Source organism: Micromys minutus (assembly GCF_963924665.1).
Source record: "Micromys minutus genome assembly, chromosome: 13".
Lineage (NCBI taxonomy): Eukaryota > Metazoa > Chordata > Mammalia > Rodentia > Muridae > Micromys > Micromys minutus.
This window is the reverse complement of record NC_137982.1, coordinates 10,500,017-10,643,122: the sequence shown is the minus strand read 5'-3', so window position 1 is coordinate 10,643,122 and position 143,106 is coordinate 10,500,017. Positions and strand designations below refer to the sequence as shown.

The window sequence follows — 143,106 nt, the reverse complement described above, 5'->3', positions numbered from 1 at the left end:
TACTAACAAAAATGTATTCGCATACTTTTATGCATAAATGCTTAAAACCTGTAATTTATCTTTGCTTTTTTAAAATAAAGTTGTAAAAAAAAAAACAGACATAATATGCAGTCACTGATAATTGGATACTAACCTCAGAAAGCTCTGAACACCCAGAAACAACTTACAGACTATATAAAGTTCAAGAAAAACAAAGGCCAAAAAAAAATCATTATGCTTAATCTTTACACATCAAGAAAACTTTGACTATTTCCAGGTTACATCTTGTTTTACATGTACTTTATACTCATTGTAACTAGTAAGATTTTAAGGCATACTATCAAACCTTTAAAAATTCAAGTACTGACAAAAAATGTATTCATATATTTTCATGCAAAAATGCTTTTTAAATCTATACATTTATCTTTGTTTTTTTAAAAATAAAGTTAAATTAAAAAAAAAAAAAAGAAACCTTGGCCCTTTATCCCTTGTGAAATATTACCCTAACTTGGTGGGGAAAAAAGGGGGGTAGATGAGGAAAATAAACATTGTGCAAATCTGGAGAGCCGCCTTGAAAAGAAGCGTTAGCTCAGGCTCACAAGGTGTAAGAGCTGACACGGGACAAACGCAGCCCTGCTACACAGCCGCAGACATTCAGTCCCACGTACCCGGCGGGCAAGAGCCGGAAGTAGAGCCGCTTCCGCCCGATGCTGGGCGCCGGAGGGACGCGCGGAGATGACGCACAGCACCGGAAGCCGCTCCCCTGTGAGGCTGCGGACCCAGAGCAGCGGCCGTAGGTCCAGGTCTGTATTCGCGATTGGCCGGGCCGGGCTGGGCAGGGATTTCCCCAGCGCCCCCGGCGTTGCTGACTCGCCGCTCCGGCCTGTCTTCTCCCTTTCCCCGCAGGCGCCATGGCTGCAGAGCGGACCCGGCCGCTGCGACGCTCTGGCGGCCCGAGCGCGCCTAGTCGGTGTGAGCCCGGCGCGAGGTCCCGGGCCCCGGGGCGCTCGCTCAGGTCAGTGCCGCGCGGGACACGGCTCCGGGAGCCGGGGACCAAGGGAGTCATGAATGGGCTGAGAGACCCGGAGTTAATTTTAGAGACAGGAAAATTAGAACTAAGAATTCCTGCCTTCAAGGTGCCTCGGTTTTCCTAGCAGCGAAGCGAGTTAAACATTGATGCCCTAAGGCTACCACTTTAATTAAAGATGATGAAATGTGGACAGGTGGTTTATAAAATGCAGAACGTTGTAGTTTGTGTAGGATGGCACCATGCTTGTGGGTATGCCTTGAAAACAGGTGTGTATTTGGGATGATGCTTTTTTTTTTAAAGGGAAGAAATGACAGTATTAGTACTACATTAGTACAGTAACTGGCATTTATTGTAGGCTTACAGTGTGTCAGATACTGTGCAGAACTCTTTGTCCTGTCTAATCCTCACAAACTCTTGTAGGTAAAACAGTAGCAGGCTACAGTTTACAAGTGAACGTGAAATGATTTGTCCATGGTTACCCAACAAGTAGAATTTCAGAGTCCGTGTTTTAAAAACATTATTTGTGTTCTTTCTAAAAACTTAGCCTCCAACTACTGGCCTTTAGGCCAGTGGTGGTTGTGGGCTCCAGTAGTCCCAGCATTCAGTCAGTTTTGTGAATTGTGAGACCAGCCTGGGCTTCATTGCAAAAGCCTGTCTCAAAAAAGCAAAAAGAAAAATAAAAACAATTTTCTAAATGCTATAAGCAAAAATGAAAAGATTTTAAAAATAGCTACATGGTTTTAAACACAGGAAGGTGTTTTGTTAAAAGGAACTTCATCCCTTTTCTCTCTAGTTCTCTCTTGAAGCATTGTTTAATTAGTGTTCTGAGTATTCACAAAATGTTTTTTATGTGCACATAATTCTCTGTGTAAACCAGACAGGCCTCGAACTCACAGAGCCTGCTTCTGCCTCTGTGGGGATTAAAGGCATGTGTCACCATTCCTGGCCTGCCTCTGTACCTTTTAACTGGTTGTACTTGGGAGGAAAGGGGAGGCAAGGAGACAACCTTCCCTACAACAATGAATGTTTATTTTTTTGTCTATATGTAGGATGTTCTGTGTGTGTGTGTGTGTGTGTGTGTGTGTGTGTGTGTGTGTGTGTGTGTACAACTTTATGGAGTCAGTTTTCTCCTTCCAATTTTACATGGGTTTTGGGTATCCAACCTGGTGGGTCATCGGGCTTTTCAGTGAGCATCCTTGCCCACTGAGCTGGCTCACAGGCCTGCAGTTTTAGTTCCTTACTTGAACAGGTTATGCAGGCCAGAAGGAGGGGAAACATTCAAAGTTTGCACCCACAAGGCCTTGCCTGTAAAAGATGCAGGAGTGAAGTTTTTGCTTTAGGGGGGGTGGAGACTGGGTGATACTGAACTGCTGCTTCCTGTGTAACTCTGGTAGAGCCGCTCTACCACTTGGGCTGTAGATTCTTAGTAGGAGCAGTAGTACGTACATTTTCTATGAACCATGTTAAGATCAAGTGTGATATTTGTGGCTGTTGCTTCAGTTGCTTAGAAGCAGAAACCAAATCTATGCTCTCATTCCCAGCTTGGGAATGTTTATCATACTACACATTTCCTCAGAGCTTTGTGATTGTTTGTTAAGGGATGGAGAACAAGTTAAATGTTTACATTGAGAAGGGTGAGAGGAGCAAGAAGCAAAGGATGTGTACAGAGAGAAGAGAGCCCAGAAAGCAGTTAGAGCCTCAAGTCATATACATGTCTCTGCATCCTTTCTGATTCTCACACAGCTAAGTTAGAATAGCTTCTGAAGCTTAGACATCAGTTGAGCATTCCCATGATCACATAAGAGGTGGCTGAATCAGCTTTTTTAAAATGACTGTCTAGTTCTTTTATTTATCCCAGCTTGCCTCTGTATCCAGCAGTCCTGTCTCTTTACACGAATGGGAAACACTGTTCTGGAGTTGGCTATTCCATTGTTGAAAGGAATGCTCAGATTGAAAGTGTCCTCCTCCTATTGAACTGAAATCCCATTTCCTGAGGCTTCTTGTGAAAGGCTTCCCATGTGCTGCCAGTACATGATATTATTGCTAGACTCTCTGTGAACAAGTTCAATTTAGACCTGTGGCTTTAAGGAAGTTCCCTCCAAAACTAGTTGATTCTTTTAGAAAAGGAAATATTGGTGGATTTTTACTAGGATGCTCTGCATAGTTAAATGATTTTAGACAGGCTCTGTGGCACTCACCAGGATCCCAAGTTAGGACAGTTGGAGCTAAATAATGATGACCTGCTTCAGTAAAAGAGAAAGTGAAAAACAAAAAAAAAAACAAAAACAAAAAAAAAACCTGTCAAATGGCTCAGGTGCCCGCCTCATTGTCTGAGAAACACTATTGAAAGTAGGATTTCTGGATGAGGTACAGAGGGACTGTACTAAGGTTAAGACAAAAGAGGTTTATTTTTGAGATGAGTTGGTAAACTTACGTGAATTGCCTATACTTTTAGCAGGTAGAGAACTAGACCTTTCATATAAATCAGTATGTCCTTTAGCCCCAAACCTGACTTTGAATACTGTCTTCAGAAGCCTAGGCTATTAAGTGGAGAAAATGTGTTTAGATGAATAAAGTTGGAAAGTAAGATCTGGCTTTTTTTTTCTATAGATCTAATTTAGGTAACATGTCAGGAAAGAAATTTATTTTCTCCCAGATTGAACATTTTTTTAATTAGATGACAACCTTGTAAGTAAAGAGAAGAAAAAAAAATCCCCCTCTCCAAAAGCCATGAAACTTTCTGAATATAATAAAAATCCAACTATGTCACCATAAAACTGTTACCCAATATCAGCATTTATCAACACAGAACAGTTTTTTTAAATTGGTGTCTTTTTCCTCTTTCCATTAGTTTAATCCTATTTATTTTTATTCTTTTTTATTCCCTCTTTCAAAACAGTTTTCATGGTATGGCCCTGAACTCTGTAGATCAAGCTGGTCTCAAACTCAGAGACCAGACTGATCTACAAACTCCGCCTAGTCTCAAACTCCACCTGCCTCTGCCACCCAAATTCTGGGATTGAAGATGTATGGCACCCCCCCAACTTTTAATCTTCATTGTAAAGAATAAGTTGACACCTGTCGATACATAAGATACTTTAAAATTCCTTTGTCTCATTTTGCCCTGAATTCTGTTCTGTGGTTTCACTAGCTTTATAACCACAGGCATTTACTTAGTGAGCTTCTTGGGTCTGAAGTTTCTTCATTTGCAAAGTAAAAATGACAAGTGTTTTTGGTGAGCATCCAGATGACTTTTTTTAAAAGATTTACTTATTTTATATAAGTACACTGTCACTGTCTTCAGACACATCAGGACATCAGATCCCATTAATGGTTATGAGCCACCATGTGGTTGGTAGGAATTGAACTCAGGACCTCTGGAAGAGCAATCAGTGCTTTTAACCACTGAGCCATCTCTCCATCCCCAGATGACTATTTTTTGCTTTGTATATTTGAATGTGGTATTATAGTATTTCCCAGTTTGGTCTCCAACTTAGTTTTCTTGTAAGGGCAGCCTCTAAAAAGCTAGGATTGTATGTTTTCACTGTGTTAGCATCATGGGGCTTAGTAATTTGCTTTAACTCACAGGCTACAAGTACCCTCATAGCTCTGTAGGGAACACAGTTAAGAGTTGTCACTATTTTATGTGAGGCTTATAAAAGCAAACTGTAACCTTTAGTAATCCATGTTCTGACAGACAATAGTGTAAGGGAATGGAATACCAGAATACCTGCAGCACATAGTTTATTACACACTTGGTTTTTCTTTCTTCACATCTTTTGGCTTCAACATCTATTGTAGAATCAAGTTATTGGTTTTCTGATTTGGGGTGGTAGGTCAGGTTGTACCTAGCATAACTGATACAGAGGTCACAGCTCCAGTGTGTTACATCCTGGTTCTATTCTTCTGATTTAATTTCCCAAATAGAGTGCATTTTGTAAGGAAGTTACTAAGGAGGCAGTTTTGTAATGGTTTGAGTGGAAGGTTTTATGTAGACTAGAACACTCTTTATGAATGAATGTTCTATAAATCTTTTTTTGGTGACAGTGCATGTGGCATGTGTTAGACTTCAAAGGGAGCAAGTCACACACTGACATACGTTCTTTTGACATGTTTACTCTTATGATTTTTAAAAATGTTTTCTTTGATGCATTTTCTTTTGTGTGCATGGGAGCTTTCAGATATAGCATATTAACTGTATAGTAAGCATAAAGTTGTAATGCCAGTTTTTACACTAATTTTTAATACTTCATTTATTAGCAGTCTTACTTGAACAACCTTTTTGAACAGAACTAATACAATATTTTGATGTGCCACAGGTAAATATTTCCATAACCTTATGGAGAGAAAGGACTTTGAAACATGGCTTGATAACATTTCTGTTACATTTCTTTCTCTGACGGACTTGCAGAAAAATGAAACTCTGGATCACCTGATTAGTCTGAGTGGGGCAGTCCAGCTCAGGCATCTCTCCAATAACCTGGAGACTCTCCTCAAGCGGGACTTCCTCAAACTCCTTCCCCTGGAGCTCAGTTTTTATTTGTTAAAATGGCTCGATCCTCAGACTTTACTCACATGCTGCCTGGTCTCTAAGCAGTGGAATAAGGTGATCTGTGCCTGTACAGAGGTGTGGCAGACTGCATGTAAAAATTTGGGCTGGCAGATAGATGATTCTGTTCAGGACGCGTTGCACTGGAAGAAGGTTTACTTGAAGGCTATTTTGAGGATGAAGCAACTGGAGGACCATGAAGCCTTTGAGACCTCATCATTAATTGGACATAGTGCCAGAGTCTATGCACTTTACTACAAAGATGGACTTCTCTGTACAGGTAAAGGACTGGGAGAGTTGTGGGGGAGGGGAAGCAGTGTCCCTTTTCTTTAGTAATTTACAAGGGTTAATCCTTTTAAGCTCCCTCTTGAGAAGAGCAAGTGTTGATTATACAGGATATTGGTAATGGCATTTCCTGTGATTTAGATGTCCCCATTCCCCTCACACTCATCCTCCGGGGAAGAGTCATTTCTATAAAGATTTATGAGAAAAGCTTTAGACATTCTCTTAAGTATAATGTGAGTCAGAAAATTGTAAGCTACTTCTTATTTTGTTTCTTAAAAATATTTTACACTGGGTGTGGTGGCACATACCTTTATCCCAGCACTCAGAAAGCAGGGCAGGCAGATCTCTAAGGTCAAGGCCAGCTACAGAGTGAATTCTAGAACAGCCAGGACTATACAGAGAAGGAAGGGGGGGAGGGAAGGAGGGAGAGGGAGAGAAATAAATCAAAAGCATTTTAGGTCTAGCAAGAATATTTTGGATGAATTATTTAACCTGTCTATGTTTCCTTGCCTTAAACATAATGGAATGGGAAGGAACAAATTCTTTTCTTGCTCTAAAATCCTGTGACCCTAAGAATTCAATGTTCAAAGTTTGGAAATGGCAACAAAGACAGCTGGATGGTTTTGGTTTGGTTTTTATAGTTTTTTTAACTTTTACTGATGGCTTCAAATCATTCACCCTGTGAATGATTCATCTCCATCCCTTTGAATCCAATTTCTGCCTGTGCAACCTCTCCACAAAAGACAGTCTCTCACACACAGAGTATCTTGTCATGGAAGCTCTAGCATATTAGTGTGTCCCACCATATACCCCTCTGTCCACCCATCATCACTTGCAAATGTTCCCTGCAATGAGTCTTTGGTTTGGTTCGAGGTCTCTGGCTTCTGTCCTGAAGGGATTCTTCCTGTTATCCTGCTGTTGTTCTGTATCATGGGGATCCTGTAGCTTTAGATAGCAAGACCAGCCTTTCGGTGCTCCAGCAGTTCACAGATGATGTAGATTTTGGGGTGGGCCAAACCGGAGCCTTAGATCTGGGCCTGGGTGGTGGCTGGGCTTGCTAGCTCTCCCACCTGTACCACTAGGATGAGGTCTTCAGCACTGCTCTAGATAGGCCACCTATGGTGGCAGGAGGCAGAGTCAGCTCTCCTGCTCTTATGCTCTCAGAGCTGGCTCACCTGCACCCAAGTCTCCAGAGCCAGCACCACTGTGAAGTTGAAGCTCAGGGCCCACTCTCCCCAGTGCTACCAGCTGGATGTGTTTTACACTAGGCATTTAAGTGACTATGACATGCTGTTCTGTACAATACAGAGTGGTATACCATAGATAGCAGTGCTTTCAGTTTTGAATGAGTTTATTAAGTCTACGGTAAGCAAAAAGTTAGGGAATAAATAGCAAGCAGTAGAACAAAGCAACAGATAGCACAATACCACTGGATTTAGCACGTTAGATATCTGGTATTAATGGAGCAGCCTGACCAAGAGAGCAAACGTAAGAGATCACTAACAGGTGGGGGCTTAGATACTTCCAGCAGAAATCAACTGGAGAAGCCCCTTGAGACAGCCATTTGGCTTTCCCAATTAAAAGAGCCCTATGGAGTGAGACTTCTGAGTAAATCGTAGCAGATGACATCAAATTGGATGCTAACGGCATCCCTAAGAAACTGAGTAGGGAAATTGAGACAATCATTTGTATTTTCATTGAGTTTTCTTTCCTTGGCTAAGCTTCTCTGACTGACCTACTGCCTTCCATTCTAACCGCAGGCATTTTTATATTATAAACAGTGGTAAGTTTGGTTGGAAATAACTTACCTTCTAGGTATTCTGAAGCATACAGTCTTTTAAACACCCTTAGCTGCTTGCTTTTTTGTTTTTGATTTTTTTTTTCATCTCTGAATTATAGAGTTGGAGGGTCAACCTGTTCTTGAACAAGGTGCCTTGGAGGGCACTTAAAGTAAATGTGCTGGGTATCTTAGTCTATTTCTATTGCTGTGATAAGACACTTCGGCAGAGCAACATAAGAGAAGGCCATTGCCAGGAGTACAGCGGCAGGCAGATGGGCAGGTACTGGAATAGTAGCTGAGAACATGAGGCAGATAAAGCTAACTGGAAATGGCTTGGGCTTTTGGAGCCTTAAAGCCCACCCCCAGTGACATACCTCCTCCAACAAGGCTACACATAATTCTTTGCAAACAATTCCACCAACTGGAGACCAAGTATTCATTTATGAGCCTATGGGGACCATTCTCATTCAAACCAACACATTGCAGTGTGGACAGGAGAACCCTTACTCTCAGTACACTTTCAACAAGCTTAAACAAGCACATGGCATATAACCATATACAACTGTTAAACTAAAATTTTTATGTTACTGTAGAATTATAATGGATGTATTTATACAAATTGTTCAGATACTTGTCTGCATTTAGACACCATATTTGTTGTTTTGTTTTGCTTTCCTTTAAAAAACAGGATTTCTTTGTGTCGCTTTTTTTTCTTTCTTTTTTGAGATAAGGTTTCTCTGTGTGCAGCCCTGGCTGGAACTCACCTTACTCACCTTGTACATCAGGCTGGCCTTGGCCTTGAACTCACAGAAATCCACCGTAGGTAGCACATTTTGATGGGTAATGTAACCCATTTCTAGGTTGTATGTGGAATGGTTCTAGGAATTCTTTTGATTTACTTATTTATACGGGTGTTTTGTCTGCACACCTAAAGAAGGTATTAGATCTAATAGGACTACAGTTATAGATGGTTGTGAGCTACTGAGTGGCTGCTGGGAATTAAACTCAGGACCTCTGGAAGAAAGGTCAGTGTTTTTAACCACTGAGCCATCTCTCCAGCCTCCGTTGTTTTTTTAAGTTGTTTATGCACATGTCTAAGTTTAAGTTTAAACCCATTACTACATATTTTAGCAGAGGCCAAAATTGGGCATCTGATCCTTGTGAGCTGCCAACATGGGTTCTAGGACTCAAACTATGGCCGTCTGCACGAGAAGCATGCCTTTTACTGAGCCCTGGCTCCAGGTCTTTTAAATAAGTATTTTTGGAGTGCCAAAACTATATAATTTTTGTTTTTAATAAGCATTAGCTATTCCCTTGTGTAAATAGGCCATGTGGCTATTTTCATGTTAAAATATGTTCAGGTTTCTGTTTTGTGAACATTTCATTTTCATCCCCCTTTCCCATTTGGATTATTTACTTTGACAGAGGCTAAAAAGTTGAACTGTCAGTTCTACAAGAGGGAAAGATTGTCCGTTTAGTACCTCTATGTACACATATACTGAATCTCTGCTGTGCCCTCAGAAGTCATAAAAAATATACTTTACTTTCAATCTTGCCAGAGTCAATAAACATTTTTAATAGTTAAGAAATAATTATCAAGATTATTTTAAATTATATTTCTGTATAAAGTACATATTTTCCCATGTGGTGACTTATTCTAGTAGGCACTTTTCCAGTTTATCATTTGATTAAGACATTTCATGATTTAAACTTGCTTCATGCTTTATGTTTCCCCTCTAAGTGTGGTTTTTGGGAAATTATTATCCCATTTTCTGTACTTTGATGTACTTTTTTTTTTTAGATTAAAATATGGTATTGATTTGGCACTCCTTACTTAAATATTGGCAGTGGAGGCATTGTCTTCATGATCACCTCCAGCTTTATCTGGGCCTCTTAATCCCAAGTGCTAGATTAAAGGCCTGCACTGGCCACCACCAACCCTGGCCTGCTTTATTTTTTTCTAACTATTTTATTGGCATGGGTATTTTTCTTGCTTATTATGTCTGGGTAACACGTGCGTGCTTGGTAGAGGCCAGAAGAGAGCATCAGAACCCCTGCAACTGGTGTTAAAGATGATTGTGAGTCATCATGTCGGTATTGGGAATAACCCATATCCCCTGCAAGAGCAGCCTATGTTCTGGTTTAACCTTGTTTCTAGCTTTAAAAAAAGTTAATGTGTGTGTGAGGGTGTGGGTTGAGATTTAAGATAGGTCTTATTTTTGGAGCCTTTGCTAGCCTGAAGCTTACTATATAATCCAGGCTGGCCTCAAATGTGCAGCAATCCTTTTTTCAGCCTTCCTTGTTTGGGGATTATTGGCATTCACAATTATACTCTGGTTCATCATTTCTTTTCATGTAGTAAAAGTTGCACCGGGGGCTAGAGTGGTTAAAGTGTAAGGACTGGAGTTGGGACTACCCAAAGCCACAAATACTAGAGCTGTGTAGCAGCCCATTTTTAATTCCAGCTTCCTAAACAGACATGGAATCCCTGAGGCAAGCTGGTTCTATCATCTAGTCAGATGAGTGAGCCCTAGGTTTGACCAATAAGGAATAAAGGTGAGGAGTGGTAGAGGAAGATTTTTACTATAATTCACCAGGTTTCCATCTGAAAATTATTTTGTGGCTTTTGAAATTGATTTTAAGTTAGTTTGAAATTTGTTTTGTTGTTGTTGTTTTTATTGAATATTCTCTGTATTTACATTTCAAATGTTACCCCTTTCGTTTTGTTTTTTGAGTGTTACTCTATATAACTGTGGCTGTCCTGGAACTCACTCTGTATACCAGACTGGCCTTGAAATCAGAAATCCACCTGCCTCTGCCTCAAGAATGTTTGGATTAAAGGTGTTACCACCTATACCAAGCTTGGTTTGAAATTTCTAATGGCAGCATACTTAAACTTCACGGGTGAGATACGTGATAAAAAAAATTATACTTTGTCTTTTTAAAGAATTTTTATGTATAGGTCTGTGTGACCTGGAAAGGCCAGAAAAGAAGATCAGATTCCCTAGAGCTGGAGGAAAGGCAGTTGTGAGCTCTCTGTCCCAACTCTTACTCTCTTTTGTAAGATCTTCAGTTTTCACTGAGGGTGAATTGTGGAATCCTGAATTTGGCAGTAAGCTTATGGAGACTCTCAGATTAGCACTTTGAGAAAGCAGTGAGATGGTATTATCAAAGGTGCTGACTGAAGTCAGCCTGCTGTTCAGAGAGGTAATTCTCCCTCTGTTCTGCAGTTTGTTTTCTGAGATGATGAGAGGAACCCAGTGGACTTTGTGACTGTCAATAACTACTTATTTATGAAACATCTGCCGTTAGAAGGCAATGTGGGAGAAGCAGGGCAGTTCTTTGCTCAGATGGTAAACATGCTCCATCAGAAGATGACTTAATGCAGGTGAAAGTCTCCCCAAGGACTGTGCCAAGTCACAGTCCTTGCCTTTCCGGTGTGTAGCTTCTCCTCATCATTACCTTGTAGGATTCAGGAATGGGATGGCTAAATATGACTTTGCAAAAAGTTAAGTCTAGAATTTTGTGAATGCACTGATTATTTTTTCAGTATTAATCTTTATCTAGATTTTAAAATACTGTGTTGGGTAATGTTTAGCTTATGAGCAGTAGGTATGCTGTAACCTCTGGATTGAGTAAGAAAAGTGAGAGCTGCAACAGCTCAGGTAGAGGGCGTGTAACTAAGAGTGCAGCTCAGGGACATAGTAGCCTTTGGATGAGCACAGTGCTAATTTGATGCCCCAACTCCACCCCCACCAAAGAAAGAAAAGGATAGTTCCTATTTTTCAGATGAACAGGTGATTTCTGCAGGAGAAAAGTTAGTGTTTGGTTTTAAAGAACTGACTAAAACTGGTTTGTTTTTATACAAAATATTTACTGATGGCCCCCACTCACTGTAGTTCAGGTGCTTTCAGTACTGCTTTCTCCAGAAAGAACACCATCTTGTTTGGCCTTGCCTGTCAGCAGGCTGACAGGACAGTGCAGAAACAACGCCCAGGAGTGCTATTTGTACATGACTAGAGACCGTATGATTCTCTAGCACCTAACATGGGGATTTCATATTTGTGAATTAGGAACTGGGGTTGGCTCCTCAAGGCCTCCCAGCAGGACAATCAGGCCCTTCCACACAACGCTTGATTTCAGCATTGTTTTCTGGAACCTTTTGGTGAGTTTCAGTGATCCCATAATCCCTGCAAAGCCAACAACCATGTAGACAGCACTGCAAGTTCTACCCCTGGTCCCCATCTGCCATAGCTGTGGTGGTTCTCTATGTGTTGGTGAGTAAACCTCAGAAGAAACTTACTTCCCTGATATTTATTTTTCTGGATTAGAATTCTTCAATGGTGTTTTCAGCTAAGGTTCTCTTTTTTCCAAAAGTAAGGTTTTCACTTTCAAATATTTGGCAGGACCATCATGAGTACCATGCAAAGTGGAAGACAACATTTTTAATGCATTGCCCTAATACTGCAGCGTGTGTAGCATTCTTAGCTTCTGCCTAGTCGGTGCCAGTAATGTCCCTTGGCTGCACCATTATAACAGCTGACACTATCCCACAATTTCTGAAACACACCATCAGGAGATGACCCATCCAGATCTCTTTCAGAGCCCTTAGGCTCTGAGCTGCCATGTTAATGCCTTAACCCATTACAGCTTATTAGGTTAAGCTAAATCAGTCTAGAAATAAGGTGCTAAAGGGAAGTGTGATTTTTAAAGAATTAAAAGGGAACATCTGGGGGGCCGGAGAGATGGCTCAGCAGTTAAGAGCACTGACTGCTCTTCCAGAGGTCCTGAGATCAATTCCCAGCAACCACATGGTGGCTCACAACCATCTGTAATAGGATGTGATGCCCTCTTCTGGTGTGTCTGAAGACAGCTACAGTGTACTCATGAACATTAAATAAATAAATGAATGAATAAATAGATAAATAAATAAATATTTTTAAAAAACCAAAAAAAACCAAACAAACAAACAAAAAAACAAAACACTGACTGCTCTTCAAGAGGTCCAGAGTTCAATTCCCAGCCACCACATGGCTGCTCACAACCATCTGTAATGAGATCTGATGCCCTCTTCTGGTGTGACTAAAGAGAGCAACAGTGTACTCACATATATAAAATAAGTGGGTTATTTAAAAAAAAAAAAAAAATCACATGCTGGCCTGGCACTCTTTGCAAGAGCAGCTGTTACACTGGCCAGAACTTGGTGAATTGACTTAGTCAGAAGTGGCTGGGGTTCGAGCCCTGTCCTGGGGATAGCAGTACTAGAAGCAAGGTCAGAAAATGACAGTGGAGTTGAGATAATAAGAGAAGTTTAGCTTGAAATCAATTAAATTTATTTACTTGTTGGATCTCTAAGTGGATATTTCCGATGTATTTTAAAATACAGGATGAGAGCTTTTAAGAGTACTCTGGACGGACAGGGAAATACAGGAGTTACATCCTAGCAATGGCTGGAGTAGTAAAACTTTTAAAATTATTTTTTGTTTGTATTTTATGTGTGGGTGCTTTGCTTGCATGTATGTCTGTGCACCATGTGTATCCTGGTGCCTGTAGGAGCCAGAAGAGGGTGTCAGATCCCCTAGGATATAGTTACAGTTGTGAGCTGAACCCCAGGTCTCTGAAGGAGCAGCAGCAAGACCCCTGAGCTATCTCTTCAGCCCTCAAAATTTAAGTTTTGGGTACATTAACTTACTCATACTTTAGGTCCCCTCCCCCCTTTATTATTGGGGAATGGAGATGTGGCTCAATGGTTAAGAGCACTTGCTTTTGCACAAGACCTGGGTTCAGTTCCCAGCACCCACATGGTAGCTCACAATATTTGTAATTCCCAGTTCCAAGTAGATCCAACACCCCTTTCTGGTTTCCACAGGCATTGGTGCACAGACATCCATGCAGGGAAAACAACCATACACTGAAACCTTAAAAAATTGAAAAGTGTGTGTGTGTGTGTGTGTAAAGGTTAAAGGACAACCTTGTGAAGCTGGTTTCCTTTCCTGCCTTTCCATGGTTACAGGGACTGAACTGGAACACCAAGCTTGAGCAGCACACGTCTTGTGCTGCCTAGTCATCTTGCCAGCTTCCATCCTTATCATTACAGGGAGTTAAAACTTGGAAGTTTTTTTAAACCATGAAATCTTTTCATCAAATATACCCAGGCTTGGCATAAAAGTAGAAGTGGAAGGCAGTTGAGGAGCTGGTTGTGCCTGAGCCTGAGACATGAATGAGCACTGAGAGCAGGAGGTCCCTGCCTGACACAAACTACCGTACATACAGATCTTAACTGGATGAATGGCCATAGGTCAGAAGGACCTCATTCTTTCTGTGCTACACAGGAGTAAGGAGCTGTTGGGTTCTTGATTAAGTTATGAAATGGGAAATGCCAGAATTAAAAAACTTGGAATATAAAAGAACAAAGAGTGCTATGTTCATATTCCATACTTTATTTGTTACACATTGAAGTATTAGTGCTTTGACAAACTGAATTAAATAAAATACCTTTTATTTTTCTAAGAAACTACTAGAAGACAAATCTTATGTGGTTCTTATTGGGTATCTGTGGTTCTCAGAGTGTTTATCAATGATAGAAATTTGCCTGATAACCTTCCTAAGATCATAGGGTTTTAGTTCCTTAACTTTAAACGAGAATGCTTCAGTTTCCTGCTTGTGTGAGATTTGTCTTGTATCTTCATTTTCTGTGGTATTGTATAGAACAACTTATAACCTTGTACTTGCTAGGCAGGAATTCCACCACTGAGCTGTGTCATCAGTGCATTGTGTATTTCTATAAAGATCTCTTGGTGATGCTAAAAGTTTCCCATCTATCACAAGTCACCAGCAAACTCTACCCCTCATTTTATAGGGAGGGGAAACAGAGGCCTAAATAGCTCCATGTGAAAGTCTTGCCTACAGTCTTTTGCAAGGAATGGTTATTTGGTCATCCTCTGAAACAAAGCCTCTTAACTAAAGGTGGGGATTTTTTCCACCCCTTGGTTTTCAAGACAGGTTTTCTCTGTGTAACCCTGGTTGTTCTGGAACTTACTATGTAGACCAGGATGGCCTTGAACTTGGAGATCCATCTGCTTCTGCCTTCTGAGCACTGAGACTAATAGTGTGTGCCACCACTGTGCTGCTGTTTTTTTGTTTTGTTTTTTTATTTTTTTAAGATCTTTTATGTGTATGAGTGTTTTTGCCTGCATTGTATATATTCCACATGTGTGCTTGGTACCCTCAGAAGCCAGATAAGGGTATCAAATCCCCTGGAACTGGAGTTAAAGATGGTTGTGGGCTGCCGGGTGGGCACTGGGAGTTAAATCCAGAGCATCTGCAAGAATAGTATTTGCTCTGAACCTTGGCGCCATCTCTTCAGCCCCTAGTTGAGTTTTTGTGGCTGGTTTTATGTAATCATTTCTGCCTTTGAAAACTGGCTTGTTGGTGGTTTCCTAGAATACAGTGTCCAGAACAGAATAATTATTTAGTGTTCCTCAAAATGCCCTTTGTTGAGCCTCTAAAATTTTGAGACAAAATATAATATTTGGGATTGCTGACTTAAAAAAAGCTCAGTCCTGAATTACCATCATGATTAGTGTAACCTTTTCATCAGAAGCCATGCTGAGTACATCCATGGGGCTGGGAACCCTGAAGAAAGAACAGACACACATAAGAATGAAGCTGGGATCAGGTGGGGTTCTCTAACCACAGTAACCCAGAACCTCAGTGTGTTTACTAGGTACAAAACACCAGGAAGGATTAGTCTCAGTAGGTGTTTTAGGCAGCCAGTCACAGGCTATAAACAGCTGAAAGATGCTGCAGTTCTTAGTCTCTGCAAATATTGATCAGTTGTTTGTAAATACTCACATTCAATCCCAAGGAAAGCATTGCTGTCCCTTTTAGCCTGGCCTGTATGTGTTTTTGCCAATTTACCATGGGCCAATTGGCCTTATGAGTCATCAACAGGCCTTGTTCATGTCAAAATACGCATTCAGGATTTTACACAAGAAGGAGCTCCTCTACTACAGAAATAAAACCAACTTTTTCCTGTGGAATTTAAGATCTTTATGATTTGATATGAATGTCTGAGTAATTTAGTATCCTTTGAGGTTTCTTGACACATCTTTTAAGGTGGCTCAAGAAATTACCAGTTAGCTTATATACAAAGTTATCTGACAACCTGAGGCTTATCTTTAACCCATCTTAGAATGTACTATGCTTTCCTAGTCAGCATCCCCATTCCTTATAATTCAGGACTGTTGAGTATTGAGTAAACAGCATGCAAGTGTACACGTACAGCCATAGGTAAGACGAACCCAGTCCAATCTGAAAGTTCTTAACAGCCAGAACTCTCACAGGTTGAAGCATGAAGGGGTGCTTTAGTATCATTTTATAGCCAGGAAAACTAAAGAAAAAAGATGAAAAGCTTGGATTCTGTCTTAGTACATTTAATGCCATTTTGAGGCCTAAGTCACATCCTGTGTGTGCTCCGGTCTTAGCCCTAAAGCAGAGCTACTACAGTGGGGACTATGGAGCTCCTATTTAGGGGACTGACTTTTCTTCTTTAGGTATTAGGTCACTAACCTTCCTGGTTTTTCTTTTCAAGGGTCAGATGACTTGTCTGCAAAGCTGTGGGATGTAAGCACAGGGCAGTGTGTTTACGGCATCCAGACCCACACTTGTGCAGCTGTGAAGTTTGATGAACAGAAGCTTGTGACAGGCTCCTTTGACAACACTGTGGCCTGCTGGGAATGGAGTTCGGGAGCCAGGACCCAGCACTTCCGGGGGCACACGGGGGCGGGTGTGTTGTCCTTTTTCAAGGGTCTTTACAATTATTTTAGCCATACCTTTTAAGACTAAGAGTCAAATATTTTAAGGGTTGTTTGTTTGTCTTGCTTACTCGCTTTAATCTACCATTTTCTCTTAACCACTGAAGCTATTTTCCTGCATATCAATTACTTGCATTTGCAATATTTTCCACAATTTTGCTTTTCTTTAGCATTTGAAACACTCTTTTATGTTATACCAGAAGAGGCTGCTGTCCTTTTCTCTTGCTGCACAGTCACATTTGTTGTTAGTGGATAGTGGATTCCATACTACCACACTAAGACATTCAGACCACTCCACTTACAAATTTAGAGCTGAAAGCCCCTGGGCAGAAGGTAGTTCACAGATCGTAAAAGCTTGAGAGTACATGCATTTACTGGTTGGCTGCTAAGTCTTGAGTAAAACAAGCAAACGTCCTGGACTATCATGAAGGGAATCTCTGTTCTACGATGTCATATTTATGAGCAGACTGATAGAACACTGCCTATCTTGTTTATTCTTAAACCCCGAGTTCCTTATGTTGTACCTGGTGCTTACTATTTCTTTAAACCTAACTCTTACAAAACATTCCTACAATTAAACTCATATTGAAAAACTTTTTTTTTTTTTTTTTTGATCCCAGCACTTGGTAGGCAAAGGCAGGCAGATCCCTGTGGGTTTGAGGGCCAGCCTGGTCTACATAGTGAGTTTCACGACAGCAGAGCTATATGGAGAAACCATGTCTCAAAAAGCAAAATCTCTCAAAAAGAGAAGTCTTTTTGAGACCCCATCCATCAGAGTAATCTGACAACTTAGACACCACAACTTCTAGGTGATTTCATTCCTTACCTCTAAAAAGGTTCTGCCGTTTCTTGACACTGCTGGAGCTTTAATCCATGCCTTTGCTGTCCCCTCTACAAGTATGCTTGTACTTTTCTTAATAAACTATATACATCCTTTATGTCCCAGCTCCAATATCACTAGGTCCTATTTTGATAGCTCTGGGTAGTGTAGTCACTCTCAGTGTTCCTCTAGCAGTAGTAACCTCTTTTTAAAACAAAAACAAAACTTTTCCCTATGAGTTTAGAAGGCCAGCATCTTCATCTCTAGGTCCCCAATATCCTTTTTAGACACTGCTGAATGAATGACCTCCGAGATCCAGTTCTGACCTGCAGTTTACTTTCCTCACATTTTTTGCCTCATTGTGATTGCAGATCTTAAAAGGGCTGTCTGGGCTGCTGTTTTCCCATAAACTATCTAAAGTGTGTGTGGTATCAGGAAGCCCTAAAAATGCCATCGTTTTCCATCTCACTGAAGCTAACACAAATAGCAGAGAGTGTCCTCTGAATTATTCTCACAGCTTTCCCAGCCTTGCATAAACTATGGTAATACTAGTTTTGAAATAGTTTGCTTGTACCATAAAATTGCTGGTTTAGTAGCTCAGTTCTTAAGGTTAGGAAGTTAATGTATTTGGACAGCTAGGAGAATAAATGTAACTGTTTTTAAAACGATCCAATGACAGTGAAGCGTGTTTTTAACTTTGTGTTGTCTGCACTAGTGTTCAGTGTGGACTACAGTGATGAACTGGATATTTTGGTGAGTGGCTCTGCGGACTTCGCTGTGAAAGTATGGGCTTTATCTGCTGGCACATGCCTGAACACACTCACTGGGCACACTGAATGGGTCACCAAGGTAGGAAGACCAAGGGATATATCTTTGGTGCCAGGCTCCTCACTGGTGGGGAATGAAAGATGGTAAACCTGTGTATAGTGTAGATAAATTATTACAGAATAGATTTACTCACTGAGCATGGTGGTATTCAATAGTGATCAGCATGTACAAGCCACTTTTACCTGGGTATAGTGGTACATATCTGTGATTCAGACATTTAAAAGGCAAAGGCAGAAATGCCAGGAGTTCAAGGCCAGCTCTGGGCTACATAGAGATGCCCTTAGATTCAGAACTGTGATTTGTTTCAGAAAAAGAAGTGCTTACAAGATGGGTTGCAATCTCAGTGGTAGATTGCTTACCATGCATGAGGCTCTAGTTTCATTCTTAAGATTACAACAGACACACACAAAACACTGCCCAAAACAATAATGACTAAATAAAACCCCCATCACCAACAACAAAAAATCCTGTGTGCAAAATGTAAGATAGGGAGGGGCCAGGTGTAGTTCAGAGGTAGAGCCAAGTACAAGGCCCTATTATCAAGCCCAGGACCACCTGGACAAAAATATAAGGGAAGCAAAGAAGAAAAAGGACACTGATATTTTCTTGTTTTCAAAATAAAATTGTTTTAAATGCAATATTAGTGATGGATATGTTATGTAGACACTTTTCTTAAGTTCATTATGCTGTTTTCTAAGAGGCTGGGTATGTAAGAGTAAACAAAATAGATCTTGGTCTGGTCTAATGAATTTTAATCTCATAGAAATGGTTACTAAGTAGAACTGCCAAAGAGAAGTCTGTATAATTAAGTTCTATTAAGGAGACACAGAGAAGTATAAGAAAGTCTAGAAACTAATTAGGACAAGCACTGTGAGAAGGGCAGAACAAGGTGACAAGGAGGTAGCAGTGGAGGGAGCCCATAGAGTGTGGCTCATATACCTGTGTTCAGGCAAAAAAGCACCGAAGGCCAGTGCAGTCATGCTATAGAGCTGAGAGCTGGCCTATAGTTAGTGACTGTAGTTATAAGGTCGGTAGATACTAGAGTGTATTGGTAAAAGCACTGGAGGTTGACTGGGCAATCTAGAATTCTCTCTGAATAGGTAAAAGTAAGGACAGGGCAATATGTGAGATGGGAACTGCTTGTTCACTGTTACAGAAATTGTGTATCACAAGGAACTTTAGTAGGTGTGGTCTCAAGATTCTGCCTGTGATACAGACAGGTTCCTCCTTTCAGGACCTGAACTCAGATGACCCCAAGTGCTATGGAATTTTGCCTTTTTCTGTTACTATTGTTTGCATATATTTAAGTAAGGTAATAGACATATAGCTCAATATAGCTCAATGGGAGGCTCTGGGTTCAGTTTCCAGCACTAAATGAACAACATACCAGCAGCATGGTGTTTTCCCAGACTGCATAGTTCACCAGATCTGTGACCAGATTATAGATTCTTAATATCTATATTAAGAATCTGGTGCTGTATGGTGTACTTACTCATGAAAATAGATCATTTTATTGTCTTTATCTATGTGGACATTTTTCTGTTCCTATTTAAAGACTGGGTTTTCTTTAGGTGGCCGAGGTTGACCTGGACTCACTATCTACACCATACTAGCCTTATTCTCACAGAGATCTGTATGTCTCTGCCTTCCACATGCTGAGATTAAAGGCATGTACTTCCACACTTGGTTCAAGTTGACTGTGTGTGTGTGTCTGTGCCTAATAACAGCAGAAATAAATACCAAAACTGAGTGCATTACCGGAGGTCAGACTGGGGCCTGTGCACAATAGACAAGTATGTAACCATGCTACATCCAAGTCCACGCCTTACAATTTTAAATTAGTCCTGATGTTAGCACTTCCAACTAAAGTTAAGATGGCATGCTCTCACCAGTGATGGTGGCACATGCCAGCACTTGGGAGGCAAAGGAGGGCAGATCTCTGAGTTCGAGGCCAGCCTGGTCTACAGGTTGAGTTCCAGGACAGCCAGGGCTACACAGAGAAGCCCTGTCTCAAAAATAAAAAAAAAAAGTTAAATGTTCCCACAGATAATAACAAAATCTGGGTGTTGTAAGAATGTTAAGAGTTAACCTAATAGAGTTTCATGTTACATATTCTAGCATAGCATATTTTAATTTAAAATATTTAAAAGCCATGTTCATATTTTAATTTAAAAACAGTACAAAGGGTAGTACAGGAGCAGAGTAAAGGAAGGTTCTTTGTATAATGTAGATGCTTATGCTTGTAGGTGGTTTTGCAGAAGTGCAAAGTCAAGTCTCTCTTGCACAGCCCTGGAGACTACATCCTCTTAAGTGCAGACAAATATGAGATAAAGGTAAGTCTTCTCCCTCTGTAATTTATCTCATCAAAGAAAAAAAAAAACAGCATAAGAAAAGAAACAGCATAAAGGGACTATTGCCAGGGAGAAGTCTTTTTCCTTTTCTGAAACTAGGTTTGTGTATTCTTGGTGGTGGTCCTGGATTTCACTCTGTAAAATACTCTGTAAACTCAGACATCCACCTGCCTCTGCTTCCCTTAAAGGCACGTGCTTGCACCGCCTGGCAGTTCAAGTCATCTTACACCCATAGAAAATGGTATAATTTGGGACTGGAGAGATGGCTCAGTTGTTAAGAGCACTGCTTGCTCTTCCAGAGGTCCTGAGTTCAAATCCCAGCAACCACATGGTGGCTCACAACCATCCTTAATGAGATCTTAACCAGATCTCTTTTGGTGTGTCTGCAGATAGCTACAGTGTACTTAATATATAAATAAGTAAATAAAAAGAAAGAAAGAAAATGGTATGATTCATCTCTGTAAGTTGAGCAGCTTCTGTGATTTGTAAAGGAAATAAATCATGAGGCTAGTGAGAGTCAGTACCTTGAGTTTAGATTTCCAGCACCATTGAAAATGCTAGGAGAAAGTACTGAGGAGGCAGAGCTAGATAAGATCCTGAGACTTGCTGGTCAGATAATATAGCCAAATTGATGGGCTACAATTCCATGAGAGACCCTGTTTTAGAAAAGAGAATAGAGTGATTGGGGAAGCCACCCAACATCCATCTAGGCTTCCATATGAACGTGAACACTGGCAATGTACACACACAAGTACAATCACAGAAAATTGCTTTCCACACATCCTTACTGTTGTTTCTCTTTGCATTTTCAGAGTACTCGGCCATAAGGCCCAGACTGACCTTGTACTTGTAATCCTCCTGCCTCACACCCTAAGCATTAAGACTCTTAAGGCTCATACCTCATACCCTCCTTGGTTCTTAGATATAAGCTTTATTACATTTTAAAACTTTCTTTGCAGTGGGCATTTTATTTAGAAAGGTTAAATACTTTACCTAAGATCATATAGACTCAGGACTTAGCCTGTGACTCATGACTAAAACTGTGTCTATTAACAGGTGCCACATTTTTTTTCATCAAGCCACATCGTATAAACACCAGCTTTTCTTTAGTAATCACCACCCCCCTTTGTTTTTTAGATTTGGCCAATTGGGAGAGAAATCAACTGTAAGTGCTTAAAGACACTGTCTGTCTCCGAGGATAGAAGTATCTGCCTGCAGCCAAGACTTCATTTTGATGGAAAATACATTGTCTGTAGTTCAGCCCTGGGTCTGTACCAGTGGGACTTTGCCAGTTATGATATTCTCAGGTAATGTTTCCTTGGGTCAGCACGTGCTCTTCCTTCGAGTCTATATTGTAAAGAGAAAACTGAATATGAGTGTGAGGACAGTGATTTCCTTCAGAAAGTACTAACCAGTTAACAACAGGGTTGTCTACATAACACTGCACTCAGGCACATGTGTTAGAAGCAATGGAGAAAATGTCAGAAGCTGAAACCTGATGATCAAAGTTCCCATCCGTCTCTTACTGGAATCACGAACTCTTCCTTTCAGGACTCAAGACCTATTTTCTGGAAAATGAGGGCATAAATGGAATGACCTTTCTAGCTTCCCTCTAGTCTAATATTTTAAGTTCAAATTCATTGTCAGTTGAACTTACGCAGTTATTTGATTCCAACCAAGTAAAGTCTAGTCAGTAAGTGGCCTTCTGTTGACTAGCGACCAGGTAAACTATGATTCATTTCCCTCCGCAGTAGTTTGATATACATTTCAACGACAATTGTGTCCCAGTGAGTACTATTGACCCCTTTGTACGAATGTTGGCATGTTTGAGTGCTGTGTGATGAACGAGAGAATTTACTTTGAGAAAAGACTTTAATTCAGGCATCAGAGTCAGAGATGTACACCATGTCCTGTGGTCTTTTTCTAAACTTTTGCCTCAATTTTCTTATTTATAAATGATATGCTTGTGGTGAGGACCTAGAACAGGACATTTGTGTCTCAAGCATAGAATAATTAATTGGGATTTAGAGCAGTTAGAATCATTTCTCAAGTGACTGTGCTTTGAGAAAAAGGATAAAAATAGCCTAAAAATTAGTCCTGGTAAGAGCCCTATATTCCACATCTCCTCCTAGTCCAGTGTTCACACAGCCATGACTGTTTCCAGTAGGCATAAGCTAAGGGCACCAAAAGTGAGAAACTTTGAAAAGAACCCAAGCCAATGTTGTGGGTGCTGTAATCTCAGCACTTAGCAGGTATGGGCAGGAGGGTTGGGGTCAGAGTCCTCCTTAAATTATCTCAGAGTGAGGAAAGGACTGGATTCCTGGAGCTCCTACAAGTTGTCATGGGACACAAGAAGGGGGATGGGAAGAGGAGGTATCAGTGAGCCCCTTTTCAGTTGAATGGAGTGTTGTATCAGTGCTTTTTCCCCTGAACCGTATCTCTAAGGAAGGTTCTACTCACGTTTTAGAGTTTGGACACATTAGCTTTAAATAAAGAGCCTGCATGATTGTTAGCTGCTAGGTTTAAATTAGAAAAGAAACAATCTTATCTCTGCCTTTTCTATCTCCAAACACAAATAAAGGAAACCTTTTTTGAAATCCTAGCACAAATCCTCTGACTTCATTTCCTAGGAACTTTCAAGTTTCGAAGCTAACTAAAACCACACACACACACTGTAGCTGGAGAGTACCTGTGATCTTGAACAGGGAAGCTCCTCACTCAGTCCAGGACCCAGACAGCCAGCAGGGCTTTTTGATGTGCAGCTCTCACTGTACTGGAATGCACTCTGTAGACTAGGCTGGCCTTGGACGACAGAAATCTGCAATCTGTGGGTCAGCTCTTCACCTTTCCAAGCAACCTAGTTCTTGCTCTTCTGCATGCCCAGTGCTGGGCTTATCACACTTTGTAGCTGTCTTTTCCTGGTTTCCTTTTGGCTCTGTCCTTTGTTATGAAGTTTTATTAAACTCCTACCTGTGATTCAGGTATTCTGATATATACTGGGAAACATAGCTTATTACAGTGCTGGGTATGTGATAATATATATCTGCCTAGTTTGTATGAAGCTCTTACATAACTCCCAATACTATATAGAGCAAACTAAAAAGATATTTTTTTCTTTACACATACACCAGATGGAGTGTTAATGCTTAACTATGTAAATGTTGTTCTTAATATTCCAGAAGGGCTTTTCCATTTTCAATTCAGGAAGATGAGCTTATGCTCTGGTTTAGTTTTCACACTGAGGACCAGCAGTTCTTGACTGTTTATTAGTCTCACACTGTAGTTCTGGTAGGTCTCCTCCACCCCCTCAAGGTTTCTGTGTAGCCCTGGCTATCCTGGAATTTAGAGCTCTGCTTCCCTCTGCCTGCCTCCGGAGTGCTGGAGGTAAAGTCATGTCCCAGCACTGCCCAGCTGGTAGGGTATCCTAATACCACAAAATGTTATCTTTTTGTATTTGATTTTTTTTTTTTTTTTTGAAGATGGCCTTCAACTCATAAATCTCCTGACTTAGCCTCCCAGATGCTTAGGTTATAGGTATGAGCGAACACATCTAGCTTTACAATTTTTTTATAGTCAGAGATAAGATGAAAAGTAGTCTTTCCTCTGCTTGTCTTAAGAAGGCAGGTTTATTTCTTCTTCCCTGTTTTTATAAGTAGGCTGATTTTTAACCTCAGTTTCCTTTTTATCAAAATTTCTTATTAGCTCTAAATTTCCTTGGAAGTCTTAAGTGTCTCCAGCAATGCTTCCTTTGCCTCATGACCCTGAACTCTCCTCTTTATAGGGTCATCAAGACACCTGAGGTAGCAAACTTGGCCTTGCTTGGCTTTGGAGATGTCTTCGCCCTGCTGTTTGACAACCACTACCTATATATTATGGACTTGAGGACAGAGAGCCTAATTAGCCGCTGGCCTCTGCCAGAATACAGGAAATCAAAGAGAGGTTCCAGCTTCCTGGCAGGCGAGGCGTCCTGGCTGAATGGACTGGATGGGCACAACGACACAGGCTTAGTGTTTGCCACCAGCATGCCTGACCACAGTATTCACCTGGTCTTATGGAAGGAGCATGGCTGACACCAAGAGCTACCACCGCTGACTGACTTTGGGTGCCAGGGCTGCGGGTTTTGGGTGCAACGTCTGTGGCAGCCAACTGCATGAACCAAAGTTCTCACCTAAAGGTATCATCACGCAGTGCACAATCATTTATCTGTTTGCCAGGGGCCAGGGCTGGGGCGGGGAGGGCTTGTTTTACTGACATACACCGCAGCATGCTAATGGGATACACCAATGACTTCATTTGTACTTAGTTATGTTGGTCAGTATAAGAGGTTGCGTTTTTTGGCTTTATCTTTTTGAGTGGAATATTGAGTAAAGAAAGTTAAATGATTCACTAATCTGCTAATTGGTTGCCCATAAAAATCACATGGAGTCTGCTATTAAAGTTTTTTTTTCCAATAGCCTTTGTTTGAAATTGAACCAAAGGTATTACAAATGGTATATAGCAACTTTTCTCATATGGGGCTTGGATTTTACAAGAACCATTGTTAAGCATCTTTGGATTCTGCGACATTCATTAACTTCCTACTAGATCACTTAATTCTACAAAAAGTCTTCCAACACAAATCTGAGCCAGCTGGTTGACTGGGCTATAAACCACAGTTCTTAGCACAGGCAGGGTTGGCCATGTTAAGATACAAAGGTTTGATTAAGCTTTAGTTAACATGTGAAAAGCTGGTCCCTGACTGGCTGGTGACACAGGTGACCTGGGGTGATAAGGAGCTCTGAACTGGAAGATTAGCGCCTGGCATTACTTTAGTCATATGCTTTTTCTGGCCCATTTCCTCAGTGTGATCAGGTAAGATTCCTCCCAGGCTAAAATGTACCCTTGTACACACATAAATATCTATTTTGAGATTGAAAATATACTAGACAATGTCAATAAAGCAAATTAATTAAAACTATTTCTAGGACAGGGAAAAAAATCCTTACTAGACTTTTTCCTCCCCTAATTTTATGATTAACTACTAAGACCAAGTTTTTTGTTTCTTTTTTTGGGGGGGGGGTGTGGGCAGGAGAAATGACTGGGGTTAGCACATACTGCTCTTGCAAAGGACTTGAATTCTATTAACAGCACCCATGTCAGATGTTTACAACTGCTTATACCTGCAGATTCAGACCTCTGACATTGCCTCTGGGGATGTGTGCATACATCCCCATACAGACAACAGTAGATGAGTTAAAGGCCAGCCTAGTCTGTTAAGTGCATTCCAGGACAGCTGGGGCTACACAGAAACTGAAAATAAAATAAATGTAAAAGCACACAACAGAACTGGAGTGGCTGCAGTTAAAAAAAACTTACTACTCCCCCCCCCCCTTTTTATTGTATAGTTTCTGTGTTTACATTTCAAATGTTATCCCACCCTCCTCCCCTTACCTCCATGAAGGTGCTTCCTCTCCCAGCCACCTTCTCCCACTTCAGCGCCTTGGCATTTCCATACACTAGGAAAAATGAGCCTTCACTGAACCAAAGGTCTCTCCTCCCACTGATGCCAGACAATGCTATCCTCTGCTACATATGCAACTGGAGCCATGGGTTTCTCCATGGGAACTCATTAGTTGGTGTTTTAGTTCTGGGAGCTGTGGAAAGTTTGGTTGGTGAATAATGCTGTTCTTCCCATAGGGAGCTTACTACTCTTAAGATCAGGATCGAGTCCCAGCACCCACATTATATCATTCCACCTACAAATCCAATTCCAGGGGATAGGATGCTCTCTGTCTCTGCCAACACCAGCATACACATGGTATACATAAATTCACACAGGTACACATATACATAAATAAATCTTTACAAAAATTCAGCCAAGGGCAGCTTGGGCTACATGATGTTCTGTACCCACAGACACACAAAAGGGATGAGGCTGGAGGATGCTCTGCAATTAAGTCACTGCTGGAGCTCATGTGTACATACCTACATACACAAATACTAATTTAAAAAATGTTATTTGTTTTTAAAGAGGAAAGAAAAGCACAGTACAGCTAAGCATGTTGGTTAGCTAAGCTCTTGGAAAGCAGCAGCAAGAAGATCAGGTCCGTAAGTACATAGTGGGTTGAATTTTTTTTAAGGTTTATTTTTATTTTATGTATAGGACTTGTTTTGCCTGCATGTATGTCTGTGAAACATGTTTGCCTGGTGCTTACAAAGGCCAGAAGAAGGCATCAGATCCCTTGGAACTGGATTTACAGGATGTTACAAACTATCTTCCAGGTCTGCTGGAAGAGCAGCCAGTGCTCTTAACCACTGAGACACCTCTCCAACCCCAGCAAGAACTATCTTAAGATCCTATCTCAGAAGGAAAACAAACAAACAAAAACAAAAACAAAAAAACTGAGAGCAGAAAGAAGAAACTAAATGACTGAAAGATTCAGGTGGCTAAAAATGAATATCAACTATGTAACACACACAACCAGTATGTAAGTACACATTAGGTACTTTCACTGTGGTAACATAAGGTCTTAAACATTTTTTGCATGCTTGTTGGCTCATTTAAATATCAACTTCATGTTCCAAAAGAGAAAAACACACACACACACACACACACACACACACACACACACACACACACACGGCAAAATCTTCCCAAGAAAAAGTATAATTCACAAAAAAAAAACTGTAATCTTGAAAAATAATTGTCTTAAGTCCATAGCTTAAAATTATAAAAATCAACATAAAAGGAATTCAGATGATCGAACATTTGTGCACTTACTACATAATAAAGTTAATAGAATAAAATAGTCATTAAGTACCATCAATCAGTGGGGACCTAATTTAAGTACTACTAGCAAAAGCAAAAGATGTTTGAAAACATGTGTTTTACAAACAGCTTACTTGCTTTACAGTTATTCCTTTAACACTAGTTTTACTTTGTCTTTTTCTTTTGGGAAAGTGGGATTTTGAGACAGGATTTCTCTGTGTGTAGCCTTGGCTATCCTGGAACTCTGTAGTCTAGGCTGGCCTCAAACTCAAGAGATACATACACCTGCCTGTGCCTCCAGAGCCCTCAAATCAAAGGCGTGCGCCACCACCTCCAGGCTACTTTAATAATCTTGAACTGAGACCTACTTTGGAAAACAAAGAAAATAATACCTTGAGTTGCGGGGGGGGGGGGGGGGGGGAGATTGCTGAGATCATAAAAACATCTGAACTTCTTGATGAGCAACTGCTTATTTAAATAGCTCAACGACGTGTTAAGATCCACATCCAAATCATCAGAAAAAAACTATCACTCCTACGAAGTGATTTAGGGGAATCGTGAAGTAGAGTCGACTATTCTCTCCCATTACGGGTCATACCGATCCCGCCCACCGGCTTCCCACCTCTCAGGGACTTAAACACACTGTGGCCGCGTCCCAGGAGCAGACAGCAGCTCCTGTTACCTCGGCTGGAAGGACCCCATCCCGGGAGCGCTACCCGCTCCGCCGGGCTCCGTCTCCGGGAGACCGAGCGAGTCAGAGTGAGTCTTAAGCGTGGGGGCCAGGGGATGGTGACATCCCCCGAAATCTTCCCTCATAGAACCGGACAGCATTCGGGGAATTCGGGCTTCCCTGGTTCTCCGCGTCACGCCGCGTCGGACCCGGTCGTCTCTCACCGCGGAGCGCCCTCCGCCGCGCCAGGATCCGGCGCCCGGTAGGGATCCCGCCGTGGGAGAAGGGCGGGCCGGCGGGAGCCCCACAGCCGGAAGGGGCTCGCCTCGCAAGCTGGACGGCCTCCGGCCCGGCTCACCTTCAGGTCGTTCTCGGGAAGGTACTTGCACTGCCGCGCTATCTCCACATACTTGCACAGGTCCAGCGGCGCCATTTTAGGAAGACCAAGCTGTGGCGGAGGCCGAAGCCGGAACCATCCTTACGCCACGTCCGACCCGTGAGTGGCGTCTGCGCAGTGACGTCAAAGCCTGACCTTCTCTTCAGAGCTGCGACACGCCTCGCGTCCTCTCAGGCGGAATTCCGGGCAGCGGATCTCCAAGAGAACCGGGTGGTCCCGCTGATGAAACTTGCTAGGACCCTTAGCTGTATGCCGCGGGGCGTGCTGGGATTTGTAGTTTTAGTGAAATGTTCTTGCTCTCCTACTCTTGGAACAGACTTCACCTCCGGAAAACAGATGAGGCTTTTTCTAGGGAAGACCACGAAGTGGGTAGCTGAGAATTCCCGAGCTCTCACTCCTACCCTGTAAAGCACCCTGTCAGTATCTTCAGTTAAAGTTAGGGTTACTGTTACCGTCTTTCCAGGGCTAGTGAAGACCTGGCCTAGACGGTTTAAACAGATTAAACGCCCCCTCCCCAATTCTCCAGCTTGGAACAAAATATACAAATACTAGAGTTTTTTTTCCTGTTCAATTCTCGTAAGACTGACAGAAATGCAACTTATACATGTTATTTACCCCCAAAATATTAAAGGAAACAGAAAAACTGGAGCCTAGACTATAAAACAGGCTATTTCCAGTGACTACAATAGACAAGGATTTCTATCCTTGGAGCTAGAACGATTGTTCAGTATTTAGGAGTACATCCAGAGGAATCCAAGTTCTGTTACCAGCACCCCACATAGCTGCTCATAAGTCCTGAAAATCCAGTTCCAAGAGACCCAACGCCCTCTTCTGGACACTGTGTGTAGCTCAGAAGTATATTTGAGGGCAAAGCAAATAAAATAATTTTTAAAAATTATAAATTAATGTATAGGAGCTGGAAAGATGGTTCAGCAGTTAAAAGCACTAAGAGCACTGGCTGCTCTTCCAGAGGTCCTGGGTTCAATTCCCGGAAACCACATGGTGGCTCACAACCATCTGAAATGAGATCTGATGCCCTCTTCTGTCATGCAGACATACATACACATAAAGCACTCATACATAAATCTTTAAAATCCCTAATGTATAAAAACTGTTCACAACCTGTAATTTATTCCTGCTAGAGATAAACAAATATAATAAATTACTCATGGCATGTTAGAAAGTTAAAGAAAACATCCCAGCATACTAAGGAAGATGGGTTGACACAATATTAAGAATTAGCCAATCAGGGCTGGAGAGATGGCTCAGATGTTAAGAGCACTGACTGCTCTTTAAGAGGTCCTGAGTTCAATTCCCAGCACCCACACTCATAACCATCTCTAAGGGGATCTGATGCTCTCCTCTGGTGTATCTTAAAAATTTTTTAAGTAGAATTAACCAATCAGCTAACAATAGAAGACCATATATTTGACCCCAGCACTGGTGAGGCAGGTGGATAACTGAGTTTTAGGATAGCCTGGGCTAAAACAATGTTGGAAAGGTAAGAAGTTGTAAGAAAGATATCTAATAAAGCATATCTATATCTTTTGAGGAAAGGCTATACTAAAGTGAAGGGAGATCATAAAAATACATCAATTTATTTTTCTTTTGATATAATCGGTAACTATTGTTAAGATTTTAAACAGAGATGCAAAGTGATCAGACTTACTTGGCTTTTTAAAATTTTTGTTTTGTTGGTTGGTTTTTTGAGTTATCTTTTTAGTGCCTAGACTCCCATTTTTAGAAATAGAATTCAAACATCCCTCCAAGAACTCAGAAATGTGATTTCTAGTCTAAAAAGATTGGTTTCTACATTGTAACCATCTGATATTCCACTTTTTCTGGTTAATATACCTGTCCAGCATGGCTTCTTGAGGCAACCCAAACCAAAAGACCCAGGGCACATCAAAGCATTCTGGAGCTCTGAGAAGCATAAAGACATGTTGGGCACATGGCAGAGCCAACCTGGCCCTGGTTTTCCTTCCAGAAGGAAAGCAGAACGCATGCATACTCTAAATTCTTTGGCAGTCAGTGGGAGCTTTCTGCTAATTACAGGCGGTCACAAAGACTCGGGTGTTGGAAACAAAATGGCAGAGTAGTGAAGAGAGCTGCAGCCCCCAAGTCCACTTTGTCCATGATTTTTCAAGTAGCTAAATAAATAAATGGGGCATTGTGAGTCTTATCTGTAAATCACAGCACTTGGATGGTGGAGGCAGCAGAATCAGCAATTCAAGGACATCCTCAGCTACACAGTGAGTTGGGGACAAGCCTGGGCTACATGAGACTTTGTCTCAAAGTTAAAGTCCAAGTTCTCCTTTTACTCGCACCAGTAAATTCTCTCCACAGCTGTGTTCTGGTATTGCTATTCCCATTCTATACCAGAGTAAACTAGGGTTCAGAGAGGGAAACAGATTTGTCTGACATCCCAGTTTAGTGTGGAGCTTGAAACCAAGTTTGAAACCAAGCTTGCTCTCTCCTAGTAAGGTACAGTAGCTCTGCCTTGAGTTCTGAGGGAAGTTAGTGAGCTCAGAGTATGGTACTCTGATCACATAGGCACATAAGTGAGCCATCTCTGTTTTAGGAAAGTCACAGAGCGCCTAATGCTAGGGCATAGATTGCCAGCGGAGGTAGTGCGTTTATAGATCAAAAAATAATCAGGGTTTTCACAGAGGACCAACTCTAGGCCTCCATAAATACCCGACCATAAACCCTGAAGTCTTAAGATTTCTGTGTCCCTGAGAGAAGACATCCAACGTATTAATAAATTTTCCCAAGAACATATAGTGTCTGAACTATTTATTCTTCAGCCTTTAAAATAGGACCTCCTAGTTGTCCTTCGTGTTTAATCTCTCTGCTCGACCTGTGAGTTCCCGGAAGGCCAAGAGCCTGTGGTCTGGAACGTGCTGTAACCACAAACAGCAATTACAGAAATGACCCACTTTGGGCTCCACAGCTTGAATCAACCTCAAACCAGCACAGGCAAAGCCTAGCATCTTGGGGCATGCAGGTAATCTCACTGCGGAGGCTGGAGCAGAATTCAAGGTCAGCCCGACTAACATGAGTTCCAGCCCATCCTTCCCCTTCAGAAGTCACTACTAAGGACTGCTGTTACAAACTCCGTCTGAACAAGGAATTGGAGTTGTCGATCGGATGCCAATTTGTACGCAGAGTTCCAGGCCGCCCCGCTCCGTGCGTAGTCTGGGAGACCCGGGAGCGCAGAGCGGTTGGAGAGGACAAGCTTCCGGGACCTGGAAGGGGCGGGGCGTGCTCCTAAGCTCCGCCCCATGGGTGGAGACACGTCCTGGACAAGCCCGGGCTGCGGCAGGTAATTGGTGCTGGGCTGGAGGTCTCTGGTCCCGGCCATCCAGAGGAGAGCGGGTTCCCTTAAGGCAGCGGGCTTGAGCTGGGTGGGAAGGGTAGTATCTATAGCTTCCGGCAAGCCAGTTTAGGGGAAGGCAGGCAGCCATTTCTCCCTGACCCTGACTTCTTTCGCGCGGAGATGTGGCTGGCCGAGGGGACGCAAAGGAGGTGACTAGGAGAGTCCCTGCCATGCCGGCCCCTCTAAGCTCTTTCTGACCCTATGGTCAGTAGCCTAGGCCGCAGGTGGACCTCATCGCCCCAACTCTCCTTTAAATCCTTTTCTTCATTCCTTTGTCCTTCACTTCTGCTCTCGGCGGGTAAGTTATCAGAATGAATCAGAAGGCCGGACATGCTAAGAATTTGGAATCTAGTCTAGATACTTTTCTGTTACTTTTCTTTTGAGACAAGTCTAAATGTGTAGCTCAGGCTGGCCTCCGCTGCCTCAAGCCTCCCAAGTCCCAGGTAGTGCACCTGGCCGACAACAGACTTTTAAATAATTACATTCAGCTATCTAATGGTGTAGCTCAGTTGGCACACTGCCTGCCTATCGAGAACTTAGCTCTGGGTTTGATCTTCAGTAAGGCATAAAAAGGTTATAGTGATATTTGCTTGTAATTCCAGTTTTTGGGAGGCGGAGGCAGGAGGAGAAGTTCAAGGTCATCCTTGACTAAATAATGAGTGGAGGCTAGCCTAGGGTACATGAGACCTTGTCTCTAAATAAGTAGTAAGTTTAAAAGTAAGGACGACTTCTGTAATATGGTGGCTAAATTGATACTGTTGTTTGTGTGTGTGTGTGGAGGGGGGGTTGGTATATTACTAATCCCTTAGGCAAGAGCTGTAACTTGAGAGACTGGAAAGGAATAGTCTCTTTAAATAACCTTTAAAATTGACTTTATTTTTTATTTCTTTTCCTGGGAATTGAACCCAGAGCCTTGCCCATGCTAAACAGGCTCTCTACCACACAGCCATGCCAACTCCTTGAAACTAACTGGCTTTAAATATCCACTAAAAGTGCAAGTTTACAGGAAGGAAAGATAGGGGAGGTGGCAATTATCACAGAACACTTGCTAATTTGATTAAATTCCCACTGGGTGAGGTAGTGCAAGTTATGAAACTTAGAGGAGCAGCAGAAAGCCCAGTATTGCAGGCAAGGCCCAAAAAAGACACAGAGTGAGACCCTGTCTGAAAATAACAGCAAAAAGATATAGACCAGCAAGCTTGGTTTCTATGGAATGCTTGGACCAAGATGAGGCAGGGTTAGCCCTCGATGTCCTGGAACTCACTGTGTAGACTAGGCAGGCATTGAAATCACAGAGATCCACCTGCATCTGCCTCACCAGTGCTGGGATTAAAGGTGTACACAACTATGTCTAGCTCTCAAAAAAATAGTTTAAATCCAATTTTTAACTTAGCCTGTAAAACGAAGTGTCTCATCTTCATATGTTCTGATCTGTACCTTCTGCATGGTTGCATTTCTAGATACCCTATGGGATTTTTGTTTTGGAGGGGATTCTTGTGGGTTTTGTTTGTTTTCGCTTTTTTAAAAAAAGATGTATTTATTAATTTTGTACATGTGAGTACACTGTAGCTGTCTTCAGACACACCAGAAGAGGGCATCAGATCCCATCACAGATGGTTGTGAGCCACCATGTGGTTTCTGGGAATTGAACTCGGGACCTCTGAAAGAACAGCCAGTGCTCTTTAGCACTGAGCCATCTCTCCAGCCCCCCTTGTTTTTGCTTTTCAAGACATGGTTTTTCTGAATAGCCCTGGCTGTCCTGGAACTCAATCTGTGAACCAGTCTGGCCTCAAACTCAGAGATTCCCCTGCCTCTGCCTCCTGGGTGCTGGAATCAAAGCTGTGAACCATTGCCACCAGGCTAACCTGTTTTCCCTTTAATTAAGACCTCTGACATTCTGATATATGTTCATCCCTTATGAGACTCACAGACAGAAGGAAAACATTAGCGGAGAAACTTCAGTAACTATGTTGTGTCACAATGGCTGGAATGTAACTCAAGATAGACACCTAGCATGCATAAAGCCCTGGATATAACTTACCCTATCACTGGAGGGGGAAAAAATGGCTGGATATAGTGGCTGCAATCCTAGTACTGAGAAGAATTAAACAGGAGAATTGCCCAGACTTGGAAATCAGCCTGGGCTACTAGAGGTCTTGTTTCTGAACAAGAAAAGATTATCTCAGAAGTGTGTTAATACTGATTCAGATTTACCAGGCCTTTGAACTTAGTACATTCAATCTCATAGATTGTTTTGTTTTGTTTTGTTTTTCTTCTGGTTGTGGGGGGTCCAACCTGGGGCCTTTCTCATCTTAGGCAAATGCTCTACCGCTGAGCTCCACAATCCAATAAGGAAAGTTTGAGAAGGGCGTAGCTGGGTTTGTTGTGTGGTGGGAAGATACCTGAACACTCCCTTTCTTCTGCATAGGGTATCATGAAGCAGCTGCCCATCTTGGAGCCTGGAGACAAGCCCAGGAAAGCTACATGGTCTGTAAAGAAGGCCCTAGACACAGATAAGAACTCGAGTTTTTGTTTCATGTATAGGTAGTTTACTAACACATCAGAATCCTCACTACAAAGGAGTAGTAATAAAACTGTGGTAATTAGACCCAAACTGTCTGGGAAGTTCTTCAGAGGAAAGAAGAGGGGGGATAATTATCAAAGAACAGCTGTTAATTTTATTAAAATCTGTTTATCAGAGAGAATAAAGCACTGGCCATCTGGCATCCTCAACTCCAACCCTTAGGTCCTCCCCTGAGCCTTAGGGAATTTGGATTGTACTGGTTCCAGTGCTGGCTGTCTGTTTGTTAAATCGTTCACAATGGCTCACAATGGCTAACAGTGACGGTGCTGGAAAAGCTCTGAAGCCCTAAGGCAGATGGTCTCTGTGTAATGAAGCTAGAGACAGCAAGTGATAAAGTGTGACTTGCACTGAGGATCCCACAGGACTGCAGCTGAGCCTCCATGCCCACTTCCCACCACCTACCTTGCTCCTGAGCCATCACACATGTGCTGGAGTCATGCTCTAGGGTAAAGCCCTCTAGAGAACTGGCAAGGTAGCTTGCTTTTAGAGCTCTGCTTAACATGTGTACTATTCCTAGTTCAGTCCCTCACGCTGAACAACGTGATAAAGCAGGCACCTTAAATGGGGCCCTGCATACTCTATGTGTGTACCTGTCCATCCAACCTCCAATGTCCTTATTTATTTATTTTGCTGTTTGTTTTGTGGTTGAGACAGATTCTCATGTACCCCAGGTTAGCTCATAACTTTGAGCAATCCTCGTTTCCTAGCCCCCTCTTCCCTCAAGTGCTGGATTACCAGGTGCATGGCCACCAAGATTAGCTGAGACAGGCTGTCTAGTATTCAGGTAGTAGGATTGCTTGGAATCTGAGTGTAGCCTGGGCAATGGAGTGAGATGCTCTCTGGGAAACAAAACAAAGATAAAAAGAACTTTTACATTAAAACTTCTACTTGACTTTGAAAACAATGAAGAGCTATTCATGAGCGCTTCACACAGTACACAAATCCACATGCAGAACAGATCTGGACAAAACAAGAGATCCTAGAATCACTGATAATGATGGAGATGGGTTTCCATAGAAACCACCAGGACAGATGAATCAGAAAAGCAAACAGACTGAGGGAAAGGGATTCCTAGAATATTGACAGTTCCAAGGGGGCTTTTGGGAGACGGAACAGAGAGGTAAGAAAGCAGCTGTCAGAAGGTAAATATTCATCCAGAGGAAGAGGTTCAGAGAATCCAGGCTCTGGAAAAGGTGCAGGAGAGTGGGAGGGGTCAAGAGTGCCAACATCAGAGAGGTCAAATAAGACAGGACCTGGAGTGAGGAAATGTCATATTCACTGTGTGCCCTAGCACACCTATAATCCTACCCTTGGGAGGTAGGGGCAGGAATATCAGGGATTTAAGGTCATCCTGGGCTACCTGGAAATTCAAGGCCAGCCTAGACTGCATGAGACCCTGTTAGAAACTAAATTTTTGTTTGCTTCCAACCAGAAACCTTGAAACACATCCCCCCACCCTCGTTTACCAGCAAAATAAATGTAGCGGTGAATGTCCTTATCCTGTATTTCAACTTGTGAATCCTAGATGTAGGTTCCATTAGGCTGAGGTTTCCAAGCTTGGAAAGTCTTTTAGTGAACTTTTTACAATTATGAGGTTTAATCCATGTATTCTGGAGAATCTTCTCCACAGGGAGACATTAGCTGTTGACAGGGCCTTGGCACCTTAGGTGTCCCTGTGAATTTGATACTGCCCTAGCTACAATTTACTAAGCCACTCCCTGCGCCCTCCCTGGCTCTGTTTGAGTCATCACACCCCCCTTTGAAGGTGAGAACCATGACAACCCTCAGTTTATAGCAGAGAAAACTGAGGTTCGGGAAGGTGAGGTGGCTCCCCAAATGCCTCACATCTAGAAAGATCTAGAAAGCACTGAAGCTCACACTTGAACCAGGGCTGTCTGAAGCCACAGACCATGATAACACCACCCTGATGGTGCCAAGGCATACATACCAGTGGACATTTCTGCATGTCATCTCCCCTGTCTGCCGCAGAGACCCATGTGAGTCCAGACAAAATTGAAAAGCCAGAGACAGCAAAGGGAAGGCCAGAGTCAGTGAGACAGGGCAGCTGGTGAAGGCACTTGCCCGGCAAGCCTGGTGATTCAGCTTCAATCTCTGGAACCCAGAGGAAGGTTGAGGGAGAGAATCAATTCTAGAGTTTTCTCTGAGCTTGCACATGCTCACATACAATGGTAATACTTCCCGCCGTCCTGGCAACTGTTTTGTGAGGGATGGAAGAATATTCTCGCTCAGGCCTCCTGAACATGTCTTCCCTTTGGCAGGTACACTCTGACTTGCCCTGGAGACAGGCCCTGCCCTCGAGTTGGCCACAGCTGCTCATATTTTCCCCCAGTTGGCGAGGCCAAGAGAGGGAAGGTCTTCATTGTCGGGGGAGCAAATCCAAACCAAAGCTTCTCAGATGTACACACCATGGATTTGGGTAAGGTCAATGCTGCAGAACATTCCTAAAACCACCAGCTCTGCCGGGTATAGTGGCACACGTCTTGTAAATACTACACAGGGGAGGTAGAGGCATGACAGCTCCTGGGAGCTCCAAGCCAGCCCCATCTATATAATAAGTTTCAGGCCAGGAAAACATAGATCCTGAACAACAATAATAATAACAACAACAAAAATATAGACCCTGAACTGTAATAATAATAAGAACAATAATAAAATAATGTCTTAGTTTGGGTTTTGTAGCTGTGACCAAGGTCACTCTTATAAGGACATTTAGTTGGGCCTGGCTTACAGGTTCAGAGGTTCAGTTCATTATCAAGGGGGGAGCATTAGGTGGACATGGCACTGGAGGAGCTGAGAGTTCTACAATTTCACCCAAAGAAAGTCAGGAGCAGACTATCCTCAAGCAGCTAGGAGGAAGGTCTCAAGCATAGCCCCACACTGACACACTTTCTCCAACAAGGCCACACCTCCTAATAGTGCCACTTCCCATGGGCCAAGCATATTCAAACTACCACAGTCTGTATTGGGCCCTAGTGATCCTGGAATTGGTTATATATTAACTGTTATGAGTCCTTTCTCCTGTCCACATTCAATTCTAATGAATCAAGTCCTGACTTTATCTGTCTTCCACTGTTTATCCCTTTCCGTTAGCCCTGGTCTCATCACACTCTGGTCTCCTTGTTTCCGTGTTGGCTCACTACACAGTACCTGCGCCATACCCACACAGAAAGTGTTGCTCTTTGGTTTGGACAGGGGTGTTTTTTGTTTTGAAGCAGTCTCATGTGGCTTAGGCTAGACTGGAACTCGCTGTGAGGCTGAGGGCATGACCTGAACTTCTGATTCTCTGGCCTTTACGGTCCAAGTGAGTGTCTGGGCCCCTTCACCTGGTCTGAAGGATGCTGCTGATCAAACCCTGGCCTTCCTGTATTTGAGGCCAGAGTTCTACTGGCTGAGCTACATCCGAATCCCCTCCTTCCCTCCAAACCATTGCTCATTCTGTTCCCTCTGCAGGAGAGGCTCCTCCTTCCTTGTCATTTCTCTGTGGTCCCTGATTCACTGTCCCTTCTGTCTGGAAGCTTGCTCTTCAGCCCTAGACTGGTTTGGACACTATATTCCTCCATATTCATAGCCTCATATATGCTCCCGTTTCCTCCTTCGAAGATCTTGGTGCATGTGACTATTTCCTGTATGTCCCACAAGAGTTTAAGAGCCTTGGATACAGAGTGAGGCTGTTTTACTCATAATTGTATCCCCAGCTGAAGCACAGAGCAGGCACTTTGTATTTAGATGAATGAATGAGTGATTGAATAAATGAATGAGCAAGCTATTAAGATGTGCTATACTGCTATACAAAAAGTAGAAGTTGAAAATTGGTGACCATATGTAAGTTTGGCCATGTAACATTTCTGTTACATGATATGTATGTGAATATATATTCATAAATACATAGAAATGTTTATATATATTAATAAATTATATTATTATATAAATATCATTATTATATAAATAAAAATATATATATATATATATTGAGACAGGGTTTCTCTCTATAGCCCTGGCTGTCCTAGAACTTGATGTGTAGACCAGAGTGATCTTGAACTCACAGAGATGCACCTGCCTCTGCCTCTCCAGTGTTAGGAACTGGGATTAAAGATGTGTGCCAGCACCCCCAGTCCAAGTATTAATTTCTTTATTACATTTATTATTTTGAACACATAGAGGTGAGAGGACAAAGTTGTCAATTTTTGAAAGATTTGGTTTTGGGGTTTTTTGTTTGGTTGGTTTTGTCTTTATTTTTGTTTTTTTGAGACAGGGTTTGTCTCTATAGTCTTGGCTGTCCTGGAACATGCTCTGAGAGCCAGGCTGGCCTTGAACTCAGAGACTCACCTGCCTCTACTTCCTGAGTGTTGAGATTAGAGGTGTGCATCACCTTTAAGTGTGTTAAGATTTGTATTATTGTTTTTATTTATTTTTAAATATAGAGATGATTGACCTAAAGGATTGTTTTAGGAAATGCATTCTATGTGTGTCAGTGTTTGCCTCTGTGCCTGCACAGAGAGCTGCGTGCCACCGTGGTGCTAGGGCCTGAGCCTGGGCATTGTACCTGCTGAGCCATTGCTCCAGCCCATTCCTCTACTGTTCAGTGTCTGTGGGGTATATCCATGTGGGTGCCAGGCCTGTGGAGGGGCAGAAGCATTCCGTCCCCTAGCAGTGGCGTTTCATATGTGCTGGGAATTAATGCAAGATTGGCAAGTACCCTTAACAGAGCCCCTCTCCTGCCCCAGCTATGCCCATTTTTATATGCACACTTGGTCTGTAATAAAAGTTTGAAACAACAGAAACAAGGCTGGAGAGATGGTTCAGTGCGAAAAGGTTAATGCTTCCAACACTAATCTCAGTTTGTTTCCTGAGAGGCACTTGGTGAAAGGAAGAAACTAACTCTCAAAGTTGTTCTCTGACCTCTACACAAGAGCTCTGGCACAAATGTGTATGCACATGCACACACACACACACACACACACACACACACACACATAAATTAAATAGAATGTAATTAGAAAAAATTTTAATTGCCATAGCTGGACTTCTCATGATAATTTTTGGAGGTCCAACATCAGTACTCCTATATGGCTACGTGACAGTCAATTAGACATGGAGTGTCACTTCCTGATGAGGTTCCCACCACAGAGTCCCCAGTCTCTTGTTTATACTGTCTAAACATTTGAGTCTCTGCTCCCAGCATGAGGCAAAGATACCTTGACTCTCAGATGTCAAGAAGTTTACCTTCTAGCTCAGTTACATCACGTCTGTCTGTCTGTCTGTCTGTGACAGCATCTTCCTATGCAGTTCTTTCTAGCCTAGAGTTTTCTGTGTGGCCCAGACTGGCTTTATACTCACAGTCCTTCTGCCTCCACTTTCCGAGCCCTGGGATCCTGGATTTGTGCCACCATGCCAGCTTCCATCACATTGTTACTGCAAGTTATCAGTGCCACAGTGACATTAACAAGGCCATCTGGACCACAGATTCCCACTGAATAGGGGAACTAACCGGCTTTATCTACAGCTGTGACTAACTAGCAGCATGCCTGTAGGGTCCTACATTCATGACTTGCTAACTAAGAGAATTAGTTGGTTTTGTTATCATTGCTCTATTCGCCCAGAGATGAGTTAAGAGAGGGGAAGGGAGGAAGAGAGGGAGACCGATTTTATAGATTCCAGGAGTGTCCTGCAGAATCTAAGGCTGATGAGAGTGGAAACTGGATCCAAGTGGCCCGTGTCAGCCAAGCTCCATTAGTTACAAGTAGAAAATTAGTGTCATACGTATGTCACCTGGACTCTGTATGAGGAAGAGTAGAGACAGTTTCCATAAAAGAGGTCCAGGGACCAGGTAGACAGTGTGCACTAGAGAACACATCTCTCATGGGAGTTTGATCCTACTCCCTTTATGATTGGTCGCTTGTGATTTTGCCCTACTGCCCAGAATTACCAAATGACAGCCCCAATCTAAGGACCAGGTAAATGTTTTCTAGGAACACACCAGTGGGACACGGCCACCAGAGAGGGCCTCTTGCCTCGGTATGAGCATGCCAGCTTCCTTCCCTCCTGCTCTCCTCACAGCATTTGGGTGTTTGGAGGTGCAGACCAGTCAGGAAATCGAAATTGCCTACAAGTCATGAATCCTGGTGAGTAGACACAGGTTACTTTTTTACTTATCATCGTGATGGTTTGTATATGCTTGGCCCAGGGAGTGGCATTATTAGGAGGTGTGACCTTGGTGAAGTAGGTGTGCTATTGTGGGTGTGGCTTTAAGACCCTTGTTTTAGCTGACTGGACATCAGTATTCTGCTAGCAGCCTTCAGATAAAGATGTAGAACTCTCAGTTCTTTCTGCGCCATGCCTGTCTGGACGCTGCCATGTTCCCACCTTGATGATTATGGACTGAACCTCTGAACCTGTAAGACAGCTCCAATTAAATGTTGTCCTTACAAGAGTTGCCTTAATTATGGTGTCTGTTGACAGCAGTAAAACCCAAACTAAGACAGTCATACACTGTGAATGCGGTTATATGATAGTACATTGATTCACTGTTTCCTAATTAACCTATTTTACTTTGCTGACCTCATAGAAATAGAAATTCATGGAATTTCTTTATTTGTGCGGCTTTGTGTGCATGAGGGAGATCATATACATTCTGTGGTGTCCTCACAAAAGCCAGAGGACGACTTGTGGAAATCAATTTATCTCCTGGGGCCCAGTGATCAAATTCCCCTGGGTAGCACAGGATTCCTGATGCAGGAGCAGGAGAGATAACCTGTTCATCAGTGATGGAATTAGAGGAGAGTTTTGTGTCTGACAGAGCTGAGCTGTCTTTTGTATCAAGTATTAAATTTCTTTGTAGTGTTTGACAAGTGTCTTCTTAGACAGTCATTTGATTGGTTTGAGTGTTTGGAATCCACTGTGGCCTCCCTCTGGAATGTAAATTCTTTTTTTAAAAAACATACGTTATTGTTTTTATTTTATGTATTTATTCATATACATAAATTTTTTTGCCTGCATGTATGTCTGTGTCCCAGGTGCATGCAGTGCCCAAGGATGTCAGAAGAGAGAACTAGATACCCACCCCCATCCCCCACCCCACTCACCCCACCTCCCAAACCCCCAACCCCCACCCCCGCCAGAACTCTGGAGTTACATACAATTGTGAGCCTCCGTGTAGTGCTGAGAACCAAAGCCTTTGGAAGAGCAGCCAGTATTCTTAACTATCGTACCGCCCCCCCCCCCCCCAGCCTTTAGCTTTTCTCTCTCTCTCTAGGTTTGGTTAGGTTTGGTTTTTTATACATGGTTTCACTGTGTAGCCCTAGAGCTCACTGTAGACCAGGCTGGCCTCGAACTCACAGAGATCCACCTGCCTCTGCCTCCCAAGTGCTGGCATTAAAAGCATATCCCACCACTGCTCTCTTTTGTTTGTTGTATGTTTGTCTGTCTGTCTGTTTTTGAGACTGAGGCTCACTATGTAGCCCTGGCTAGCCAGACCGTAACTCTTTCTGTAGATCAGGGTGGCTTCAGACTCTCAGAGATCTACCTGCCTCTGCTCCTGAGTGCTGGGATGAAAAGCGAGCATCACCACCATGGCTACCACCATGGCTAGAATCAAATGCTTTGAGGATAAGGTTTTGTTCATTGTTTGTAGAATCCAGAGCAGCATCAGATATGGAGTCGACACTGCCCTGACCTCCTGGCCCATGCTGAAGCCATTTTGTCTAGAACTGTCATAGGGTGTGATCACTATTCTGGATCTGGTAGTACAGGCCTGACAGCCCCGTTACTTAGGAGGCTGAGGCGGAAGGACCACAAGTTCAAGGCCATTCTGGCTGACAGTTCAGATCAGGCTAGTGGAGTGTTTGTCTGGGAGGTAGGAATCTCCTAGTTTGATTTCCAGAACTTGGGGGAGAAATATAGTTCATGAGTCCGTGTTTTGCTATACATTATCCATGAGCTTGAACCAAGCCTCTCAATGCCTTGTTTTTCTTTCCTGCCACATTGGGATATCAGTCCCTCCTTTGTGACCTTGTTAAGGATTTCAATTAATAGCTAACACTCAATTCTGTGTATTGATTGGTCCAGATAGAATTTGAAAAGTGGAAATCAGTTCAGGAAGTCCACCTTTAAAATTGTAGTGTGGAGGGCGTTGGGAATGTTGGGAGACATGGGAAAAGGTTCATCACTCAGGGCTAACCTGGAACCAAGATGGGGGAGATCCTCCTGTCTCAGCTTCTTAAATGCTGAGTTCACCAGTGTGTGCTGGGACCCTGTCGTTTGGCTCTGGGGGATGACATTTGTTTAAAAACAGAACCAAACAAAAATCTACAATGGTACACGCCTATAATCCCAACGTTCTGAAGGCAGAGGTGGGTAGATCTCTATGAGTTTGAGGCCAGCCTGGCCAGGCAGGTCTACGTAGCAAAACCCATTCTCACTACCAAACAACAGAAACAGACCAGTGAAGCCCAGGAAAGCTTCTCTCAGAGAAGCTGATTTTCTTCACTTTTCATCTGTTTTGTTTCACTGACAGAGTCCCACTAGAGCAAGGCTCTGCCTCTCTGCCTCATTCCACACTTACAAGTTTGGTTTCTGGGCTCCAAGCCCTGCCCAAGATCTGCAGCACTAGAGAGATTTCCTTTGGCTTTGATGTAGACCGAGGCTCATCAAACATGCACGTTCCCGTTTGGCTCCCACATGCATTGCATATGTCTTGTGTAGCATGTTGTATGTTGAATAAAGAGCCTTTATAAAAGGCACAGAGTTTTTCTAGACAGGAAACAATACTTTGTTTGAAGGGACTCTGACAGATCTGATTTCAAACCTCTCCCCTAATCTTTAGAAGGCCTGTTAAAATGCCTGACCTTCCACACATCTCTCAGGAATGAGTAAGAACCATGGAGGGACAGAACTTGGGGCAACCGTCCTGTATGAAGAAGGTGCGGTGTACTGCATCTGATCCTAAAATCTTTAAGTTTTATTCTGAAAGGAAAGAAACATCTGTATGCCCCTATGTGGTGAGCTTTTGTATTCAAGACTGGTAGAAAATACACACGGATCATGGTGCCATTGCAACCGTTCAAACCTGGGCTGGAGAAATGCTCTGACAGAGAACCCAGGCTTGATTTCCAGTGCACACATCAAGGCTCACAGCCGTCATAACTCCATTCCTGGAGTCTGCCAACCTCTTCTGGCCTCTGTGAGCAACAGACATGCACACAGTGCACATACATAGATCCAGGCAAAACACTCACATGCTTAAGATAAATATTTTTTAATGTGTTTAACGACTGGAGAAACAGCTCAGCAGTTAAGAATACTAGTTGATCTCCCACAGGACCTGGGTTCAAATCCCAGCACTTACATGCATAGCAATTCATACCTGTCTGTAACTCCAGTTCCAAGGGATCTAGCACTCTCACACAGATATACATGCAGGGAGAACACCATGTACATACAGAATAAAAGCAAATTTTTAAAAATGTGTTTAAAACCCAACAGCCATTTGCTAGCCATACTGTTAAGCAAGTAACAGTCTAGCTTGGCTTCAGTTTCAATTTGATAAGGGAGAAACGGACATTTACTTATTATTTATTGTTTATTATTCAGTTGGGTCATTATTAGTATGTCTGATATCGCAGTGAGATTGTTTACTTTTCTTTTTATTTTATTTTATGTATGCATATGAGTGCTTTATTTGCATGCATACCTGCACACCAGAAGAGGGCATCGGATTCCGTTACAGATGGTTGTGAGCCACTATGTAGTTGCTGGGAATTGAATTCATGAACTCTGGAAGAGGAGGCAGTGCTCTTAACCACTGAGCCATCTCTTCAGCCCCATCTACTTTCTTTCAATGGCCACATTTTCTGGGAAGCTTGGCACATTTGGGCTCTAGAATGCAGTGAGAATGGATTTTAGCAGACGTTGGACTTCTGAAAGCACAGAGCTGTCAGCAGAGTGGATAAACACTCAGACATGATTCTGATTTCATTCCTAATTCAACTTGCGGGTTCTTAGCTTTGGGAATTTGATCTGTCTGGGCAACCTCTAATATCATCCTGGTTTTCCTTGGCATTGGAGAGTATGGGCTCCCTGCCTAAAGCTGTTTTGTGTGTGTTGTGTGTGCTGTGCTCCTTAGAGACCAGGGTACAAAGGAGATCCTGTCAAGCTGGACCAAGAGTCAAGGTCCGGGTCTGCAGATGTGGATCAGTGGTAGACTATAATCGGAGCAAGCTCTGGGTACAGACCCCCAGCACCTCAGAAAGCAAAGAGTAAGGACAGAGTCTTTAGCCTAGGGCTACTAAGTGCTTATTTCCTCTCTGGACTAGAAGCCAGGACGTGGAGCACACCAGAAGTGACTGGCTCTCCACCATCCCCAAGAACATTCCACACATCATCAGCAGCTATTGGAAACCAGCTATACGTCTTTGGGGGAGGAGAGAGAGGTGCCCAGCCCGTGCAGGATGTGAAGTTACATGTATTTGACGCAAGTATGGGCTGGGGACATTAAGGGTCTTGGGACTAATTACCTGACCAGGGTCACCTCAGCCTTGGTTATCTCTCAAACAGAAAACAGGGTCTTGAGGAAAGATTTTGTGCTGAGTACTTGCCTAGCATGCATCAAACCTGCGAACATTTAGTCCCTAGCACCACACAAACCAAGCACAATGGCAGACGTGTGTCTGTAATCCCAACAGTTAAGAGATCAGGCCTAGCCCAAGATACATGAAACCTATCTCAAAGAGAGGGGAGGAGGGAGAGGGAGGGAGAGGGAGGGAAGGAGGGAGGGAGAGAGAGGGAGAGTGTTAAGCTGGGTGTATTGGTACATGTCTTTAAACCCAACACTATGAGGCAGAAGCAGGTAGATCTCTTTGAATTTTTTAAAAAAGATTTATTTATTTATTATATGTGAGTACACTGTAGCTGTCTTCAGACACACCAGAAGAGGGCATCAGATCTCATTACAGATGGTTGTGAGCCACCATGTGGGTGCTGGGATTTGAACTCAGGAACTCTGGAAGAGCAGTCAGTGCCTGTAACCACTGAACCATCCCTCCAGCCTGATCTCTTTGAATTTGAGGTCAGCCTGGTTTACATAGTTTTAGGCTAGCCAAGGCTATATAATGAGATCCTGTCTCAAAAAACAATGACGAGAAAGATGGCAACTCTGGGTTGGATGTGGCACAGAGGTAAAGCACGTGCTCAGTGTGTACAATACCCTGGGTTTGATTTCTTGTACCTTTCAAAAACAAACAAGAGGAAGAAAATGAAAAACCAACTCTGAGGCTTTTCACAGAAGAAGCACACAAGCTTATTTAACTTTGAGGCAGTTCTTGTTTGAAGCTTAAGGGGAACATGTTTCTCAAACCAAAGCAGGAAATAGCTTGTAAGAGAGCATGCTAGGTTATTGGCTTTTCGGTCTGCTGCCCTGGAAGTATCCAAGTAGAGGTTACATAGCGGGGCTGACAACCTGGGGAGGACAACTCCGAGGCTGCGTCCTTCTTGGAGCGCCCATGGCCTGGGAAGTGCTGAAAAGGCAGGCCACCTAGTGTCAATGCATTTACCTTTGTAGACACTCTGACCTGGTCTCAGCCAGAGACACATGGAAGTCCCCCATCTCCCCGGCATGGCCATGTGATGGTGGCAGCAGGGACTAAACTGTTCATCCACGGAGGACTGGCAGGGGACAAGTTCTTCGATGATCTCCATTGCATTGACATAGGTAAGTCTGTTAGAGGCCTTATGTATCCAGAATTCTTTTTTTTTAGAGATTTATTTATTTATTTCATGTGAGTACACTGTCGCTCCCTTCAGACACATCAGAAGATGGCATCAGATCTCATTACAGATGGTTGTGAGCTGGGAACTGAATTTGGGTACTCTGCAAGAGGAGTAAGTGCTTTTAAGTGCTGAGCCATTTCTCCAGCCCCGGTTGTTAATGATATTTTTTCCTCCTTCTCTCTTCTTCTTCAAGTTATTCATTCAGTCTGTCTGTCTACTATCAATCTGTCTATTTACCTACCTTACACATCTGCGGTATATGCAGTATTTTTCCTGCCCAGAGTCTGTGCACTACCGCTTGCTGCCTGTAGAGGGCAGAAAAGGACAGCAGACTCTGGAAGTTCAGTTGCTGCCATGTGGGTGTTGGGAATCCAACCTAGGCCCCCTGGAAAGAAAGTACAGCCACTGAGCTTCATGACTGAGCTACCTCTCCATCCTTTTATTCCTCATTATTCAGACCGTGCTTCATGAAATCTAGGAAAGATTCAAACAGCCAGTCAAGTTACCAACTCAGAAGAGGAAAGTTAAATTCTTTCAAAGCACATCTTTTAAAGAATTCTGGGGACTAGAGAGATGGCTCAGCGGTTAAGAGCACTGACTGTTCTTCCAGAGGCCCTGCATTCAAATCCCAGCAAACACTTGGCGGCTCACAACCATCTATAATGGGATCTGATGCCCTCTTCTGGTGTGTCTGAAGACAGCTACAGTGTACTTATATATAATAAATAAATCTTTTTTTTAAAAAATTAAGTTTCTAAAGATTTGAAATCTGTGGTGTGGATGGTTTTCCTCATGCATGTGTACCACATGTATGTAGTAACTGAAGAGAACAGAAGAGGGCACTGGATTCTCTGAAACCACAGTTACAGGAAATTGTGAGCTGCCATGATGTGTGGGGTGCTGGGAATTGAACCTAGAACTTCAAGAAGAGCTGAGCTATCTCTGTAGTCCCAAACATATCTTTTAAAAATTGTTTTTCTGAGACAGAGTCATATTATGTGTAGCTTTGACTGGCCTAGAGCTGGTTTTGAACTCACAGAGATCAGCCTTCTGAGTGCTGAGACTAAAAGCCCTCGCCACTACATGGGACTATGTCTATTTTTAAATATGGTCATTCCCCAAGACTCGGTGTGTGTTCAGGCACTGTTAGTTACCTCTCAGTGCCCACCCTTCCCATCACAAGTTCCTACACGTCGTGTTCCCAGATAGAGCCCTCTCAGGTCTGGATAGCAGAGGTGGATGATGGGAACTGCATGCTTGCAAGGCTTCATGGTCAAAAGCCCAGGAAAAAGAAAGCCAGAAAGTACTTGAAGATTATATTCACCTCAGAAGGGCTGGACTGTCTTCTGAGCCTTTTTGTCCGTTAGCTCCCTTGAGGGCGGGACTTCCTTTTTTTCCTTTGTCTGTATTTCCGGCATGAGTGCAGTCAGCCAGATAGTGGATAAGTGCTTATCTGCTCATGAAGGGATAGATAAATACAGAAGCAAGGTAGGCCTTGCTCCAGACTACAAAGCCAAGGGATGAGAGGCCAAAGGCACAAGAACACCTATGCGGAGTCCTCACAAAGCACTGGGTCCTCAGAAGCAGGCGTTAGCTGGAATTTCTTCACTGGCTGCAAGGTTTTCTCTTCCTTCTTTCCTGTGTTCATTCACTTATAGATTTTATTTATTCAATTATTTATTTATGAGACAGGGTTTCTTTTTGTAGCCCCGGCATTCCGGAATTTGCTTTGTAGACCAAGTTGGCTTTGAATTCACAGTGATCCACCTGCCTCTTAGTATGCCCAGTTCTGCCCCTTACAAGCTGCTTGCTCCAGCAAAGCTCCATCCTTCAGGCACCCCACATGCTCATCCGGAAGAAGAAAAGGACAGCAATTCAGAGGGCTGGGCAAGGGCTTTGCAAGTGTCTAGCCAGCAGTCACACAGTTACTGTTGGAGGAACTGGAAAGATAGACTGGCATCTTCCAAAGGCCCTGGGTTTAATTCTTAGCACCCACGTGGCAGCTCACAGCCTTTGTAATTTTAGTCCAGTGAAATGAAGTCCCGTCTTCTGGCCTCGGTAGGCATCATGCACAAATGTGGCGCACAAACAGACATGCAAGCGAAACACATATGCATAAAGTAAAAGTGAGTCTTTTTTTTTTTTTTTTTTTTTTTTTTTTTGTTGTTGTTGTTTTGCTTTGTTTTTTTCAAGACAGGGATTCTCTGTATCGCCCTGGCTGTCCTGAACTCGCTTTATAGACAAGGCTGGCCTTGAACTCACAAAGATCTGTCTGCTTCTGCTTCTAGAGTGCTGAGATTAAAGTTGTATGCCACTACAGTCTGGCTAAAAATTAAATCTTTTAAAAAATGTATTTAAAACATGCAAGCATATGAACATGTATGCCTGAATATTTGTGTATGCATGTATGTGCACACACACACACACACAGACACACCCCTTACCTTACCTGTCTGGGCAGTTAACAGTGAACAAACTATTAAAGATTACAGTCACTATTGAAGTTTTCAGATTTCTCAGCATGCTCCAAAGAGCATCAGAATTCTACAAGATGCTTTTTAAAACTATAGGTCCCTTGCTGCAGATTAGAGAATAATTCAAGGCACCCTTCCCAGGGTTGAGCGCAAGACCAGCCTGTTTTACACAGGGGCATTCCAGATATGAGTTACATCACGATGCCGTCTCCACACACACACACACACACAGTGGATGACCCTCAACAATCACTTTACAAACTGCAACAGAGAATTTGAATTCCCATTTTAGCTCATTCTCTCTTGTGACAGGTGACATGAGCTGGCAGAAGCTTGGTCCCACCGGGGCTGCTCCAGTAGGCTGTGCTGCCCATGCTGCCGTGGCTGTGGGACACCATGTGTATGTGTTTGGAGGAATGACTGCCACGGGAGCACTGAACACAATGTACAAGTACCACACAGGTGAGCGAGACCCTCCTGGTCCTTTTTTTAACAGTGCATGCTGGGAAAACACGAGGCCCTGAGTTTGAATCACCAGCATCTGTATAAAAGCTGGGTATGGCCATGTGTGCCTGTAACCCCAGCTTCGGGGAGCACAGACGCAGGTTGCCAGGACTCATTGGCTGGTCAGCCCACCTGAAATGGCAGCTCAAAGGAAAACAGGACAGATATCCACAGAGGAAGACAGCTGAGGTCCTCCTCACTCTACTCTCCTGAAACACACACGTGCACACACACACCATACGCGCACATATATACATACACACGTACACACTAAATCCAAAAGAATGAAAACTAAACTTAAAGATGGCATCATTAATACACAAGAAGCAAGGAGTAGTGGTTCATCTTTGAAACCCCAGTAATTGGGAGGCTGAGGCGGAAGAATTTCTGAGAGTTAAAGGTTAGCATGGTCTGTATGTTAAGTTCCGGGACAGCTTGGACTACAGAATAAGCTCCTTCCTGTCTTAGAACTGGAGAGGTGGCTCAGGGACAGTCGCTTGCTGCTCTTGCAGAGGATTAGAGTCTAGTTGCCAGCACCCACATAGCAGCTAACAACTGCCTGAAACTCTAGGTCTTGAGGGTCCAAAGATGACTTCTGGCCTCTCTGGTTACACAGACATGCAGGCCAAATCCCATGTAATTAACACACACACACACACACACACACACACACACACGTGCTCCCCGAAGCTGGGGTTACAGGCACACATGGCCATGCCCAGCTTTTATACAGATGCTGGTGATTCAAACTCAGGGCCTCGTGTTTTCCCAGCATGCACTGTTACCCCCTGAGCCACTTCCCCAGCCCTTCCTTTGGATTTTGACATGAAGGCTCCAAACTAGGAAATGTCTGCATCACTTTTCAAAGGATGTTTGTTTTAGACCAGGAGCTGAGGCTGGGGAGTTGGCTATATATACATATACAAACATAAACCAAAGCCCCACAGAAAACCGGACTCTTTAGCCCAGCTGGTCTGGTAAAGGCAGCCATCCTTCTGCCTGTGCGTCTTGCGTGCTGGGAACAGGTGTGCACTGTCAGGCCCAACCCTGTTTTTCCCTTTATTTCCTCTTTGTGGTTTAACTGCAGAGCATCACTGAATACCTGTGGAACTGTGTCTTAGCAGGAACCTTTGTTTTGTCTCCCTTACTCAGAAAAGCAACACTGGAGCATCCTTCAGTTTGATACTTCCCTGCCCTCTGGACGACTGGACCACTCCATGTGTGTCATTCCATGGCCAGTGACATCGACCTCTGAGAATGAAGACTCTGATTCTGTCATTCTAACCCTCCAAGCTGAGAAAGGGGGTGCTGCTGAGAAACCAGAGACTCAGAGTGGAGGGTCACAGGAGGAGAGTCCAACTACCATGTTGCTCTGTTTTGTGTTCGGTGGGATGAACACAGAAGGGGAGATCTATGATGACTGTCTCGTGACTGTAGTGGACTAATAAAACCCACATTTTTATTACTTGATACTTTTTACAGAAGTGAAAACTGCTGAGTTACACTGCCACATACTTTTTGTACAATATATTCTCTTGGCCCAGAGTAGTGGTGGACACCCGGGATAGTAGCACACACCTTTAATTCCAGCACTTGGGAAGCAGAGGCAGGTGGATCTCCATGAGTTCAATGCCAGCCTGGTCTTCATAGTGAGTTCCAGGACAGCCAGAGCTACATAGTGAATCCTCATTTTGAAAAACCAAAAATAAAATACATATCCATCTTACACTTAGTCAGCTTTGGTAACTGGATAGCCCAGTGTAGACAATTCTATTACACATTTTTACCAGCGATAAACTCTGTAGACACCCAAGCTAGGTATTGGGGTAGGCATTTGAGTTGGAATCTCTTTAATATGCATCAATTAATCACTGGGAAAAAAGTACAGGCAAAGGGCTAGAGAGATAGCTCAGCAGTTAAGAGGTCTGGTTATGGAAAACCCAGGTTCAGTTCCAGAACCCACATGGTAACTGCCAACTCCCTGTAATTCTAGTCCAGGAGATCCAGATCCCTGACTGCAGGCAAAGCACTTTTTTTTTTTTTTTTTTTTTTGATTATTTATATAAATACAGACAAGAGCAGTGTGTGAGATCCTTTTCTGCTTCATAAACACAATGATTGGGTATTCACAGAGTATGTACCTTCCCTAACTTTGTTCAGACATGGGTATAGTACCCATCTTAAAGAGAAAGAAGAGCTGGGTGTGGCAGTGCATGTCTACATAGGACGACCCTGTTTTGTTTTAAAGTATTGCTGGCAATGGAGGACAACGGATGAAAACTGATTCTTGCTATTCATCATCTCCTGACCCATCATCATCGTAAAGCAGTACAAATCAGTTTTAACATCTGACTTGGCCCCAAGTACTTGTCTGTTAATGAGACAAAGTCTGACAGCCTAGGCTGGCCTCAGAGTGTGCTAGGATTACAGACATGTGCTCTCCTGCCTCTCCCCTTTTAGGAAAGCTGACTGGGAGTAAGACAGATGAGGTAGGATCTCACAGTTTAACCTTGAACTTGCTATAATCCTCCTGCCTCAGCCAGCCTCCTGAATGTAGGAATTACTAGCATGAGGTACCAAGCTGGGTTCAAAATGTATCAGATAGTGCACAAAAATGAAGCTCAAAAATGAGGCAGGACAGGGCTGTCAGGTCCTCATGTCTTTCATTCTTAGCAAATTAATTGGTTGCCAAGTTAGAAAACACCCATTTGGGGCAGTATTGAATTTCAAATAGTACTGGAGAAAAATCTTCATTGATCAGGATTCTCAAAAAATAAATTTTAAAAAGGGATACTTCCATCATTTGGTTCTAACAAGGTATCTTTTTTTCTTTTAAAGATTTATTTAATGTATGTGAGTACACTGTCACTGTCTTCAGACACACCAGAAGAGGGCATAAGATCCCATTACAGATGGTTTGAGCCACCATGTGGTTGCTGGGAATCGAACTCAGGACCTCTGTAAGAGCAATCATGCTCTTAACCACTGAGCCATCTCTCCAACCCTTTTAAAATACCTTTATGAACAACAAATCATTCATAAAATCAAGTCTTTGACCATGTTTGTCCTCAGACATTTAAGCCTTACAAGTAGTGAGAGCATTCTACTGACCAGCTGAGCCAAATGTCCAGTATGCAAGATCACCCCAGGGATTGTGCCTACACATGGGGAGGACACTAACCAAGCTGGCTTCTTGATCTTGGGAAAAAGCTTATTTCAGGTTTATCATATGTACCCTACCATAATACCACTAAGACATTTTAGAAAAAGGGCTTCTGACCAAATTAGGCTCCAGAGCATGTTTTGGTTTATGTAGCTCTCATAAACTACATAACTAAATCTAGTATTTCATTAATTCTGTCTCCAGCCTGAGCCACTATACCCAGTATGTAGTGCTGGGTATCAAATAAATCCAGAGCTTCATGCATGCTAGATAAATGCTGTACCAATTGAGGTAAGTAAATCCTCAAGCTGTTAATATGCATCTTTTTTGTCCTTTCTTAACATGGCCCTGGCTTGCCTGGAACTCACTCTATAAACCAGGCTGGCCTTAGAAATCCTCCTGCCTCTGCCTCCTGAATGCTGGGATCAAAGGTGTGTGCTACCATACACTTTCAACTATACATCTTTAAATATAAATTACAAACTGAATACTACCTGATGATACTGAGTGCCTGTGGATATACTACCAAATAAAATACAAGTGTATTTCAACTTTTTCCAGTCCAGAGGATTATTAACCCTTGAAATTCACACTAGTTCGAGGCAATGCCCACCACTGAGTATTCATCAGCCTCAGTTCCCTAGACTGGGCTTGGACCTGCCAAGCTCCTGCCATAGCCTGAACATTCCAGGGAGCCCCATAACACTACTTGTAACATAAGTCAGAAAGGGCCATGGTAGTGCACACTTTAATGCCAACACCCAGGAAAGAGAGACAGGTGGGTGGATCTGGTTCAAGGCCAACCTGGTCTACAGTGTTGGGTTTGAGGACAGCCAGAGCTACACAACAGACCTTATCTTAAAAAAACTAAAACCCCAGAAAGCAATTTTACAAAGAGCAAGTATGTTTCAACCATGTTTAAGAGAACTGGACTTGGGCACCATCAAAAAACTGTTGCCTAGGGGAGTAATCAGCAAATACCTTGCTATAAAGTAGACAAATCCCCAGGAAGTGGTAGCGCCCTGCAGACTCCCAAGTGCCCCTTCCCTGCCCATGTAAGAAAGACACACCTGAGAATCCAGTCTTAAATTTTAGTTATCTAAAATAAAAGATGGATATAATTACAAGCTTTTCACAAAAATTAGACCAGTGTAAATAACAAACATTTATTGGTGTCACTTATGGTAGAAAAAGTTCCTACACCAGATGTGCATGACCCAATTGTTAAATAGAACATATCCAAGGTGAACACACACCCTGACCCAGCTTTTCCCCGATTTTTAAAATAGCCAATTCCTCCTCTCCCTGACCCCAAGACATGTGTGAGCAACTGCTAATGAAAAGCAGTAAACAGCCACTTGGGCTATAGCATTTTCAACTCCACTCTGAGGTGAAGATTCCAATTACATTCGAGACTTAAGTTCTCTCAATTTTCTCCCAACGAAAGTTCCTGAGTCCAGTATTTACAATATTACAGCTCTAGCAGATCAGTGCACCTACAACTCATCTTTTTCTGATGTATCCTCTTCACCAGATGGGGGAGGGCCTCCACTTCCATAGAGTTTGCTGATAATTGGCTGAACAATTTCTTCTAGTTCCTTCTTTTTAGCTTTAAAGTCTTCAATGTCCGCATCCTGGTGGCTTTCCAGCCACTCAATCTTTTCCTCTACAGCCTTTTCCATGGTCTCTTTATCTTCAGAAGAAAGTTTACCTCCCAGCTTTTCTTTATCTCCAATCTGGTTCTTGAGAGAGTAGGCATAGCTTTCCAGTTCATTCCTGGTGTCAATGCGCTCTTTGAGCTTTTTGTCTTCCTCTGCAAACTTCTCAGCATCATTAACCATCCTTTCAATTTCTTCAGGTGTCAGGCGGTTTTGGTCATTGGTAATTGTGATTTTGTTTTTGTTTCCTGTACCTTTATCTTCAGCTGTCACTCGAAGAATACCATTAACATCTATCTCAAAGGTGACTTCAATCTGAGGTACTCCACGGGGAGCAGGAGGAATTCCAGTCAGATCAAATGTACCCAGAAGATGATTGTCTTTTGTTAGTGGTCGTTCACCTAGAATAACAACACAGGAAAAATGTGTTATTGACAAGCTTTAGTGCACCGGATCCCTACATTTCAACTTGCTAGACTTTGTGGGGGCAAGGACCCTTTATTGAGGTAAAAGAGCAGTAACTCATTGGGGTGCCACTGCTCTTAACTGAATTTCAGCTCGTAAAAACACTTGCAAGCCCCTCTTGTCCTTGTATTCCAACAGCTAGTGGACATGAACACTAAGCACTGAATCTAAAATTCAACACTGGTCCAACTAAACTACAAAAGACACTTCTTTCCCTGGGCAGCTTAATGACATTGTTAAACCCAAAGGTACACTCTACCAAAATGTACAATATTTGCGAACATAAGAAATTACCTTCGTAGACCTTGATTGTTACAGTTGGCTGATTATCAGAAGCTGTGGAGAAGATCTGAGACTTCTTAGTGGGTACCACAGTGTTCCTTGGAATCAGTTTTGTCATGACACCTCCCACAGTTTCAATACCAAGTGTAAGGGGACAAACATCAAGCAGTACCAGATCACCTGCGAAAGAAAATTAATCAGGTTTGGTTTTAATTAGAGTCCTAAGAGCACTACACCAAGCAATGTACCCACGAACTCTGCCATTTTCCCTAAAGTCATTTGCCTAGGCTCTAATCACAAACACTTTAGAAAAATGATTTAACAGCTGCTAATCATCTTAACTTAGCCCTGACCTATGTCTTGTCATCACTGTACCTTCCCCTTCCCTGTTATTCCTCACCCTATAGCTTCCCAAAGACACAGTGACAACAACCTACCTGTATCTTGATCACCAGAGAGGACACCAGCCTGGACAGCAGCACCATATGCTACAGCCTCATCTGGGTTTATGCCACGGGATGGCTCCTTGCCATTGAAGAACTCTTTCACCAATTGCTGAATCTTTGGAATTCGAGTAGATCCACCAACCAGAACAATTTCATCAATATCAGATTTCTTCAGATCAGAGTCTTCTAACACTTTCTGGACAGGTTTCATGGTAGAGCGGAACAGGTCCTAGCAAAAAAGAAAAGAAAGGCATGGTTACTGTGCTGACTGTACCGAGACATTGTCATTCTACATTCATGTATCTGAAACTACAGTCTAAGCAGATCCCATTAGCACTGATCCAAGGAGTATGATCAAGGAGCATACCATGTTCAACTCTTCAAATTTGGCCCGGGTAAGGGTCTCTGAGAAGTCTTCTCCTTCAAAGAAGGACTCAATTTCAATCCTTGCTTGATGCTGAGAAGACAGGGCTCTCTTGGCCTTCTCTACCTCACGCCGGAGTTTCTGTACAGCTCTGTTGTCTTTTCTAACATCTTTACCAGTTTTCTTCTTGTACAGCTTGATGAAGTGTTCCATGACCCGCTGATCAAAGTCTTCCCCACCCAGATGAGTATCTCCATTAGTGGCCACAACTTCAAAGACACCATTGTCAATGGTGAGAAGAGACACATCGAAGGTTCCACCACCCAGGTCAAACACAAGGATGTTCTTCTCTCCCTCTCTCTTATCCAGGCCATATGCAATAGCAGCGGCTGTACTGTGAGAATGAAGAGGGAAGAAAGCTTGGTCAGGCTCAAACTCACCCTCCCCAACCTGGCAAATATGCTGGACCTTAGTCCCATACTTACGGCTCATTGATGATCCTCATGACATTGAGTCCAGCAATAGTGCCAGCATCTTTGGTTGCTTGCCGCTGAGCATCATTGAAATAAGCTGGTACAGTCACAACTGCATGGGTAACCTTGGAGGACAACAAAGGTAATTTAAGTGTACTGTGAAGTTACTTCGGTTACTCTTATCAACTATCTTATCTAGTCAAACCACAACAGTTTCTAAGCCAGCTTACTGCTAAGTCATACCCTTTTGTTACTAGAATTAAGCAGTGATAAGTCACAAAGACTAGCATTTGTATTGACCTCCCACAAAGCACTGAATGATTAAGCCTAACAAAAGTCGAAGCCATTCAGCTTAAAAGACTTCAAACTATCATGTCTTCCCTACACAAGTCATCCAGGGGGAGCAACCGCAACCAAACACTTAACACTTCCACACGTTTACCTTCTTTCCCAAATATGCCTCAGCCGTTTCCTTCATTTTAGTGAGAACCATGGCAGAAATTTCTTCTGGGGCAAATGTCTTGGTTTGCCCACCTCCAATATCAACTTGGATATACGGTTTCGTTTTCTTTTCAACCACCTATGGCATAAAGTAACTGAAAGGTAATTTCTTCTGAAGTGGAAACAATGACACTACAAACAACTTAAAAAAAAAATCAATTTCCTCTCTCCCACAGTTTGATTCATCTCAGTCCCTTAGGGGGAACTCAACTAAAATTGAGCATAGTTGTACTGTAGACAGATCGACAGTTTTAGTCTGTTTCAACTTTTAAACACTGTAAACAGTATGTCATGTTTTAGAACACATCAAAAACGACTACAGTAAAACCGTTACATAAATTCCGACCACATCCTTTAAAGTAAATCCTTTGAAGTGTTTTTCAGCTTAAGTCTCAACCCCTAAATACTCTCCCATCACCCCAGCCGCCCCATCAGCATGAGAAAAAACCAGGTCCGACCTTGAATGGCAAGAATTTGATGTCCTGCTGCACCGAAGGGTCATTCCAAGTGCGTCCGATGAGGCGCTTGGCGTCGAAGACCGTGTTCTCCGGATTGGACGTGAGTTGGTTCTTGGCAGCATCGCCAATCAGACGCTCCCCTTCGGGAGTGAAAGCCACATACGACGGGGTGATGCGGTTGCCCTGATCGTTGGCTATGATCTCCACGCGGCCGTTCTTGAACACACCGACGCTGACGGAAAAGCCCCACAGAGAAGAAATCAGCACCTCACTTTCTCACGCTAGCCCCGGAGGCCACGCCCCACTCCCCCCTCCTCCTCCGAATGCCACTTACCAGGAATAGGTGGTCCCCAAGTCGATGCCGACCACCGTGCCTACATCCTCCTTCTTGTCCTCCTCCTCGGCCCGCACCGCGCACAGCAGCAGCAGCGCCGCCGCCACCACAGTGAACCTCATCTTGCCGGCGCTGTGGACCAGGCACTCAGCGGTCGGTCAGGAGTCTCAAGAGTCCAGCAACAGGCTGTAGCCCCGAAACGTGACGAGGGTTCTTATCTGAGGGCGACAGGGGCCTAAGGGTCAGGAGGGGTCACGAACCAAACTTAGGTAGGCCTGGAAGCAGGCCGCGGCTCTTACCTCTCACACCCGCAAAGGCGCTAGTCTCGCTGTCTGTGTTGTCTCGGCCAGTATCAAGCGCGCCGTCGCTGACTGGGCTTATATATCCTCCCCACAGCCCCGTCGTGGAGGCCTCCGATTGGTGAAGTCGCTACTCGTTGGAGGCCGCTGATTGGTCCATGCTACCAAGCTGGCCGCTGCCGATTCGAAGCGGCCTCCTCCGCAACTCACGTCACAGCTACGCCCCCCGGGCTGACTCATTGGCTACTGGTCATTCTTAACGGCCGCCAATGAAAGGCAGCATCCGACCTGAGCACTGGTTCTATTGGTTGAACAGCTGCCTGTCCCCCGGGTGACCTCTCACCCCGAGACCGTTTCCGCCGGTAACCGTCCAGGTCCTCCCTTCACGCCGGGCCCCCGGGGACTGGAGCGGGGTCTGCGTGTCAGTTCCCTCTGGGCTGTGGAATCGGGTCCTCCCTTTCTGTCTCTCACTCCAATGAAGTACGCGGCCTTTCTCCTCCTAGATTCCCTCGCGTTCTGAGCTGCCCGGCCTCAGAAGTGATGCTATGATCGCCCTTCCCAGCCTCCACACGTTCTTGGGTGTCCCAGCGTCCAGGCCTTGTTATCCGGTCTGCACGTCTCGAGCTGAGGCCTGGTCTGGTTTTGCCTCCCTGAGAGTCTTGGCTCTTCTCAGCTAACCCAATATTCTCCTTCACCCCAAGTCTCTAGCTTGTGTGTGTCTTTCCAAGGCCTTTCTAATTTTCCCTTTCCCGGGGTTAAGCCTCAGGACTAGCCTGGCCAAATGTACCCTTCAACACCGCGGATATTTCTCTGTCTCTCTCCCTCCCTCCCCCTCCCCCCAGGTTATCATTTACAAGTCCTTCCTTATTCCTTCTTGACACCACCCTTCTCGACTCTTGGAATAGTTCTAATAATGCTAAAGACATTTAGCAGACAAAAAAAAGAGTTGTTGATGCTTTACTATGCTTTAATAATAGTATGTTGGGGGGAAAACAAAACAGAAGTTACTACTTAAGCTTATTGTGTACTTCATTGTTTCTTTCGTTTTGTTTATTGAGAAGCATTGTTCACAAGACCCAATCTAGCCTAAAATTACTGATCCTCCTATGTGTTTTCCGTGTGTCATTTAGTCATAACCCTTGGTAGGTCTTCTCCATTTTCCAGAAGAGACCATTGAGACCAAAAGTGATTAAGTAGCTAGGATGATCAATTGATGAGTGCTGAGAATAGAATTAATAACCTGGTTGATTTTACTCCATAGCCTATGCTATCGATTTTTTTTTCATTTTTTTGTTTGTTTAAAGAGGGAGTCATGCCGCCCTAGCTGTCCTCAAACACAGTGTAGCAAATGACTTTGAACTTCTGTTTCTTCTGAGAACATCAGGCATAGGCATGCAATATCCTGGGACTTGAACCCAGCACTGTGTATTCGAGACAACTGACATTTGTCCCCTGGCCTGGAGCTCAGCATGTACACCAGGCTGACCTTGAACTCTCGGGTCCACCATCTCCGCCTCCCAAATGCTTATATACATGCTTATGGAGGATACGTGGGCCATTTATTACAGGCAGGAAATGACTGCGTTATTCCTATTAAATGTATTCTGAGCTTCATTAGTACACTGCAAATACTACTAAACACCACGCACACACAGTTTACTAATATGCTGAGCCTATGAGTCAGTGTTCAGGAATTTTTTTCCTTTCTCATTCCTCAAAGGTTATGTTAGTGACTCAGTCAACTCCATGCTTGCTATAGAAATTGCATCATACAGCTCTTTCAGTGAAACTTGTAATACTGTCCTAACATTGATCTTCCTTTGGGTTGCATCAGACTAGTATCAAGTTAGGAGACTAAGCCCAATATACTGGTGCACACTTTTCATCCTGGCACTGAGGAGGCAGAAGCAGGGGACCTCTCTGAGTTGGAGGCCAGCCTGGTCTACATAGTTCAAGGACACCCAAGGCTGCATATTGAGAGCCTATCTTAAAGGAGGAAAAAAATGAAAATCATTGTTTGATCACATTACAGCCTCATGTTTCAAACATGTCTGTATATATCACAGTCTGCTTCCACTAAAATCAAAACTCAGTTTCATCCTCCCTTCATTAATGGGGGAAATGCTTACAACTAATTTTTCTAATGTTTACAGACCTAGTGTCACAGGCCTGTAACCCCAGCTATTCAAGAGGCTGAGGCAAGAGGATCACAGATTCAATGTGTGCCTGGATTACAGAGTGAATTCAAGGTCATGACTCCTGAGAAATTTAGTGGAAACCCTGCTCAAAAAGTAAAGAAAGCTGGAAATACAGCTCTTTGTTAAAGCACTTGCCTAGCATACTTAAAGTTCTATTCTTAATTCCCAGTCTCTGTGTCTGTCTGTCTGTCTGTCTGTCTTTCTGTCTGTCTGTCTGTCTCTCTCTCTCTCTCTCTCTCTCTCTCACGCACACACACACACACACACACACGAAAACTGTCTTACTTTGGGTTAGGTTTAGATGGGCTTTTGTAGGCCAGTCTTACCTCTAGTACTCTATGTAGTTGAGGCTAGCCTTGAACTTTTTATCCTCTTGCCCTACCTCCAAAATGCTGGGATTGGGGGTGTATCACCAAGTTAGGCGCCTAATCAACTTCTAGAGAGTGAAGTGTCTCAGTGGCTATAGTATCCTTTCTTTTTCTTTCCTTTTTTTGAGACTAGATATTGCTAGCTATGCATACTCTTTATCCCTGGATGGCCTGGAACTTTCTATATAGACATAGCTGGCCTTGAACTCACAAAGATCCTGCTTCTACCTTTCCAGTTACTGAGATTAAAGTCATGAGCCATCATATCTACCTCCTTTAAAATCCAAGCTAGATTGAGCTAGAAAGATACTCAGTGGTTGCAAGCACTGGCTGTTCTTTCAGAAGACTCAGGTTTGATTCCAGGCACCCACGTGGCATCTCAGAACCATCTGTAACTCCAGTTCCAGGGGATCCAATACCTTCTTCTGGCTTCTGCAGTTACCAGGCACACATGTGGTGCACAGATATACATGCAAGCAAAATACCCATACATAAATTTATTTTTAAAAAGTATATATACATTTAATATTGAATATATATTCAATTCTCCCTCCCTATCCCCCTCCCGTGTGTGTGTGTGTGTGTGTGTGTGTGTGTGTGTGTGTATTGAAGCCAAATGTGGTGGCCCAGGCCTTTAATCCCAGGATTCAGGAGGCAGAGGCTGGTAAGGTGGATTTCTGTGAGTACAAGGTTAACTTGGTCTTCTTAGATTGACTTCCAGGCTCGCCAGGCAACATAATGAGATCCAATTTCAAAATAAAGAAATAAAATTCAAGTGTTTATATATTCTGTAGTATATATTATGGCATATTGTAAGGCCTCTGGAAGAGCAGTCAGTGCTTTTAACCTCTGAGCCATTGCTCCCCTTGTTTTGTTTTTCAAGACAGATTTCTCTACGTAGCACTGGCTGTCCTAGAATTCTTTTTGTAGACCAAGCTGGCCTCGAACTGACAAACAAACAAAAAAAAATGGCCTCTTGAGTACTGGGATTATAGTCAAGCATCACCATGCTTGGCTTTGTTTTGTTTTGTTTTTAGGCAGGGTTTCTCTATGTAGCACTAGCTGTCTTGGAACTTACTCTGTAGACCAGGCTAGCCTCAAACTCAGAGATCCACCTGCCTCTGCCTCCTGAGTGTTGAAACTAAAAGTGTGATCACCACCATCCAGCTGCTGTTTTGTTCTTTGAGACAGGATCTCTGTATGCAGCCCTAGCTGTTCTGGAGCTCCCTATGTAGACCAAGCTGGCTTCAAACCCACAGAATCTTCCTGCCACTGCCTCCATCCTGAGTGCTGGGACTGAAGGTGTGTGTCACCACGCTCAGCTTTCTTTTCACACAGAAACGTTGGCCCACCATGTTTTAAAGCTTCGGAACTGTGGCTGGAGAAATGGCTCAGTGGTTAAGCACTGGCTGTTGTTAACCAAAGGACCCTGGTTTAATTCCCAGGACTCCCATGGCAGTTCACAACTGTCTGTAATTCCAGTTCCAGGGGATTTGATGCCCTCACACAGACATACACGCAGGCAGAATAGCTTTATCTCTCTAGATAGATGAGAGAGAGAGAGAGAGAGAGAGAGAGAGAGAGAGAGAGAGAGAGAGAGAGATGAATCCAAGGCCCAGGAGATACTGCTCAAGGAATTACACCTGAGAAGTGGTTAACTCAGGGTCTGAGCCATGGAAATTTGATTTTGTTGTCATTGTTTAGTTTGATTTATTAACTGTAAATTATGTGTGTGTGTCTGTGCACATGAGCTCAAGTGTCCTTATCAGCCAGAAGAGGGCAGTAGATCCCCTGAACCTGGAGCACAGGCAGTTACGGACCACCTAACAGAACTAGAACTCTGGGGGAACACTATAGACCCTAACCACTTAGCCATCTCTCTGTGGTCCTGGCTGACTGAGGATTGCTGCTTAGGAAGGGGGAAGAGTTTGATATTTTTTTAAGGTTTATTATTTTATGCATAGGATGTTTTGCCTGCGTATATACTTATGCACCACATGTGCCCTTGGCAGCCAGAAAAGAGCATCAGGCTGCCATGTGGATGCTTAAAATGGGACCTTCTTCCAGAGTGCCACAAGCCCCTAACCAATGAGCCATCTAGCCCTGGAAAGTTTGACATTTAATCTGGACAGTGTAGGTTATTATCTTTAACTTCAGGCTCAGAGAACAGAAAAAAAAGCTGCATATTTTATAAATATTTTGATGAAGAAGTAGAGGCTTTTATTTAGTAATTTAAAGCAGCTCATCTCATGTGTGCTCCTGTGAGGAAGAAGAGACTTTTCAATTGGTAATAAAGTGAAGCACTAGCAGTCATTAGGCTTCCGTATCACTGAGCTCCTAGTTTCGTCTATGGACTTGTGGTTTGAGGGGCTGTTTGCCACTGGGTTCATCAGTCTAGCTGTCCTCTGAACTTTCGGGGATTCTCTGATCTCTGCTATCCATCTCATAGCTGGAATGCTGGACTTAGAGACACATGCTACTGTCTTGCATTTGATGTTTGTTCTGGAGACCCAAACTCTGGTCCTCACACTTGCACAGCAAGTGCTTTTATTCACTGAGCAATCTCCCCAGCCCAGTTTTTTTCTTGCCCGAGACAGGAAGAGGACGATTTCTGGGAGTCAGTGCTCTCCATCCAGCACGTGCATTTCAAGGGTGGAAGCCAGGTGGTCGGGCCTTGGGATAAGCTCCTTTACACACTGAGCCATCCCACCAGCCAGCTGCCTGCTCTTCCTTCGTTCCTGTCCTTCTTTCTTTGTTAAGACAAACAAGGAGCCATTCTTTAGTTCAGGCTGTTCTGGAACTCACTGTATAACCCACACTGGCCTAAATCTATGGCAGTCCTTCTGACTTCGATTCCTGGAATTGCAGCAAGTACTTCCGTGCCTAGCTTGTCTATTTGAACACTAGATGGAAGTGAAAGTAGATTGGAGCCGCACACAACTAAGGGTAAGAAAATCATAGTGAATATGGAGCTCATGCTGCAGGGCTGGAGAAATGGTTCGGTAGTCCACAGCACTTGTTGCTCTTGCAGAGGATCTGGGTTTAGTTTCCAGCATTCATATAGTAGCTCACAACTACCCATTACTCTGTTTCCAGGGGATCTAACAATGTCTCTGGCCTCTGAAGACACTAGGTACATAACCAGTGCACATACACACATGCCAGCAAAGCATTCATATACAGAAAATAAAATCTAAATAAAGAACTTTGAAAATAAAAACAGGCAAGGATAGGGCTATGACAGACTACTTGTCTCAAATGCACCAGGCTATAAATTCACCTTATGGTGTTTATGTGACCTTTAATTCCAGCACTTGGAAGGTAGAGGCAGGTGAATCTCTGTGAGCTTGAGGTCATCCTAGTATACAAAGTCCAGGACAGCCAGGGCTTGTTATACAGAGAAACCATATATTAAAAAAACCAAACCAAACAAACAAACAACAAAACAAGCTGGATTTAGTGGTACATTCTTGCAATCCTACCCAGCACCTGAGAGGCCAAGGCAGGAAGATGAGTTCAAGGCCAACGTGGACTACATGAGGAAACCCATCTGAGATATAGAACAACAACAATGAAAAAGACTAAACTAAAAATTATGTTTGAAGAAACATGCTGAAGAGTTAAAAGCCCCTGAATTTTGCATTTTATTTAAATAGAAGATAAAAGAAACAGTGAAGGGACTGGAGAGCTGGCTCATCAGTTAAGAGTGCCCTTGGTCCTAAGTTTAGTTCCCAACACCCACATGGTGGCTCATAACCATATGCAAGAGAATCCAACAACCTCTTCTGCTGTGTCTGAAGACAATGACGTTGTAGTCATATACATAAAATAAATAAACAAATCTTTAAAAAAAGAACTGTTGATCTGAGGAAAATTACAGAAGCCGAAAAAAAAAAAAAAAAGCAAGGTCAGTACATTAGAGACTTTCCTAGAACTGCGCACTTTGATGGACAGGTCATTGTTTTAGTGTTGAGGATGGATGGTGCTGACCATGTGCTGAGCTTCACAGCATGAATAGTTCTCCAGTCAGGGAGTCAGCTGTGCTAAGGTCTGGGGGCCTGTTACTTGACAACCTAGCTTGATCCTTGAATTCCACAAGAAGAGAACTAAGTCCTGTTAACCATCCTCTGACCCCAAAGGCCTACACTCACACACATACCACACAAGCACTCATGCTTGCAAACACATACACATACATATACACAAACATACAACACATACACACACAAACACGGTAAATAAAACTGAGTCTTCCTTAGTGTACTGATGGAAGAGTTTAATTAATAAATATGACTTCTCAGGGCTGGAGAGATGGCTCAGTGGCTAAGAGCACTGACTGCACTTCCAGAGGTCCTGAGTTCAATTCCCAGCAACCACATGGTGGCTCACAACCATCTGTAATGGGATCTGATGCCCTCTTCTGGTGTGTCTGAAGACAGCTAAAGTGTATTCACATACATTACTAAATAAATAAATAAATCTTATTTAACAACTTGAATATATATGTCTTCTTGGGACTGAAACAAAGGATCAGTGGTTAAAATCACTTACTGCTCTTGCAGAGGACCAAGGTTCAGTTCCTAGTACCCAAATGGTGGTTAATAGCCATCCTAACTCTTGTTCCAGGAGATCCAATGCCACTGTGGGAATCATTCACACACATGTTACACATACATACATACATACATACATGCAAGCAAAATAGTCACGACACCTAAAATTAAAATAAGTCATTAACTATTTTTAAATGTCTTCTCATAGTCTGTCTATGTGCTCCACCTCTCAGAATACTTCCACACACACATTAAGTCATGTCACCTTGGCAGGACGGCAAAGCAGAAATCCCAACATTAAACAGTGAAGACCCTGAGACTAAGCCTCCTTTTCTTTTCAAAGTTATGTACCTTATCTTTTTATTTGACACTCTCTCCAAGAAATATTGGAGAGCAAGCCTTAGTTTGGGTCTAAACACTCAATGTCTGAACTAGACAAGGCTTTCCCTTTTTCTTCCTGCCCTGTAAATCTCAATTCTTTTAGTTAAGAAAGACTGTAGTCCTAAGGAGGTTGAGTCAGGATGGTAATGTAGTTTTACTTCTGTGAGCAGACACCATAAACAAGGAAATTTTTTTCTTTTTTAAATATTTATTTTTATTCATATGAGTACAATGCTGCTGTCTTCAAACACACCAGAAGAGCACATCAAATCTCATTACAGATGATTGTGAGCCACCATGTGGTTGCTGGGACTTGAGCTCAGGACCTCTGGAAGAGCAGCCGGTGCTCTTAGCCACTGAGCCATCTCTCCAGCCCTACAATAGTGGAGACACGATGTATGAAGACAGCCAGGCCTCAGCCTAGGCACAAGTCGGCAGGAAGGACCAGGAGGGATGCCAGGAGAAGGCTATGCCTCTCTCAGCGAAGTGAAGATCAGCAAAGACACGAGATCAACAAGAGTTGCACAGCCAGCTCTATAAGCAAGCCATGCTCAGCCTCCAGCACTGTCCGTTGAGTCCTAGTTACACCCCCCAAACATCACGTGTCCTTCATGGATCTTACTTACCTCAGCGCATGCACCTGTCTCAGTTGACATTATTCTACCGATCAGCCTGAGTCTGTGGAAGTGGCAAAAAAGCTGCATATCTCTGCATGGAGTCTCGCCAAATGGAGGGCAGCTATGAAATGTAAAGCAGACCGATACATGCATGTTGTTAGTAAAGGATCCTTCACCACATGCTTGTTCACATGGTTGCTTTAGCAGAATATTCCTTCTCCCATATCTGTTTCAGCTCAATGTTCCTTCATGAGTCTACCTTAGTCTTTTACCTGTGCCTACTGCAAGAAAACACTCCTTCATGTTTGCACCAGCAAAACACCATCCAACACAACAGACTTTTCAAAGAGCCCTTAAGTTTCCACTTCATGCCCATCCTATTTTTATATTAGCTTTATTCTTTTTTTTTTTTTTTTTTTTTTTAGTACAGAATAGAGTTTATTCAGGGCATGGGAAGGGGAGTTAAGAGGGTAGTAGTGGCAGAAAGAGAGAAGAGGAGTAGAGAAGGAGAGGAGTAAAGGCTGGCCATGAGCACGTGGAGAGAGAGCTGGGGAGGTGAAGGGAATGGGGAGAGGAGGAACAAAGGGGTGAGGGAAAGTGGGCAAGAGAAGAAAGAGTGAGAGACTATTCTATTTTTGAATTATTTATATTGTAAATATTAGTCATCAGTCAATCATAGAACTGAGAATGGGGTCCTTAGTGGAGGAGTTAGAGAAAGAATTGAAGGAGTTGAAGGGGTTTGCAACCAGCCAACCAGAGCTCCCAGGAATTAAACCACTATCCAAAGGGTACATGGATAGACCCATGACTCCAGCTGCATATGTAGCAGAGGATGGCCTTGTTGGCTATCAATGGGAGGAGAAGCTTTTGGCCCAGCCAAGGCTTGATGCTGCAGAGTAGGGGAAAGTCAGAAAGAACAGGGAGGTGGGAGGGAGTGGGTGGGTGAGCACCCTCATAGAAGCAGAAGGAGGGGTGATGGGATAGGGGATGTGAAGGGAAATGGGATAACATTTGAAATGTAAATAAAATATATCCAATAAAAATAAATAAATAACCCCCAAAATGAGTCATTTTGTTATATGTAGTGTTGTCAGTAACTCTGGTGTATGTTTTTACTCCTTACTTTTTATTTTGAGATAGGGGCTTATGTAGTCCAGGCTGGTCTTTAATCACTGGTGTGGCTGAGGTCTATTTTGAACTTTTGATCCTCCTGCCTCTACCATCTAAATGCTGGGGTTTCAGGTGTGCCACTCCCAGCTTTGTACCCTGATAGGATGAAGTTCAGGAGTTCTCCATGCTAGGCAAGCTGTCTCCCAACTGTGGTACATCCCTGGCCCTCCTTACTGGTGTTTTTCTAAAACCTTTAGATTTTTGAGATCATTACAGACCTATAAAATTGGAAAAATTATAGAGCCCCATGTCTCCCCTCTACTTCCTCTGATGCAAAACCTGGAAACTCACGTTGGCATACAATTTGTTTTAATTCACCTCCATGTGTTTTTAAAACATTTATTTATTGTTCTGTGTGCCTGTGTGTGTGTGTGGAGTTCAGAGGGAAATTTTTGGGAGTTAGTCAGTTCTGTCCTTATACTAGGAGGGATCCAGAAATCAAGCTGTCAGGTTTGCTAGCGATTGCCTTTATCCTGTGAACCATCTTGCCCTCTTCTTCTCTCCTTCCTCCTTCTCCTTCCTTTCTTCTTTGAGACAGGGTCTCATTATGTCGTTCTGGCTATTCTGTTTTAGAACTCATGTGTAGACCAGGCTGATCTCAGACTTACAAAGAGCCACCTGTCTCTGCCTCCCCCTTGCTGGAATTAAAGGTGTGTGCCACCATGCCTGGCCCACGTTTTCTTTATCTGTTGATGGGCATCTAGGCCCCACATAACTTGGCTGTTGTAAATAGTACTTCTGTAAATATGGATGAGCAGGTATCTCTGTAGGGCTTTTGAATTCCTTCAGGTATACAGTCAGAAGTCAATTGTCTGGATCATAAGGACGTTCTGGTTTTAGAATTTTGAGGACTCTACACCCTGGTTTTCACAGTGACCATGCCAGTTAGCATTCCCATTTCTTTTTGTTTTTGTCTTGGCTCCAGGGTTTGAACTCAGGCCTTCAGCATACTGATGCTCTGTATCGCCAATCATCTTTCTTACGTATGTCTTACTATGGCCTAGCACTTGCTGTGTAGACCAGGCTGGCCTGGTACTTGTTGGACTGGAACTTGCTGTGTAGACCAGGAGACAAGGATGGCCTACCTGTCTCTGCCTTCTGAGTGCTGAGAGTAAATAAAAGAGCCACCGTATTCCCCCAGTAAGCTGGTTCTTTATATACCAATAAAGAAAGATGCCTAAGATACGGAGCTCAATAAAAAGAGTTATAGAGCCTAGAATGGGATGTAAAAAATGATCTTACTTGTACTAAACACACATACATATACATTTGCATCCAGATTGAGAGGGTTGCTTTCTCTGTGTAGAACTAGGAAGAAATTTTTCCTTTGAAGGTATTTTTCTCCTTTGACTTTTTCTTCATATCTATTGGGTGGAATAGAGTTGTTGCCATCTCTGTTTTATGGTTAAAATAGGTAAAATGGTGTCTTAGGTAAATCTCTCTATTTGGGCATCTTTGACTTCATAATCCTTATTTCTTTTCATTTCCATTTTTGAAACAGGATTTTTCTGTGTAGTTCTGGTTGTCCTGTAACTTGCTCTGTAGAACAGGCTGGCCTTGAACTTAGAGATCCACCTGCCTCTCTCTCCAAATGCTGGGACCAAAGATGTATGTCAACACCACCCCAATTTTTAAAATTCTTTCTTCCTTCCTTCCTTCCTTCCTTCCTTCCTTCCTTTCTTTCTTTCTTTCTTTTTTCTTTCTTTCATTCTTTTGTTCTTTCTAGATAGGGCCTCGTTTTTCTTCCTAGGATAATTTTTAGTAGGAACTTGGTAGTTTCTGATATACAGGATCTAACATAGGGTCAGAGAGGTGGCTTAAAAGATAAAGGGTCTTAACTCCAAGCCCTATGACCTGAGTTTGATCCCCAGAACCAATATGGTGGAAGGACAACACACAGTCACACTCACACAGACACACACATATTTATTCCTTTTCACTTACACACACATAAATATAAATAAGAATATATATTTAACAAATATAAAAAAGAAAGCAAAAGGCCAACATGGGGCTGGAGAGATGGCTCGAGGGAATCTTGCTCTTCCGCAGCACCCAATCCTGATCTCTAACATCTAGTCGGGTGGCTTCCAACCCCCCATATTGGATTGGATCTAGGAGATCCAGTCAATACGTCTGGCTTCCTTGATTACCTGTACTTGCGTGCACAGATGCACATGCACACAACACAATTCAAAATAATAAAAATAAATCTTTTTAAAAGCCAAACACAGTTGGGTAGTGGTGTATGCCTTTAATCCCAGCACTCAGGAGGCAGAGGCCAGCCTGGTCTACACACGAATTCCAGGACAGCCAGGACTACACACAGAAAAACCTTGTTTCTAAAAGCAAAACAAACAAAAAATCCAAACCAAAACAAAAAGCTAAATCCTTATTTATTTTTAGGTCTCCAATCAGGTTCTAGGTAAACAAGGGTTAATGGTATGGGGTTCTCTGACTTTAGACTAATTAATGATTTTTAAACAAGTCAGGCTGAGTGTGTGACTTTTAGCAGTAGCTGGAGCACTTGCATAGCATGTGTGAGGCCCCTAGTTGATTCCCTGGCACAATCCCCAGCACTGCAAACACACAAGCCAACAATAAAAACAAGGGTATGTGGTGGTAGTTGTCAGAGAGAGATGACTCAGAATGTTGCAGTTTTTTCTGACAAGTCTGATGACCTGAGTTCTAATCCCAGGTTCTAACTGGTAGAAGGGGAAGACAAATTCCTACAGGTTGTCCTCTGACTTCCATAAGTAACAAAAAACAAACAAACAAGTTAAATGCATTAAAAATTTTTTTTTTGAAAGAAGTTTTATTATGCAGCTCTGGCTGTCCTGAAACTCACGGTGTAGACCAGGCTGGCTTCAAACTACAGTTTGAAGACCGAGTGCTGAGATTAAAGGCATTTGCCACTAAACTAGGTGGCTGCAGCTGCTGCTTCATCCTCATCTCCTTCCTGTAACTGTCTTCAGACACACCAGAAGAGGGCATCAGATCCCATTACAGATCCCATTACAGGTCGTGAGCAACCATTTGTTTGCTTGGAATTGGAATTGAACTCAGAATCTCTAGAAGAGCAGTCAGTGCTCTTAACTGCTGAATCATCTCTCTAGTCTTCCTCCTCTTCCTCCTCCTTCCCATCCTCCTCGATAAAAGTTCTCATTGTATATCCCTGGCTGGTCTGGAACTTATTATGTAGATTAGGCTGGTCTTGGGTTCACAAAGTTATTTCTTTAATTTTTTTATAGTTTAATGCATCTAATTAATAATGAAGTTTGGCAGATCAGTTTTTTTTTTTTTTTTTTTTTTTTAATCTTGCTTCTCTAAGGCTGGCTAGGTGTACAAGAAAAGAAAGCAATAATTTCAAAAGTTTGAAGTCTGGATTTGTCACTGCTGTGTGCTTCTGAGGCAGGGAACTTTAACGGGAAGTGCAGACTTGGGAGCCAGAGTAGCTGAATTCTCATGAAAATCCATAGGAGTTGGCACTGCTGTGGTCAGTTGAGACTAGTCTTGCTCTCCAGGCTAGACTGGTGTCAAATTGTGAGTCTCCTGTCCCAGCCTCCTAAGCACTGACATTACCTGTGTGTGCCACCAAGCCTAGCACAGTTCAGTGAGGATTTGTGACTAGGCACAAATAATTTTATATGTTTGTATATCATGGCTGGCTGAGTTGTGTATCAGAAGAAAATGTCTTTGGGTAGAATTTATTGTTTTTATGTATTTATTCTTGAAACAGAGTCTCAGATAGCCTATGCTGGCTTCACACTCTCCGTTTTCCTGTTTACGTGTTCCAAATTCGGCCATTACTGGAGTAAACCACCACACCCAAACAACAGTAAGGGAAAAATGATCACTTTGACAAATTCTAGAAAGAGCACCATTGCTCTCCCCACATAGCAGTACTATTTACTAAATTCTGATCACCCCCCCCCAAATTTAGTAATTTGGACCATATTTTGCTTCCCCACACGTAAAGAGTGTTGAGTGTAGTAGCTACTCCACAGTGATCTATACCAAGAATCATTGTTGTAGTGATCCAGGGTTCTGGTAAGAATGTTACATTCTTTGGGAGTGCTGAATGAGAAGATTAAAAGCTGTCTGTCTAGCTCAGGCACCCCATTTGTAGGTGACAGAACAGGGCTCAGGCCAGTGAACTGAACATTCCTGTTCCCTGTACTTACAAAGCACAAACTTCTTCCTTCAGAACTCTTAGGTCCTTTGAAACTTTTCTCTTTCTTTTAAATGTATATTTGTTTATGAATTTACACACTTATTTAGACAGTCACACACTTTATTTGCTTGTTTACTTATGGGGGGGGGGACAAGGGTTTGCCACAGTGGTGGCCCGAAGATATTGCAGAAGTTATTTCACTTTCCTCCAGTATGTGGAGGTGTTTGGGGTAAAACTCTTGTGGTTCTGTTTGGTGGCAAATGCCTTTATCTGAAGGTCCCTTTTGTGTTTTTGAAAGCCTTTCTTCTGTCTTTTACTTTTGTGCTCCAGAGCCTTTGAACACAATCTTCTGTACAAGCTGGGTTTCCCCTTATGCAATCTTCAAATTTTATTTTCTCTTTTTTCCTTTATCTAGACAAGATTTCTCCGTGCATTTCTGTCCTGGAACTCACTCTGTAGACTAGGCTAGCCTTGAACTCAAAAGATTCACCCGACTCTGCCTCTTGAGTGCTGGGATCTTGACTCATCTCCTACCTTGAAATCCAGTCACAAACAAAGCTCCTTTTCTTTCTTTCTTTCTTTCTTTCTTTCTTTCTTTCTTTCTTTCTTTCTTTCTTTCTTTCTTTCTTTCTTTCTTTCTTTCTTTCTTCTTCCTTTTCTTCTTTGGTCTTTTGAGACAGGGTCTCTCTGTATAACACTGGTTATCTTGGAACTCCAAGAGATTGGTCTGATTCTGCCTCCCACCTTTTGGGATTAAAGTCTTGGGCCACAAAACTCAGCCTAGGACTTGATTTCTTAATTCAATATGGTCTCTTTCTCTGGAATCTCATAGCACTTTGTAATTCTTTATAGTACTTTGTAATTTAGTTTATTGTTACAATCCTCAGTCTATGGGAGTTACTCTCCACTTTAGATTGTTAATTGTATCCACTTGTTTTTTCATCCGGTCCAATGTAACAGACAGGACTGATAATCTTTAATTGAACTCATTTCTAGACTCTATTGAATGGTAACATGGTACCAAAGACATTTTACTAGCTACCCACACCCACAATGCTATTGTTACAAAGTAGCAAATAGGAAGCAAATTCTGACAAAAATTTTCCTTTTTAAGGCAGGGTCTTAAAGGATTCCTCCGGCTGGTCTAGACATGTGTAGCAGTGTCTGGTTTAATTCTTTGTCTAATTCTGAGACTTTTGCCTTAGCCTCCCAAAGGTTTAGATTACAGGTGAGAGCTACCATGAGTTAAATTCTGATAATTTTTAAAGGAGGTGCATAGAAGAGGGGTGGGGCAGGAGACTCCTGGTGTTGGAGGATATATTCATTGTCTTCAATATTTTAAAGGGCTGTCAAGTGGGAACCAATTCTCCTTGCTTTCAGGAAGTATAACTACTAGCAAAAGGAGGAAAGACAAGGGAAGCAGATTTCAGCTCAGCAGGTGGTGGAACTTTCTAACATTTGGTCCAACACAGAGGAGCTGGCTGCACTTCTTAGAGGTAGTGAGCTGCTTGATACTGGAACATCCGAAACAGAAGTGATACGGGGAAGCCATCTGGCTGAACGTGCAGGAGGATATTCTTGCCTGGGGGTGGGAGGGAGGGTGGGGGGTGCACCGATGACTTTTAAGTATGTTCTAACTCTAAGGTTTCTATGACTGTTCACTTCTGTTAATTTGACGCGTCATGTTTCATTTTTGTTAAAACAAAACAAAACCGATCTAAACCTATTTAATGTAACTATATGGCTTACAATAAAAATCGACAAAACGAGAAGTGGGAAATTATATTTATTAGCTAAAAATGAAGATACTGTCCAATTGGTATAGCTTTTAAGTGAAAAGGAGGGAGAGAGAAAGAGAAATCATTGGATGATGTGATGTTCCGAGCAAGTGAGGAGTGTCATTTTTTTTCTTTCCATACGTCTTCTCCAGCACCAGGTACTCGGAGACGCGAGGGCGGGGATCGGCGGACAGGTCTCGGCAAGGCGGTTCGCGACCCGGAGCGGAAGGGCGGCCGCAGTCCGGACCACCGATCCCAGGGGCCCCCGCGGCGCCGCGCACGCGCACTGGTGAGGGGGCAGCGCCGCCGCAGGAGGCAGGGAACCGACTGGCTGTCTGTGGCGGCGGCTGGGCGGCGGTGGCAGTTCGCGGCGAGGACGACGGTTCCGAGGTCGAGTGGCCGTCCGGCGAGGACCTGGGCGCCGTCTTCCGCATGACCTCACCGGTGAGTGCGCGTCCCCGGCCGGCCCGCGCCGCGTGCCCCGCCGTCTGGCCTAGCACCGCAGCCCGCGCCTGACGGCCGCCCCGCCCCGATCCCGGGGCCCCGGGCCTGCCCCGCGCCCGGCGACGCTCGGGTGGGAAGCCGTGCGGCCCGGCCCCGCGAGAGCGGTGGCGGCGTGCGGGCCCCGGCGGCCGGCCTGAGGCGGCGGGGACACAGGGCGCATGGGGGATGGGGCGGGAGCGCGACTCAGCGGGAAGGGGGGCAGTGGCGCGGGGTCGCCTCTGTGGGCGTCCGGGACAGGTGGGCAGCCGAGCCCTGGAGGCCGGGAGCGGACCGAATGACTTGGGAGCGCCGCCAGGACTCTCAGGACGCTCCGGGCTAGAGACGCCGTGCATCCGCAAAGGCGCGCCGGGCTTGGGGTCTGTGCACTTGCTGGTGGTGGTTTGGAAGTGTCTGTTCTTTCCATCTTTCTTTTTTCAATGTCGTCTTTTATTGACGGACGCAATAGTCACGGGTGCTGGCTGGGCAGACCTCAGAAACGAACGAGATTCAATGCATAATTATAAATAAAGTAAGATAAGGCGAGGTGTCAGATGAACGGTAGGAACGAGGAAGACTTTTTTAACGTTAAAATTTAATTAAATTACGCTTAATAAAATGAAAATTTTGAATTTGGGCAAAAGGATGGGGGCTTGGAACTAGAGTTCCGGGGTTCCTAAGTGAACTGAATGTAGATAGACTATAACTGGTCCTTTAGAGAGAATGAGGGTAAAATTACACCTTTATTTACAAACTAGTAATTGAAACTGACTGTTGCCTTTAGTTATGAAAGCAGGCACCAAACCACAATAGTATTAGCAATCTCTGTGAGTTTGTCACCAAGAGAAATTACAGATATTTTTGTGCCATGTTTAGAGTTGGAGCCTTTTCAGAATATCATCTGTTTTTTGATGGATTTCTTTGAGTTATTGAGTTTCTGTTATATCTTATGTAATAAGGTATAGCTATACATGTTAGTTTTTCATTTCATAATATGTCAGTATAATAGGTTTCTTCTGTATTCATAGGAGTTTTGCTTTTAAGATCACATTGAGAAGGGGACTTTAAACTTCCCTAGACTATCAAAGAGGTAGAATCGTGCACAAAATGATTAAGAATTCCTGAAATAAAGAAGCTTTGGAGGGGACTTAGCAGTCCCCAGATTTTGTCATTCAGTAAGAAAGAAGAGAGAGGAAAAAAGAAAAGCAGACAGAATGAGACTATATACATGGCAAAAGAATTTTATAATCAAGGACTGAATACCCCCCTGTTCACCTAAAACTGGCTATGTACACTAGGCTGGCTTCAAACTCGCTTTGTGGTCCTGCCTCTGTCTTCTAAGTGTTGGGGATATAGGTGTAAGCCACTTCTCCTGCCCTTTAAAAACACATATGAACGATACTAGTGTAGTTTTGAAAGATAGAACAGATCGTAGGTATTTCATCTAGTGTACTGGGCAATCAGCAAATACTGTGAGGAAGAAGAGGAAGTGAGTGTTTGGCCTTTTGATTTTTTTGTGCTGAGGCATTCCACACTTTCAAGCCCCTGAAGCTTGTGAAAAGAAATTTTAGTATTTGCTGATTTTCTTTTTCTCTTACCTTCTAGTGTTTGTGTGTTGTATGGGTATGCAAATATTCATGTGTTTACGTGTGTGTGCATATGTTTTTGGAAGCCAGAGTTTCATGTTGAATGTCTTTCCATTTCTCCACCTTAGTTTTTGAGACAAGATCTCCCTACTAGCTTGCCCAGTGTCCCACTGTCTTTGATTCCCAGTCCAGGGATTACAGGTACTGTTGCTGTTGTGGCTTTTTACATAGGAGCCTGGAATCTGAATTCAAGTCCTCACTTGTGTGGGAAGCACCACCAACTGAGCAGTTTTCCCAGCCCTCCTTCTCCTCTTAAAATAAATGGACTTTACTTTTTTATTGTTTCTGCATTGCTGTGGATAGAATCTAGGGCTTTACACATGCCGTGAAATAGTAGGCAAGCACACTACGAGTGTGCAGCCAGCCCCCATTTGTGGTTTTCTTAAAATCATAAAGGTGATGTAGGTTTTAAATAGAAAGAGATCCTTATATTTTTTTCTAAGTGAAAAGTGGCAGGCTCAACTATGTCTTCAGTTGTTATTTTTTTATATATGAAAAATCGCATATAGATTATATAGTCAGGAAGCTGGTAATTTTTTTAAATTCTCTTTCAAGTTCTTTGGTTTCTGGTGCTCTTCAGGTGGTACCTCAGGGCCACAGGCATTCTGGACAGGTGCTCTGTTACTGAGCTGTCTTTTCACTCATTTCTGTAGATTTTTTTTCATTTTGAGACAGGGTCTTTCACAAAGTTGCCCAGGGTAGTCTGGAACTCACTGTGTGACCCAGGTGGCCCTTAAGAGTGTCAAATCTTTATGCCCTGCTTCTTTGTTTTCTTTATGCCATATATCCAACTGCTGTTAGGTTATTCATGTACTTGTTGAATATTTAAATTTTTTTCTTCCTTCCATCCTTGCCATCTTCATGACAATGGAGACTTTGTTTTTATTGCTGTGCTAGAATAAGGGCTACTGCATAGTAGGTGCTCAGTAAATGGTCCATGGATAAAGAAATCTGTCCTTCCTTTTTCCTTCCTTCCTTCCTTTTTCCTTCCTTCCTTCCTTCCTTCCTTCCTTCCTTCCTTCCTTTCTCTTTTTAGCTCCTTCTGGCTTCCAACTTGATATGTAGCCTAGGATGATTATTTTGTTTTTGTTTTTAAAGACAGGGTCTCACTGTGTAGCTCTTGCTGGCCTGGAACTCACTATGTAGACCAAACTGACCTTGAACTTCCTGTTCTTCCTCCGCCTTCTGAGTTGGGATTATAAGCATGTGTCATCATGCCTGGCTCATCTAGGAAATCATCTCACAACTGCTGTTTTCATATGGGCATTACATTAGCCCTTACTAGCACATGATGCCATGTAGGATTTCTTATACTCACCTTCCCATTATCATAAAATGAAAAACCAGAGGTCTGTAGGTCAAGTTCTTTTTGTTCTGCTGAGGTTTCTTTTGCTTGTTTTTGAAGGCAGCATCTTGCTGTGTGCCGAGACTTTTCTGGAACTTGTCTCAGTCTCACCAACCCTATTGTCTTTTCTTAATTACTCTTACTTTCTGTGTTGAGGGATATAAATTTGTTTTTGTCGAAGAAGAAAAGTAGTTCTAGACTATATATTAATGATAGTTTTATTATTAAATTAGGGAATGCAAATTGAAATAAACAAATGGTGCCACATCTTTCATTGAGGTAATGTGTGTGTATGTGTGTGTGGGGGGGGCGGAGGGTCTCACAGTGTAGCCTGGCTTGCCTGGAGCTTCCTATGCAGACCAGGTTGGCTTGCAATATACAGAGATCCTCTTGCTTCAGCCACTACATTTAGCTGATTAAAAGAAGTTTTAATCTGACAGTGACTGGTGGATATGTAGCAGAAATGATAATTTTAGTTATAACATATAGAGTATAAATTGGTACAGGTGCCGTTGGAGATTGTGTTTGTAGTTCTTACTAGTATAATTCTTACTGAAGTTGAAATGCTTGTAAGGGAATAAAGATAGGAGGTGGTGACAATGGTGATAGTGTGTGTCAGTTCCCTCCCTTCCCTTCCTTAAGTTTGTTTGTTTTTTAGAGACAGGGTTTCTTTGTGTATCCCTGGCTGTCCTGGAACTCATGCCTGCCTCTGCCTCCTAGGTACTGGTATCAAAGGTGTGTAGCACCACTGCCCAGCATTTGTTTTCTTTTCCTAAAGACTAAGGCAGGACAGATGATGTAGCTTGATGGTAGAGCAGTTGCCTAGCATGTTTGACGCTTGCACTTTAATCTTAATAACATGCAGGTGCATGTGTGTGAGGAAGAACTGCGGTGGTGTCAGCAGTTCTGGAGAGCTGCGTACAAGTGTTATGTACTTCTACGGCTTTTCTCTTCCCCGTTGTCTGTGCTGGACTGGACTTGTAAAATCTGTAACTTAAATCTCCCCCACTCCCCTCAGCACCTAGGAGGCAGAGACTGGTGAACTTTTTTGAGTTCAAGACCAGTCTGATCTTCATGATGAGGTTTAGGTTAGCTAGAACTGTAAAGTGAGACTCTTTGTTAAAACAAAACAAAAAAACAAAACAAAACACAGCAAAGAGTAAGACATATTTCCTTGTTTTGTTATCTGTTTTTATTTACTTAATTGCTTATTTTTCAGTGTTAGGGATCAGACTCTAGATATAGCATGTGGGACACTATAGAGCTGGACCCCAGCAATCAGTCACATTACAGCATAGTAACAAATGCATCATTTGGTTGTCAAATGCCCTTTTCTGGCTTTTTTATTTCCTTATGATTTTCTCTGAGGTGTTTCTCCCATTGAGTTATATCCAGCCCTCAGAGTGCTGCTCTAGTTGGATTTGTCCCAGAGTTCTTTTAAGTCAGATTCAGACTAAACATTTTTAGCTGGCATGCCAAACTGATTTTAAATCTCTCTCATTGTGCTCTATAAGAAACACCGACTGATGCTAGTTTAACTAATGACATATTTTTGATTAAGGAGTCTCAGAAGACTTTTCTTGTAAAGGTATTCCTTTCCCCTTTTAATAAATAATCTGTGGAATAATACTCTGTTTTGCTTTCTCACAGTCATCTTTCAGTGGGGGATACGTAAATGTATAAGCCAGAAACTGATGATGGTGTCTTCCTTTATTGCTTTCCACCTTCTTTCTTTCTTTTTTTCCAGAGATTGGTTTCTTTGTGTAGTTCTGTGTTGGAATTCTCTGTAGACCAGGCTGACTTCAAACTCAGAGATATGCTCACTGGCCTTTACCTCCCTTGGGATTAAAGGTGTATACCATCACCGGGCTTCCATTTTATGCTTCAAGATAACATTGTTTATTTAACCTGGAACTCACTGATTGGCTGGCTAGACTGGCTGGCAACAAGTCCCTAGGATCCTCCTGTCTCTGCTTCTCCAGTCCTGGGATTTTAAGCATGAATCATAACAGCAGACTTTTTATGTAGGTAATGGATGGAATTTAGGACCTCATGCTTGCATGACAAGCATTTTATCCACTGAGACATGTCCCTAGGCCCTCTGTCCTCCTTGCTCACCCCCTCCCCCTTTTTGAGGCAGGATCTCATTTTGTAGCCCAGATAGACAGCAGACTTGCGATGGGAGACCTTATCTTTTAAATAATGGGTTTATGAGCAGGAGTCAACATCTCTGGTTCATGATTTCTCTGTATGTGTATTTCTAAAGGGTACTGGAATTGTGTTTGTGTGTCCACTGTTTGTTTGAAAAAAGTTGCATGTGTAACTTTGAACTCCTGACTCTCTTGTCTATACTTTTCAAGTTCTGTCACCATGCCTAGCCTAGATTTTTTTAAGGAGTAAGTCCTCCTCTCTTGGTGCCTTGTTGGTTACTGTCCCAGTGTTGCCATTTCTTTGTTCACTAGTTTGCTCCACTGAGCAGGCTGAACCACTCTCCTGTGGTGCATGCAGCACCTACAACTGTACAAGGAACTACGTTTGTATGGTCTGACAATAGGATGTTGGAGACTGTACAGATATAGTCTAACTTTTTGTGGGTATAGCTAACTGTAAAATTTGCTTTTTAAATGGAATGAGCTGCAGTTAAATAAACTGCATAAAATACTAAATAAGCATTTTTAAAAAGATTTATTTATTTTATGTATAAGTACACTATTGCTGTCTTCAGACACACCAGAAGAGGGCATCAGATCCAATTATAGATGGTGTGAGCCAACATGTGGTTGCTGGGAATTGAATTTAGGACCTCTGGAAGAGCAGCCAGTGCTCTTAACTGCAAAGCCATCTCTCTAGCCCCTAAATAAGAATTTTAAAAACTATCCTTCATGTTTGCAGAAAAGTTAAGAGGAAAAGCAGGCACATCTTAGTACTAAGGCATTTACTTTATTCTTTGATCTTTTCTATTTTTCTTTTTTTGACACAAAGTCTTATAATGTAGTTCAAGCTGGCCTCAAACTTGAGATCCTGCCTTAGTGTTGGGATTACAGGTAGGTGCCATGGGTTCCATTTCTTTCTAGAATTATTCTTTCAAGGAACGTTTGAAAGAATTGGGGAGAAGGAATTGTTTACATGTTCTAGGAATCTCAAGGGTAAATTATATATTTTTTTTCTTTTTTAAGCTTGTACAAATAGAATCCCTCTGGAAGAATAGTGTTTTTACTGCACAAATACTTTTTCCTTAGGCTGGAAAACTTTTTGTTTGTTTTTGTTTTGTTTTTTTGTTTTTCTTTTTTGAGACTGAGTTTCTTTGTGTGGCTCTGACCAACCTCACTGACTCAGCCTCCTGAGTGCAGAGATTAGAGGCCTGCACCACTGCTACTCAGCTGGAAAGAGTTTTAGTTAACTATTTGTAGCATATAAACTACACAAACTAGTGTTAGTATAGAATTTCTTATCATTCTTAGCTTCCGAATTGTTTTCAATTGTAAAAGAATTGGAACTAGTAATTTCTTTATGAAATAAACATTTTGGAAACTGCTTAAATAATAATAATAAATAATAATAGTAGTAGTTATTACTAAACGATAGTAATAATAATTATTATTTTTTGAGACATGGTCTCACTATGTATCCTTGGCTATTCTGGAACTTGTTCTGTACCTGTAGCCCAGGCTGGCCTTGAACCTAGAAGACATTCTCCCACCTCTGTCTCCTGAGTGCTAGGCTTAAAGATGAGTACCACCATCCTTATATTATGATTTTATAAAAACATTTCAAAAAGTACAGTTTTGTTTTGTTCCTAGGGTGAGACCCAGCTCTGAACTCTTCATTGTAGTGCCCAGAGCAAGTGTTCAATATTCACTGATACCTCAGTTTCTCATGGTTTATGTTTGTAAATGAATGAGTTAGAAAAGGGTTATTTAGAAAAGATTAACAGGGATAGCAAGATGGCCTAGTGGGTTCTTGCCATGTAAGTGTGACAGCTTCAGTTCCATCCCTGGGACAAGTAAAAGAAGTGGAGAATCACCTCCACATGGTTGTCCTCTAACTTCCATATGCACACCACTACACACGTTACACACATGCACACATGATAGTAATGAAAAAGTAAAATCGGAGTATTTAAAATATAACAAATAGTGATAATAAGTAATATTAATTGTTTTGAGATTTATGTGTATGGGTATTTTGCCCACACATATGTTCATGTAGCACATGCATACATTACCTGTGGCTACCAGAGGAGGATGTCACATCTCCTGGAATTGGAATTACAAATAGTCATGGGAGTGGTATGAATTGAACCTGGTTTCTCTGGAAGAGAAGTTAGTGCTCTTAACTGCTGAGCTGTTTCTTTTGAGTGTGAAGATGAATTTGATATCTACTATTTCTACCTGAAAGAAATAAATAAATTACATAATTTACAGTCAGGTGTGGTGGTGTACACTTGTGATTTTTTTCCTTGGTTAGTTTTTTGAGACAGGTTCTCTCCGTAGCCCTAACTGTCCTAAAACTTAGGCCAGGGTGGTCTCAAACTCACTGGGATCAGAGGAGGTGTGCACAAGCATGTCTGGCAGGTAGAATATGTACTTGGAATTTGAGCTATTCAGTTCAGAGCCATTCAGTTCTGGAGGCAAGAAGAATAAGAGTTCAAGGCTAGCCTTGGCTATTGAATGAGTTTTATAGTTATTGGAGACCCTGTCTCAAAAACAGACAAAAAACATCCCATCCAAAACAGCAACAACAAAACACTGTGTTGTTTTGTTTTGTGTGTGCATATGTGCTGTGGTTCAAACCCAGGACCTCATGCATACAAGAGACATCTAGGCCACAGTTTTGTCTAGGCCTGGGAATGTGTTTATACCTTTCTTGGTAAGTGATTTTCTTAAGGCAAGGCTGTACGCATACTCCTGTAACTATAAAGCAGACAGGATGTCTGTTCATTATCTAAGCCGTCTATCCAGAAAGGTGCTTGCTTGGTCTTGCTTCTATGTAATTCTGATACACCCACACTGAGACTAGAAGAAAGCATGTTGTCAAACATGTTCAGTTCTTTTCCTTCTGTTGCTTACTAATGAACGAATATTTTATTAATTCTTTTCTATGATTCTTGAAGGATTGAGTACTGGCTTTCAATCGGAAAAGTAAAACTATTAAAAAGAAGGGGGCGGGGAGCTAGTAGCTCTTTTCCTTTACTTCATGATCAGAGTTAGAGCCAAGCAGCACTCTCCCAAGCAATTATTTGGATTAAATACTGGTTTGTTTTTTAAACCTTTGTGGTGCTTTAGCTCAAACCCAGCCCCTGGACATGTTAGGCAAGCACTCTATCATTGAGGTACATTCCCATTATAAATGCTTATGGTTTTAAAATTTAAGAAATTTGTGGACTAGCTTAGTGGTTAAGAACATGTACCGCTCTTTCAGAAATCCTGGATTCAGATCCTGGCACCCATGAGGCAGCTTACAGCTGTCTGTAATTCAATTCCAGGGGATCTGATGCCCTCTTTTGACCTCCATGGGCTCCAGGCACACATGTGGTACACATACACATATATCCAGGCAAGGAACTTACAACCAATTAAATTTTTAAAAATTTCGAACTTAGACTAAACTGATCTATTTTTAACCCACTCTCAATATATATTATGTGTAAAGGGTGTAGTACCTCAGACAGATTTTGGGATGCTTACAAATAAAAATATTGCTTTTTTTTTTCTCTGATGATAGGGTATCACTGTGCAGCCCAGGCTAGCCTTGAACTGCTAGTGTTCCTTCTGTCTCAGTATTTGAGGTGCTGGAATTATAGGCATGAGTCACTTGCATCTGACTGAGAGCTTTCTGTACCAGAGAAGCTTAAGAAAGAAGCAATTTTAGGTTTTTGTTTTTTTTTTTTTCCACCAGAAAGTGTTTTATCTCAGAGGGTATAATATTGCGTATCTATGATCCCAATGTTTAGGAAGGTGAGGCAGGAGTCTCATGAAGGTTTGAGGCCCTCCTAGGCTGTACTGTAAGACCCTGCTAGAAGAACAGAAAGATGGAAGAAAGGAAAAAAGGAAGGAAGAGAAAATAAATTAGTTGGACTGTGCTATATATATATCAGGTGAGCCTCAAATTAGCAGAGATTTGCCTGCCTTTTCTGAGTGCTGGGATTAAGGCGTGCACCATTTTGCCTGGCAAAGAATCTAGTTTTGACCTTCTAAAATAATGTATCCTTTAGCCATTTAGCCATTAACATTCCAACAGAAAATGGCTTTAAGACTTTCTCTGAGTGTTTGCTTGCTTGCTTATTTATTTATTAATCTGGCTGGCCTGGAACCTCATGCCTTTATCTCCCAGGTGCTTGGATTAAAGGTGTGCATGGTGACCTGAGTGTTTTTAAAAACTTAAAAACATTTCCTAAAATATTTGCATTATTTCATTTTTCATCTTTTGTATACAAGTGTTCTGTGTGTTGCCTGTCTATATATGCACTGTATGTGTGTCTGCAGACCTTGGGTCAGAGAGGCCATTGGATTTCCTGAAGTTGGAGTTACAGATAGTTGTCAACTGCTATGTTGGTGGCAGGAACTGAACCTGGACCCTTTGCAAGAGCAACAAGTACCCTCTTCCTTTTAAAAAGATTTAGTTATTTATTTCATGTATGTGAGTACATTGTAGGTGTCTTCAGGCACATCAGAAGAGGGCATTTGATTTTGATTACAGATGGTTGTGACCCACCATGTGGTTGCTGGGAATTGAACTCAGGACCTCTGGAAAAGCAGTCAGTGCTCTTAACTGCTGAGTCATCTCTGTAGCACCAACAAGTGCTCTTTTAACTGAGAGATCTCTCTAGCTAATTAAAACAATTTTTTTTTTTTTGTTTTATGTGTATGTTTGTGTCTTGAATCTATGTGTGTGCACCAAATGTATACAGAGGCCTGTGGGAGCCAGAAGAGGTGTATTGGATCCCTCAGAACTGGAATTATAGGCAAATTATAGGTCCTATAGATGAGTAGCAAGTGTTCTTAACTGCTAAGCTATCTCTCCAACCGTAAAAACTAGTCTTGTGAGGGAAACAGATGTAGGTAAATGACTACAGTTAAGTGTGGTATTTATAAGATCATTTTGTGAGGGGTGCTCATCTGTTGTGTGGATTTCTTAGATCCCAGAAGAGGCATCAGAGTTTCTAGAACTGAGTTACAGTTGGTGTTTAGCCATCTCTCTAGCCCTGAGCTTTTGTTCCATTATTTTAAAACATAATAATTAGCAGTGACAGTAAGAGTTAACACTTTTAAAAAAACATTTATTTATTTTATTTATATGAGTACACGGTCGCTGTCTTTAGACACAACAGAAGAGGGTATTGGATCCTATTACAGTTGTGAGCTACTGTGTAATTGTTGGGAATTGAACTCAGGGCCTCTGGAAGAGGTTTAGTGCTCTTAACCACTGAGCCATCTCTCCAGCCCAAGAGCTAACAATTATGGAGTTCTTTTTTTTTTAGGCATTATATAAAATAGTAGAAATTATGCATGCCATTCTTCAAGATTAATTTTTTTACTTTATATGTATGAGTTTTTTTTTGTCTGTGTGTACATCTGTGCACCAGATAAGTGCTCTAGGAGATCAGAGGAAGGCATCTGATTCCCTGGAGCTGGAGTTACAGACAATTTGAGCCACTGTGGGGGTACTGGGAACTGCAGGAGCAGTGAGTACTCCTACCTCCTGATCAGTTTCTCTAGATCAAATGAGATTTTTTTTTTAATGAGGGCATTTTAATAGTTGGGTTATATTGAACAGTTATTTTGGGGCCAAGGAGATGACTCAGTAGGAAAAGTATTTGCTGTGAAAGTCTGTTGACCTGAGTTCAGTTCTAGAACTGGTGTGAAAGTGGAAGGAAAGAACTGACTGGAGAAAGTTGCCCGCTGACCTCCTTGTTCCTTCTGTGCTGAGCATGCTCTGTCACCCCGCACCCCACACACCATAATAACTAATGTTTTAGGCCAGGAGTTTTCTTTTGAGTAGAAACACAGTCAATGATAGTAATGATGATTGAATGCTTATGATTATTAGAACATCAACATCCCAGCTTGGAGCTATACTCCAGTTGTTAGAGTGCTTGTGTAACATCTCTGGAGCCCTGGGTTTAACCCCCAACACTTTATAAGCTGGCCTGGCATTGTAGTGCCCCTTGTAATCCCAGTGCTCAGAGATGGAGATGGAAACTCAAGATCATCCTTGACTACACAGGTGAATTTGAAGCTAGTCTGGCCTGCATGAGACGGCTTTAAAACAGTAACAACAAAGAAATACAGAATATGTGTGGTACATGTGATAAATTGCACTGTGTAGGTACTGCTTTGCTTTTCTTTTTTAAAAAGTTATATTTATTCGTATTTTATATGTGGGTGTTTTGCCTGCATGTACGTCTCTACAACGTGTTTGCTGTGTCTGTGGAGGCAAGAAGAAGGTGTCAGATTCCCTGGGACTGAAGTTATAGTCAGTTTCCATTTGTGTGCAGGAATTGAACCTGGGTCCTCTGGCTGAGCAGCCATTTGTCTTAGCTACTGAGCCATCTTTCCATCTCTTACTTACTTTTACAATGTGTGTGTGTGTGTGTGTGTGTGTGTGTGTAGGCTGGCAGAGGGCATCAGCTCCTCCTGGGTTGCAGTTAACAGTTAGTTATAAGCTATCTTCCGTTCTTCCAAGAGAGCAACAAGCACGGCAAGCGTGCAGTCATGCCTGGATTTGGGATAATATTCTGGGATAATTCCTAGCAATTTTTTTTTCTAAATTTTTATATATCACTTCTTTCTTAGAATTTGAGGGAGTTGAGATTATTTAGTCCTGAAGTCCAACTAAAACTTACATTGCCAGACAGAAGCTTTAAGAAAAGGTGGCCATTGTCTGCACTCTGACTTACATATGAGTACTTGTTCCAAGAGTGAGGCAGTTACTTGCTTACATTTAATTAATTCATTCAGTTTCATACTCATTTATATTATGGTCATACTCATTCCTCACTCTCTCTAAGCTTCTTCCATCCTCCTTTTCCCAACAATTCCTAATTCTAATTTTACTGAGTTAGGCAACTGTAAGTAGTAACCTTGACCATAATAAAGTTCTCACAGCTGGGAGACAAATGAACGGTTTAGTAGACAGACAAACAGACAGACAGACAGACAGACAGACAGAGACACACACACACACACACACACACACACACATACATACACACACACATGGGGGGGGGGTGGTGGAGAAACCAAATTCTAAAACTAGATATAACTAAATTCTCATCTCAACTCTACATCTTACTAATTTGACCTTGGGAAATTAAATCGTTTTTACTTTCCTCAGCTATGTAGCTCTATGTTGTAATCAAAACTACTTATGTATCATCAGGTGTAGTGGTACATACACACCTTTAGTAGCAGCACTTGGGAGGCAGAGTTTTTTGAGGGCTTCTCTGTGCATCTCTGGCTGTCCTGGAACTTGCTCTGTAGACCAGGCTGGCCTTGAATTCACAGAGAACTGACTGCCTCTACTTCTGTCTCTCCCTCTCCAGTGAGTTTCAAGACTGTCTCAAAACAACACAACAACAGCCCACAAAAGCAAAACAAACAAACAAATTTCCCCAAATCTTTAGACGGCTCTGTAGGTAAAGGGGGATTGCTGCCAGTGCTGAGATCCTGAGTCCCATTTGTTGAGTCCACATGGTAGAGAGAGAACTGACTCCCCCAAGCGTGACATCTCCCCCAACCCAAGTGAATAAATGAAATGAAATGAAAGGAAAAGGGGCTTCTTCCTTCAGGACTGGAAATGTTGGTAGAGCACATGCTTAGCATGCATATGGGTATAGGGTCAGCTCCCAGTGTTAAACTGAAACAAAAATGTCATAGTATTTCATGGATAAAATTGGAGTATTCAGGCGCTGAGGTGATGCAGAGTACAAACTTGAAATGTAGCAGTTACTACTGTTTCCTAACATCTGTGTATGTACTGCTTCTAGTCACTGGAAACTATTTGACCACAGCCATTCTACATTGTCTTTGTCTCTGTCACTCTCCAGGTAGACACATTGTCACTGTGGCCCAGTTTGGTTTAACTTACTGTATAGCTTAGGCTGGCACTGAACTCTTTTATATCAGCTCCCCCAAGTACTGGTATTACATAGCCACTGGCTATTGCCTTTTTAAAAATTTAAATGTGTGGATGTTTTCCTGCATGTATGCATGAGGACCCACACATGTCTGGTGCCTGTGGAAGTCAGAAAAGGGAGTTGGATCCCCTGGAACTAGAGTTACATGGTTGTATACCACCTTGTGGTGGCTAGGACTTGAACCAGCGTCACCTGCAAGAGTAACTAGTGTTCTTAACTGCTTGTGTTACCTCTACAGACCTGGCTTTGTATATATTCATTGCTGGGGACTGAACCCAGACAATCATTCTACTACTAAGGTGCATCCCTAGCCAAGACCCTGGTTATTTTAAATAGGGTTTATATAGCCTAGGCTAGTTTCAAACCGAGGAGTCATCTGCTTCAGCCTCCTGAATGCTGGAATTACTGGTTTGTACCATATTTTGGCTCAGCCATAACTTCTGGCAGCTTAAGATAAGGTTTGCTGTGGGTGATAGTAAACATAAAAGCTGGCTTTTCACGGCTGAATGCATTGCTTAGGTGTAGAGTTTGTTTATCATGTGGGAGGGAGGCCATGGATTCAATCACCTGCTCTGCAAGACCTGAAGAAACAACCAACCAACAAAACCCTGGTTTTTCTTAAACAGTTCTGCTTAGGAAATATATTTACCTTGCTCCACATATGAAACTAGTGCAACTTTGTATAATGACATTTTTATATTTTGTTTTTCTAATCTCAGCAAACTAAAAGAAAACAGTATATAATACTATATGTCACAGAATATTGGTCTGTTCTAAACATGGTAGGCTAGTTGGTGCCTTTTCTAGGTAGTAGTTGACAGAGACGGTGATACACTTTAGCATTAATACTTTTCTCAAGATTATATGAATTTACTCAACTGAATACTTGAATTTAAAAGCATATTACTTATGTAATTAAAACATCTTGCCAGGTAGAGGTGTACATCTTTAATACCAGACCTTGGGAAGGCAGATCTCTGAGTTTGAGGCCAGGCTGGTCTACAGAGTGAGTTCCAGGATAGCCAGAACTTTACAGAGAAAAACAAAATATCTTGAAAAACAAAACAAAAACAAATTACAGTTTGCCAGGTTTACACCTGTATCCTAGCTTTCAGGAAGCTGAGGCAGGAGGACTGTAGTAAGTTGGAGGCCAGCCTGGACTAAATAGTAAATTTCAAAGTCAGCCTGGAATATATATAACAAAACTCTCACAAAAACAACAGAACTCTTAAATAGTCAACAATAAAAACAAGCAAAACCCAAACAACCTCCTCTCTTTGTCTTTTAGAATACTTGTAGAAAAAAAAAGATATACGTAGTTTCCATAGACCTTGTACTAAATTCCTACCATTTTACACTTGTCAGCTGGGCTTAATACAACTAATGAACACTATTGATAAACTGGTATTAACTAAAGCTCATAGTTTATTCAGTTTTCCTCATTTTTTTATTTCTCTTTTAGAATACTCCATTACATTCAGTTATCACTGTATAATTTTTAGTTGAAACATTTAAAAAAGGTTTATATATTTATGTGTATGAGGATATCATCTTAACTACAGGTCATATGACACTAGATGTCAGAGGTCACAGATCGCATGTCAGTAGGTGTCAGAGGCCATCATGGTTTTGGTTTGTTTGTTTTTGAGACAGGGTCCTGGCTGGCCTTGGACTTGCTTTGTAGACCAGGTCTACTTTGAACTCATAGAAGTTGGCCTGCATCTGCCTCCTGAGTACAGGGCTTAAAGGTGTATGTCATCATGATGGTGAGTGGCCAGTCTCAAGTTCATCAGACCTACTCCAGTTTTAGTTTCCTCTCCATGTTATTGACCTCTAAAGTGTCTTCTATAGTAAATGATACATTGGATTTGGTTTCATGTTCACTTTCTTAATGTTTGGTGGTAGAATGCCTATCAAGTACAAATATAATTTGTGAGCTCTAGTACACTAGAAGTTACAAGGAGTATCCTGTATTATGGATGTATTGCAGTCCTTGTTCCTCAGAGAGAGGGAGAGAAGAGAGAGCATGGGAGGGAGACACAGAAAGTGAGAACCTAAGATTAAGTTAGTAGGCTGTTTACTTGAACTCTAAATGCTGCTTTAAAGTTTAAAATTAGTAGATTCATCATTATAAATTGGGATGTTTTAATTAGAGATTCTCAAAACGTGAAATGATATTCTATTATAAAATGTTATTTTGGAGTAATTTATATTTTTGAGAGTTTTATAGCCCACACTGTCCTCAAATTTGCATTGTATTTGACCTTGAACTTTTGATCTTCCTGCCTTTACCTCCCCAGTGTTGGGATTATAATTGTGTGTCACTCTGTCCTGTTAATTGTTGACGCTTGTACTAGACATATTCTCTTGGGACTTCTAGTCTAGTTTTCTAATGTAGCTCAAAAATTACACCTTATCAGGTTTGTGCTTCCTCTCCCTGCTCTTCCTTAGAGGAGATAAACTTATTTATTAGAGGTTGGCAAACTTTCTGTAGGAGCCAAATCTTAAGCATGTTAGGTAGGTAGTTCTCTACCACTGAACTGTATTACTTAGTTCACAATAATTGTTTTTAAAATTGTGTTTTACAGGGTGTCTTAGTCAGGGTTTCTATATCTGCACAAACATCATGACCAAGAAGCAAGTTGGGAAGGAAAGGGTTTATTCAGCTCACACTTCCACATTGCTGTTCATCACTAAAGGAAGTCGGGACTGGAAGCCAAGCAAGCCAGGAAGCAGGAGCTAATGCAGATGCCATGGAGGGATGTCACTTACTGGCTTGCTTCCCATGGCTTGCTCAGCCTGCTTTCTTATAGAACCCAGGTCTACCAGCCCAGGGATGGCACCACTCACAATGGCCTGGGCCCTCTTGATCACTAGTTGAGAAAATGCCTTACAGCTGGATCTCATGGTGGCATTTCCTCAACTGAGGCTCCGTTCTCTGTGATAAATCCAGCTTGTGTTAAGTTGACACAAAACCAGGCTAAGCTATTGTTAGTTTTTTTATGGCATTCTGACCACAAATATAGAAATATAGAAAGGAAAACTTTATAATTCTTGAGCCTGATTAAAAAAACACTTAGAAAGTTCGCCTTGTGGAAAAAGATCTCTAAGAAATATTTATTGGGGTCAGCAAGATGGCACAGAGTATATAAGTTACCTGCCACTAGATAACCCAGACTGTAAATTGTCCCATAATGCCTCCTCCCCATACATTGTAAGGAAAGTTCTTAAAAAATATTGGGACTACTGGGTGATTTAGGAGGTCAGTTCTTGGATAGATTGGCTGGAACATTTTAAGTGTTAGTCATTTTATTTTAATTTTGTTAAATTATTATTTGTAGATTTTATTTAGTTTAGTTTATGTATACCAGTGGTTTACCTACATGTATATATGTGTACCAAATGTGTGCCTGGTGACACTGGAAGTCAGGAGAGGGCATCAGATCACCTTGAACTAGCATAATGAACAGACATAAACCACCACATGGGTTCTGGACACCAAATCTGGGTACTCTAGAATAGCAGCAAATACTCCTAACTGCTCTTCAGCTCCGTTAAGTTTTAAGAGTTTTTGTTGTTGTTTTTTTGAGAGGATTTCTTTATATAGTTTTGGCTGTCCTGGAACTTGCTGTATAAACTGTTTATAATTGCTGGGATTAAAGGTGTGGACATGGGGGAGGGGGGATGGGACTGGTGGAAAGGGGAGAACACCTGAATTGTAAATACAGAGAATATCCAATAAAAAAAGGAAAAGAAAAAGAAAGAAAGAAGAAAAAAAAAGGTGTGGACCACTGTGCCTAGTCCTAAATTTGAATTTTGAAGTTATATTTGAAGATTTTTAACTTCTTAATTGCATACATTCATTTTTATTTTGCTGTGTCATTCATTGGAAACATGTTTACTCAGTAGTTTGAACAGTCATAAGATTACAGGCTCTTTGAGATTAGGGGAATCAGGCTGAATTCCAGCAAAACTCAAAAATATATTTGTTACTACAACTCTCATAATATTAAATTGTTTGTTTTATTTTTATTTGTCTTGCATGCTAGGCTTGACCACTGAGCTGTACTCCCAGCCTCATAATACTCAATTAAAAAACTTGATGATAATGTGTATGCGTGTATATTTTATTATTTTTGTTAATGACTGGATTTTGATATGACCACTCCATCCCTATTATTTTTTATAATTTGAGAAAGAGTCTTTACTGTATACTCTTGGCTGACCTGGATCTCACTATGTAGACTAGGCTAGCCTCAAACTCAGATCTATCTGCATCTGCTTCCTGAGTGCTGGGGTTATAGATGTGTCAACACACCTAGCAGTATTTTTAATTGTGTTATGTGTGTGTCAGTGTGTGAGTCCAGGTACCTACAGAGGTGAGAATAAGATATCAGATTTGCTGGAGCTAGAGTTACCCAGGCTGTGGGCTGCCTGGGGTAGGTACTGGAAACCTAGCTAGGGTCTCTGCAAGAGTAGATGCTCTTAACTAATGAACTGCCCTTCTAGCTTCCCAGTGCCAGTTCTCAATGAGATTTTTTAAGTTGATAGTTACTCTCTGCTCATACAATTTTGTTATTATTTATTTCATGTATGTGAGTACACTGTCGCTGTCTTCAGACACACCAGAAGAGGGCATCAGATCCCATTTACAGGCGGTTGTGAGCCACCACGTGGTTGTGGGGAATTGAACTCAGGACCTCTGGAAGAGCGGTCAATGCTCTTAACTGCTGAGCCATCGCTCCAGCCCCAATTTTGTTACCTTAAGTACAGATATTTCTGTTGTTAATGTAAAACATTTGTGGTCTGGCAGTTCAAGGATATGGCTTAGATAATAATGCTTTAAAGTATGTATACAGTTTGTGTTTGTTTGTTTAGTTATTAGAAAAGTAAGAGTTCATCCATACCTTTGGCACGTATTTACTCAGTTACTGTGAACTAGGCCCTCACCCAAGCCTGAGACCAGGGCAGTGAACCAATCAAACAAATCCTGACCGTGGTGGCATGCTGTTAGGTGTAGAAGCTGCCCAATAAAGATGGTTAACAAGCAAGTTAGCTGTCTGTAGTAAATGCTAGGTAGGTCCTGGAGGGTCAAAGATGTAGCAAGGGAAGACTGGGAAGATTAAGGTAAAGTCTTGAGGTGATTTCTAGTCAAGGAATAAAATGATGTGATCGTCAGATACGCTCTATTATGGGGAGAGCAGACTTTGGGAAGCAAGGAAATCAACTAGTCATAGCCTTTCTGGGGAGGCGATGGTAGACTCTCAGTGAAAACAAGTAACCAGATAGATTCATTCATTCTTTGTTTCTCCCCTTCTCCCTTCCTCCCTCCCCACCTTCCTCATTCCCTCCCACCCTCCCTCCTTTTTTTCTTTCTTTCTGTCTTTTGTTTTTTTGCTTGTTTTGTTTTTGGGGACTGGATTTCTCCATGTAGCCCTGGCTATCCTAGAACTCTGTGGGCAAGGCTAGCTTCTAATTCAGGGCCTAATCTGCCTGTGCCTCCCCACTGCTGGGATTAAAGGTGTGCCTCTCCACCAACCACTTAGATTATTTCACAGATAGAGTCAACAGGGTGTATTCATTGCTATAGGAAAGTAATCAAGGATGTCTCCACGGCTAATAAACAGAGGCACCTCCCTAAATAGGTTTCAAATGCATTTGATGCTGTTAACTCTAATTTAGAAATAATCTGCTGGGTGTGTGGATGCATGCCTATAATTTAAGATAGGAGGATCAGGAGGTCCAGGTCAATTTGGTGAATTTGAGGCAAGTCTAGACTGTATGAGACTGTCTCAGAAAACCAGCAAGAGGGTTGAGAATGCAGCTCAAATAGTAGAGTGCTTGCCTAGCCTGCACAAACTGTGGGTTCAATCCCCAGTACCACATATATTGGGCATGATAGTCCAGCCCTGTATTTGTAGCATCTGGGAGGTAGAGGCAGGATGAGCATGAGTTCAGGATAACCCTTAGGTACATAAAGGCTTCAAAGCTAACCTGGGCTATGTGGCTTCAAAGCTAACCTGGGCTATGTGAAACTGAATTGCCAAAAAAATAATACAGTAAGATCTGGACAAATGGCTCAGTGGTTAGACTACTTGTTCAGTAACCATCAGAACAGGAATTCAAATCCCAGCATCCACTTAACAAGCCAGGGATCTGTGCATACCTATAACCCCAGCTCTAGGTGGGTCAAAGACAGGAGGATTGCTAGAGCCTGCTGTCTTTCAGCCTAGACAAAACATGAGCTTCCAGTTCTGGGAGAGACCCCACTTTTAAAGAAATAGAGTGGTGAAGCACATCCAGTGCCTTGTGTGGTGTATGTGTATATATGCATAGAGGCTCACATATGTGGGCACACATGCACACTTTAAAAAAAATTGTGGTCCAGTGAGATGGACCTGCTACTAAGCCTGAGGAGCTACTAAGCCTTGAGACCCACATGCTAGAGAGAGAACCAGACTCCCACAGTTTGTCCACAGTTTTCCACACACATGCTGTGACGTGCCCCCATATAAAATACAAAAGTAAAATATAATATTTTAAAATGTGTGTTTCTTACTGAGCAGTGGTGATGCATACTTTTAATCCCAGCACTTGGGCAGGGGGATCTCTGAGTTCCAGGGCAGCCTGGTCTACTCACAGAGAAACCCTGTCTCAAACAAACAAACAAACAACAACAAAAATAAAAGTATTTTATTCCTTTGATTTTTAGAAAAGAATTTATGTGACATAAATTTGAATTTTGTCTTTTTTTTTTATTCTTAGTGATCAGCCTTTGTACCTTTTCCGAATTCAAAGATGGTGAAGCTAGATATTCACACATTGGCCCACCACCTCAAGCAGGAGCGATTATATGTGAGCTCTGAGAAACAGCTCATTCAGAGGCTAAACGCTGATGTACTGAAGACAGCTGAAAAGCTGTACCGAACAGCGTGGATTGCGAAGCAACAGAGGATTAATTTGGATCGTCTTATTATAACCAGGTAACGAAAAAGTTTTCAGATCATGCATTTTGTGAACATTTAATTCTATACTGCTAACTAACTAAATGAATCTCTCAAGTGGTTGGCTTTGAATCAATATTAAATGAGTCTTTGCTTATAAAATGCATGGAGCCTACTAGTTTATTAATTAGCTTCAGCAGTGATACAGATAATTATAATTTAAGGATTAATGTTTTATCTCTTTGCATATATAACATTTTATTGTTATAGAGGCTAAATTTTGTGCTACTTATATGCATTTCCATGTTTTGGAATTATATATCTTTTTATTGTTTGTTTTGCCCTGGAACTCACTCTGTAGGACCTGACTGGCCTCCAGCTCATAGAGATCTGCCTGACTCTTCCTCCCAAGCTCTGGGCTAAAGGCATGTGCCACCATTGCCCAGTGGAATTGTGTATTCTTTTTAAAGAAAAAAAATTTTTAGATTTAAAACTTTTATTTTATGTGTATGGGTGTTTTGCCGACCTATAGATAGATCTATGTGCCCTTGTGTGCCTGGTATTCATTCCATTGTTCCAAGAAGCAGTTTTTAACTGTAACAATATTAGTATAATGTTGTTAAAAGTAGTCAGATTAAAAAAATATATACTGTATGGTTGTATTTATAAAAATCTGAAGGGGAGGGACTGACCTTTGATGTCATTCAGATCATAGCTCTTTGTTGTGCTTGCCAGGAAGGCAAGTATATGTACAAAAGCATTCCATGTTGTAAATCAAACCTAGGGCTTTCTGCTTGCCAGTAAGTGTTCTTCCAACTGAGCTACCTCCCCAGCTCCTGTTTTGATATTTTAGTACTTGAATATTTGTGAGTGCTTTTGTGTCAGTAAATAAGCAGCTTTTACACTGTAGTAAATTTTAAAACTTAATTCATAGATGATAGATCTGGATATTGAATATGAAAAAGTTGGTTTCCTTTCAGGTATGGCTGCTGTCTTTACTCATTCCCATGTTGTTGTTCTCAGAGCTTAACAATTCAGGAGATCTCATTATTGGCACAGTAATGAACTCAGATTTATTAATTTCAATATAGTGTTATATAATTGTCATTATTAATATTATTTTGCCTTAATATTTATATTATTATATATAATAATTATATGTAATATATCTATTAATATTGTGCTAATGTTTTCCAGTGCTGAAGCTTCTCCTGCTGAGTGTTGCCAGCATGCCAAGATTTTGGAAGATACACAGTTTGTTGATGGATATAAGCAACTGGGATTTCAGGAAACAGCTTATGGAGAATTCCTGAGTCGGTTAAGAGAAAATCCGCGTCTTATTGCCTCCTCTTTGGTTGCTGGAGAAAAACTCAATCAGGAGAACACACAAAGTGTTATCTACACTGTTTTTACCTCCTTGTATGGCAACTGTATTATGCAAGAAGATGAAAGCTACCTCCTTCAGGTTTTACGATACTTGATTGAATTCGAACTTAAAGAAAGTGACAACCCCAGGCGCCTTTTGAGGAGAGGAACTTGTGCCTTCAGCATCTTATTTAAGCTTTTTTCTGAAGGACTGTTTTCTGCCAAACTTTTCCTTACGGCTACTTTACATGAGCCAATCATGCAGCTCCTTGTGGAAGATGAAGACCACCTGGAAACAGACCCAAACAAGCTAATTGAGAGATTCTCTCCAGCTCAGCAGGAAAAACTCTTTGGAGAAAAAGGCTCAGATAGATTTAGGCAAAAGGTTCAAGAAATGGTAGATTCCAATGAGGCTAAACTAGTAGCTTTGGTGAACAAATTTATTGGTTATCTTAAACAGAATACGTACTGCTTTCCACATAGTTTGAGGTGGATTGTGTCACAAATGTACAAAACTCTTTCTTGTGTAGACAGATTGGAGGTTGGGGAGGTCAGAGCAATGTGTACCGATCTTCTGTTGGCTTGCTTCATTTGTCCCGCAGTTGTCAATCCAGAGCAGTATGGAATCATATCTGATGCTCCTATTAATGAGGTGGCAAGATTTAACCTGATGCAGGTATGTTTTTGCTATTATTATTATTATTATTATTATTAAGATTTATTTATATATATGAGTGCTGAATTTACATGTGTGCCTGCATGACAATAGAGGATATTAGATTTCCTTACAGATGGTTGTGAGTCACAATGTGGTTGCTGGGAATCAAACTCAGGTTCTCTTGAAGAATGGCCAGTGCACTTAAGCGCTGAGCCATCTCTCTAGCCTGCTTTAGCTGTTATTAATGTAGCATTTAGCTTAAGATCAGCTGATCTATATGTAGTGGAGTGGTGACAAAATTAGTGACGTTCATATATTCTTCCCATTTCTTTTAAAAGAAATGCTTCTTATGAAACAAAAGCAATTATATTAGGATTTTGAGATATTATAATCATAAACATTTTGCATTGGCTTTCAAATGAAATCCTTGAACTCTTAGATATAGAGTTGTCTAGGTTTTCTAGAACAAGCTCATCCTCCCTATTCTATAATTTCAGAGTCTAGATTGATTGAAAATTGAGAGTGTCCTTTGTACTTCAAAACTGAAGTTGAAGCTAGGCAGTGGTAGTGCATGCCTTTAATCCAGGCAGAGGGGCAGAGGGGCAGAGGGGCAGAGAGGCAGAGAGGCAGAGAGGCAGAGGCGTCTCTGTGAGGTCAGCCTGGTCTACAGAGCAAGTTCCAGAACAGCCAGGACTACACAGAGAAACCTGTCTGGAAAAAACAAACCAAAACAAAACAATAGGAGCTGGAGAGATAGCTCAGTGGTTAAAAGCACTCACTACTCTTCCAGAGGACTGTTTTCAAATTCCAGCAACCACATGGCGGCTCACAACTGTAACTCCAGTTCCAGGGGACCCAACACCTTCATAAGGACATACATGCAGCTTAAACACTCGTGTATATAAAAACAAAACAAAACCCAAAAATTATAGATAGTATTCCATGGAGTGCTAGTGAACTCTTAGGTTTTTTTTTACACTCTTACTTTTTTTGCAGAAATGTTTTTGTTTTTGAAAGTAGACCTGTGAAGATTTTAAACACACACACACACACACACACACACACACAGTTTAAGTTCTGGGTAATGGTGATGGCTCACTGGGTGGGTAAAAGTCCTTGCTTGAGGAATTTGATAACTTAAGTTCAGTCCCTGAAACCCATGTTAGTAGAGAAGAACCAACTACTCAAAGATGTCTTCTGACCTCCACATGTATGCCACAGAGGAACCCAGATCCTCACATGTGCTAAGCACATATTCTATTGTTAAGTTACACTCAGTCTTATTTATTGTATGTCCATGGATGTTTTACCCAAAGTCTTATTATTTATTTCAATTAATTATTTATATGATTTATTTTGTGTGTGGGTATTTTTCTGTATGTATATTTGTACAGTGTCTGCAGAAGAAGGCAGTATTGGATCCCCTGGAGTTGGAACTACAGGCAGCTGTTAGTCTGCCAAGCAAGGGGCAGGTCCTCTGGAGGACTAACTAGTGGTTGTAACTATAGAAAAATCTCACTAGTCTTCTTGTCTTTTTTTAAATTAAAAAACAAAAAGAACATCCTTTTTCATGGCTGGTGAAATGGTTCAGTGGTTAAGAGTACTTTTTGCTCTTCCAGAGGATCTGGGTTCAGTTCTCAGCACCCACATGGCAGCTCACAGTCATTCATAGCACCAGTTCTAGGGGGTCTGATACCTTCTTCTTTCCTCCACAGCTCTAGGTATGTAGATGGTACATATGGATATAAGTAGGCAAACCATTATATGCATAAAATTAAATCATAAAAAGTTAAAATTCTCTCTGTGTTTGGGGTGTTGAGACATGGTTTCTCTGTAAAGTTGTAGTACTCACTTTGTAGACCTGGCTGGCCTCAAACTTACAGAGATTTCTCTGCCTCTTTCTCTCAATTGCTGAGATTAATGGCAGGCACCACCACTTCTGGGCTTATTTAAATTAAAGTGTGCATATGTATGTATGTGTAGGTTCATGTGCTAAGTGGAGTGAGTCCAGGAGGGACACTAAGTATCTTCTACTTTGTGTTCTTTATTCTTCTGAAGCAGAGTTTCTCACTGAACCAAAAACTTACCATTTGGCCAGGCTGGCGGCCATTGAGCTCATAGTATCTAATTATCTTACTTTTCCAGTGTTGAGTTATAAGCACACATAACCATGCCTAGCTTTTACGTAGATGCTGAGGATTTGAGCTTAGGTCCTCAGGACTGCATGCCCTGTGCTCTTACCCACGGAATCACCGCCTGAGTCCCTACAGTCATCAAGTCTTTTAATCATATCTTATTCTCCTGAGGTTCTATGAAGAAAAGATTATGTTAATTTCAAATAGACTGTCTGAAAAATTTTAAAAATCTGATAGCCAAAATCATCAGCTGGGCAGTAGTGTGGTATGTGCCTGTAATTTCAGCATTTGGGAGGCAGAAGCAGATGGATCTCTGAGTTTGAGGCCAGCCTGGTCTACAGTGCAAGTTCCAAGACAGCCAGAGCTACACAAAGAAACCCTGTTTTGATAAGCCTTGTATGGCATTAATCTCAGCATATTGTAGGTGGTGAATTTCTATGAGTTCAAAACCAGACTGGTTTACACAGTTTCAGGCCAGCCAAGGCTACCTAGCTTTGTCTCAAACCAGACCAAACCATCAAACAAGCAACTAACTCCCTCCCTCCAATCAAACAAAAGTGACAAGCATCTAAAACAAAAACGGTTGGGGGTGGAGAGATGGCTCTCTGGCTTAAAGTATTTGTTACTTCTATAGAAGAATTGAGTTCAGTTCCCAGTACCTATAGCCACCACTTGTAATTCCAGTTCCAGGGGATTCAACTTCTAGCTTCCATGAGCAGGTTTGCACGTTAAAAAAGAAAAAAAAGAATCATTGTTTCTTGCCTGCATGATGGTACACACCTTTAATTTAAGACTTGTGTAGTGCGGAGACAGGCAGATCCCTGTGATTTGGAGGCTAGTATAGTCTACATAGCAAGTTCTGGGGCAGCCAGGGCCACACAGACCCTGTCTAAAACACCTGAAATGTAAAGAGAATGCTTTACCCTGTTTATTGTGTTATAGTTGAAGTCATTTATTGTGTAAGTTAGCCTTTGCAGATAACTTAAAAATTTTCAAAGGTAGTTTGAGGTAAAAATGCTATATAAGCTTGGCATTTTGAATTTCACATCCGGGACCTATGATAAAAAGGAGAGAACCAACTCCCAAAAGTTGTCCTGTTACCTCCACATGTGCACTGTGACATGCATGCACCCTCCAGTTATGCACACAGCACGGTAATAATAAAGTGTGAAATATTTTTAAGCACACAAAGTACAGCTCCAGAAATACAAACATTGTACTTTCAGTTTCCTAATGTTGCTGTCATGTGTTAACAAGAAATTACAGCAAAGTTTTCTACTTCCTCTAATCTGAAAATAGCAAAAACTGACATAGACAAGATACACATTTCATTGGAAACATTATTTTGTTTGCCTGATCAGATGAATGTGAGTATTACTGTGAAGCCAGATTCTTCGACTGGAATAGAAGTGCTTTCATAGACCATTGTTGGTGTGTGCAGCCTTCATCTGCTTATCACTGCTTTTGTTTGCAGGTTGGCCGCCTTTTGCAACAGTTAGCAATGACTGGCACTGAAGAAGGAGATCCCCGGACCAAAAATAGCCTTGGAAAATTTGATAAAGTAGGAATGAATGTTGTGTCATGTGAAATACTGTTCATAGACTGTGAGATGTCTAAGAGTGCTAGCCCATATTTCTAATCTCCATTGGGGTGGGAAGGCTGCCTTGAGTCCAAAGTTAACCTAGATAGCAGTGAGTCCTCACTGCATACAGAACACACTTGGTACACAGCTTTAATCCCGCACTCACTAGGATTCTCAGGCCCAGCCATCCAGGGGTATTTAGAAAGATCCCATGTCAAGAACAAACAGCATGGGGGCTGAGAGATGGCTCTATAGTTGAGAGCACCGGTTGCTCTTCCAGAGGTCCTGAGTTCAATTCCCAGCAGCCACATGGTGGCTCACAGCCATCTAAATGGATGCCCTCTTCTGGTGTGTCTGAAGGCAGCCACAGTGTACTCATATGTAAAATAAATAAATTAAAAAAAAAACCAAAAATAGAAAGGAAAAACAAAAAAATGAGTGCTGTGCACCACCCATCACCCTCATGCTTCTCACCCCCACCTCCATTCCTCTCTAGAACGTTCTGGGTCTTTTCTGGAGGTGTGCACCCCGCCTTTTCAGTACTGTAGGTTGTAGATAAATACATACTTTGTTTTTCTTGAGCTTATTCTGCACCACTGTATAAAGAATGGAAATTAGAAATTTTTAAAGTGTAAGATTTAAAATAGTTTTTTTTAAGCTTGTCCACCTTTGTCAGAAAAATTTCTACATTTCGATCTCTTCCTGTTTTAACAGGGCTGTGTCGCTGCTTTCCTTGATGTTGTAATTGGAGGCCGTGCAGTGGAGACTCCACCGATGTCCTCTGTTAATCTTCTGGAAGGCTTGAGCAGAACTGTGGTGTATATAAGTTATAGTCAGCTTATTACTCTGGTAATGGCATCATTCTTTAACTGAAGGTTTTGGATTTCTTTCTTTTAGCCATATGTTGGCAGATCACCGATGAATACATCCTGTAAGAAGTATGTATTCTTTTTGAAAAATTGATTTTATTAGATAATGTCTTTTACTTTTACCAGGTAAATTTTATGAAGAATGTGATGTCTGGAGATCAACTGAAAGAAGATAGAATGGCTCTTGACAATTTGTTGGCAAACTTACCCCAGGCTAAGCCGGGGAAGAGCAGCAGTCTAGACATGACTCCCTACAGCACTCCTCAGATGTCTCCAGCAACCACTCCAGCCAATAAAAAGAATCGGCTACCTATAGGTAATGAGAACCTTCCATACTGGAGCTTTTAAAGTACCATTTCTTCAAAGATGGGGGTGTAGTCCATAGGTAGAGTATTTGCCTAGTACGTATGAAGCCCTAGGCTTAACTCCCATAGACTGCATAGACCAAGGTTGATGGCACAGGACTGTAATAGCAGCATCCAGATGGTGGAGGTGGTGATCAGAGCTGAAGGTCAGCTTTGGGTAGTTCTTGACTAGTTTGGGTTATATTAGACTTGCTTTTTAAAAGAAGCAATTATATTTAATTAGGCTTTATTCACTGAGTGTTTGTTACCTATCTACCCGCATTTGAAGATTGATTATGTAGCCTGAACCAGGCACTAATTAAACCTTTTTTAGAAATGTTTCATTTAATCTATACAAACATCCAACATGGTATGATCATTGTTTTGTTCTTATATTAGATGCTGGGGATACAAAGAACATTAATATAAGCCCTGTTGTTCTCAGGTTAGTTACTTCTAGGCAGTTTCAGATATAAAGTACTTTGACGCTGAGTCACAGCTCTGCTCAATTTTATACATTTTAAAGAAGAGGTTTTCATTTTAATTTCAATTAGCTGATTTTTATAAACATAGTTTCTTGAAATCAATATGTTTTCCATTTAACATGGTACCATCAAGTCTTTAGCTTTCTTCACTATCCCAAAATTTCAGATTTATAATTCAAAATGGCCCTGGTGGTAGATCCCAGGATGCTACAGAAGCAGAGGCAGGTGGATCTCTGAGTTCCAGGGCAGCCTGGTCTACAGATCGAGTTCCAGAACAGCCAGGGCCACACAGAGAGACCTTGCCTCGAAAACCAACCAACCAACCAGCAAATAAATAAATACGTAAAACTACATTTTTTAACTAGGCATGGTGATCCATGCCTTTAATACCACCACTCAGGAGGCAGAGGTAGGCAAAGGTCTGTAGTGAGATCTTGTCTCAAAACAAAACAACAAAAACAAAACAAAACAAAACAAAACAAAACCCCCAAATTTCTTTTGATTAAAAAATATTTTATGTTTAATGATTTTTTTAATATTATAGACTATAATTTCTTAACCTGAAAACTCAACTATTTTTGATAGAGACCACTTTCCTTTACTATTGTACATTAGTTTGTTTGTTTCTTTTTTTTCTGACACTTGAATGTTAGAGATGAGTATAATGAGAGAAAATTTCAAATGTCTGCCCAGTGTTTTGTGTGGTCATGTAATCTTGTGATTGCATTTACTTTCATGATTTAAACAATGTTTCCAGTGTTCAGAGGGTTGATCTTCTTTCTATTTAATTTTTGCAACCCAGGACAACAGTTAGCAGCCATCACTGCCTGGGATTCTTCAGCCACCAATCTTACCGCTCACATTCCTCTAGTAACCCCGTTTGGTGGGTAGTAGGCCATTCTCCTTCTTCCATATTGTGTGCTAGAAATATTGACAGGTGCTCTCTGTGCATGCTGCTTTTGCTTTCTCTAAGATGCTGTGTGGAATTGGATCACTTGCATTTTTATACATTACAACTTTCAAGTTTGCTAAGTTCCTAGAGCTGCTTATGAGATTGATTGTGGATTCACAGTTAAATAGAAGTTAGGAAGGGTATCATAAAGATGTACTGGGCCTGTCTTAGGCTTTTGGGAATTGTGTGAAGTGGTAAGTGAAGACGTTTATATCTGCATTTGTCTTCACAGAGGTCAGCTTGTCTCAGCACGCAGTTCGCTTCTGTTATGGCTGAATGTTTTATGTCTTTAGTTTTGATTGTATTGTACCATCAGAGAATTTCTACTTAGTATACAGTTGTACTGAATTTGATTGCTTGTGAGAGAAAGGGGAAACTTATCACAGAACACTAAAACTCTTTGTCATTATTCAAAATTTCTTAAATGATATATACAGGATGCAGCCTGGGATAACTCAGTGGTAGAGAGGCAGCATGAGCAGGCCCTGGGGTAGTCCCAGCACCAGAGGGAGAGAGATGGATGGATGGGTGGACAGATGATAGACACAAAGAAGTAATTTTAAGTGTATATAATAAATTCATTAAAAATGAATATTGTCATGTTGGAAAGATGGCTCAGGGTAAAGAACTTGATGCCAATTCTCCCAATTTGAGCTTGATCCCTGGGGTTCATTCACATGGTGGAAGAAGAGGACCAATTGCCACAAGTTGTGCTCTGTGTACACAGGAGTGCTGTGGTGTATCCACATGCTAAAGAGATAGGAAAAGGAAAGAAAGCAAAGGGAAAAATATGTATTAATGGAAGGAGAAAAGATAGGTGAGTTTTTAAAAACATTTTGCATGCCTGTGTGTGTGTATGTGTGTGTGTGTGTATTTATGGTTGTGCCACCATGCACAGGTGGAAGTCAAAGAACAACTTTTTGGGGTCATTTTTTTTTTCTACCAATTAGGTTCTGGGAAATGAACTCTGGTCACCAGGCGTGGCAGCAGGTGATAAGATATCTTATCAGTCTGGCTCTTAAGAATATTTTAATAAAGCAGAATGGATCTCACTTTAATATAAAGCAATGTCATGTCCCCTGTGTCACTGGAAAGGGTTGTTAATATTCAGAAGGAAGAAATATGCTTTTAGAAACTGTCCCTGGTTCTGCCAGTAATTCTATAATTATTTTCTGGGGTGATGATGGAAGCCTGTCATCTCAGTATCCAGAAGCAGGACAGTGGGATCCAGGCTTCTCTGTGCTACAAAGTACAACCCTGCCTTACAAAAATAAGACAAGCATGTTACATCATTGTTTACCACGTTTCCACATGACAATTTTTACACTTATGTTTATTTATTAGAATGGGAAACTGCTGGCAGTTTAAACTTTTATAACAAAAATGGCTGATGTGTCTTATTGAAACCTTGAGATATGAAGTAGTGCTTTTGTTGTCCCTGAAATCCTGCATCACGGCTGTGGTCAGGTGTAGCCTTCTTTCTAGTGGAGGTAGAGCACTATGTGTATGAATGCTTTGCCTGCATGTATGTGCACCATATGTATGCCTGGTGTCTGTAGAGGGCAGAAGAGGTCAGATTCCCTGGGACTGGAGTTAAATACAGCTATAAGCTAGTATGTGGTTGTTGAGAATTGAACTAGGGACCTCTGCAAGAGCAGCAAGTGCTCATCACTGCTGAGCCGACGGAGTGACTAGGGAGACCTAGTGTTTGTTTTGTCTAGGTTTTTCTGCTGTGTTTTCACCATTGTCTTTTATGCATGTACAAATGTTCAGCATTAACAGAAAACACATTTTTGTATTCAGTGTGCTTTTTTTTTTTTTTATTGTGACTTTTTCTTTTTTTTTTGTTAGCAACTCGGAGCAGAAGCCGAAGTAATATGTTAATGGACCTACATATGGACCATGAAGGATCATCTCAAGAAACCATCCAGGAGGTACAACCAGAAGAGGTGCTGGTCATTTCCTTAGGGACAGGTCCTCAGCTCACTCCAGGGATGATGTCAGAAAATGAGGTATGTGTCTAATAGTACTTGTTTTTAATTTTTAGTTTTTTTAATTGGAGACAGAGTCTCACTACATAGCCTTAGCTGTCCTGGAACTTATTCTGTAGACCAGATTGGCCTTCCGCCTTCCTCCATCTCCCAAGAGTTAAGAGTTGAGAGTAAAGGCATGCACTACCACATCCAACGTGTATTGCTACATTTAACTTGTATCTATTGTGGTGAAGAAATTTAAGTCCAGCCTGATACTGATAGTTCATACCTGTAAGCTGGCGTGGGGGAGGGAGGCTGAGGTAAGAACAATGTAGCTACTTCTAGACCAGAATGGTCTACATAGTATCACCTATTTCTGGAAAAAGATAAAAATAGAGATACTAGCTAACAACTTAGCTAGAAACCAGTTGCTTTTCATCAATATCCATAGCTCAGTCTGGTAAGGTCGATATAACAAAGGTTACAGCTTTTATTTTGGAGGAGTCTTGTTTCTTTGCTTAATTGTGTTGCTTTGTTTTATTTTGTGTTTGATTCTGAGTCTTATGTAGCCATGGCTTGCCTTGAACTCTGGTCGTCTGCCTCTTAACTCTCAAGTACTGGGGTTGTAGATAAACTAATTGCCACTGTACTTAACATAGAGGTTTATATTAATATAGAAAAATGCTGGGGGCTGGTGAGATGGCTCAGTGGTTAAGAGCACTGACCGCTCTTCCAGAGGTCCTGCGTTCATGGTGACTCACAACCATCTGTAATGAGATCTGATACCCTGGTGTGTCAAAAGATAGCTACAAGTGTACTTACATATAATAAATAAATCTTTAAAAAATGCTAGTGATTTATAAGTAACAGAAATTTATTTCTGATTGTTCTGGGGACTGAGAAGTCCAAGATGAAGGCACATTTGGTGTCCCGCTAGGGTCTGATTCCTGGTTCATAGAGTCACCCTCTTATGGCGGGTGCTCCTGTGGTGTGGAGAAGGTGCGTGGGCTGATGTGAGGGCCATGATCTGAGTCTCATGTAGCCATGATCTATGCTGCATCGTGGGCTGGCATTTGACTACATGGGCCTTTGCAGAGCTCACACCCGGGTTTACCAATTTTTTTTTCTTTCTTTCCCTCCCTCTTCCCTTTTCTTCTTCTCTAATAGGCTCTTGGATATCCAAAGCTGGGCTGAAATTTGATATATCTCTCCAATATATTTGACCATGAGTTTTTGCTCCTTCTGAGTCCACCTGAGTGCTAAGATACATTAGTGCTGATAGTTAAACTGAGATTTTCACATGCTTAGCAAACACTTCACCACTGAGTTGTTTCCAGTCCCACAATGCATTATTTTCTATAAGTCTATTAGATAAGCCATCAAATGCTAAGCCCCTGTGAACAGTTATAGAAGTGGGCCTTCACTTTAATACTTAATGTTACACAGAAGTTGGTGAGCATGCCCACAACACAAGGAATTGTTTTAGTAGCAACAGAAGATGGGTATTGGCATTGTGGCATAGAAATTAGTAAGACTTCTCTAGTGAGTGTAGAAATATTGGGCTTTTTTTTTTTTTCCCAGCTGGTGGTAGAATAGTAGTATTCCTGTTTAGAGTCAAATTTTCCTAATGTATACTTTCTATTGTTTGGTTAGGGGGGAAAAGGAAGAGATAAATGAAAAATTAGGAAAGCAAACTTTAATTAATTAATTAATTAATTATGTGTGCATTGGTGTTTTGTCTGTGAACATGTCTGTGTGAGAGTGTTGGATTCCCTGGAAGTGGAGTTACAAACAGTTGTGAGCTGCTATATGTGAGTTCTGGGAATTGAACCTAAGTCCTTTGGAAGAGAAATTAGGGCTTTAACCACTAACCCATTTCTCCAGCCCCTAAAATTTTTTAAAAGATTATTTTATGTGTATGAGTTTTTTACTGGTATTTCTATGTGTATCACATGATTTCCTGGTGACCTTTGGATCCTCTGAACCAGGAATTACAAATGGTTGTAAACCATCATGTAGGTTCTGGGAATCAAACTTAGGTCCTTTGAAAGAGCAACAAGAGCTTTTAATTACTGAGCTTTCTCTAGTCTGGTTTTCTTTTAAAGAATGAGGACGGACTATGAGGGCATAGTGGCTAAGCTAAGAGCACATACCAGGCCACAGGTGGTGGTCGCCTATACCTTTGATCCCAGCACTCGGGAGGCAGAGTCAGCTAGACTTTTGTAGGACAGCCAGAGCCACAGAAAGAAAACCTGTCTTTAGGTGGAGGGTTAGGGGATACACATACTTCTCTATAGAGAACAGTTCCGATACCCACATCAGGTGTCTCATCTGCCGGTAGCTCCAGGGGATCTTACACCTTCTTCTGGACTTCTAGGAACCTAAACTCACACCTGTATACCCTGTCACCACCATATACACCTAATTTATTTACTTTTAAACTTCAAAGGGAGAAAAAAAGAGGGACTATAAAGCTGGACATAGTGGTACACACCTGTAATCCTAGTAGTTGGGAGGGAGAGTGCATGCTCAGGGTCAGCTTGATCTTTATAGGTTTCTAAGGCAGCCTGGGCAATGAGACCATGCCTCAAAAATAAAATGAGAGAGAGAGAGAGAGAGAAGAAGAAGGAGGAGGAGGAGGAAGGAGGGAGGGAGGCAGGAAGGGAGGGAGAGTGCACTCGCACATGCGTGGGGCATGAGAGTTGAAGACAAAATCAGTTTTAAGAATTTGTTAAGAGTATAAGGTTAGAGCTGTCATGAGAAAAAAATCTTGACTCTTGGATTGTAGAGAATGACTTACAGACTCTGTGAATGCATGTGTGCGTGTACATGTTCCACATACTTTTGGTATTGGAGATTGATCTTAGGTCATCTGGCTTAGAGGCAAGTGTCTTTCTTATCTGTTGAACCACAGTGCTGGCTTAGAAACAACAACTTATATTCAATGACTAATGGGTTATTGTTTTAAGAATGTTCATTGATAGTTTGAAAAAAAGTCACAGTTTATAAATCCAAATGTTGTGCATGGTACTTACACCTGTAACCCTAGCACTCAGGACATGGAGGCAGGGATTAAGAATTCAGGGCTAGCCTGGGCTGAACAAACAAAAGGAATCTACTAGATTCTTAGCTAAACACTATAACTCAAGCTGAGAGAACAGATTGGGGCAGCTGAACTGACTTAACACAAGTCTTCTTTTCTGATGGCTGCCTCCTGCCTCCCTGTGTGACACTAACTGCTGCTGATCCCAGGAGAATGGAAGTACTTAGTTTGAGTTAGCTTCAAACCGAGACTGTGCTGAGTCTATTTATAAGCTTGATAGACCTTGTAAATGGATTTTAGTTAAAAATAACTAAGAACTTAAATTAGCACTTTTGTAGTTCATTTTATTCTCAGTAGTCTTTTATTTGGAATAGGCCAGATTTTTATTTATTTATTTTTCAGGTTCTAAACATGCAGCTTTCGGATGGAGGACAAGGAGATGTCCCTGTTGATGAAAACAAGCTCCACGGTAAACCTGATAAAACCTTGCGCTTTTCCCTCTGCAGTGATAATCTGGAAGGCATATCTGAAGGTGAAGGGTTACTTCATTCAGGGAGTGTGTGATTGGACTTTTTCTGTGTTCTTTAAAGGAGCCTTATAAATTATAGTTAAGCCACTGTGCCTCTCACTAAGGAGAATAATGAAATTTCCTCTAATGAGCTTTAACATGACTGTAAGATTGTTACTGAATAAACTTAAGACTGCAAGAGGCTGTTGGGCATATAAAATAACAAGACATGTATTCATCAGTGTTAAATGAGTAACAGCAAGTTGTCAGTCTTGATGTCTGTACAAGCTTATAGAGCTCCTTTAGAAGGATGTGATGCATGCATAATTGGGGTGAATGAACTTACTGGCATTTCAGGATGTTGTGTATACGTTTTTTACTGTTCTGTGTTCCTTTATTCACATACCCACACATGCCCTTATGAATCAGGATGCTGTCGAATAAAAAAGGCAGGCGAGGGTGGGATGCAGTTGGTAGAATGTTTGCCTGGCATCCTTAGACTTCATCTTCAGTAGTGGTGGGGGGGGAAGGAAACTCTTAAACCAGATTGTGAAATATTTTTCATTCCATATATTAGGACAGTTTGTTTTATGAAAAAATGTTCAACTTTACTAACGTTTAAAAGAAAACATAAATATTCTCTTTAACCTTTCAGAAAGTCACTGAGGAATATATGTTTAATCTAGAAAATGTGGAAAAGAAATAAGCTTACCTGTAATTTCACTATTCTTTTAACAGTTAATATTTGATTATTTATAGCAAAATCAAGTTTATAATGTTTCGTAACCTTTTTATGTTATGTGTCATTAACATCCCTTTTGTATTTTGTGTTTTTAAATAACATACTTTTATTCTTATGTATTTCTTTATTTATTTTGAGACAAGGTGTTACTGTGTAGCCCTAGCTGGGCCAGAATTCACTATGTAGACCAGACTGGACTTGCACTTAACAGAGATTCTCCTATCTCTGTTTCCCAAGTGCTAGGATTAAAGGTATGGCCACCATGCCTGACAATTTCATCACCTGAGTAACAGAGGCAGGTGCATCTCAGAATTGGAGGCCAGCTTGTCTACAGAGTGAGTTCTAGGATAGCCAAGGTTACACAGAGAAACCCTGTCTCAAAAAAAACCAAACCAAAGAATTGTCTGACTTGCTTGTCCTGCCATTGGCTCATAGATGGCATAGGTTTTAAACTGGCCATTAAACCTTGTCAGCCTTGGCTGCATCCATCTAAATGGACGTATGGCTCTTGGCAGTAATGATTCAATCATTTGCAGAGCATTTCCAAGGAATGTACAGGTCCATGAGCCTGCTGGTGTTGTTCTGCATGTCTAGGCACTGTCTACTCACTCTTTATTGCACACAGCACAGCAAGTACTTATGCTTTTTAAGTATTATAGTAGTTCTTCAACAAGCAACCTTAGGTTATTTTTTTATTAGTCTTTTAAAGATAAATTTTTAGAGGCAGAGCTGTTGGCTCAAAGGCATTTAAATTATCAATTAAAAGCATCTTAAATCAGGCATGATGACACATATCTGTAATTTTGGGGTTCAGAATGCTGAAGTAGAAGACTTGAAAGTGTAAGATTAGTCTGGATTATATGGTGAGACCTTGTTTCAAAACAGAACAGAACAAAACCAGAACAGAAATAAACACTATTTTCATGGCATGAAATATTACATGGTGAATTATGATTTTTTAAGAGGATTGCTGACAGGATAAACATTTCTCTAGGTCCTTCCAATCGCTCAAATTCAGTGTCTTCTCTTGACCTGGAAGGAGAGTCTGTATCTGAACTTGGGGCAGGACCTTCTGGGAGTAATGGAGTCGAAGCACTGCAGCTGTTAGAACACGAGCAAGGTAAAGTGGTGGTGAGCACAGCTGTACAGGTAGAAAAAAATGTACATTATTTTGGGGAAAAATAGTCTGTTTGCTTGTAAGCGGGCTGTGTTTGGGAAACTAATTAAGTTGATTAATGACCATGAAAGTTGCATTTATCCATAGCTACTTCAGTTTTTAAAAGGTGTTTTGTTGGTAAGTGTATTATTTGAGCTTAAATTACACACAGCAGTATGAGTTAGTTTAAATTCTGTAATATTTATTTATGGGGCACAAAGATAACTACTAAGGGCTCAAGAACTCGGTTTAGGGAAAGAACACTATGTAAATGGTTAAAAGCCCCAAAGTCTGATGACCTGAGTTTGATCCTTGGAACTCATCTAGTGGAAGAAGAGAGCTCCCTATATAAACCAAGGCACCAGTATATGTATGAACACACAAATGCACACATGCATGCGCATACAAATAGAAAGGTACAGGAGGTAGGGGTAGGAAGGTGGCTCAGTGCGTAAATTGCCTGCCACAAAACATGAGGACCCAGATTTTGATCCCCAACAATTACATAAGAAGCTGGGCATGCACACAACTTTAGACTTAGCTGACTTATGGGTGACGGGTGATGTCATGGGAGGAATGGAAGCATGGTGAGATGAAGAGGCAAAGAGAGGTGAATCCCTAGAGCGAGTCTCTGACCTCTTGCCTGCACACACTGAACACTATGCATAAACTGTAACAAACAAACTTCTAGTTAGGGCACACATCCACAGCTACATTTGATTCTTAGACTTTAGTGTATATGAAAATTACCTAGGGACCTTTAAAATCTATTTTCTAAACCATCCTGGAAATATATGATTGAAAAGGAAAAGAGTGTTTCCACTGGAATGTATGATTTGTATAGAAGTATTGCCATATTGGCTCTATTTTCAACTTATTAATATTAAATTTATTGCACATAAGAGAAACAGCCAAGGCTGAGTGAAAAATCACATCTTTGAGTTGACAGCCTTCACGTGTGAAACACTAAGTGAGTCACAGGCTGGAAGTTGGCCTGGTCATTTGTTGTAACAAAACTTTTCCTGCAAGGACACCACACTTTTCATCCCACATAGGGAGCCCACGATAGACCAAAGTCCATCATGAACCCTAACTTTTACTGGGGTTACTTATAGGAGTGGAAGTGACTCAAAGACAACTACATAAAGCCTACTACTGTAGCATGGGTGACAGAACTGGGAGCCTGGAGCACTCTGCACAGCCCGGGGGCTGCTCAATGGGCTGGAGTGTCCTTTCCAAGTGACTCAGTGTAGAATTCTCCCAGGCAGCTCAACTGGTTTGTGCCGCTGCCAGGAAGCTGGTTTGGTCTCAGATTCTTCTTTGCAGCTTGGCTTTCTTGACTCTATTCATCTGAGAGGAATTGCACTTTTACACTGTTTAGAATGGAGGGAGGGGATTAGTGAATCTGATCATTCTCAGGAACTTCCTAAAACCATCTTGAGTTACCTCCTGCTTAGAGAGGATTTCCTGAAGGATAGAATGTTTCAATCTCACAGAAAATGGTTAAGTAATATTAAGAGGACTTACTGCTCTTGCACAGTACCCTGAATCAATCCCAGCACCCTCAGGTCAGCTCTGTACACACCAGGCGTACATGTAGTATACACATGAAATAATAAATAAATCTAAAAAAGGTGAATTGAAGTGAGAAGATACTAAATTTATGATATTTTGAGGCCTTGTCTTATAAACAAAAACACCAACACCAAAAACCAAATAAAAATTTTACAGAAAGGAAATGGACAATACTGAATTATGGGGCTGCGTAGATGCTCTGTGGGTATGGGTGCATGCTCTTTGAGCATGAGTACTTTAGTGTGACTTTTTAATCATGTCAAAGCCAGGCATGCTACGGGTACCTGTAGCCTCAGCACTGGGTCATGAGACAGCACAGTCCTTGAAGCTCGCTTAGCTGAAATGGTGAGCTTTCAGTTCAGCAATAGCAGGGGTACTTCTGGCTTCTGTATCTATGTGCAGATCATACACACAAAACAAGCTGTAGAAAGTTGGTCTAGGAAGGAAGGAAAACTCTAGAATGCAAACTTGAGCTATTGCCAAGAGAAATAATTTACATATGGGTTACTGCCTAATTATTAACACAATGATGGGATTCAGCAAGCTACCCCAAACACTTATTTTTACCTTCCTGTTTGGGTTAGTTTTTCTCTTTGCAGCTGGGCACCTCTGTCTTTCAGCAATGGTTAGGTGGAGGTGGGGGTGGGGGAAGGCTCTGCCCATTTTAACTGGGCTTCATTAATCAATGGGGAGCAGGCTGGAACTATGTGCTTCTTGATGATAAAATTAATACTCTGAAATTTAAAGACAGAATTTTGTCAGGTTAACCAAGAAGTTGTAGCTGTGCCACCATTTGTGAAGGTCTTAAATCTGTTTTTGATAGCTACAACACAAGACAATCTTGATGATAAACTCAGGAAGTTTGAGATTCGTGACATGATGGGACTAACAGATGATAGGGATATATCCGAGACGGTGAGCGAGACCTGGAGCACTGATGTCCTGGGAAGTGACTTCGACCCAAACGTTGATGAAGATCGTTTGCAAGAGATTGCAGGTAACTGGTGTTCAAGGCCTGTAGGAATGAGTAGCTGTTTAGTTAGATCTGTTCTTCTTCATGGGAGGGGGTGGCTCTAGCCTGGGAAGCTTGTATCCATAAAGAACAGAACATTTGAGTACTTAGCCTAAACAATTATGTGTTACCTTCTACACATAATTGTAGTTAATCTCCTACACTTTTCACCTTCTTTAAAAAGGAGAAAAACTAAGGGTGATATGATAACTGAGCTGGCAAAGGCATTAGCTGCTAAGTCTCATGACCTATCTTTGATAGTTAGGATTTATATAGGGAAGGAGAGAACTGTCCTCCATAAGTTGTCTATCATGTGTGCCATGGTATGCACATGAACACACTGTTAAAAACAAAAACAAAGACCAAAACTAAACAGCCAAATAATAGAAGGCCAGATTAATCCCAGCACTTGGGGGCAAGGGGATGGAGAGACAGGGACTCTGTGAGTTCAGGGCCAGCCTGATCTACAGAATGAGTTCCAGGCCAGCCAGGGCTGCACAAAGAAACCCTCAATAAAACAAAACAAAACAAACAAAAAGGAAGAAAAGACAGATGAGTCTTTTGAGTTAGTTTCCTGTCATATCTTCTCTTTGGAGCATAGTATATGTTCTGTTTGTAGTGAGCTTACTAGAAATTTTTACAGATTCTAGCCATAAAACATGGACTAATAAAATGAGAGCGAGAGGTGTGAGGTTGTAGCTATTGGTAGAGCAATAGCTGTGCATATGCAGTGTTCTAAGAATCCTCCTCAAGCACCACAGAACCATAGAAAACAATGGAATGGATTCATCTCTGCAAGCATTAACTCAGTCACAAAGGATGACCAGGCTTTCCTTTTTTAAATGTCAGTTTATTGTGTTGTGGCATTCAAAATCCTCCCCTTTTAGAATACTGATTTGTGAGTTCTGAAAGATTTCATACAGCCATGTAATTGCCATCTTCTTCTTCTTCTTTTTTTTTTTTAATGGAAAACTCCACTATCGACAACAGAGACTAGTAGGAACTCATTGTACCTGGCTCTAAGCTTCAGCAACTGGACACACATGGCCAGTTTTGTTTTCCCATTCTTCCACTGTCCCGTTCATGCTTAAACAAGTTCCAGATATTCTTTTTTCTTTTAAGTTTTATTTTTATTTCATGTGTATGTGTCTGCATTGAATATATGTGTACCATATATGTACTTGGTATCTGCAGAAGTCAAAAGAGGCCATTGGCTCCCCTGAAATTAGCACTACAGACATTTGTGAATCACTATGTGGGTGCTGTAACTGAACCTGGGTCCTCTGCAAGGGCAATAAGTGCTCCTAACGACTGAGCCATTTCTCTAGGCCCTTATTTTTAGTTTGATATTATACCTGTAAAAGGTAGTTTCTACTTGTAACTATTCTCAAACTTTTTTTTGACTTGAAATAGAGTTGTTCTTTTATTAGATTGAATCAAATGTAGTATAGAATTCCCATCTGGAGTATTTTTTCTTTGCTTTTATTTTTTATGTGTATGAATGTTTGCCAGTGTAATGTCTGCACCACTTGTCTGAGGTAGCTGTGGAGGCCAGAAGAGAATGTTGGAGCCTCTGGCACTGGAGTTACAGCTACTTGTGAGCTGCTATGTAATTGGGAGTTAAGCCCAGTTCTCTGGAAAAGAAGCCAGTTTTTAACTGCTGAGCTGTCTCTTTTCATTCTGACTCTGTGGAACACAGACATATAGTAATAATATTTCATTCCTTTCACTTGTGTTTTTAGTAGTGTACAGAGGGTTCTCAATTGGCTTTGCATTACTTTCTTCCACATGCCAAAGCAGGGTTGTTGTTGGCCACAGGCAGTATTTGCGGTTGGCTGACTGTTGTGAAGGAGCCATGTCGTCTCTTGTAAATGTATTTAATGCTTTGAATTTGTGGCTATTATGTCGGAAGAAAACATGTTTGGCTAGTATAACTTTCTATGGTTATGTTAAATATTCCCTGGATTTTTATAGTCTCCTTAGGACTATAAATTTTATAAAGGTAGAAAAAAAAGATATCAAGGACATAGATAAGATTTGCTAGAAACCTTGGTGAAAATAAATTGACATGAGGACCTAGAGAGATGGCTCAGTGATTAAGAATACTGTCTGGTCTTCCAGAGGTCCTAAGTTCGATTCCTAGCAACCACATGGTGGACTAAATCATGCATAATGTGATATGATGCTCTGGTATGCAGATGTCCATGCAATGCAGATAGAGCACTCATATATAAAGTTAATAAATCTCTAGAACAATCAAAGTGACTTGAGCCTAGAGATGTGTTTTCTTTGCAGAGAGATTGAGTTAAGCATGAGGAACTTAGTGAAAGTAGGTTTGGGACTGCAGAGATGGCTTAATGGATATAACCACTACACTTACTGCTCTTGCAGAGGAGAGGATCCAAGTTCAGTTCCTAGGACCATGGTGACTCACAGCTGTCCGTAACTCTAGTTCCAGGGTATTTGATTCCTCTTCTGATCTGCTCCAGCTCCTACATGTACAAAGTGCATATACCTCAGACACACGTGTACATATAAACTAAATAATGAAAAAGAGGTTGTGCCAGTGTTCCCAACTGGGAACTTGGTGCTTTTAGTCTCATGCTTAAATGAGGTGATTCCTACCTCAGCCACTTCCTCAGTGTTAAGAGGCTCCCCTCACTGCTTTCTTCCTAACATCTGCTCTCACTGGTTGTACAGGTGCAGCAGCAGAGAATGTATTAGGCAGTTTGCTGTGCCTTCCAGGTTCAGGGTCAGTTCTCCTTGACCCCTGCACTGGCTCTACCATATCAGAGACCACAAGTGAAGCTTGGAGCGTAGAGGTATTGCCAAGTGACTCAGGTTAGTATGCTGTCGTCGTTCGCTTTTTCCTTTGTGTAGGACTTTAGCATGTAAGGTGCCTTAATTTTTATATTAGGTATATTTTGTCAAATGATATACATTTATATGTTTGTCTATTTTGTTTTTTGAGATAGGGTCTGACCTTGGCTGATTTTGAATTTAAATCCTCCTACCCAGTCTCTGAGTACTAGATTCTCAGACATTTACCACAGCACCTGATGACTCAGTATAGATATGGCAAATACCAGGCAATCATACTGTTAAAAGTTCCAAGTAGAAAATTAGAACACTTTTTATCTATCAAGAAAAAATGTATTGCTGGTCAGCATTGATTAACATAGCAAGTGCTGTTGGGTGATGGTGGTGCAGGCCTTTAATCCCAGCACTCTGGAGGACGAGGCAGGCAGATCTCTGAGGCGAGGCCAGTCTGGTCTATGGAGTTCCTGGATAGACAGCCAGGGCCACACAAGAGAACCCTGTTTGAAAAGAGAGAGAAGGGGAGGAAGGGTAATGACAACGACAAAGCAAGTGTTTCTGAGTCTGTGTTAAGTTATATTTGAAGTAATTGTTTGAGACAGTTTGTGTGTAGATGTGTTCAGTCTTATTATGTGCATATCTTTCACCATATAATCCTAGAATGAGAGCAGCAGCCCAGCTCAGACTACACGTTGGAGTTCCTAGTCAACACCCTTACGTTTATCCCGGGATGGCCAGGCCAGTGAGATAGCTTAGTGAATAAAGGTTCTTACAGCCAAGCCTGATGACCTGAGTTCAGTCTTCAGAAGTAGAGAAACACGCACATGCAAACACAATAAATGTAAAGTTTTCCTTGGGAATAACTTTTCCATTTTAAGAGATGTCTGAAAGTTTGTGTGATTGCTTATTATAATAATCTTTTTGAGATAAAAGAGTTTTTTACAATTGTATGTTCATATGGGTATGTGCAGATGTAAATGTAGGGGCCCACGGACTGCAGAAGAGGTTACTGAGTCTTATGGGCTTAGAGCTGGAGTTAAATGCAATTGTGAGCCACCTAATGTGGGTGCTGAGAACTAAGTCCCATCCTCTGAGGACCAGCTACACTCTTTGCCACTGAATTATCTCTTCCACACTAATTTATTATGTTTATTTTATGTTTTGAGGTTGTGTGATGTATATATTTGCATAGCATGAGTGCAGTGCCTGCAGAGGCCAGGAGAACATCAGATCCCCTGGAAGTGGGCTTACAGTCACTTGTGAGCCGCCATGTGGGTGCTTTGAACTGAACCCAGCTCTTCTATAAGAGCACCAAGTACTCTTTACCACTGAGCCATAGCTTCAGTCTCTGAAAAGATAATTAATTTGATGGCACATACATGTAATGTTAGCTTGTGCTATATAGTGAGATTCCCATCTCAGAAAGTTAGTAGATAAATTATTAAGTAAAAAAATTATTTTTGTCCTTTTCCTTTTGGGGAATGGTGTGAGACAGGTCTCATCATGTAGCTCAGGCTGGCCTCAAACTCACAGAGATCCACCTGCCTCTGAGAGTGCCAGGAGCACCCACCCTCATGTCCATTATCAGTGCTTCTGAAACATTGAAATATAGAGAGAGTTGATAGAATGTATACTATTTTGTGCTCCTATTCAGTTTACCTGTTAACCAAGAATATGCAGTTTTTTAAAAGAGTAGTCTATAAATAGTTGTCATCTGTACATAACAAACTAGTGTGTATATGAGGAAGAAATCATCTAACAAGCTTTGCTAAGTAGCTTAGCCTTAAAATTTTCTTTATTCCCCAATAGAGTGTATAAGTCACAAAAGCTGAAATTTTGTAATCTCACAGAATTACTAGGTTTTCTTCCTGTTTTCTGTTCAGAGGCTCCAGACTTAAAGCAGGAAGAGCGCCTCCAAGAGCTGGAGAGCTGTTCTGGACTGGGCAGTACATCTGATGATACGGATGTCAGGGAGGTCAGTTCCCGCCCCAGCACACCAGGCCTCAGTGTTGTGTCCGGTATGTTTGTCTTGTTTTAAGGACTAGGAATTTGAAGGCATCCCCTTCTTTCTGTTTATAAGTGTTAGCAGAGAGATACTGCGTTTGTTGTTGTTTTATGGTATTATACTAGCTATTAAACTCAGAACTCAGGACATGTTAATCATGTGCTCTCTCACTGACCTTTATCTTCATTTTCAAGAGATATGTTATTTAGGAGCTCAGCAATTCCCAGGGAACAGAATTAATTTAAGCCTCTATAATCTTTGAGAACTTAATGTGTGGCTTTTACAGCCTGTTGAAATAATTGACAAACAGTTCCTCTTTCAGCTCTTGATACTTTTGGTAGCTACAATGTAATTCTGATGATACTGTATAAAGCAAGATCAGTGTATCTGAGCAACAGTAGTAACTTCACAGCACTCAGTGACTCACATGTGTAGATAATTTGAAAAGGAATTTCTCCAAACTTGATAGAATTTTGTATAACTACTTTTTTCTTCTTGCAGTTAATTTAGTCTGTATTTTTTATTTATTTATTTATTTTTTTTAAGGTATAAGTGCTACATCGGAGGATATTCCCAATAAGATTGAAGACCTGAGATCTGAGTGCAGCTCTGATTTTGGGGGTAAAGATTCTGTAACTAGTCCAGACATGGATGACATAGCCCATGGTAAGTGTGGGAGTGACCATGGCTTTTAAGATATCATATCAGTACTCAGGAGGTGGAAGCAGGGAAATATCTATGAGTTTGAGATCTGCCTGGTCTACATAGTAGTCCTTGTCCAAAAAAAACAAAAGTAGAAAGACAAAAGAGAAAACAAAAACAAAAGCCTATAGGACAGAGTGGGTCTGGGGAAATGGCTCGGTCTGCTCTTCCAGAGGAACTAGATTAGATCCCAGAACCCACATGGCAGCTCACAACTGTCTTTCTCTCCAGTTCCAAAGGACCCAACATCCTCCTCTGGCCTCCAGTGGTACTACATGCATATGGTACACAGATATACATGCAGACAAAACACTCATACACACAAAATAAAAGTAAGTAATATTAAAAACAAATCCACAAAGCAAGAATAACAAAGACCATATACTGCTGGTATTTGGCCCATTAATATACCTCTTCAGGCATAACTTGTCAATGTGTACTTGGGGATTTAAATGTTCATAATCTAAATTTGGTTCAGCTAGAACTACTTCTAGAAATCTGTCATGAGGAAATCCATGAATGGAGAAAGTCTTATTCTCTTTATACTTCCTATTTTAATATTTCTAGTTGTGTTAAGACGTGTTTAGGAGCATCTTTTTGGGAGTAGTTCTGTAGTCTAAAATAGTATATTTAGAAATTAGAGTTAGTTTTATGGCATTAATATTCATTTCATCCATGGATTCTTTTTAAAATCAAGTCATTTGCTGAAAGTAATATTAGACTGTCAAATTCTACAGTTCTCCACCTCTTCTTTAGATAGTGATGCTTGTTTTTTGGAGGGAGAAGTGAGTCTTAAAGAGACTGAGCCATTACTTAAAATATGGATGAGGTCTCTGGTGGCCTTCTTCACACTAACCATGATAGTATTTGTCCATTAGGTAATAAGGTAATGCTGTTTCCTCTAAATGGAGTGAGAATTCCTACATGCAGATTTAAATGCAGGATAATCAGAATTTGATACTTATTGGTGTCATTTATTACTGGTATGCTCCTTAAGTTCTAATTAAGAGAGAAAAAGTGTGGAAGAGTCTCAGCGTCTTCTTCAGTGTCTGGCTTGATTTCATGGTGTGCCTTCTTGTTGTAGGCGCCCACCAGCTGACCTCTCCTCCCTCTCAGTCAGAGTCTCTGCTTGCCATGTTTGATCCACTGTCCTCACATGAAGGTAAGCTTATGGCATGAACTTTTGGACTCTGTAATAAACAGAAGCAAGAGATGTAGACCTTTGTTGATTAGTTTTATCTCTTCTGCAAAGCTTCTTTTCTGTGTTACAGGAGCCTCTGCTGTGGTAAGGCCGAAGGTTCACTATGCCCGACCCTCACATCCACCTCCAGATCCTCCGATCCTGGAAGGTGCAGTGGGAGGAAATGAGGCCAGGTTGCCCAACTTTGGTTCTCACATTTTGACTGCAGCTGAAATGGAGGCATTCAGGCAGAGGCACTCTTACCCTGAGAGGCTAGTGCGCAGCAGAAGCTCTGATATAGTATCTTCTGTGCGGCGGCCCATGAGTGACCCCAGCTGGAACCGGCGTCCAGGGAATGATGAACTCCCTCCAGCTGCAGCCACTGGTGCTACTTCTTTGGTGGCTGCACCTCACTCATCATCTTCATCCCCGAGTAAGGACTCTTCGAGAGGAGAGGTATGGGACACAGCCATGTAGAATTTGCATGTTATGGTCAGGTTAGTGTTCTGTCTGTTGGGTTCCCATGATGTCTGAAATGAATATGGACTCTGAATTCAAGATTAAGGGTGACCATGGTTGTGATTAAAGATGATCTGTCATGCTGGGAGGCGTGGTGCATGCCTCTTATCCCAGCACTTGGGAGGCAGAGACACATTTATCTGTGAGTTTGAGACTAGCCTTGTCTACATAGAAAGTTTCAGAACAGTTAGGGCTACACAGAGAAACCATGTCTCAAAAAAAAAGAAAAGACAGAAAAATTTGTTTAGTAGTCCGTCATGCTGTTAGAACTGGATTTTGTAAGACGCTTGCCTTTGACAGCATTTAGATCTTTTCTTCATGCAGTTTTGTGTCTAATCACACTTAGGACACTTTTGAGGTGGTTAAATGAGGTGTATCACTTGTGATTTGAAAGTCATAAAGTTGGGAAAACAAACACTTCTTCCTCACTTAAAAATAAGTTTCCAACCCAGTTCTCTCCCTTTTCGATGACTTTGGAAGTTTTCTACACATGCCACATTATTCTGCATGCAATTGCACTCATCAGCTCTCTGACAGACTCTCTCCATCGTCTCCCCAGCCAGCAGCATTACCTTCTTTTCATTTAGTTTTTGTTGTCCTTGGTTTTTGAGACAAGATCTCATTATCGCCCAAGCTAACTGGAAACTCACTATGTAGATCAGGCTGGTCTTGAACTTGTGATAATCTATGTGTCTGGTTTCTGAGTGCTGAGTCTATGGTTATGCTGGAGAGTCACTGTGCCTAGTCTATGGCTATAGTGGCGGGACACGGGACACAGCAGTGTGTGTGTTGCCTGTCAGTCAGCCTTTTACTACATTGCTCTGCTGCTCGTTCAGTTTCGCCTTGGCCAGTTTTCTTGAGATTTTTTTGTTGTTGTTGTTGTTGTTTTGTTTTTTAAGGCAAGATTTCTCTGTGTAGCCTGGCTGTCCTAGAACTCACTCTCTAGACCAGGCTGGCTTTGAACTCAGAGATCAGCGTGTGCCACCACTATTTTTTATTTTTTTATTCTCTCATATATTACAGTCTGAGTATAGTTTCCCATTCTTCCTCCTCTGAGATTATTTTTATTTTCTGTGTATAATGTATTTGCACATTTGCCCAAATGTATGTCTATGTACCATGTACAAATAGCACCTGCAGAAGCCAGAAAAGGACATTGGGTCTCCTGGGACTAGAGTCACAGAAGGCTGTGAGCCACCATGCGAGTTCTGGGAATCAGACCTGTGTCTTTTGGAAGAGCATCCAGGGCTGAGGTGCTTCATTGTATTGTTTCCTCCTGGTGTTAGCTATTTCTCCAAGGGTCTCAAGGTCCTTTTGGTCAAAACTATTTTTTATAAATTGAGATTCAGAACTCATTGCTGTGGCGTGTTGTTGCTCTCAGAGCCTCTCAGTGAATAGAGCTAGAGAGAGAAAGAGACAGAAACACAGACAGTCAGAGGCTGTGTGTGTGTGTGTGTGTGTGTGTGTGTGTGTTGTTACTCTGTATTCATTTCTATCTGTCTTTCTTGGCATAGAGAGACCACTGAGGCTTTAGTTTCAGTCTAGAAATAACAGATTTTATTTTGTCTTCCCCCCTTTCTTGTGCTTTAACCCCTCCCTCCATGGTGGAAAATCTGCTTTCATTGTTCTTCATGTGTGTTCCAAAGGAGTTTGCCTGTAGATAAGCTGTCCTCAAACTTTCCTGCCACATAAGCCCTCATCTCTCTGCCCGGAGAAATTACCTATTGTTGATGATTAGTAGTAATTTCCTCTTCTTTGTTCACATGAAGCCTTTTAAGAGATACTTCTTCTAAGTAGAAATAGATTTGGTTACTCACAAAGAAGAAAGCACTCTGAGAATAAGAGTGGATTGGTGGGCAGAGAGAAAAGGCCAAGAATGTATAATCCCAATTGTGTAAATCAAAACAAAAATGAAAATTCTGAGATTTTTCTGAGGTCACATTATAGGTTAGTAATGATCAGTCTGCCCTTCCATGTGAGCAGAGTTAACTGTATAACTGGTGATCAGAGAGGGTAGGCAGATCTAGGTTTGATGGTCAGCTGTGTCATATATAAGATCACCTCATTTAGCTTCACATTCTTCATTTATAAAAAGGACTCATGACCAGTCATGGTGCCGCACGCCTTTAATCCCAGCACTTGAGAGGCAGGGGCAGGTAGATCTCTGTGAGTTTGAGGCCATCCTGGTCTACAGAGCGAGTTCTAGGACAGCCAGGGCCACACACAGAAATCCTGCTTTCATAAAAAAGGCCTTATGAGCTGAACACAGTAGCTCATGTCTATAATTCCAGTAGTTAGGAGGCTGAGGTAGTTTGTGATAAAGAGGTTAGCCTGGTTTAAATAGTGCATTTGAGGCCAGCCTGGGCTACACATTGAGACCCTGTCTCAAAACAAAAACTAACAACCCTTAATATCAGGAGCCATTTTATCAGGCAGCTGAAAGCATTGTTCTCAGACTCAGTTCTGACACACCAGGTTACTATCGAGGTACCACACCATCTTCCCCCTGTTAAAATTCACTGCACTGCATTTACTTAGGGTTTCCTATTTTGTTTTCTTTTGCTTTTGTGCTGTGGATTGAACCCAGAGCCTGTTCCTCCTAAGCACTTACTCTCCTAATGAGTTCTACTCTAGTCCCTTCCTTGATAGTTCTATGGGTAGCCACCATAACTCATTCTGTTAAGCCTTTGGTTTGCTAGCAATATAGTGATAGTACCTCTCCCCACCCCAAAGCCTCAGGCTGTCCTGAAGGGCATTCGTCCCTATTCCAGAGAGTGCCTGGGGGGCAGTAGCAGTAGTTTTCTGTGCTGTGGCTCAATGGTAAGGTGCCCTGGGTTCCATCCCTAGCAGTATCCTTTTCCCCTGCTAGCACCCAACAGTGTTGTTCTATGACAAATCAGACTGACTTACAGATTACTGGAAACCTTTTCATAGCAATTTATTTTGTACTCAACTCCAAATAACACATCCCATTCTCTCTACAGACTGAGGAACGCAAGGACAGTGATGACGAGAGGTCAGACAGGAGCAGGCCCTGGTGGAGAAAGCGTTTTGTTTCAGCTATGCCTAAAGGTAATTTCATAAAACTTTAGAGTGCTGTGTGTAAGAACAAAGCCTCAAGTCACTTTGGAGAGCAGTGTGGCCACGCCTCTATGATGCTGAGGGGCTGTTTCTAGCTGTGTGGAAGTGTAGGGCTGCTGTCCTTGAGATGAATGCTCTGGCAGAGCTTTAAAAGGCCCTGCTCTTGTGGGAAGTGGCTGTGGTGTCCTAGATGGAGATCATGCCGGTCACTGTCATTAAACGTGGAGGACTCCACATGCTGCTGTTAACTTAACGTTGAATTGCCATTTTGACATTCCTGGAGCAAATCTAAGCTTTTCATGTCTCTGTGCATTGAAAGCGTGCGTGCCCTGCAGATGTAGCTGGTGTCTATCATAGAAGGAAGTTGGATACATTGATTTTTCTTGAATAGCCTGACATCCTTTGAGTTGGCAAAAGTTCTCTTCCTAGAAAAAGATATTGCCCAAAAGTTGGGGTCCTCTTTCATAGACCTTTCCGAGGCTGTGGCGCTGAGGAGCTGAGGAGCCCTGCATCTACCCGTGCTCTGACCCACTTAATGGAGAGGAGTGCATGAGGCAGGAACTCTGTTCTTTCTGCAAAGCATTGGTTTTGACTTACTCTCAGTGGATCCTCATTAAATCATTCTTTCTATGGCAAATGACTCCACAGTAGATTCTGAAAGCTTCTTTAAGAACCTTTGATGCTATTTTAAGAACGATTATCAGTTGACGCTTGGGATTTCGTAGCTTTTAAAGTTTCAACCTCCTTACACTTAGAAATGTTGGCACGCCAGCTAACTTCCGAGGAGTGTAGTATGTTATATGTCACAGTACTGACTTTATTTAATTTCCAGCTCCTATACCATTTAGAAAGAAAGAAAAACAAGAAAAAGACAAAGATGATCTGGGGCCTGACAGATTCTCAACACTCACAGGTTTGTAGACCCCATGGGCTTCCTGGCTCCTTCATTCCCAGAGCACATATTTCATAACACTTTTTCTTGGGTGCCATAAGCGTTGCCTTTTTAGAAGAGTGTGTTTGTGTGTGTACGATCGGGAGTATGTTCTTCATGGCTCTGTGGTTTCCTCCTAGAGGCCACAGTGGGTCTCTTCCTACAGACCACCACCACCATCACCATCCTCATTACCATAACCTATTTCTGACAAAGCCTGCCTGACAGCTCAGCACCAGGGACCATGCCTCATGACTGCTGGAGTGTGGAGCCGCCCAGTGCTCTGCATGCCCTGGCTCTGGATCACTGGTTGGACAGTTTTCTCAAACACTGATTATAGGACACCAAATTTATTTTCATCTGTAGTTTGCTCTAGCTTATTCAGGATCACTATGAAATGCTATTTTATCGAATCATGCTATTTTTTAATGATTAAAGTATTTGTTCAAACAGTATTACAGATGCCAACCATTGTAGTAAAAGACTTCACTAATTTTTTTTACAGCTTGAACCATTATAACTGCTGTCTGACCCATGGCAGAGCTTTAGGGATCTTTCTTATTCAACACCTACATTTCTGCAGCTTCTTCGGTACCTTAAAAGCATCTGTGAGAGCTAGCACGAATGACCATATTTGAATCTGATAGCTGTGCATTGATTCTTAGATGCTGTAGACCATCTAGAGGGGAGTTCACCTCTCACTTCTTTTTTCCTTATCTTAATTTTAAGGTGTGTTATCTTCCCATCCTACTAAGTTACAGTAAGCTTTTAAATTTAAAAGTGGAAAAAGTCTTTAGAACATGGTCTCAAAAGTGACCAGCACAATGCATGCAGCGTCCCATTCTGATACGTGTTCTAATGTCTACTTGTGCATGTTAGGTGTCCCTCCATATTTCAGCTTATATATCTCTTCTTTGTTAGATACAGTAACTTTCACATAATAAAGGGACGAACAGAAAGAGACAGGTTCAACAGGCCACAGTTCCCTGTTAAGAGCAACTGTTGATTATCTGACTCATGCCAGACACCATAGTAGGTACTGTGGGAATTAAATGAGATTACACATGACCTTTGGGGACCTTCCAGTGTTTTGGGGAAGAGGTGAAAAGATACTGTCTTTTGGGCAATGTCTTTGTATGTTTTCCCATGTTCTTCATTCCTGCTGTTAGAAGTATACACATGCCACTGAGGATGCTGCCACGTTCTTTTAATCCCAGCACTCAGGAGGCAGAGGCAGGAGTTTGAGGACAGCTTGGTCTACATAGTGAGTTCGAGGCCAGCCTTGGTGAGACCCTGTCTTAAAAAAGAACAGAGGAGAGTACTGCAGTGTCCATAAGCCGAATTACACTGTGTGGAGTAGCTTTGTATACAAACTATTTAACAACTTTGAAGAAGTTTAAGTAGTAAGGGGTTTTGGTCAATGATCTTTTTTTTTTTTTTTTTTTTTTTTTTTTTTTGAAGCTAAGTAAAGTAAGTCCCTATCCATCCAGTGCCTCCTGCCCCCATAACATAGCTAATCTTCTTTGAATCTGATTGAAGAAGCTTAGTTTTCTTATTGGAGAAATTCTACCCAATCCTAACTAATGATCACTTGGAGGTTACCATGAAATCAGTTTGACATGTTATTATATATATTCCTTATTAGCCTGGCCAGAATCTTGCCACTCTAACAACTGGCTTCCTTACGATCTCCCAATCTTTCTCAGGGCCTGTAAATGGTGACTTTTCTGTCACTGAATTAGATATGTATAACTTTGTGTTTACCTTTACCGTGCTTCATACATTTCCCAGTTTCTACTGGATACAGGTGGCTTTTGAATAATTTTTGTTGGCTGTAAAGCAATTTGATTCTCCTACACTGCAGTGTAACTCTTCTCTTGCTGTTGAGATATTTATATTGTCTGTTGTTTTTCTCTGAGAATCCCTTTGTGCCCATAGCTTTCTTGTTGCTGTTGTGCATTGTTAGCAGTGCTGGGGATTGAGCCTGGGCTCATACACACCTGTCAGGTGCTCTCCATTATGACTCCAGTTTATATTTGACCCTTTTCACAGTCCTGTGAACTCTGAAAAGATAACCAGTGGGGCTGGAGAGATGCTCAGCAGTTTGGAGCACTTGTTGCCCTTACAGGGAACCTGGGTTCAGTTCTCAGCACTGACATGTTGGTTCACAGCTACCTGTAACTTCGGGTCCAAAGGTTCTTCTGTCCTCCTCAGGCACCAGGAACACATGCAGTACATTTGCATTCATGAGACACTCAAAAAATACTAGATAGATAGATAGATAGATAGATAGAGAGATAGATAGATAGATAGATTGATAGATAGATTGATAGATAATAAGAAAAAAATATTTTAAAAGCTATAACCAAAAATATTACTCCTTAAAAAAAATTCTGCAGTGGTTGCATTTTGAAAAAGTCCACCACTGATTATGACTCTCTTGTCATGACTATATTGTTATTGCAGACATTTAAGTGTATTTGGAAGTCAGGTGTGCTTACACCTATAATCCCCAAACTTACAAGTCTGAGGCAGGAGGTTTGCTACAAGTTCAAGGCCAGTGTAGGCTATAGAGAGACCTGTCCCCAAAAAGAAAAATATGCAAACCACAACTTTGTGAATCATCTGTATAACTTGAGGTATTTTATAGAAACATGAGCAGCTGATACTTGTTTTATGGAGAGGAAAGGCCCGTGAACATGCTGCTCAGTCTCCCTGCCCCACACTTACTCTGCTGTGGTGCGCTTCTGTGTGTAGTTGTATGATGAGGAAGTGTCCACACAAGATGCTTACAACAAGGTCACTAGCACATGGTACAAAGGCAGTAACTATTAGCTGCTGTTGTCATACATACTCGCATACACACATAGAGGTTTTGATGCTACTTTAGAAATGTTTACAAATGGAATTCTACCAGAATATAGAGATGGGTTACCTGTTCAACTGGCGCAATCTCAGGAGTTTGAGGAACTTTATTTTCTATTGAAGATCCATATCAGTCCATTAATGGCTACTGTTTGAGACTATAGGCTAACTTGTGTGTATGGTGCTGGGCATCAGACTCAGGGTCTTAAATGCTAAGCAAGTCTTAACCACTGAGCTATATCCCTAGCTTGACGTTTTGAGACAGAGTTTCACTGTTGCTTAGGCTGGTCTTGAATTCACAGTTCACTTCTACTTCCCAAGTGCTGGAATTACAAGCATGTGCCACAGTACCAAGCTAGTTCAACAGTTTTGATAACTGATTTGGTTGTCAGAGTAACAGTCCCATCAGTGAAACCAGTTGCTTTCTGTGTGGCTCATGGACTATCCTAGACCCCTAGAATGCTAGGGGCCATTGTAATGAGTAAAAATGCTGTGTCCTGGCAGCTGCACCATCATGGAGAGGTGGTGTGATAGAAGAGGATGTTCTGTAGCTTTCAACTGTGATGAAAAGAGTGCTGTGCAAAGAAAGGATGACCATTTATCAAAACTAAAAAAGGATTTTGGTCTTATTTCACTAATTATTTTTCTCCTTAAGCATGGAGGTGTCTGATTAAGTTGTGTGTATTAAAAAAAATTAGCAGGTTTAGATGGGAGACCCACAGCATTAAAGCTAAGCCTTGGGCTACTTAATGAATTAAAGGTCAGCCTAGGTTATATAGCAAGACTATTTGTCCTCCACTCCTACAAAAAGAAACCCTTGTGTGAACAGGAATTGATAGTTACTGTGACTTGAGCTAGTACTTTAGAATTCTTTCTGCACTGAACTTTAACACAGTCATACAGAGTTCCAATAGTGCTGAGGTGGAATGACTTTTCCTGGTTTCCTGCTTTGGGAAGCTCTTAGACCTAGCAATGGGGTTGAGTAGGCAGCTGCATGGTGCCTCATAACACTGAGATATGCGCCCTTCTTTAGTCTGACCTCCTAACCTACCTTTGGGATGCTGCTGCTGGTGTTATACTAACAGCAGAGTTGGGATAAACCCAAGGAACTAAATGTCTCTCTTTTTTCCCCTGCAGATGAGCCCAGCCCTAGGCTCAGTGCACAAGCTCAGGTTGCTGAAGATATTCTGGACAAATACCGGAATGCCATTAAACGGACCAGCCCCAGTGAAGGAGCAATGGCAAATGATGAGAGTGCAGGTGATAATCACAGTAGACCTCAACAGTGATAGTTTATCTTAGAGACGAGATAACTCAAACTAATGTAACCTTAATAACAAGGTGTGCAGAGGAACCACAGTATTTGAAAATCATAGCTTTTGTAAGCACGTCAGATTAGTATGTCCCTCTCTACAGCTTCCCACTAAACCTGGGCACCCCAGATGTTCAGATGGTTTAGGGTTATCTAATGAGGCTGGGGTGACAGCCCAGAGGACCTTGGTGCATGTTTTAATGAGTGGGGACACCCACTCCTTTTTACTACTTAGAGAAGTGAGATTGGATGTAGTTATGGACTTTTAGCAGAGCTGTGGTGGCTAACTCAGGCTAAGATACCCTTGTTGCTTGGTACTTCTTTTCTACAGGGGATGCATTCGATCTCTCTCTCTCTCTCTCTCTCTCTCTCTCTCTCTCTCTCTCTCTCTCTCTCGGAATACTGACTACCTGTCATAAAAATACAGACTCCTCAAGATGTATTAAGGGAAAGCAAAAGCATGTAAATGCATAAGCAGTTTTCTAAATCTCTATGCCTTTGTACACTGAGCAGTACTTGAGCTGTTCTGAGGAGGACACCTAAGGCTGAAAAGGAACTGAGGGCAGGGAGGGATTCTACCTCTGGTTTTCTTTCTCAGGATTAGGGTGGTAAGACAGACTCTTACTCTGGAGGGCAGGCTGCCCCCAAACTCAGAATCCTCCTGCCCGCCTCCCAAGTGCCAAATTTTAGTGCAGCGAGGGTTATTAAACCATACATTAGACTTTCAAGTTACCAACATTTTGTCATAATTTCCTATACAGTATTTAGGAACATTTTATTTCGTTTGACTTAAAGGTGTTTTTTGTTTTTCTTTTTTCTTTGTGAGACAGAGTCTCCTGTAGCCCAGGTTTGTGTCAAACTAACTGTAACAGTTATTTACCTGATTTTCTTTTAAAATGAATTCTATTTTTTATGTGTATGTGTCTTTTTGCCTACATGTGCTGTCTGTATAGTACATGTGTGTGGTAACCATGGAGGTCAGCAAAGGGTGTTAGATCTCTGGAACTGGAGTTACACACAGTTGCTAGGTACTGTATGAGTACTGTGAACCAATCCTCGGTCCTCTAAAGAAAAACCAGTGCTCTTAACATGTGGGCCATGTCTCCAGCCTTGAACTCTTAATCCTCCTGTCTCTTCTTCAACTGCTAGGGATGCATTACCACACCCATTTTATTTGGTGCTGGGAATGAAATCCAAGGATTCTCCAATGCTAAGCAAGTTGCATTCTACTGACTGAGCCCCATGCCCCTTTACTTTATATATGTATATATTATCTCATATTCACTGACTAATTAAAAACATAACAGACATGGGAACCACAGACTGGCCGTGGTGTGTTTGTGAGCTGGTCCCTGGGTAAGTCTTAAGTGTGGGAGGGCTTTGTTGAAGAGAATCAAGATACATGAGTGAGCATCTGTTCCAGCATTTGGCAGGAGTCCATGTCTCTAAAGTGAAGGTATTGTTAAAATGCTTTTTGAGACTCTTAGTTCTGTGGTTCAGTGATGCTGAACTTTACTAAGTGAATATGAACTTTATTAAGTTATTCCAAATTAGATACTGTGGAAGGAAGTACAGCTAGCTATTCCTGCTCTAATAGCTGCTGTCTTTATGTATTTGCCCTGGCCGTTGATAACCTCCTTATATGTCTAAGATTTGTTTTCTTTTTCCAAGAACTCTTATTACAAGACAAATTAGCTTTTGATTAACTTTCTCTGAATACCTGCTAGTACCTGAAATTTCCACATTAACTGGACTATTCTTTTCTTGGGGCTGGTTTTGTTCAGAGGTCATGGGTGATGGTGAAAGTGCTCATGATTCTCCTCGTGAGGAAGCTCTGCAGAACATCTCAGCTGACGATCTCCCAGACTCTGCCAGCCAAGCAGCCCACCCTCAGGATTCTGCCTTCTCATACAGGTAATTCTTTTAGGATTTGGAACTTTGCAGGTTGCACTGTTTTGTTTTGTTTTTTTTGAGACAAGGTTTCTCTTTGTAGCCCTGGCTGTCCTGGAACTCACTCTTTACCAGATTGGCCTCAAACTCAGAGATCCACCTGCCTCTGCCTCCCAAGTGCTGGGATTAAAGGATTGTGCCACTATCACCTGGCTCTTGTTTTTAAATATTTTTTCTTAATTAAGATACAGTTACATTGCTTTTGCCATTCCCTCTCCTCCTTACAATCTTTCACATTTGGCTTTGAATGTTCCTGTCACCATTGCAATCAGTTGACATCAACTGATTGTTAAGTATAAAGAAGGGGTGGGCGATGACCCAGTCCTTGAAATGCTTGTTGTACAAGTGAGTTAAATCCTCAGTGCCTGCCTGAAAAAACCAAGCATAATAGTGTGCACCTGTAATTCCAACACTGAGAAGGCCTTGGATCCCTCCCTTAGTCTAGCTCTCAGCCAGTGAGAGACCCGATCTCAAGAAAACAAAGTTGGTGGTATCTCCTGAGGAGTGTCATTGAGGTTGTCCTGTGGTCTCCCACACACATGCACACCTGAAATATACATACACATGTACACACACACATACTAAAGAGAAACATATATACTATTTTCAAAAAAAAAACTCACTTTGGGCCAGGCAAGGTTGCACACACCTTTAGTCCTGACAGTCAGGAGGCAGAAGCAGGTAAATCTCTGAGTCTGAAGGCAGTCTGGTCTACAGAGGGAGTGTCAGACCAGCAGGAGCACACAGTGAAATAGTCTTTTTTTAAGAAAAGACTCCAATTGTGGATATCAGATATCAGAAACATTTATTCAGGAATTAAAAATACTCCTGTGCCCCCAGAAGCACACAAGTAGCTTAAACAAGTTACAGTGCCACTGTGTGTGCAGAATCACCAGCCTATGTGCAACACAGCAGGCACCCAGGGAGCCAGGGGAAGTCCTACATCAGCCCTCGAAATGCTGCAGCCCAGTCTTGGCATCCTCCTTTCCCACAGCCTCTTCCCAGCAGGGCTTGAGGAAAGTGACTTTGGGATTCTGACACTTTGCACTTGTTTGAGGAGTTGCTGCTTCCTCAGACAAGATGAACACCTTTAAGCACCTAATCCAGCTTGTGTGTACTAGTTTCCTCTCTTCATGTAGCCAGGTTTTCAGATTTTTAATATATATATCTTTTTACTTTATGTGCATCGATGTTTTCCCTGCGTGTATGTCTATGTAGGGATGTTGGATTCTCTGGAACTGCAGTTACAGACAGTTGTGAGTTGCCATGTGGGTTTTGGGATCTGAACCTGGGCCATCTCTCCAGGTCCCATTTCTCCATTTTTAACTTTTTATTGTATGGTAAGCTGTGGAAGGGCTCTACTACCAAATGGCAGCTGGGTCACCAGTTGAGAGTCATAGAACCTAATGTCAGCATGAAATTTCCACAGCAAATAGTTTGTTTGGTTTGTTTGTTTGTTTGTTTGTTTGTTTGTTGTTGGTTTGGTTTGGTCAGCGGATGGGCTTGTCTGAAGCAAGATCAACATTTGCAGAGAGACTGGTAGGAAGCTTTCAGGTTGGGTCATCAGCATCTGTGTGTGGCAAGCCCTCTACCTACTCTCAGCACTTACGGTGCTGTAGGAGATGAAGGGCTGTTGTCTCTGTAACCTACTGAGCATTCTAACCCGCTCAACCAGAACTATAGGCTGTGCTTTTCCTTGATGGGCCAGTCCTTTGAAACTGATCTTTTCTTAAAGAATCCTTTGAAACATTTGAGTTCAGAGCTAACATGTTAACTTACATGCATATATTTGTAAAGTGTGACCGTATCTGGCTGAAGATGTCCTGGGTCCCAGCTCCAGCCACCAAAAAGGCTATGGTTATTTCTGTTTAAGTAAATTCATGTGTCCTATACTTATTCTTCAGAGATGTAAAAAAGAAGCTGAGGCTCGCACTTTGCTCTGCAGACTCTGTGGCCTTCCCAGTGCTAACTCATTCAACAAGGAACGGATTGCCAGACCATACAGACCCAGAAGGCAAGTCTCATGTGTACAGCTTGAACAACAGAGGCTGCCACCTGTGCAGCCTGTCCGATGCACAGAAATTCCTGTGGTTCAATTTAATATATATATTTTAAAGTCATTTAAGGGTACTTTGATCTCTCCTTCTAAAAAAATTTTATATATATATTTGTGTATCTGCCATTTGTGTTTGAGTGCCCACAGAGTCCATAAACGGGTGGCAGGGCCCCTAGAGCTGGAATTGATTTGAGCTGCCTGGAATGGGTGCTCCTATGAGCTCAGTCCTCTGGAAAAGCAGCACATATTCCTAACCTCTGGGCCCCTCCCCAGTCCTGGTACTTGGATTTCTGATTATTTATTTTATAAGCTAGAGTGGCAGTACTGCTTGGTTCTAATGATCTGTAGTATAGAAGAATTGACTTCCCAATACTGAAAGGCTATGCATCCTAACAGAATTCTTGTTTTTTGTTTGTTTTTAGACAATGAAATTGTATGCTTCTTAAAAGTTCAAATAGCTGAAGCAATTAATTTACAAGATAAGAGTTTAATGGCTCAACTTCAAGAAACAATGCGTTGTGTGTGCCGCTTTGACAACAGGACTTGCAGGAAGTTGCTGGCATCCATTGCTGAAGACTACAGGTACCGTTCCCAACCTGACTATTTATAGAGCTGAGTGTAGAACAACCATGTTTTGTTTGTTTGTTTTGGCTGGTCCTTATTGAAGAAAGGAATCTAGTGTTGTAAAGTACATGGATAGAGATTTTAAGCAACACAGTGTAGAAATGTTAACTGACATTTCTTGCTAATAAAAAAGTGTAATTTACTTCAGCTTTCCATAAAAGGAGATTTTAAAAAAGAGGTTGGGAAATGGCTCAATGTGTTAACCACAAACATGAGGATACAAGTTTGGTTCTCCAGTCCCCAGGCCAAAGGTGGGCATGGTGGTGCCTGTCTAACCATCTGGGAGAAGCAGATACACATGGATTCTGGGGGCTTGCTGTCTGGCTAAAACTGCAGGCTCCAAGTTGAGGGAGAGATCCAGTCTTAAAAGAAAAAGGGAGATAGACAGGGCTACAGGATGTCACTAGATAAAGGCACAGGTTGTGGAAGCCCGACAGCCTAAGGTAGAGCCCTAGAGTTCACAAAAAGGGGAGAATTGAGTTTTCAAAAATTGTCCTGTGACCTCTCTATGTGTATGTTGTGGCACAACTACACCCACAATCATATATGTACAATAATATCTTTTTTTTGGGGGGGGGTTCAAGACAGGGTTTATCTATGTAACAGAGCTATGGCTGTCCTTGAACTCTCTCTGTAGACCAGGTTGGCCTCAGACTCAGAGAGACATTGACCTGCCTCTGCCTCCTTACTGAGATTAAAGATGTACACTAGCACCTGGCAATAAATAGTTTTAAAATCAGATAAATGGGTTTTCTTTCACTGTGAGGCCAGGATATCTAGGTTATGACTTGATGGGGGGGTTGTTTGTTTGTTTGTTTGTTTGTTTGTTTTCAACATATGTCAAGAAAGACTATAGAAGGTCAGAGAAGCAGAGATGATCTTAGGAGTTGCTACTGTGTTTTGCCACCAAGCCCTTGCCAGTATGGGGGAAGTATGAGTCCTGTTCTTAAGCAGAGTGTAGGCTCCCAGTCTTAAGGGGTCTTGTCACACTAACATTATAAGCAAATACGTGGTGTAGTTATTTAATGATCTAATGTATATAATTTGTATTTTGTTGCAGCAGCCAATTTTCTGTTAAGTGTGGGGTCCTACAAGCATGGAGACCATGCTTCTGTAATAAAAGAAATGAGCCTGCAAAGGGCCTTGGAGACAGATTGTAAGTTAGGTGCTTATGATAATGTGCCACAGAAACATGCACAAGGGTTTTCTTTCTTGAACTGGCAGATTGAATAGTTCCCAAGATGCTTGTCTACAGCCTTTTGTGCCAACTTGTAAAAACCAAAGCCTTCGAAGTAATTGTTTAAAAAAAAATAAGATTCTTAGTTGCTCAGGAAAGTATGTGCCTCTATACATCTGATTTCAGTAGCACTTCTTTTTCTCTCTTTCAGGAAGAGAGCTCCCTATATTGCTTATCTAACTCGCTGTCGACAAGGACTGCAGACCACGCAGGCTCACTTGGAAAGGCTCTTGCAAAGAGTTTTGCGGGACAAAGAGGTGGCCAATCGGTATTTTACCACTGTCTGTGTGCGGCTACTGCTTGAGAGCAAAGAAAAGAAGATCAGGGAGTTTATTCAAGGTAACTACATGCATTCAGACAGACATCTCTTCAGCCACGTGACATAGGGAGAATTGTTTTGCTTTGTACATTTATGGACTTGCTAGCATGCCTTACAGAAGTTCCTTAATTACCTGCCTCCTGCCTGTCAGCCTCCCTCCCTCCCTTCCTTTAAGATGTTGAACTGGTGAGATAGACAGACGGTTTAGCAATTATGACGACTGGCTGCTCTTCCTGAGGACAGGGTTCAAGTTCCAGTCCCTATAGCAGTGTCTCCAGGAGATTTGCTCTCTTCTAACCTGTGCAGGCACCAGCCATGGACATAAACAGGCAAAACACCCGTGCACAGTAAAAAATAATCACAACAATAATAAAACAGAATACTTTTAGTATTTGTGTATATGTATGGGGTGGGGTGGGGGTGTAAGCCAGAAAAGGGATCATATCTTTTAGTACTCAAGTTACAAGCAGATGTAAGCCTCCCAACATGGGTGCTGGGAACCAAACTTCCATCCTTTGGAAGGGTAGCAAGCTGCTTCTAACTACAAAGCCATCTTTCTACCTTCTTTTAAAAATACTCTTTATTACTTCTCTTTATAGTTTCAGTTAGGGCATGTCACATCTGTGATAGGGTTTTCTAGAGGAACATAACTGGTAAAATATGTATGTAGGCTTATTGGAATGGCTTACAGGCTTGTGGTCCTGGTAGTCCAATAATGGCTGCCATCCACAGTGCTAGGCGTCTCAGCTGGTCTTCAGTAGATTCCAGAATCCTGAAGAAGTAGGTTCTAATGCCAGGGAAGGAATGGACTTAGCAGTAAGACCAGGACAAGCAGGCAAGTAATGAAAACTTGCTTCCTCTATGTCTTTTATACGGGCTGCCAGCAGGAGATGAGGTCTGTATTAAAGGTGTATCTTCTCACCTCAAACGATCCAGATTAAAAGTGGGTCTTTCTACTTCAAATGATTTAATTAATTAAAAAAATCTTCACAGGTGTGCCCAGTTACTTGGGTTTAGTTAATTCCATTTGTGGTTAAATTGACAGCCAAGAATCACCAATAGAGGATCTGACTTGGGTCTGTGGATTTCCCACTAGTCATTCTTACTGAACCATCTCCCAAGCCTAAGTTTTGTGCTCTTGGAACGACTTTGGGATTGGTTCTCTGAAAGACAGGGAGAAGCTTGGATGAGCACAGTTTATTTAGATTTTTGACTGAAACCTTAAAAAGGCTGGAAAGATGGCTCAGCATTTTGCAAGAACACTTGATATTCTTGCAAAGGACCAGGGTTTGATTCTCAGTCCCCGTGTGGCAGCTCATGGTTGTCAATAACTCCAGTTCCACGGGATCCAGCACCCTCTTTTACCCTCAGAGGGACCAGCTATTACATACAAAGGGGAAAAATAAATCTTTTAAGAGTAAATAATAAAGGATTTATTTTTTAAAAAAGAAAGGAACCCAAATGGTTCCCCAAGCTATGATGAAAGAACTCTACCCACAGGTGTGCTATCTGAAACATGGCCATCAGCATCAGCCTACTCCAGATGGGGTTGGTGTGCACTTTTAGCCCTGCCACTTGAAGGGACCTCATCAAGAATTCAGACTTTAACCTGGTGGGCTGTTGTGTCTCCAGCATGCTTTTGGGGGAAGACCAGATCCTTATCATCTGTGGGTGTCAGCTTTGACTGGTGTGCTCCACAGTGGTATTCTGTGAACCAGGTGTCTAGTTTAGGAGGGTGGGGAAAGCCACCTGTGTCTACTGCTCTGCTGCTGGGAATAAAGACGCAAAAGACAACATCCATGTCCTTGCCAACCTGGTGCTCAGAGTGAGACTGTGGCAGCAGATCTTGTCAGCTCTGCCTTCAGGATCTGCTTCCTGCCTCTATATATATCATAGACCGCATGGAGTGCTAATTCGGTATAGCCCGATGCTGAGAATGCAGGCCACTCACAAAGTGGGAAGCTGGAATAATGGAGATCCAACTGCACCTTCACTATTATGGTTTTTGGGATTTTTTTTAGGGTGGAGAGGACAAGGTCTCACTATGCATCCCTGGCTGGCCTTGAAATCACAGAGATCCTCCTGAGATCTGAGGTTTAAGTTTTATGCTATCATCCCCTGCTTTTAAAAATCTTTGAAGTCCCATACCTGTAACCTAGCACTTGGGAGACTGAGGGAGGAGGGTTGTGAATTTAAGTCAGCCTTGGCTACAAAGAGACTATCTCAAAGGAAAAACACAAAACATAAACACAGTAGTGTAATTCTATAATCCAAGCTGCTCAAGGGGCTGAGGAAGGAAGATCAGAAGTTGAAGGCCTTGCTGGGCTCTTGAGTGAATTTGAGACCAGGGAGGATTAGGAAAACAAGGTTACCTAGCACCGTTTAATGAGACACTCCCCCAGCCCCATCTCAAGACTAAAAGCAAAAGCAAGTCAGTGAGTAGTGGCTCACACCTTTAGTCCCAGCACTTGTGAGGCAGAGACAGGCAGATTTCTGAGTTTGAGGCCAGCCTGGTCTACAGCAGAGCTACACAGAGAACCCCTGATGGGGGGTGGGTGTCAAAAGCAGACTGAGGGCATAAGCTCAGTGGTGTCTGTTTTCTGGAATGTGAGGCCCTAGATTCAATCCCCAGTGCTTTAGAAAGAAGAATTAAAAATATTCGGGATTGATACCAAATGTCTTAAGTTGCATTATTTTTGTCTGAGATTGAGTATCTATGTATTAAAACGGAACGGGAGCTTTAGAGATGGCTCCGCAGGTAAGAACACATGCTGGTCTTCCAGAGGACTTGGATTCAATTCCCAGGACCCACGTGGTAGCTGACATCCATAAACTCTAGTTCTAGGGAATCTAACTACTTCTGGCCGCTGCAAGCATCAGGCATACATGAAGGCAAAGCACCCATATGCATTTAAACTCAGTATGTAGTCATGGCTAGCCATGAACTATATGGGTCTTTCTCCCTCTTACTCCCAAGTGTTGGTGTTAAAGGTATGTGTTGTAATGCCCAACATTGATTTTTATGGTTTTGGGTTTTTTTTTTTTTTTTTTTGAGAGACAGAGTTTCAGTGTATCCCAGGCTGGCCTTCAGCTTGTGACCCTCCTATCCCAGACTTTCAAATGATGAGAATATAGACATTTTCACCATGGCTCAGCTGTACTCATATGGTTTTTAAAAACTGTATATTTTATATTTAAATGTTTACATATTTCTTTTTTTTTTTCTGCTTTTGATATTTTGGCTTTAAGATTATGGTGTTAGTATCATTTGTTAATTAGAATCATTTCTGTAGACCCCACTCCCCCACCCCCTTTGCATGTGAGTCAAGTTCTAAGGCTACCCCTACATAGTGGAGACTTAAACTCTCTGTAGTACAACTGAGCTGTAAGAGAGGAACTGAGTAGGCCATGGACACAGTGTGGCTGTCCTGACCAAAGGAATAACTCATCCGCAGTGTCTAGAATGGGGGTTTCTAGACTTATTCCTGCAGAACTGTGTGCAGTTTAAACAGTAGGAACAGCCTGGGAAGCTGGCTAAGTGAATGAAAGCATGTCACCAAACCTGATGAGTTTGATTGCTAGGATTCAGATGGTAGAGAGAATCAGCTCATAGGAGTGGCCCCTGACCTCCACATGCGTGCTACAAAGGTGCATGCCCCCTGACAAGGAAGTGAATACCAAAAGAGATGAGAATAAAACTACAAATGTGCATTTCTAGAACTTTTCCATTTGAGACTTTTAGATAAGAGTAATGGGAACAAAACAACTGAAGGTGCAGGTGTCCACTTTCTAGGGTTCCTTCTATGGGATTATTTAAAGAATACTGTTTTTTTTTTTTTTTTGTTTTTGTTTTTGTTTTTGTTTTTGTTTTTTGGAGACTTTCAGAAACTTACTGCTGCTGATGATAAAACGGCTCAAGTGGAGGATTTTCTACAGTTCCTGTATGGTGCGATGGCTCAGGATGTCATATGGCAGAATGCCAGTGAGGAGCAGCTTCAGGATGCCCAGCTGGCCATCGAGCGGAGTGTGATGAATCGGATCTTCAAGCTTGCTTTCTACCCTAACCAGGATGGGGACATACTTCGTGACCAGTGAGTACTGTGCTGAATGTTTGTGCCGGACTACAAAGATGTCTTACCTTTGGTTTGGTGCAGTAGTAAAGAAAATGTATCTGTTCCCATTTACACTCATCAGAGTTATACAATCAGAATGGATGCCGATACACAGCTTGAGGGGATAAGCACAGTAGGAAGAGACCAGTAGGAATTTGGTCAGCCTTTCTGAGAGGCTCTGCTGTCTACCTGCCTCACACGTTCTTCTGTATCTTCTCTGTGGGATGACTTCTTGCCAATTGTTTGATCTTGACCCAGGTATCATTTTCTTAGGAACCCATTCCTTTTTTGCCTAAATTGCTCAGGTTTACACATCTGTTTCATGGTTGCCATTTGCCAGTTTGTTTGAGTCATGATTTCTTCTCTTCTTTAAAGGTTTATTGATCTCTTACATAGTGTTTGGCCTGCATGTGCACCATGTGCATGTTTGCTGCCATCAGAGGTCAGAGAGGGCATCCTATCCTCTGAGACTGGAGTTTCAGATGGCTATGAGCTGCCGTGTAGGTGGTGGAAACCAAACGAAGTTCCCTTCAAGAGTAGCCTGTAGACACTTCCAGACCCTGAATCATAGTCTGTTAACCCTGAAATTTGAAGCCTGGGAGTTACTTGATCTAAGAGCCTGTTCTGGGTGTGGTAGGTGTTTAGCAGCACTCATGGCCCAACCAGTTATGGCAACTGACTCTAGACAGTCCCTCATTTCCACCTCTCCTTACTACTAGGGCTTGAACTTAGGGTCTTGTGCATGTTAAGCAAGCATTCTTCTCTGAAGGATGGGGATGTGGATATGGTCAACAACATGCCTCTTCTTACGCCTCTCTTCAGCTGTTTTTAAAACAAGGTGTCTGCTGAACCCAGGGCTCTGTAATCCAGCTAACATGGCTATCTACAAGCTTCAGGGAGCCCACTGTCTCTACCATTGCAGCACTGGGCTGATAGATGTGCATGGAAGCCTCATTCTCACTTTGCAAGTACTTCCCACTTAGGCTGTGTCTCTAAGCCTCCTTGTTCTTGACCACTGTGTCTCAAGGTCACATGCTTTCTTTCCTAGGCCTGTGCCCATCATGAGAGCAGGAAATTATGCTTTTAAACCAGGTGTTGTGTCTTATGCCATTAAGTCCAGCACTTGGGCAGCTTAAGCAAGAGGCTTACCTCAAATTAAGGTCTGCACAGGCTATAACGTGAGACTGTTTTCCCTGTGAAAACAAACCACTTACCACTGTGACACAGCATCAAGAACCAAGCTTGGCTTCTGAAAAGTGCTCACTGTATATTTATTGAGAATTAATAGCTATGTATTTGGATATCAGCAAGCATCCACAATCATATGGTACATGACTTATACATTAATAAAGCTGTTTTTAGAGACTGGAGAGATGACTCAGTGGTTAAGAGTACTGACTGCTCTTCTAGAGATTCTGAGTTTAATTCCCAGAAGCACGTGGTGGCTCACAACCATTTATAATGTGATCTGATGCCTTCTTCTGGTGTGTCTGAAGACAGTGTACTTAATATAGATAATAAACAAATCTTTAATAAATAAATAAAGCAAGCTGTTTTTAAAGTTATCTTGCAAGCTAGAGATATAGCTCTGTGGTAGTCTATAAAAGTCCCTGAGTTTTATCCCAGTACTATAATAAGTAAAAAAAGAATCCAGGTAAGGTGGCACACAGCCTTTTGGGAAGACTGAGGCAGACACAGGTCCAAGTCCATAGTGAAACCTTCCCCCCAATACCCCTACACACACACACACACACACACACACACACACACAAAGCGATCCTGTTGGAGGCTAGAAGTGGGGTAGGAAAGTGGAATGTAGAGAATTTGGCTTTTGAGTTTTTCTTCTATGTTTTCTTGAATGCTACTCCATGATCTTGATTCTACCCCCAAACATACTGATGTTGTCACCATGTTTTCTAGCAAATGACAATGACTTTGGTGCCCAGGGATCCCCAGGAGTTCGTGTGGTAGGATCTCAGGGAAAGCCATTAGTGGTTTTTGCTTTTCTCAGGTTTTATGTGTGCATGGGTATACATGCTGTGGGTAGGACCCAGAGTTTCATGTGTGCTCTATCACTGAGCTACACCCGGTTGTGAGGAGTTGCACACATGTCTGAGAGAATACACCTTCCTGTGATGTGAGGTGGGCATTAGGATTGTTCCAGCCTCCCCTCTAAGTGTTCTTGGTCTCAGGCTGCTTGTTGACTCTGCTCCATTTCCTCTCCAGAGCACCTGTTTACAAATCAGGCATGGGGCGTGCAGTTGGGATGCTGATGCTATATGTACCACAGAGAGTTTATCCCTCCCATGGTTTTATCCATGATTGCAGGTTTTATAGAGTATAGAGAGCAAGCTTGTCTCTAGAAAGGATCAGGAGCCAGGAGGCTGGATTTAGCTATGCTACTGAGGCAGATCTTTAACTTTTAATATCCTAATTACGGTCATCAAAGGAAGGGCTGGTCATGTAGTCAAATCTTGCCTCCATCTGAGACTGTGGTCTTTGCTTTCTAGTATGTGACCGGCCTGCTTGTCACTTCTCTCACCTCACTGTCCTTTCTTTCACTGCACAGTGTGTCCAAGCTCAGGGCCCTCTCCTCTGCCTGGGCCTCCTGGCTCACTCAGTGGTTTTTATTTCTTTATTTATGCATACATTTCTGTATAATTGTATGCATGTGTGTGTAAGGAGCAGTGCCCTTGGAGGCAGCTCAAGTTAGCGGCCTTGTGAGCTGCCCAGCCTGAGTGCTAAGAGCAGAAATCTGCACACCTCACAGCTGGCCGCCTCTCCAGCCCTGCAGCATTCTAACTATAAGAGAGGCCTTGTTATATAGTCCACGCTGGTGCTGGCCCCTGACATCTCTCCCCCCTCCCTTAACCTCTGCTGGAATTACAGGCTTCCACTGCCATGCTTGGACTTGAGCATGCCTCCTTTGTTTTTTATGTAGTTTAGTCTAGCCTCTAGTTTACCATGCTGAGCTAAGATAAGCCTTTTATTGAACTATATCTATGACTAAGAGTCATAATGTACTACTACTAGTAGTAGTAGTAATAACTAATGTAATCTATATCTAGAATTGAGTCTAAAATGCTTTGTTTTGATAAAATACAGTTGTGACTATTTGTATACTTTCAGAAATGTGCATTTACATATGAATTTTGGGTGGTTTTCAGGGTTCTGCATGAACATATCCAGAGATTATCTAAAGTAGTGACTGCAAACCACAGAGCTCTGCAGATCCCGGAGGTAATATGGGCTTGTGTGTAGCATGGGTGGTGTATACTTGGAGAGTTGCCACTTCAGCAAGGACCCCAGGTGCCCAAGATGGAAGCGCTGTTTCCCCAGGTGTTCCCTGTCATTGTCACTGTCCCCGGGAACATCTGGGATGGAATGTCCTCTATGTGGAGGGGTGGGGAGAGCCAGTAGTAGGCCCCTTAAAGCAGCTCTGCTCCTGAGCACAGCTTCTGCCCAGCTCTGCCCTCCTGGGCAGTGTGCTGCCCCTGCACACCTCTAAGCTGGGCTTTGCAAAGGTGTCCTGTTCTGATGCAGACAAAACTGTTTGAGAAGAAATGTTCAGTCTGCATGACCTCAGGACAAGTGCTTTCTTGGCACAGTGCCAACTCTTTGGGGTTTCTGTTTGTTAAAAATTTCTTATGAGGAAACGTTGTATACTGCAGAGTTTTAAATTTTTGGGGGGATTTTTGTTTGTTTGTTGCTTGGTTTTTGTTTATTTGTTTATGACAGCCCTCCCCCCCCACAGTCTCTTTCACTCTGTAGCTCTCACTGTCCTAAAACTTCCTATGTAGACCAAGTAGGCCTTGGATTCACAGAGATCCTCTTGCCTCTACCTCAAGAGTAGAGACAGATTCTTTCCTAGTCTTCACTGACCTCAAGCTTGCTATGTTGCTGAAGCTGGCATAACCCCCAACCCCCTGCCTTGATCCCTCAAGTGCTGGGATCCCAAGCTTTTGCTACTATCCTTGGCTTTGATTTTGTTTTTGAAGAAGCCCTGCAGCAAGGATCCGTAGTGATGCCTGCGTTGCCTTCTTGCTGTTGCTTGTCTGTGCTTTTGAAATCAGCTAAATGGAACGTCTCATCCCAGCTTTGTAAGAAACTCACAGGGAGGTTGTGAGCTCCAGGCTCTGTGGTATTCTACCTCTGCCTGATAGCTGGGCTGTTGTGATTTGAAATAGGGTTTATCTTTGGTGGCTGAAAAGGAAATCAGCTTGCTGGGGCAGGTACTGTGGTTGCTGTGCAGTTTGCTGTTGAATCCATCTGTATGTTGTCTGCCATCTTGCTTATTAGGTTTATCTTCGTGAGGCACCATGGCCATCCGCACAGTCAGAAATCAGGACAATAAGTGCTTACAAAACCCCCCGGGACAAAGTGCAGTGCATCCTGAGAATGTGCTCCACTATCATGAACCTCCTGAGCCTGGCCAATGAAGACTCTGTCCCCGGGGCAGATGACTTTGTTCCTGTGTTGGTGTTTGTGTTGATAAAGGTGAGTCTCTTAGTATCGTCTAATAGCTCATGTGGCCTCCAGAGCAGGTATGGCACAGAGCTTCACCAGGTAATACATTTGAATCCTGGGCTCCTTTCTAAGTATTGAAGGTGTGTCATTCCAAAACAGTCTAGGGATCGTTGTCCAGAGGCCTGGCATGGAGGCTCCGGCAGATCATCGGAAGAACAGATGCTAAAATGGCCCTGGCAAAGCACAGCACCTAGTAATGGGCTCTTTCTTATTTCCCATCTGTCTAGGCAAACCCACCCTGCCTGCTGTCCACTGTGCAGTACATCAGCAGCTTCTACGCCAACTGTCTGTCTGGAGAGGAGTCCTACTGGTGGATGCAGTTCACAGCAGCCGTGGAGTTTATTAAGACCATCGATGACAGAAAGTGACCAAGACCAAGCCCACCAAGGCAGCAGACTGTAGCCAGGAAACATCTCTATGAACATGTAGCAGCTTCCTTGAAAGCTGAACATTGTTTTTGTCTAATGCTGTACAGATTCCAGACGTTTCCACATGGCTCTTCCTAAGCAGATTAACAAGCTAACACGCAGGTTCTTGTTCTTTTCGGCCTTTCTGAGTTGCATATTTTATTTCCTGTCCCAAGTAGAGCAGCACTGCACTGCAACAGGGACCATATTTTTCAGGTGTTTTAAATTTTTAAAAACCAGAACAGGATCTTTTAGGAAATGTCTAGATCTTGGTTCATGAATTCTCTGTTCCTCCTTTTCATTTTTAGAACAGTGTGCCTCTTCCACGTTGCTGTGTGAGCGTGCGGTCGTGAGGCCACCTGCACTGAGGGTCTCAGGAGATGCGATACGTCCTCCCTAGATACACTCTCCTAAGGAAGAGCTAAGAAGGAAATGTAAATCTAATATATATTTATATTTGATGTAATATGGGCATCTTCAGACTCTAATAAACAAAGACAGTTGCTGAGAGTAGGCTGTGACGTTCCCTCTTGTGACATGGTTTCCTTGACAAAATTTAAGCTGAGCTTAAAAGCAAAAGCAGAAATATTTATTAGTGTGGACACAGTTTATCACTCTCCATGTGTGGAGTTGGATGGGAAGGTCATGTAGGCGTGGGCCACTGTGGACAGGTGCTTGAGCCTGCAGGTTGGGGCAGACTCCAGCACAGGACGAGCAGTACTCACGAGCGCCTTCCTTCGCACCTGCGCACTGAGTGGAGGCCACGGAGGCTGCTTTCGGAGCCTCGGCTGCTCTGTCTCTGGTGGTTCACATCGAATGCACAGACCAGGAATTCAGTGAATGTCATTTT

General features: G+C 42.0%; 4 protein-coding genes and 1 long non-coding RNA gene across 14 annotated transcripts; 3 read left to right on the top strand and 2 right to left on the bottom strand.

Moving 5' to 3' along the window:
* Positions 1 to 700: 700 nt before the first annotated feature.
* Positions 701 to 24,863, top strand: FBXW2 (F-box and WD repeat domain containing 2). Its single transcript, XM_080927278.1, has 8 exons — positions 701 to 782; positions 886 to 994; positions 5,329 to 5,838; positions 16,217 to 16,411; positions 17,975 to 18,108; positions 20,334 to 20,420; positions 21,576 to 21,745; positions 24,220 to 24,863. The coding sequence occupies exons 3-8, from the start codon at positions 5,349 to 5,351 to the stop codon at positions 24,506 to 24,508; spliced, it is 1,365 nt and encodes a 454-aa protein (XP_080783404.1). The 5' UTR covers positions 701 to 782; positions 886 to 994; positions 5,329 to 5,348; the 3' UTR covers positions 24,509 to 24,863.
* On the bottom strand, positions 21,659 to 28,316 carry LOC308428705. Its single transcript, XR_013975306.1, has 3 exons — positions 28,215 to 28,316; positions 25,869 to 25,933; positions 21,659 to 21,785 (listed from the first exon to the last, which is right to left on the bottom strand). It is a non-coding gene; the product is annotated as an uncharacterized lncRNA (long non-coding RNA).
* Positions 28,317 to 31,554: 3,238 nt separating this feature from the next.
* RABEPK (Rab9 effector protein with kelch motifs) lies at positions 31,555 to 50,448 on the top strand. 4 transcript variants are annotated; one of them, XM_080927299.1, is made up of 8 exons: positions 31,555 to 31,578; positions 34,061 to 34,119; positions 36,496 to 36,653; positions 40,207 to 40,359; positions 44,548 to 44,709; positions 45,792 to 45,941; positions 48,787 to 48,936; positions 50,131 to 50,448. In XM_080927299.1, the coding sequence occupies exons 2-8, from the start codon at positions 34,067 to 34,069 to the stop codon at positions 50,421 to 50,423; spliced, it is 1,119 nt and encodes a 372-aa protein (XP_080783425.1). In that variant the 5' UTR covers positions 31,555 to 31,578; positions 34,061 to 34,066; the 3' UTR covers positions 50,424 to 50,448. The 4 variants fall into 4 exon arrangements, with proteins under 4 accessions (XP_080783425.1, XP_080783428.1, XP_080783426.1 ...); XM_080927300.1 differs by lacking the exon at positions 31,555 to 31,578 and adding an exon at positions 31,669 to 31,930; XM_080927302.1 differs by lacking the exon at positions 44,548 to 44,709.
* Positions 50,449 to 53,293: 2,845 nt separating this feature from the next.
* On the bottom strand, positions 53,294 to 57,509 carry HSPA5 (heat shock protein family A (Hsp70) member 5). The gene is made up of 9 exons (XM_080928220.1): positions 57,422 to 57,509; positions 57,123 to 57,340; positions 56,789 to 57,020; positions 56,272 to 56,409; positions 55,842 to 55,954; positions 55,360 to 55,750; positions 54,984 to 55,221; positions 54,559 to 54,726; positions 53,294 to 54,200 (listed from the first exon to the last, which is right to left on the bottom strand). The coding sequence occupies exons 2-9, from the start codon at positions 57,242 to 57,244 to the stop codon at positions 53,638 to 53,640; spliced, it is 1,965 nt and encodes a 654-aa protein (XP_080784346.1). The 5' UTR covers positions 57,245 to 57,340; positions 57,422 to 57,509; the 3' UTR covers positions 53,294 to 53,637.
* Positions 57,510 to 72,966: 15,457 nt separating this feature from the next.
* On the top strand, positions 72,967 to 142,766 carry GAPVD1 (GTPase activating protein and VPS9 domains 1). Of its 7 annotated transcripts, none has more exons than XM_080927315.1 (27): positions 72,967 to 73,104; positions 93,035 to 93,252; positions 94,411 to 95,254; positions 98,846 to 98,932; positions 99,668 to 99,802; positions 99,949 to 100,138; positions 101,454 to 101,534; positions 103,455 to 103,615; positions 107,022 to 107,088; positions 108,864 to 108,989; positions 111,424 to 111,597; positions 114,313 to 114,453; positions 116,313 to 116,447; positions 116,981 to 117,100; positions 118,221 to 118,298; positions 118,408 to 118,772; positions 121,820 to 121,907; positions 122,749 to 122,829; positions 126,850 to 126,972; positions 128,809 to 128,938; positions 130,879 to 130,988; positions 131,453 to 131,612; positions 133,043 to 133,230; positions 137,088 to 137,301; positions 140,490 to 140,562; positions 141,622 to 141,819; positions 142,077 to 142,766. In XM_080927315.1, the coding sequence occupies exons 2-27, from the start codon at positions 93,068 to 93,070 to the stop codon at positions 142,215 to 142,217; spliced, it is 4,395 nt and encodes a 1,464-aa protein (XP_080783441.1). In that variant the 5' UTR covers positions 72,967 to 73,104; positions 93,035 to 93,067; the 3' UTR covers positions 142,218 to 142,766. The 7 variants fall into 7 exon arrangements, with proteins under 7 accessions (XP_080783441.1, XP_080783440.1, XP_080783444.1 ...); XM_080927314.1 differs by having other exon boundaries at positions 107,022 to 107,151; XM_080927318.1 differs by lacking the exon at positions 101,454 to 101,534.
* The last annotated feature ends 340 nt before the right edge of the window (positions 142,767 to 143,106 follow it).

Coding starts and splice junctions, on each gene's coding strand:
- FBXW2 (XM_080927278.1), top strand. CDS start 5,349: ATGGAGAGAAAGGACTTTGAAACATGGCTTGATAACATTTCTGTTACA. Junction 5,839..16,216: donor AGATGGACTTCTCTGTACAG/GTAAAGGACTGG, acceptor TTTCTTTTCAAG/GGTCAGATGACTTGTCTGCA. Junction 21,746..24,219: donor GCCAGTTATGATATTCTCAG/GTAATGTTTCCT, acceptor TCCTCTTTATAG/GGTCATCAAGACACCTGAGG.
- RABEPK (XM_080927299.1), top strand. CDS start 34,067: ATGAAGCAGCTGCCCATCTTGGAGCCTGGAGACAAGCCCAGGAAAGCT. Junction 45,942..48,786: donor TCTCCATTGCATTGACATAG/GTAAGTCTGTTA, acceptor CTCTTGTGACAG/GTGACATGAGCTGGCAGAAG. Junction 48,937..50,130: donor AATGTACAAGTACCACACAG/GTGAGCGAGACC, acceptor TCCCTTACTCAG/AAAAGCAACACTGGAGCATC.
- HSPA5 (XM_080928220.1), bottom strand. CDS start 57,244: ATGAGGTTCACTGTGGTGGCGGCGGCGCTGCTGCTGCTGTGCGCGGTG. Junction 55,222..55,359: donor AATTTGAAGAGTTGAACATG/GTATGCTCCTTG, acceptor CTTTTTTGCTAG/GACCTGTTCCGCTCTACCAT. Junction 54,201..54,558: donor AACAATCAAGGTCTACGAAG/GTAATTTCTTAT, acceptor TTGTTATTCTAG/GTGAACGACCACTAACAAAA.
- GAPVD1 (XM_080927314.1), top strand. CDS start 93,068: ATGGTGAAGCTAGATATTCACACATTGGCCCACCACCTCAAGCAGGAG. Junction 93,253..94,410: donor GATCGTCTTATTATAACCAG/GTAACGAAAAAG, acceptor AATGTTTTCCAG/TGCTGAAGCTTCTCCTGCTG. Junction 99,803..99,948: donor ATAGTCAGCTTATTACTCTG/GTAATGGCATCA, acceptor TACTTTTACCAG/GTAAATTTTATGAAGAATGT.